This window comes from Ascidiella aspersa, chromosome 1 (assembly GCF_963924565.1).
Source record: "Ascidiella aspersa chromosome 1, kaAscAspe10.2, whole genome shotgun sequence".
Lineage (NCBI taxonomy): Eukaryota > Metazoa > Chordata > Ascidiacea > Phlebobranchia > Ascidiidae > Ascidiella > Ascidiella aspersa.
Window position 1 is genome coordinate 36,991,531 of NC_139447.1, and position 116,568 is coordinate 37,108,098.

At 37.7% G+C, this 116,568-nt stretch overlaps 4 protein-coding genes across 4 annotated transcripts; 3 read left to right on the forward strand and 1 right to left on the reverse strand.

Annotated features, from left to right (window-relative positions):
- Nucleotides 1–1,883: 1,883 nt before the first annotated feature.
- Nucleotides 1,884–8,937, forward strand: LOC146170343 (carbohydrate sulfotransferase 14-like). Its single transcript, XM_083388345.1, has 6 exons — nucleotides 1,884–1,940; nucleotides 2,480–2,647; nucleotides 3,770–3,943; nucleotides 5,652–5,930; nucleotides 7,177–7,365; nucleotides 8,533–8,937. The coding sequence occupies exons 1-6, from the start codon at nucleotides 1,884–1,886 to the stop codon at nucleotides 8,731–8,733; spliced, it is 1,068 nt and encodes a 355-aa protein (XP_083244471.1). The 3' UTR covers nucleotides 8,734–8,937.
- A 1,260-nt stretch (nucleotides 8,938–10,197) lies between these two features.
- Nucleotides 10,198–47,114, forward strand: LOC146170344 (nonsense-mediated mRNA decay factor SMG5-like). The gene is made up of 28 exons (XM_083388770.1): nucleotides 10,198–10,322; nucleotides 11,404–11,571; nucleotides 12,309–12,401; nucleotides 13,060–13,189; nucleotides 13,888–14,112; nucleotides 14,677–14,752; nucleotides 15,060–15,225; nucleotides 16,129–16,260; nucleotides 17,566–17,657; nucleotides 18,029–18,121; nucleotides 18,534–18,573; nucleotides 19,071–19,242; nucleotides 20,224–20,371; nucleotides 22,464–22,610; nucleotides 23,365–23,612; nucleotides 24,812–24,968; nucleotides 25,159–25,257; nucleotides 25,575–25,772; nucleotides 27,726–27,854; nucleotides 28,445–28,516; nucleotides 28,779–28,930; nucleotides 29,764–29,925; nucleotides 36,853–37,075; nucleotides 37,594–37,684; nucleotides 40,256–40,345; nucleotides 42,769–42,854; nucleotides 44,455–44,543; nucleotides 45,742–47,114. Exons 2-28 carry the CDS (start codon nucleotides 11,486–11,488, stop codon nucleotides 45,787–45,789), a joined length of 3,444 nt encoding a protein of 1,147 aa, XP_083244896.1. The 5' UTR covers nucleotides 10,198–10,322; nucleotides 11,404–11,485; the 3' UTR covers nucleotides 45,790–47,114.
- A 5,460-nt stretch (nucleotides 47,115–52,574) lies between these two features.
- LOC146170345 (transducin-like enhancer protein 4) lies at nucleotides 52,575–106,267 on the forward strand. The gene is given in 19 exon segments (XM_083389215.1): nucleotides 52,575–52,774; nucleotides 53,343–53,440; nucleotides 56,036–56,099; nucleotides 56,793–56,837; nucleotides 57,604–57,666; nucleotides 61,630–61,704; nucleotides 63,210–63,444; nucleotides 66,372–66,418; nucleotides 81,953–82,159; nucleotides 91,019–91,072; nucleotides 98,149–98,396; nucleotides 99,141–99,295; nucleotides 99,832–99,976; nucleotides 100,756–100,824; nucleotides 101,125–101,530; nucleotides 101,952–102,079; nucleotides 102,821–103,015; nucleotides 104,831–105,011; nucleotides 105,626–106,267. Coding segments are annotated over 19 exon segments (2,541 nt in total). The 5' UTR covers nucleotides 52,575–52,753; the 3' UTR covers nucleotides 105,731–106,267.
- Nucleotides 106,268–109,730: 3,463 nt separating this feature from the next.
- Nucleotides 109,731–116,147, reverse strand: LOC146170346 (COP9 signalosome complex subunit 2-like). The gene is made up of 11 exons (XM_083392509.1): nucleotides 115,980–116,147; nucleotides 115,453–115,566; nucleotides 115,091–115,222; nucleotides 114,520–114,640; nucleotides 113,979–114,097; nucleotides 113,333–113,507; nucleotides 112,982–113,055; nucleotides 112,325–112,482; nucleotides 111,690–111,870; nucleotides 111,049–111,107; nucleotides 109,731–110,685 (listed from the first exon to the last, which is right to left on the reverse strand). The coding sequence occupies exons 1-11, from the start codon at nucleotides 116,025–116,027 to the stop codon at nucleotides 110,538–110,540; spliced, it is 1,329 nt and encodes a 442-aa protein (XP_083248635.1). The 5' UTR covers nucleotides 116,028–116,147; the 3' UTR covers nucleotides 109,731–110,537.
- Between the last annotated feature and the right edge of the window lie 421 nt (nucleotides 116,148–116,568).

Genomic DNA, 116,568 nt, shown 5'->3' on the forward strand with positions numbered 1-116,568 from the left:
AATTAGACGTAAATTGCACATTTGCGCACAACTCCTAACGTAATAACAAGTTCGTTGGCTTATTTAGTTTTTTAGCGTCGTAGTATGACGTCATATTACGTGCATTTGAGATCCTCTTTTTTGACCCGGCCCGCAACAACATTTCAAGTTTCTCGTGTGGCCCGCGGTTCAAAATAATTGCCCACCCATGGTCAACTCTATAGTTTAACTGGCATCGCACTTGCGTTTGGATTAATGACGTTGGGCTGAATAAATTTGATTAAACTGATAAAACTTAATGAAAATGGAGAAATGGTAAATGTTTGGTATTTACACGGCAAACGTTAGCACAAAATATATACGGTCTGGGAGGGCCAGACTCATGACGAAAAACTTAACTAGTCCATACAACCATTTCTACGCCTATAAACACAAAACGTGTTCAATTGAAAGCAGCACAAACGGTTTGTTCGCTGTATAGCCTCCAGCAATTCCCGCATGTCTATAAGAATGTAATGTAAAGGCAGTGGACATGTTGTTGCTAGTCTGCATACAGCTTGTTCTCAAATGCAACTTTACGAAATTCGGGAATCCGTAACGTCGTCCCTAGTCTTTCTTGTAGATGTCTACCATTTATCAGTTTATGAAAGAAGCACAGGCTTTATCGTCAATTAGCGTATTAAAATGAAAGTATGGCTGGCAGTCTGTACTTATTTTTAGAATCCATGTCCAGTTTGTCTTTAAACGTGAAAATCACTCAGAAGGGAATTGCTCAAAGTGTTATATTTTTAGTTAAATGGTTTAATGCATCAGTGTGTTTTTTTCGGTAAATGTAGCAATTTTTTTGTAGCTTGCCTGCGTAGGCGTACACAGTTGTAGTCAATATTCAGCATTTAAAACGTGTGTAAGGTATCATTTTAGGAGGTTGGATCAAGAGTTTAATTGCAAATTAAGTACAAAAACAACTTAAACTTTTTATTGTTACAGTCTTTTTAAATTACGCAATGAGCAAAACAATGTTTCGCAGTTTGGAGATTTGCTTTTATAGGAGGCAGGCTATAGTCCTCTATGTATAAATAGCAACATTTCTTTTATTGTATTGTTGCATGCCAATTAATTGATCCATGTTTTCGTTTAGCATAGCTGTGGAGTATTTTGTCCACCAAAGACCAAACGTCAAATAATTCTGCTGTCAAAACTGGAGATACTTCCTGTGTTGCAAACTGGTTAAATCCAACGTACTTTAAAACAATAGTCCAACGCAGCCGTGAACAATGCTTCGGATGTTCTTAGAGGTACACTGCTATACAACTGATTTCTGGCCTTTGAAACGTTATACATAAACCATGTACATAGTCGTAAGACCCAATCGACGGAGCAGACTGCAGCAATTCGCTTAGTTTACTTTGCACAAACCGCAGGGTTACATAGAATTTTAGGGGTTCTACCACTTTTAAACAGAAACTGCTGCCTCTGTGTAACAGAAATTTAAGAAGGGTGTATAATAAACAATGATTTATGTACGTGACTGTTTAGGCGTATCTGCTGTTCCATGTAACTCTGCAATGTTCCGCGCCTAAAAATATTGGGAAACACTGGCAATTTATATCCTTTGTCGGTAATAAACTTGGGAGTCACTTACTGGGTAAACACAGCGTATGTCGAGCTATAGCAGCAGTTTCAATGGGGCCTTGTGAGTTCAGCTGAATGGGGGTATTTCGTTTCTATAGTTTGGCTGTAACGTCATTGGTTAGTTTCGTCTATTTATAGAAGTATTCGCAGGATGTAATTCAGTTTAAAGCAGTACTTAGTTACTGTGCCCCGGCAATGCTCAATCGCACTGGGGAACACTTAAGAAAAATAATAGTCAAGTTTAATTGAATTGGAGGCCTGTTGTAGGCAAAATGTGCTTTTTGCGAATGCATTTAAATTTTCTAGTGGGTTTAACCAGTGCAGACAAGGTATTTTTACTATATAGAAAGTCAAGCCCATAATCAAAGTAATTGCAAAACAATCAAATCAAAGTCACAGCATTGATATCAAAAATAAATGTTAAACTTAATATCAAAAATAAAATGTTAAGGTGAACGCGTATCATGCTGACCAATATTTCGCATTGAAAACACAAAAAAGTGAAGAAAATGTTAACAATAATTAATTGGCTTTTACTTCAGTATTCTTTCAAATCACCTTAATTTAAGTCAAGCCATTTGCTTAAATTACCTAAGTCCAAGTCAAGTTAGTTTACTTTGCCCGAAAAACCTAAGTTAAGTCATTTAAAAACAGTGACTTAGGCGCTCAAGTCAAGTCATTTACTTAATTTATTATAAAGGGTTGAAAATGAATAAAGAGTTATTCGAAACGTTCAAAATGATTCCTGCTTCTGTATGGGCTTTGATATTCTTATTACGTATTACAAAAGGATTATGTTCGATTTGGTAAACGTTAGCATCCCGAAATGACCTAATAATGAACTTACTGAACTTGTTGCATTGTGCAGATGCGGAGATATACAAAACAGTTGACGTTTTTCGGCATCTGTGCCTTTCTGTCCCTCGTTGCATTTACGTCGGACAAACTGGAACAAAAACCAAGTATCGATATTACGTTCCGAGGTTTGGAAGACAATATCCATCAGAATGGCCATACGGATGCAAAAGTCAAAGAGGTAAGCAGGGATGGGCAATTAATTTGAGAAACAGAAATTAATAAACTGAAATGTCTTGGCGGGGCGTTTCAAAACATGGATCTCAAGTGCACATAATACAACTTGTGATTTCTTTTAAAATAATTTTGAATATCCTTGTTTTGACAAGCTGCTAAGAGTAGTAATAGGTTAGTATGCTTTACAAGAGTAATATATTAAATACAATGTCCTAAAAAAATGTTAAGGCTTTTTTGCCTAAAATTTTTTTACTGAAAATCAACCGCGGGCCGGATTATATTGCTTGGCAGACCGGATCCGTTGTTTTCCCTGGCCTGTGTTAGGGGAACCAGTGCTGTAATGAATAAAGTCAGGTACTTTACTTAAGTGCGCATTATTTGTATACCACTTGACTTGGATCATTATTTTGAAATGACTTGACTTCTAATATTTTTAAATACTTGACCCTAATTAATTCTTCTGTACAAACGATTTTACTTGGAATAAGCCCTAATCAATTGGACAAAAGACTAAACTTAAGTAAAATTTGGGCATTTATTTGTTTTCATGTGCAAAATATTGTGCTCACAATTTGTTTTGGTGAACGTTTTGTTTTAGTGGATGTTATACAACACTTTTGGGAAACATTTTAAGAAACAAGTGCTTCTACTACACTTTTAAGAAATTCATATCTTGAGAACTAAAGAAGCTAGAGTTACGACACTATTCGCGAAAAACGGGAAACAATTTCATTGAGACAAAACAAAAACGATTTTTGCATTTTTGGACTTTTTTTTTATATTTTAGAACGTTTTTTATAAACCACAAAGACTAAATATAGGATCACATTTCAAACTGTTACGCAAAGTTTTTGCCCCCTAAGCGTTTAGTTATATATTTGATCACTACACACAAAGATTTCCTTTTTTTCCTAAGGTTACTTTTCAGGCAATTCAGGTCAGACACTATTTATCTTAAAAGCTCTTTTAATAGTGTCTGGCTTAAATTGCTATAGCTTTGCTAGAGCATTCTGCTGTTACTGATCAGGAATTAAGATCGACATTTATCTTGCAAAGGGTCAAGGTGATTTCTATTATTCACACATTCAGTGCTACATGTGGGTTAATCCTTATAACAATTTAACAGGAAGCAGACAAACCGTTGGATAAAACCTTGGCCCAGTCGGTCGCACAACGATGTCAGGAAAGTCCCGAACACACGAGCTCCTTTCAAGATCTCACGCAGAAACACAAGGAAATCGTTTACAAGCATTTGCTCGTCAGCGACCAATTCAAGTTCATCTACTGCTACGTTCCAAAGGTGTGTTTATAGCTGATAGCATAGCAGTAGCAGGGTTGTAAACATGTCAGTTTGAAATGACTTAAGTCCCAGTCAAGTCATTCTTAGCTTAAGTCCAAGGCAAGTCTTGTCATATAAATACCAAGTCAAGTCCCAATCAAGTCAAAATTAGAACCAGTCAACTTCAAGTCCATTATACTTGTCATAAAAATAAAACGTTAAACTATTAAAACTGCTACTCGTCCGTTATAAGCATTATGCCTAACTCAAATAAAAAATAACATAAACGTAAAGCAAATTGTCTTATATGCAAAAACTAAGATAAAGTAAAACTTAAGATAAAGTTCGCAGAAAAAAATATTGACGTTATAACACCGGCTAATAGGACGATGTTGGTGAACGGGATACGACCCGCGGGTCGTAGGCTGCCCACCTCCGTTTTAAACGTTACTGAACTCCATAAATAATTGTCACGCATTACGACCTATATTGTTTCCGAAAATAGTTAGCAATTATCGCTCACAGGTAAAGGTATAGAGGCCTACCATAATCGTTCAACCTGTTTTAGAATTAGTAGCATAGATATAAAATGAATAAAATCATAGCAAGAACTTGTAACAAATCAAACAATTAGCTGGTTTTGCGCGTCTCAAGACCTATATTATACAAAAGTCAGTTAATTTCGTCGTAATGCCTATTTAATGAGATTAACATTGCCAAGACGCTTGTTTTTTTTACTTTTTAATCAAGTTACTGTAACGATTACAAAAGTAAGCTGTTATTTTTCGATCATGAAAACTAGAAATGATGAAAGTAGAATAAGTTTCCTAAAGGGACGTATGGAATTTTACGCATGACGTCACTAAATTAGGTCATACCTGAACGTCTAAACAAGTAGCCTTGAGAAACCTTGAGGCTTAAAGTATCTTTACATTCGATGTAATGGCGGGATGGCCTGGTAAAAATGAAGCTATGTTACCGGTATAATGTAGGTACTCAGAAAAAAAAAACTTTTACCGGAGCATTTTTTGCATTTTCCAAACCGTCTAAGCTCTTGGTATACAGGTGGATATTTTGTTTAAGAACATGGTCAGGTCAAAAAATACATTTTTACTGATAATGAATTGCAAAGCCAAAAAGGTCGAGTAGATCCACACAGCATCTTGATTGGGACGTTTCAATACGAACTTCTAACCTATTCAGTTAATGTTTAACTAAATCTACTCGACTTTTTTTGCTGCCATAATATCGTTTGACTAACATCAAATGAAGCTTCAATATGTTTTCGATCAGTCTGTAAAACATACGCATAATTTATTTTACCTAAAGATCTTTTTACATAAAATTATTTTACCAGATCGCCGTCCCGAACAGTTTCGGCTTACTTTAACCTAGTGGTTCTCAACATTTTATGGTTTGAGGCACCCCTAAGAAATAATAAATAGATTACGGCACCCCAATAAAAAAATTTTCGTCGGTAATTCACTAGAATGTCGCAGTAAACGGGACTGGAGCAACACGCAATTCTACACCACGTAGGAAGTTATAATTGAATTTATTCCACTCTAATCTTACACAAAAAGTTGTAAGAGTTGAGCAAAAATCAGATTCTAAAAAATTCTCAAGTACCTCTCGGGACCCTTGAGCATTAGAAATGGCACACCAAGGTGCCTCGGCACCCGCTTGAGAACCATTATTTTAACCACTGCTTTAACCATTGCTTTTACAGGTCGCTTGTTCAAACTGGAAGAAAACCTACCTACGACTGCACGGCCAACATGCGCTGGCTGATGCAGTCCACCTCGACCACGCGCGCGGTTTCAAGCATCTGAGCGAGTATAGTGAAGAGGAGATCCAGTTTCGGCTGAGCAACTACTTCAAGTTTACTTTCGTTCGTCATCCGATGGAAAGAGCACTGTCAGGTTACCGGAACAAGTTCGGAGAGATTAAGTCCTTCTACAGCGTGGTGGGAAAACAGGTTTCGGAAATGTACCACAAACATAAACAGGTGAGAATTAACAGTCCTTATGACCCTACAGTGTTGTGATAACTTAAACCAATGACTTTGTTTAAGTGCACTTAAGTCACTGTTTTTAAATTACTTGACTTAAATCCTTTTACTGAAACGGCTTGAGTAGACTTAAGTCGTTTCAACGAGTGACTTGACTTGGATTGAAGTCATTTTGTCAAATACCTTGGGTTAATTAAGTGTTTTTGTTAAATATTTTTGATTAAAATTGGATTATTTGTCTCAAATTTTTACGTAGAACAATTTTCACGCCTTATATAGCATTTTTGTTGCTTTTAGTTGAGTTATAATCGGACGAATTTACCCATTTTATTAGTTTAACGTTTTATTTTTATGTCAATGACTTGATTTGAAGTTGACTTACTCTAATAATGGCTTGACTGACTTATATAGTACACAAGATTGCCCTTCCCTCAGTACTGTTTACTTTAGGCTTCTCCGAAGACATCTTGTGTACTAGCCTATGTATGGGTGTCGTTATCGTTGGCCAGTATGCGACACCAGAAGGGCTTAATCACAAAATACACACTGTTTATGTATGTTTTAGGTGAGAGCAGTTCTTAAAACCCTGTTCATTTAACATTTGATACTTACACGGGGTCTTCACCGTTCACTGCAGGTGCTATCCCGCTATTAGTTTTTTCAAACACTCTGGCTTACACTATTTCCAACACCTAATTTAGTTTTCTTCATATTGGATATAAATTATTCCATATTTATATATATGGGGCAAAACAAATACTGTCATTTATATTACAAAATAATCTATTATTCCCTGCCTACTTTTTGGCCAATGGGAAGAATAATGCCACTAAACCTTTACCCTATAGCGGTGAAATACATTTGTGAAGTATAAACCGTGCAATTAATCACTTTTAAAAACCTTAAGTGTTTTATAAAAGTTTTTTGAAGGATTGAAATGGTTTCTTAAATTCTTTCTAAGTTCTCTCAAAATGTAACTGCTGTATCCAGAGCAAATTTGGTTCTTTCTCATGCTATAGTGACGGTATAGTCAATAGTCTTCTTATGACATACCTACGTAATAACGTGACTAGGGTTTACTTATTGTTTTATTAGGAATGACCGATAATATCGGATCGGACACGATAACCGATACCAAGTGGTAGTATCAGTGGTGACATTTACAATACCTAAGGGTGCCGAGAGATATTTATAGTTTTGAGAATTTAGTTACTAAAAAGAATATTTCTGGTTTAAAACACAGACCACTTATCCTGGCAAAGTACCAGGTGATGACGTCACATTCGCCGACTTCCTGCGTTACGTCACAGAAGGGGTTTCGCATGCTGAGGAGATGGACGAGCACTTTATGCCGATGCACTTGTTATGCCAACCTTGTGCGCTCAAGTACGACTTCATTGGCACTTACCAAACTATTATCGAGAATTCTGAGGTAGACAACTAGTGTTTAAGATTGTTTACTACTAAGCAGAGTTGGATCAATTGTAATTCGTAATTGATTTAATTAATTACTGTTTTTAATGTATTTGTACTGTAATTAAGTCATTTTTGTTCTGTGTAATTCTAATTGTAAATGTAATTTGGTAAACCTTTGGTTCAATACATTGATATTGAAAAAATCGAAGTTTAAAAAAATTGTAATTGAAGTAATGAATTGCAGTTTTTAATATAATTGTAATCTAATTTAAACAAGGGAGTAGGATAATTATTGTAATTGAACTGAATCAATGTAATTGATTCAACTCTGCAGTAGCAAAGGGCACGATAATAACTTGCTGGATAATAGGCCGAAAATTGCTTTTGCACTAGGAAGCCAATTTGTCTTTTATATTAAGTGGGATATTTTCTTGACCTCCCAAAAAATATATATTTTAAAATTATAAACCAGATAACACGGGTGGAACAAAAATGTATTTTTAAACACAGTATTTAAATATAACAGAGTGTTGCTCTTCCAGCAGTATAGATCGACGTTTCGACGTGCTATACAGAACGTCTTCGTCAGGATACTGACGTATCGTGCAAAACAGATTCCTATAAATCGACAATAACAATTTGTGCGATTAAAAACTTGCACCAACGCTCATGTGTAAGAGCGCGCGATAGCTTATCGGCATTAGAACGTCAGTTTTTACGTTCATCGTGCTGGCGCGTGAATGGATATTCCACGACTCAAGAAAACCTCGCTTGTGGTAAAGATACTTCAGTATCCTGATGAAGACGTTCTGTGTAGCACGTCGAAACGTCGATCTATTATATATACTGCTGGAAGAGTAACACTCTTATATATTATGACTGGCAGCAATAGCTTATTTCACAGTATTTAAACTTTACTAATCTGAATTTAATTTGTAAGGATATAAAAATAAGAAAAATAAATTATTACCGACATAAGCTTTCGCAGACAAAAAGTAAATAAATAAATCGGTAAACATATAAAGGAAAAGCCTGGATTAGACAAAGTTACAGCGTATTTTATATAAATCTCTCAATCCATTATAGCAATTTATGTATTGTGATTGAATAAATTATATATGACACCAAAGGTTTAACCTTACCAAACGTGATTTAACTGTAGGTTTATATATTTTACCTGCAGAAAATACTAAAACACGTCGGCGGCCCTGAAGACGTACACTTTCCGCAGCAGCAGAACTGGTACCGTCCCACATCCGACAACTACGTCCACTACTACTATTCACTGCAGCCTGCCCCGCTTCTTGAAAGTTTTCGCTCAGCGTATGGCCCAGATTTTGAACTGTTTGGTTTTCAGTCGCGAAATCTGACCTATGCCCCATGAACTGTTATTGTGTATTCGCTTACTTGAACATTGTGAACGCGTGTAAGATGGTGTTTGCCTGCATTTATTTAAGAACACTTGTGTGAATCACAGCTTATAATATGGCGGCCAAACGTTTGTTTTAATGTCTTAAATTGTCGCTAAACTGCATTTCGGTTTACCAGTACTGTGCTCTTTAGCTGACAGAATCTCAATTTATTTGAAAACTGTAGCAATAAAAAAAATATTTTATTTGTCTGATAGGTTTAAAAAGGCTAAGTAATCAAGCAGTTTTGTTACAATGTACAAAAAGTAATAGCATAGCTACACCCTTTACTTTTACTTTTTAGGTAGGCTACAGCGTGTTAATGATCACAAAGTTACGTCATAGCGTAACGTCACAAAGTTATGTCAAAGCATGACGTCACACAGTAATTTAGGCGTAAAAGTCGTGAAAAAAAGAAAACTAAAGACTGTTTGTTTATTTGTTAAAGTCTTAGGCTGGAGAGTTGTTACTTTCAATACCTAATGTATATTATAAATAATGTTATTGATTCGCGCAAAGCGAAAAAACGCCTTTATATTGTTTAATAACCCCTTTCGAGGGTGCGATGAAGCGCACAACGCCTTTGGACTAAGAAAAATAAAATGGATTTACGTAGGGTTAAATTTACGTAGGTTAAAACAGCAAAAAAAACAGTTTGGGCCCATGGCAACGAACGAGCCGAGTTGCCTTACCTAAAAAGGGTAAAACTTAAACATTTTTAAGATATCTTTGCAGCTTTACTCTACTTTTATTGCGCAATAAAACTGCTCCGACTTTCATTTTCATGTAGCCTGCATTAACTTGGTAATTTATGAACTTCTTTACCAGAATTATTGCTTAGCAAATTGGCGGGATTCCATCGAGGTACAATAACACACAAATTTTGACATGTGTGTTTTTTTCAGTAAAGATTATTTAAAACAATTCTTTTAATGTATTTAAACCGCCAAAATGAGATGAAAAATAAACTATTTTATTATTAATAATATAGACTTTAATTCCATACATTTTGGGTTGTAAAACTTTTATTTGGTGAATTTAAATTGCTATGATAAAGTTTGTGGATTTGTCTGTCAAGTTTAATAAGTAAATCATTTTTGTGATAATTTTAACGCTTTTTGCAAACACAATTTTATGAAAATTAACGGATATTAGTTAATTGGTAATACATTTTCTGGTCATGGTTAAAACAGCACGTCAATCCATCTAACGAAAGACTTGTGAAAAAATAACATGTTTTGTTCCAAGGATATGGTTTATTATTAATTGTGCCAAAAATATTATTTTATAACATAAACAGTCGGAAATCTCGGTCGTAGAATTTATATTGAAGCATTTTGATTTAATTTTAAAACTATATATTGTTTCGTTTTATTATTAGAATGTATTGTGTGACTACCATCCATCCATGTGACTTACAAAAATCGTTTTTCTTAAATAGATTATATACAAACCAAACTTAACAATTCTAAACGCAAAATATGCAAGTAAAAGTATGAATGCAATGTATTGAAAGTGTAAAAGGTGAAATTCAACTGGCATCTGTTGCTTAAATGTGATTTGGGTAAGTACTTTTTGCTGACTAGGCTTCGGTAATTCGTACACTAGTAGGTTTGATCAATTATGAGTTCTCAAAACTTTTCTTATGTATTTACAATAACTATACTGATCACTAAATACAATTTATTTGGTAATGGTTTGTGGTTCACATCCTGAAAAATATGGCAGATCTCGACAAATTCTCACCAATGCTGGCCTTACTGCATTCCATAATAATCTGTTGCCGCCAAAGATTTACACCAAAATTTTTTGGTCATTCAAATCCTATGCCACATATGACCAAAACAGCTTTTATTGTTTTAAATTAACGCCAAATGACGTCAGTGGCTTGGTTTTAAACCAGATTGGAAAGTTAAATTAGTTTCACCTGTGATCATAGCCGGGGAATATTTAGTGCTTGGCTGTGAAAAGTCACAAAACCCCAAAACTTCTGTCGCGCTAATGGTTTTCAGTATAATACTTTATTTTTAGAATTGACGTTATATATATTTAAGCTGCATAAATATATCTTCTGCACAATGTCCAAAATAGTTTATGGGCACATGACTGCATTCCATAATTTATGGCCGCCATAGATTCACGCCAAAACTTTTTGCGGCGGAATTCCTACGCCAAAATAGGAGGATATAGATGCAAAAAAGACAATTTTTTCTTGGTAAATTTACTAGGCTAGCGATATTTCACGCCAAATGACGTCACTGGCAAGCATTCCACGGCAAAGATCCCTTGCGGGAAGGCAATAGAATGCAGACAGGTATGGGCAAACATTTCATGCCAAAGATCTTAGGCAGAAAAGCACTGAAAAAATGGGGCTGCCCCATATACAACAAAAGTAAAAACTGCACCCCGCTTTTTGTTGGGGGTGCATGTTTGCATTTTTAGGTGCAGGTTAGATCTGTTGAAAAAAAATCAGGGGTGCATGTGATGTACAGTGGGTTGCGTATACATAAAAAACAGTATATTAATTAGAAATCGTGGATTAAATATGTTCAAGTGTGTAGCAAATTGGTATTTTTATCTGTTACTCCCTCCATTGTACTTAATTTGTGTAGTTAAATTTCTAAAATGATTGTTATTTTTTTCAGGGAGTTACACTTTCAACTGCACCATGTGAGTTTCAGCAAATAGCGACACAGGATTTAGTTAACGGAAAACTACTTGAGAAGAATGTCTCGCTCGGCCAACTCAGATTACTCTGCCAAGCACACTGTTTCTGCAGAGGGAAAAAGCATTTCTGCAAAGCGTCTATACCGGTAAATCTGCACTAGGCATGTACAACTAAGTGTAAATTTACCCCCTAACCTAAGGTTGAAATACAACTAAGTGTAAATTTACCCCCTAACCTAAGGTTGAAATACAACTAAGTGTAAATTTACCCCCTAACCTAAGGTTGAAATTTCTTTTGTGCAAATAAATATTCTGGCATTTCTAAAGCAAGATTTAGTGCAGGAGTGGGCATCCTTTTGCTCCTATTTTTTGCCTATTTCAGTTCTATCTTAAAGCAATTTTTATTCTTGATCCCTCATTTAAGTGTAATTTGCAAAATACCCTAATTTTATCCCTAGTTAACTGTCACTGCGGTTGTTATAAGATGCATGAAGACAGTTAAAATTTAACAGCTAGCAGAGACCTTTAAAAAAAATGTTGCCCACCCATGATTTAGTGGACACAATGTGAATCTATTTGAAATAAGAACTCTTTTGCCTGCAATAGGTTTAAAATACAAATTTAGTCCCTTACTTTAAGTGTTTTTTAGAAAGCAAACACGAAATTGTTCCATTAACATTATTCTGTGTGACCTTTTATCAATAATATAATTTCCACTAAAATGTTACCTTCAATAATAGCAGGATTTTGGCAAACCTTACCATTAGAAAATTGTGTGAATTCTATTTTAAATCATTTATTACTGCAAATACACTACGTTAACTACTCCCAATTTAAGTTAAAAAAGTAAGTGTGGTAGTAATTCAAAGTTTCTTGTTTTCAGGGGTGTTTTGGAGTGTGTGAAAAAGTTAGATGCAGGGCATCAGCACAGAAGAAGTTTGATAAGTCTCTTTCAACCTAATCAGGTCAAGTTAAGGTACATCACTATGTTTTTTGTTTCAAATAGCTAATTTTAATTACTGTCTTGTTACGTGAATTAAATGTTTTTCTTTGCTTCCGAAACTAGAGATAAGCAAACAAAATTTTGAAGACCAATAAAGTTGTTAGTTTGTAAAGGCTAAAAAATGTTTCGGGTATGTGAGTTTTTAACATTATTAGGTGCAATTTTTTATTACAAACTAACAACTTATTGGTCTTTAAAATTTTGTTTGCTTAAGATTGTGATTTATCAAAGTAAATTATGGTTCCACTATATAATAGTACTTTGTTAGCTATCGTTTTTGAATTTGTGTCCCAATACCTTAATTATAAAACATTTTTATAAGCAAATCAGATTTAAATAAATTTTACAACCAAAAAGGTTGAGTAAATCAACATCACCTTAATAAAGACGTTTCGAAGCGCACTTATATCATCATCAGTTAATATCACAGATTGTGCGACGTGCGTATCCAAAAGTCTTTATCAAGGTGATCCGTGATGTCATTGTTAATTCACTCTACCTTTTTGGATGTGGCACTAATTGTAAAGCTAATTAATCTTCATCTTCTAACTAGCAAAATATTGTATCAATATAGTCGTAAAGTTTTGTGTCATTAACTACCTGATATATACCATTTGTCCCATTTTTATAGGCACAAGTTACGAGAGGCGTGTGAAAGGCTACTTTTCACATATCCTCTCGAGTATGGCAGAAAAGCTGAAGAACTCCTGTGGAAGAAAGTCTACTATGATGTGATTCATGCAGTTAAAGCAGGAAGAAAGGTAAAACAAATTAATTTTTTTAGCTGCTGTACAAACACATTATGTATATATTTAGTAAATAAATTGTTGTTTAGTGTCTTGCTGGATATGTAAAGGTAATCTACTGTTATATGAAATGGCCTATATTTTGTTGTTTTTAAACACGGCCATTCTATGTGATGTCTAAAATTTTAATAAGGTAAAATCAACCAAATTGCATGTCACACATGTGGCTAGACCAACATTTGCGTTATGTGCGTAGAATTATGTTACTTTCAGTTAATAACCTTTGACCACATGTCTGTAAACTTTTCGTAAACGAGGCGGATAACTTTTCAGTGGATGCAAGTCATATACTGATATCACGTAATTATTAAAAACAAAGAAAAGTAAAAAAAAATAAAGATTTTTAAACTTTATTCTTGGCTTTACAAAATTGTTGTTTAGTTTAAAATATCATTGAGATTTATCCCAATTTTGTATTCTACAAACATTTTATGTAATGAAATATTAATATCAGTATTTTTATCATTTTGCAAAAATGCTGCAAGGTTAAGAATTAAACAGACGGGCCATATCTGACCAGACATAGTTTAATGACGCTAGCTTTATTCACTATCCTTCGGACAATATGCAATAACTGAAAACCTATTATAATATTTGATCAAATCACGCTGTAGAAATAGTATGATTGTAAATAAATTATCGAATTTTTAAAGTTCCAGTCAAATGCACCAGGAGCATTGCAACAGCGCCACCTAGAGCCCCACTTTCGCCAGTTCCTCTACTCGGCCACCGGCTTCTACCACTACATGCTGCTGCGGCTACAGTCAAAAGTTCGCTCTGGGCTTGTTGAAATCGACTTTGCGCTTGCAACAAGACCGCTGCACAAGCGATCACACCAGGGATCGAGAAACAACTATGGGATGTCAGCATCTGGGCAGGTAAAAACAATTTAGTGGTTAAATTTTGGCAGAACCGCAGAATCGTTGAGTAAATTGTTTTTAAATAGCTTTAAATTATTTTACCACTTTGCAAAATATATGATATATTTCAAATTATTGTACCAGACACTAAGAAAGGATTTAGGAATGCTATTTATGCTTAGATAAAAACAACAGACAAACTTAATATTCAAGTGAATCCATTTATGGTGTAATGCTTCTGATTTCACTGATAATCCAGCAAAATACACTATTTCAAATTATTTCAGCATCGGTTAAAAATAACCTTGAAATTTTTACATCTGATTAAGTGAAACTTTTTAACAACTGTAATATAAGACTTACTCAAATTTTCTAGCCGTTGATATTTTAAAAGTTGCAAATTCTGAATTGTTTGAACATTTTAGAATAAAGTAAAAAATGTCTGATTTAAACAGTAAGGCCCTTTTCAAGTTATTTGACTGTGTGAATCAATTGCTGATTTAAGTTGAAGTTGCAACATCATTCATGTGAGATCCAATGTTTTTCCAGTAGGTTTTGTTTTAATTTGCCAACCTTGTACAGGACGATGACGAGAAAGAAATGGAGGAATGGATGAAAAGTACAAGCTACCGCCTGCTTGTGTGTCTGGGCGACTTGAGTAAGTCTAATCATTTTATTTTTGGAGCATAATGGTTGGAGGTTTTAGTAAGACGTAGTAAGAATAACAAAGCCCATGCAGAAGTAGGGTCATTTGGAACGTTTCGAATTTCTCTTTGTTAGTTTTCAACATCAAATGTACTTCTGTATGGTCTTTAATATTCTTGCTACATCTTATTATTTTTATTTTTAATTTGATAATGCAAAAAATCTTGCGAAGAAAATGTTAACTTGATTGTAAGCTGCGACGACAATTCTTTTATCAACTGAAATGCATATGTGTTGGATCAGCATGTTTCATGTTTCAGGTCGCTACCAAATGGAGTTTGGAGGTTCCCGGTCGCGTCCGATCCGCTTTTACCACTTGGCCCTGCTGGCCCGGCCCAGTGCGGGGATGCCTCACAACCAGTTAGCCACTCTGGCCGTGCACCACTCCTGGTGGGGTCTGGTGGCCGCCTACCACTACTGTCGCTCGTGAGTCCTTAATGTTTTTCCGTGGTGTTTTATTTTAACTTTTTTGTTATTTTTTGGACTTAAGGGATTATTTCCTTGTTTTTCGTTTTAATGTATGATTTTTTAATATATACTATTGTCGCTTGTGAGTTTTTAATATTTGTCTGATCTTTTTTATTACTTCAATTGTAAAATTGTTCTTCCATTATTGCCCTGATGAAGATTTCCTCTGTAGGTTATCGAAATGTAGGTTAACTTAATAAAAAGATTTGCTGAAGAACAATTTTACGATTAATACAATGCCTGGCACTAACAGCATATTTTTTTGAATTACGTTAAAATGCTATATATTATGTAATGGATTGATGTCTGACTATACCAACTACTTTCATATTAAACCACTTAAAGTGGTTCTTTTGACAGAATTTTAATTTAAAGGGTGACATAACGCAATATGGACTATTGGACCAGGGGTTCTTTAACGCATACCCTTAAATATTTTTTTGGTTCGCATAGACCAGCGTCTGCATTGAAATATCTAGAAATGAAGTCATGAAATAATTAGTCTTAAGATGTTTTTGGTCCAACAAATGTGAAACTGAAATGGGTTCTGCACAGTTTTTTTTTAAGGTTTTGTTTGGGTGACCACTAAGTAGTTTTAAGAGACCGCAAGTGTTTCATTTAAATACCAAAAAGTTGCAAGTCCAAAATTCGGGAAACCGCTGGAGAAATTTGGGGGAACGTTTCGGTTTTTTAATTAAAACTAGTCGACGTGCCTATAAAGTTTAAGAGACTGACACAGACAAGTAGACTATTAACTTTATCATAAAATTTGGTCCAAATTTGCGAGAAGTTTAAAGAGACCTAGCAGCCTTATCGATTTACTTACACCCAAAGAATGTTTTACGTTTCTTTGTTGTGCAGGTTACACGCAGAGATTCCATTTGAAGGTGCGGAGGGAAACCTACAGAAGTTGCTTGATCGCAACAAGAAGTTATTCTACCAACTTCCAACCGAAGCACTGGACAGCGTGATCGCCGACAACACTGCCTATAAGTAGGAAAAGCAACGGAGTGCAATTTAATAACAATACCCGATAATTTGACCTATACCCATGGCTAAATTACCCATTAAAAATGTATATCCTATATATCCAGGGAATGGATTTAACCTATACCAAGGGCGGCATTAATCATTACTCATTAGGAATCTATATACAAAGTTAAACCCAGGGGTTGGATTTAACCCCTATCCATTACCCAGGGATGAATTACCCATTAGAAGTAAACACGTGCTTAGAATACTAAGGGAAGGTTGGCACGAATTTTCTTAGCCGAATTTTCAATGGTGCCTCAGTATTTAATGAAATAATTCGAGTTGGTCAGACGACTCACACCTCAATAGTGGCCCGGTTGAAATTGCGCCACACCTACCTAAGCATACCCAGACGACGATAAGCACATGACCCTTATCCTCTAATTTTAGTACGATATAACGCACCAATTTCTACTTAAGCATAGTCAACTAAACCTTGATTTTTATCTGAGCAAAAATAGAAAACGTTTTTTGGCAATTGAAAACTTACCGCTTTCGGGTGTTGTTTATAATTGGTGTCAATCACTTGTAAAAATAGAATACCTTTCTCACCGGAACAATGAAAGATTTTTTTAGCGATTACGTCACAAGTCATAACATGTCGTCTAAAAGAAGTAGCCTTAGGAAACATGCATTTATCATGTGATGTCGTGCACAAAAATGCAACTGAAACATTAGTCTAAATGCATTTAAGAAGATAATGGAATGGCCTGCTGAAAAACAGACATGGGCTGGAAAAAATACCATATTTAAAGACATACCTGTAAATTTATTCCGTTCCGGTTTAATTTATCACTGATGTCAATCATCAGTCGATATAAATGCTTCCAAAGTGTTTTTTTAATGGCACGCCCCTTATTGAAGAGTAATGTAAATTTCCTTTTTGCCACAAGTCCACATAAAGTGGTGCTTATAAATATTTGATGCCCGTATATTGATCACGCTCGTTACTTGAAAGCCTATCAAATACTTAAAGTATTATAACGTGAGAACGGGGATGGCGAAATGACTTGATCACAAATGAAAGGGAATCCTAATTTTGAACCATTTAGTTCTTTTTAAACGGCGTTTTAATGCATTCAGTGCTAAAACGTGTGTTTTTCAGTTAAACTATTTTATTTCGAAATATTCATAATGCACCAATACGTTAATTTGTCTTTTTTAACCTCCAAGACTATAGTCCACGTCCCTAAGGGGCCATTGCCCACGTTATGTATATGTTAGATTTAGAAGCTGTTGAAGGCCAATAGTTGTTTTGTTTTGCAGGAAAGACCACACCCGCATTTTTATAATTTCGTTCCTGTACCTTTGCGATCTGCTGCGGCCCAAGACATATGCAACCGACGTTGAAATAGCAGGTGAACATATGACTAGAGTTCGATAAACAGGATTTGCCGATACCTAGCGTCTTTAACACGAAATAGGGCCGAAAAAGCTGCACGTTACTTGGTTGTAATTGGTCGTTGAGTATATTTGTAGTTACGAACGCAACGGCGGCACCTTATATCTTAAATGTGTAAGTTCGTAACTTATTGTAAGCTTTTTTAAACACAAAATAATACTTCAAAAGAAACAATGGTATTTAAAGTAGAATATAATCTATAATATCATATTAGGACCAAATACATAATAAAGCCAAAAACATAGTAATTTTCACGACAGGGTAATATCTAAATCGTCGTAATAAGATCGGAATAAGTCCTAATACATCGTTTTACTGTTTTCTTAGGTTTATGCAAGCGTTTGATCGATTCCCTGATAGTTTGTCTTACAAACATGGGAGATGAACCGACTGCTCACATCGAAAGCCATCTTAATGAAGGTGAGTAATAACAGCATTATTTCACCTTTTATGAATTCCAAATTAAGCACAATGCGAAATCGTTAAAGCTTTGCTCGTTTCAAGATTTTCAGGAAACGCAAAAAGAATTTAATATTTAAAAAAAAGATCATCGTGTTGATTTTTGGTGTACTTTGTTACAGGGTCGCAGTGTTACAATGACTGTGAACTTGAGTCAATGTTTTAAAATGACTTGATTTCACTGAAATCTATTGGACAATTTATTTGGTTTAATCGAAAAAGAAACAAATTACCGATACCGATATATCGGTAAGAGCGGAATATCGGCCGATATTATCGGTAAACCAATATGTCTATCTTTAAGGTTTTACTTATATACACTTACCGATAAAACTAAATTCTTGGAGTTGTATTATTTTTGCTTGTTTTGCAGAATCGTATGCCAAAGTGCTGGAATCCAGCCACAGCAAGAAGTCGGGTCAAGGCCATTCCCACTCAAGACGGTAATTCATTTTTATTTCAGGATTGCCTTACAAAATATTAAGGAATATCAATTAGAGAGGAAGAGGTTGTTAAAGGGTTGCCACAATGTCTTTGAATCTTTAGAAATCTTAGAATTGATTTACTTATTGAAAATTCTTTGAAAATCCTGTTATTTTATAAAAGTCATTGAGTAGTATTTTAATTTATTTTGGCCTAGTTCAACAAGTTATATGTTTAGAAAGTACCGTTAAAAAAACAACTAATATTTAATTTGTGTTGACTAAAGCATTCATACTGTTTTGATTTCGAAACGCATTCAAACAAATCGTCGACCGATCCAATTTAAGGTCTTTAAAAACCTACCAAACTTTATTAAAATGTCTTTGATTATTACGTGTCAACCGACTTTTACAATAGCTGCAAATGTGCATAAAATAATTAATTTTGCATGAATAATTTTTTTATTCCCCTATTTATTTTGTAGAAGTGCTTCATTAAAACACCAGCAAACACCATCAGCAAGCGACCAGTCGACCGCACCAGTGGTTCGCCACCCGAAACACCACCACAGTAGCCACCATCAGCACCAGAGCCGACTCAACGAAGCGATCGTTTTCAAGATATGTATCTTGTGCCTTGTCAACGTACACGATCTACAGGTTTGTAGGGTGTCGCTACAAATCTTTTAATCTTGAAGTTCCCTATGTATTTGGTTTGCAGCTGAACTAACCTGGGCGTGAAATTGCGTTTGTAGTGTAACTGCGTAATAGACTAAGCAAAATCACTTTCACGCTTCGATGGCAGTCGAACAAAGCGTGAAAATCGCTCCAAAGCGTATTTTTTTTCTAGCTGCCGGGGCTTGAGTTTAGCAAAGCGTAAAACGGTCGCCACAATAAAATTTAAAATGTAAATTACGCTTTGCTCAGCTCAGTGCAGCTGTAGTGTAAACGGGCCTAAATATTAAAAGCATAGACAACAATTTCAGTTTGCGTTAAACATGTTCCAATTGTTAAAACCCTGTTTAAATACACTTGCATCAAGGATAAGGTTATCATAAACAAACAACTTGCTAATGCTTGTCTAATGAATCCAACATATAAATCTTCATCTTAAACACAGCTTCATATCTTAACTTCTAGCTCGTCTTTATTCGCTTGAAGGCAAAAAATGGAATCAAAAATGAAGCCAAAAAAGTCGAACGATGTTTTAACATGTGTTCGCTGAAGTATATTCCTTATCTTTCCTGTCTTGTCACTGCCCAGTCTTGTCGTTCCAATCGATCTTCGGCCACCATCGCCTTATACAATTATGTATAATGTATATATACTTTTAATCAGTGCCTTCTCACCATAATGAAAATAAATAAAGATTTTAAAGTGTTACCTACTTCTGTATGGGCTTTGATATTCCCACTACGTCTTTATGTACGTTTTTATAAAATATACTTGCCCAATTGGTCAATTTATAATGTCATGTCTAAAAATTTCATCCCGACCGTGGTCAACGCGAACCAACTCTTTTTGAGGAAGTCTGCTTTAAAAAAAAGTTTTAAAACGCCAGGCTGTGGTAAGCAAAGGTTTGGTAGTGAACAAAGAAACATCGCGAAAACTTTTTCAACCTATTTTATTTATTTTCCCCAGTCTTGCCGTTCCAACCGATCTTCAGCCGCCATCGCTTTCGCCCTCGCCTTTTTCTCGCACCTCCTTGGCCACATGGTGGCGTGCCTGAGCAAAGCGGATGATGACGTAGATGAGAAGGCTGATGACGCAATAAACTCGAAGGCTGTCGGTAAGTTGGACTCTTAAACTCTCGAAGCGACGCCTGGACCGTGCTTATTACAACATAACTATTGACTATAGTACACCGAAAAGCCATCGCAGACTCGCCGAATCTGTCGATCTATGATGCAAGCAGAGCAAGCCAGAAAAACAACTGGCCTGCAGTGAGGTTCGAACTCACGACCTCCGGTCAAGCCGGGACCGTCGCTCTACCAACTGAGCTATGCAGGCTCAGAGAGGAGCGAGTCGAGAAACAACCATGCGCCAATACTTGCACATTTTGTTAGTACAAGCAACTTCACACTGGGGGATCATCAGTCCGTATCAATCAATGAAAGACACACACAAACATGTGTTTAATAACATCTTTGATCTAGCCCCTCGGAAGTTGCCTAATGACCCCCCAGTGTGAAGTTGTTTGTACTAACAAAATGTGCAAGTATTGGCGCATGGTTGTTTCTCGACTCGCTCCTCTCTGAGCCTGCATAGCTCAGTTGGTAGAGCGACGGTCCCGGCTTGACCGGAGGTCGTGAGTTCGAACCTCACTGCAGGCCAGTTGTTTTTCTGGCTTGCTCTGCTTGCATCATAGATCGACAGATTCGGCGAGTCTGCGATGGCTTTTCGGTGTACTATTGATACGGAAGCCGTAATCGTTGGTCATAGGCAACTTCCGAGGGGCTAGATCACAGATGTTATTAAACACATGTTTGTGTGTGTCTTTCATTGATTGATACGGACTGATGATCCCCCAGTGTGAAGTTGCTTGTACTAACAAAATGTGCAAGTATTGGCGCATGGTTGTTTCTCGACTTGCTCCTCTCTGAGCCTGCATAGCTCAGTTGGTAGAGCGACGGTCCCGGCTTGACCGGAGGTCGTGAGTTCGAACCTCACTGCAGGCCAGTTGTTTTTCTGGCTTGCTCTGCTTGCATCATAGATCGACAGATTCGGCGAGTCTGCGATGGCTTTTCGGTGTACTATTGATACGGAAGCCGTAATCGTTGGTCATAGGCAACTTCCGAGGGGCTAGATCACAGATGTTATTAAACACATGTTTGTGTGTGTCTTTCATCTATTGACTATAGTTAAGTATTTGGCCGAACAAAGCAGATGTGGAATAAACACCCTACTTACTTATTTCGGACAAATTATTAAATCCGTAAATGGCTGTTTGCAGGCTTGATACTGAGCGGTCTGTCGGTAAGTTAGACGCTCAAACTCTTGGCGTTGTATGCTTACAACAATGTGACTATAGTTAAGTTGTTTTGAGAAATAGCGTGAAAAAATAAGATAAACGCAAAATATTACAAGCAAGAAAGTTGTTTTATATGCGAAAGTTAAGATAAAAACTCTCATGTAGTAATTGATCGCTTGAAAAACGGTGACGCCGCACTGCATCTCGCTACATTTAAAGCAAGCACTGTAAATGTGTCGCTACAGTGACAGGCCTTTATCTAAACTTGCCACTCGCGTACGTACAATTAGGTGCAACCATCTTCAGTGGAACGAAAAATATTATATCGGTTTCAATTACTCTAAATAAACGAAAGAATTGTATACAAATCCCATTTGGATTCGAATTTGAGGATTCGATATTTCACTTTGAACATTCCTAGTTGTATAGCGGTTGCTTCTGGAGCGACGACTGGTCTGTGCTTATTACAATATGACTATATAATTTTGTTTCGAGCAATAACGCAAGTATGAGAATAAACGCGTAGAAAAATAACATAAACGCAACCAAGCAAGCGGTTTTATATGTAAAAGTTGAGATAAAAAAACAATTTTTCAAACAACTTGTCTGATAAAATTATTTTATTTCAACCTGGGTTGTAAGTCAAGTTAAGTCATTTGCCGAGAAGACTTCATTCATGTCAAGTCATTTTGTACAAAAGACTTAAGTAAAGTAAATTAATTTTGCCAGAAAGACTTAAGTCAAGTCACGTAATTTTGCCAAACGGACTTAAGTAAAGTCACTTTGCTTAAAAGACTTGTGTCAAGTCAAGTATTTTTCTCGTTAAAGCCATTTAAAAACAGCGACTGCAGGGACAAAAACAGTAACACTCACTTCTTCCCCTGCATTACAATACTGACCTTATTTCCAGGTGATCAGCAGCGTAAAGAGAACGGGAAGGTCAGGAGTAAGAAGAGCAAGTTTCGAGTTCGAAGAAGACGGAGGACTTCCGGAAAGAAGACGGGACACGACGGTGATTTGAGCGAGGGGGAAGACACGATGGCTGGAGGAGACGCAGGTTCGGAACTAATAACAGTTTACACTCTAGAACAGGGGTTCTTAAACTGGGGTCCTTGGGGGTACGTGAACTAGTTTTGGGGGGTCCATGAAGAGTTGAAGACCTTATTGAAATATTAGTGTATATTTCAAAAGTAATCAATTTTTCAAAAAACGAGTTTAATTTAACATGAAACGGTTTTGCACTGAATGTATTTGGACTTTATTTCACCTTCTCATTTTTTCGACCAAAATCAACAGATTTATGAAGTTTATTTGTATTGTGACGTCAGTTTTGAAAATTTCTTGCCTACCGTGGTCCACACTAAGCAAGAAAAATGTAACGGTGTGCAGTAAGAAAAGTTTAAGAACTCCTGCTCTAGAATCAACCTTTGTAGGGGTGAAAAAATTTACAAATTCGAAATGTTTACACAATTTTTATGTATATATAAAGTAATGGCCCTGATAGTTTAAAAAATATACGTTTATATGTTACTTATAATGTTTTCGGCGTTAAAAAATCCCGCAACTGATTTCCACCACCTGAAAGCCAACAAAAAATCCACAAGGCTTTTATGGTCCATACATTCTTGCGTTCTTGCAAAGTTACAAATTCGAAAATGTCAGCTGATCTCGCTATATATCAAGAAAGAAGTCAAACTACTATAGCTTGGGTGCGCCCCAAGTCCAACAAACTTTCCCAAAAGGCGTAACCTCTGGTCTATATGGACCAAAAAAATTTTTTTTCAATAATCCTAACCTTTTTCCCAACCCAGGTTCAAACTCTGACCTAACCGATGATGAATCTCGCTCCGAAGAGGAATCCATGTCGGAGTCGAGTGGATCCGGAGGAGCAAGATTGAGCCAGGAGGACCTCTCCTCCAATGAGGAGGACAGCGACACTCCGGAGTCAGAGCGACCGGATAAAACCTTTGTTCCTGGAGCGGATGCGAGCAAACAGAAGGTGGAGCTACCTCAGCAAAACCTGGACACGCTCAAGGATCTTTCCAACAAGATGTTTCAGGTGGGTTGTCCTTTACGTCAGTGGCCAGTCCGCCAAAGATCTTACAATTTTATATCTCAATTGTAAAATGCAAAATGTTGAAGGCTTATCCATCAAATTTAGAACTTCTTCAGTTCCATAATTCGCAGCATTGTGACGTAACACAGGGTTGATGGTCTACTTTAGACTTCACCGTACGTCATAATGCTGCAAGTGCTGTGTCCAACTGTTTAAAAGTAGGCTACAACTCGTTCAAGTCCTAAAATTTCAGACCAGCTGTATGTAAAAGCTAAGAAGACTTTTATTATTGCATACTTTTATCGTATATTACATTTTGTTTTATTTTGATTTTTATAGGTCCACCGGTCCGCAAAATTTGTTTTGAATTTTTACCGGTCCGTATGCTAAAGGGGTTGAGAACCACTGTATAACGTTGTATGTTGCCCGATATTTTATGGCTAAATGACGTCATTATTGTTAAATAAGTGAAATTAAAGTTTGCAAAGATACTGATTTCCTTGTATAAAGCCAAACTGCTACATCGTTAAAGGTTCGTTTCCTTCGTTTTAATATTTACTTTTAGTTAATTTCTAAATAACTACCTCACCAGATAGCAACACTTAGTTAGCTCGCAAAACATGGCTGAAATGAGTGCATTGTATCGTTCATTCGACAATGAGGCCACTGATACCAGTATTTTGTCAGACGAGTACCAAAACACCACTTGGCATCGAGTATTTGCTTTGGCCCGGTACGATTGGATCCCTTGACTTTTTTGACTCATTTCATTATGATCTTATTCAAACAGAAAAATTGTTAAGTGCAAACAAATGTAACGAGTAAAGGACATCAAAGGTCAAATATTGCGGTAGAGCTTAACTTTTGGCAGAAGGGTCAAATAATAGGGTAGTTTACTATGTATTCCATAATTCAAGCCTTCGTCTGTGAAGGTCGAATGTCACGAGTAAGTGACATCAGAGGTCAAATATCACGGTAGAGGTCAAATTTTACCGAAATGTTCGAATTTAACCTCTTCTTCTTTGCGTCTGACTCCCTCCTTTTAAGGCTTTTTAAAAAATAACGGAGGCGGTTGTGGAACAAAAATCGTTAGGGTTTAATGTCACGAGTGAAATACATCAGAGGTCAACTATCACGGTAGAGGTCAAATTTTGCCAAAAATTGTGAAAAGGGTCGAGTTTAGCCTCTTCTTTTTCCTCCAGCCTTCTTCATTGCGTCGTAAGATCACCTTGGCTCCCTCCTTCCTCCAGCATCTCAGTTCTCCTCCGAGCAAGTCCTCACCTGCATCCGGAGGAGACGCCAAGGAACAGGAGCTGAAAGATGAAAAGAGCGCAGCGGACAAGAACAATAGGAAAAACGGTAAGGAGCATGCTTATTACTTGAAACGAGAAATTAACGGACTCAACTTATATAAAATGAAACAAAAAATGTTGCAAAATAAAAGATTTATGCTTACTATAGAAATAAAAAAAAAATATCTTACCACCTCCCGTAACGAATAGTCAAGGACGTTTATATGACGTTCTTCGTAATTGTGATTTCTTTGCAGAGGTGCCGGGGGACAGTGTTATTACACCAACAGCACCCATTAGTGGAGATTCGTTGGTAATCGAGAAGAAACCGACACAGCCAATACAAACTGAGGAAGGTTGGGCTCTTGCCATAGTAAAACATTTTTAAACTATTTGTGTAATTGTGTTGACTGTTGACCATGGCTTCTATAAAGTTATTTACCAATTATTTAAAAAAAAAACAGCGATCGAATTTTTAGGACATTAAAGATCTATAACCTTACTTTTTTATGATACACTTAATTAGGTCATTTTGAATTATCTTCCAAATTTCATTGAAAAAAAAGACAGGACATTTCTAATTTGTATCCTTTTTATTAACCCTTGTTTGAAAGTTGTCCAACAGCGGTATTACATTCAAATTTGTGACCAAAACAACGATTTCTGTGCTTAGATGTCGTTAGCGCCACCAAGCGGCTTTGTGTACTGGCGCGTCACCACCACGTGATGGCGTGTGTCAAGCTGCTGTGTGATTGGTTGTGGTGCAACGAGCGAGTGGCTGAAGCTTGCGCCAAGAGCTCCAGGGCTTTGTGGAGTCGACTTGTGTGCCTCGTTAATCTTCTGCCAACTGATCGACAGATGTTTGAGATGGGTGAGTGGGATTTAAACTGTTTTGTGTGAAAAATATTCGTTCTCAGCTGAATTTCACGAGTCGCCTTTTTCACTGCATTCTGTTAGATTAGGCGAGTAAATGACGAGGTACTGCAAGAAGGGATGTCCATTGTCCAATACTTTAAATTAGATTAGAACAGTGCTTTCCAACCAGTGGGTCGCGAATCATTTCTAAACGTTGCAGTTTTCTATTAGATTGGTAAATTATTGCATTATCAATACATAACATTTATGCGCAATGTAACAAATTCGTAACAAATAGATGTGTTTTATCGCATTAACTATTTTTTTTATCGTATTAACAATTTCAGTACGTACGCCAGTAGTAAAGATGCAGGTTTTATGTCACTGTGAATCTTATTTTATAATAGTTGTATTTTTAAATTATTTCTAAACAAAGATTGAAATAATTTATTTGAACTCTCTACTTTTTGATGGATCTGATAATATCCAATGTACAAGCTCAAGTTCTTAAAAAGGTTGGGAAACGCTGGATTAGAATTACTGAATTCTTGAAAACCAGAATTTAAACCTGAATTTGAAGTAGATTTACATTAGTTATTCACAATTAGGGATGTTCAAAGTAGAATATCGAATCCTTGGATTCGAATCCAGATGAGATTCGAATCCAATTCTGCCGTTTATTTCGGGTAATTGGAACCGATATAATTTAATGTTTTACCGCCGATTGTCGCGCCTAATTGTACAAACGCGTGTGGTAAGTTGGCCTGTCACTGCGGCGATTGCTTTAAATTTAACCAGGTAGGAGCGTTTTTTCGGGCGACCAATTACTTCGCGTCTCGCGATAACGTTCGTCTAATAATTAGGTGTCAATCAAGCATTATTGGGCGAGCGACTAACGTGTAATTTCAGGTGGGGAGTTCCCAATTTCCCTAAATGCGTTAAGTTGCAAACGAAACCAGGGTTTTTTAAGGTTTGGTTTGGGTGACCGCTAAGTAGTTTTAAGAGACCGCAAGTGTTTCATTTAAATACCAAAAAGTTGCAAGTCCAAAATTTGGGAAACCGCTGGAGAAATTTAAACCCTTAAAAAAAACACTGAACGTAACATTACGTTGTAAGAGGTGCTGGATGTCGACCAAATGCGCTATAGGGTTACTTAAGGTCAACTTTAGGCCAATATTTAGCGAGGTTATACAGTAATGCACAGGGTAATTGTCAAGTATTCGTTATGTCAATAGTTATTCTTTGCAGTACATTATTTGACTGCATAACAGATCATTTTAGTCAAAAAAAGAAGCAAAAAAACCCAACAATGCTTTAAAAACAGGACCAAATTGCTAAAGAGTTCAGTATTCGTTGTTGCATTGTACTCACTATTGCCAAACATATAAGTTTTGGCAACAACCTGGACAGTGGACATATTACAGTTTACACAACTGCTTCAAATGTCAGTTGTTAAGAATGTTTAACATATGGGAGATGTTTTTTATTATAATGTTCCCTTCCCCAAACAAGGTTAAATAATTTAATAAAATTATACTAGGATTCGATATTCTGGATTCGTTATTCTAGATTCGAAACCTATTATTCTAGAATACCTAGGTATTCTACTTTGAACATCCCTATATACAATCAATTTAGTTTAAATCGCTATGTATTGTCACAAGAATGGTAATGGCAAATATTTCTGTGCTATATTTTTTGATACGTTTTGGTTTTAGAATTTACCTATAAATCGTTTCGGCCGAAAGTTTTAATTAAAATTTTTTCCTACGACTGGGAGACTAAAAAAGCCGTTGTCTAAAGTAGCTTTTTAAGTAAAATCTGAATTACAGCGCACAATCAATTCGCAAATTAGATTAGAATTAGAATTAACCGCATTTTGCTCAAATTCATTGAATTAGAAAATAATTTATCTAGTTGTCCAAGTCTTCTCGTAGGCTCGATTTATTCAAACGAATTTGTTTCCCAGACGAAGTGAAGAAAGACAAGATTTTATGCGAACAACTAAAAAGCGTTCTCGAACAAGGGAAAGCACCTGAACCCAATGCGGATGAGAGCAAGGAAAACGCTCCGGTTGTGGGGAAGTCCCCAGAAGCAGGTGAAATTATACGTTGACTGCTTGTTTTGAGTTTTTCAATTTTTTTTTTTTTTAATGACTTTATAATGCACAAAGTTAGGTGTTTTTACCTGAAAAGTGTAACCCAAAACGTATAGAATGAATATCACAGCCCATAAAAAAGAAGGTAGCATAATTTTTTTTATTTTAAATGATTCGTTTAATTATTTCGAAAAGTTGAACAAAAACCTCCAGTCAATTTGCTCCAAATTTTTATCCAAAAATTATGGAAAGATTTTGCGTCAAGTGTGCAGAGAGGAGAAAAAATTAGGGTCAATAAACTTTATTTGGTATACCATTGCTGTTTTTGCGCATTCACTTTTCGTAAAAACTGTCGTCCCATTAGCATAGCACAATTCTGTGTTTCACAAACAGCAATGGCAGATTGCCTCTTACTAACCCCCACAGACCGTGTTCTACGTTTTTATAGGCTTTTCTTAATTTTGTTTTACTGCCCAATTTCGATATAGTCACTCTGAAAAAAGCGACTATAGAAAATCCGTGTAAATTCTTTTCACTCTTTGTTTTATCTTATCCCGCTGTTTTTTTCTTTTATTACTGCTTTATTCCAGAAATAGTTGAGACGAAGAAATCGACGTCTGGCGCCAAACATAAGGTCACCATCCAAAAGCGAGTTGAGCCAAGTAAGTACTTAAACCTATGCGGTTTGTGGTTTTACTTGTTCACTAGTCGAGCCACATTTTACTACTCTTATCAAAAGCTTCGGGAAACATTTCTTACCTGTGGTTTGAGATAAAATAGTGCTTGATGTCTATTCCCAACCTACAAAATATGCTCTTTTTGAAAAACAGCTGAGCTGAGATAGAAATCCTCCTACTGAAATGATTTTTTGTTGTATGGTTTTAACAAGTTACTTCTAAGCGTTTATTAACTTCATTCACGCAGCGCCCGTCTCCAAACCTTCCGCCAGGTGGCGTCAGGATCAGCCTTTACCGGAGGACAGGGCGGTTCATCGGATGAGCGCAGTGCGCGACGCGACGACCAAGGCCGGAATAGACCTTGACCGACCCGGACTTGAAATGACCGATATACAACAGGTTGAACTTTGACCTGGGTTTAAAAAAGATAATAAATAGATTTTAATACAAAAGTAATTTCGACGTCGACTCATTGTAAAGTGTCACTCAAGAAATTACTTTTTTGAATACTTTTCGCATATAATTTTACACAAGTGTTCAGACAAAAAAAAAATATTAAATAATACGTTCCATGCACCATTCCTGGGTTCGTCATTTTGAAATGAATTCAGTCTAATTTAAGTCATCAGTTGCCCAAGTTTAACATAATTTTTAATGAAAGATTTTGTGATCTTTAAGATTAAACTTATGCGTGTTAAGAATTAAAAAACACATTGGGTGCCTTCGGAAAGGCTTAGCGAACTTAGTTGACCTGATCAGTATAGTACAAGCTTGGCTTGCCTAGAAAAACAAATAGCCTGCGATTAGGTTTAAACTCACGACCTGGGTCATACCGGGACGGTCGCTCTACCACTGAGCTATACAGGCTTAGAGGGGAGCGAGTTGAGAAACAACCATAGCATTGCTGGCTGCTGCATCCTGTTTGTAAAACTAGTCTGTGGTGAGGTTTAAACTCACGACCTCGGCCAAACTGGGATTGTCGCTCTACCAACTGAGCTATACAGGCTTAGATGGACGAGAAACAACCATACGCCAATGCTTACTACATTCTATTAGAACAAGCAACTTCAATTGAAGGTCAACGGCCCGTATTTTAGCAGATGAAACATTCATACAAAATGTATATTCTGCGATCAACCCCTTGTCGAGTCGTATACTGACCTACAATAATGGCGCACTTATATAGTACACGAGATGCCTTTGAAGTGTTTAAAAAGTTCGTTTCTCGCCAGGCCGTGATCCGAACCTGTCGCCTTCGTCACTTGTGCCGCGCATTGCGCAACATCGACGACATCGATATTGACGTCATCAATACCGACGATGACGTCACATCGGGCGAGGAGCGATTCGTCGGACCTGAGGAGGAGGCGGTCGACCCCCAGATGGAGCTAGAGGTCAGGCGATTTTGTTGTTGAAACTTGGATTCGTTGAGGGCTTTAACAACTGGATTAGCCTTTTAAAATTAGATTAGAAAATGTGACCCGCAATTTTAACAAATGGAGGTAATTAAACATCTTGTCCCAGAGGTTCGTTATCTGGTATCCATGGACCCCTTAGAGGTACGTGAACTAGTTTTAGGGGATCTTAAAGGCATAATTTAAGTATTAATATATATTTAAAAAGTAATCATTTAAAAAAAAAAGTGAAATTAAAACGTTTTCGCGCTGAATATTTAGACTTCATTGCGCTTTCACATTTTTTGAACCGTAAACAGCAGTTTTTTGTCTATTTTTCATTTTTATCTCTCAAAATATCTTGCCTAGACTGGTCCACGCGAAACAAAAATATTTTTAGGGGTCTGCGGTAAAAAAAAAGTTTAACTACCCTTGTCTTAACCTAAAGTCAATTTTAGCCCGATAACCTGGAATTATTTAACCTCAAATTCGGAAGGTCCACTACAGTATTGTTGCCTGGTCAATAGTCATCTATAATTTGTTCGTTAATTAAAATCAAGTTTTCGGATTTTGACACAAATGTTTTTCTTCGGCCCACGGTCGCCAGGCCTTACAGCAGGGGTTCTTAAACTTGTTTTTACCGCGGACCCCTAAATTCTCTTTTTGCCTCGCGTGGACCACGGTAGGCAAAAAAAATCAAAGTCAGGTCTTAAATTGACGTCATAAATTGACGTCATAGTACAAATAGACTTCTTAATCTGCTCATTTCGGTCCAAAAATGTGAACGTGGAATAGAGTCTAAATACATTTAGTGCTAAACCATTTTATTTTTGATCAAACTGTTTTCTTTAAAAAATTGATTACTTCCTAAATATATTTACACTAATATTTCAATTAGGCCTTCATGGACCCCCTAAAACTAGTTCACAGACCCCCAAAGGGTCCATGGACCCCAGTTTACGAACCCCTGCCTTACAGCCATCCGGACCTTTATGGAAAAAAGTTTGGTGACCCCTAAATTATTTGGATGTAGAATGATGAATATCAAAGCCCATACAGAAGTCAAAGCAGAACTCGCAACAACATCTGTGTTTATGTTTGTTGTGTTGAACTATAAAAATGCCCAAAAAATAAAGTTTTAAAAAAAACACCGTATAACTATCTATGACATTTCTCAAAACTTTGCTTTTTATGAATAAGTGTCACTAAGATGTGGTACATCACAATGTTATGTTATTTTGAATCGTTTTTTTATAACGTTCAACTAACTAATTATATGTTCAATTGTTTGTAATTGACATTTATTAAAAAAACAGCCACGTCCATCTAAATTATGGCACCTCGTTTTTCCCTTGAGACTTTATTAATTTGTGAAGCTTTCAGAAAATTACGTGGAATGTGTAAGTCTGTTACACATTTATAAGTTGTTTGCTGAATAAAGACACATCACTGTTTGTGTTTAAATATCAATATTTTTGCTCCAATATTTGCATAGTTTTGTAATGGGGAGCACCTCTCATAAAAGTCTAGTTTAACCGGTAGTGAGTAGGTCGAAAACATTTGAACATCTGTTTCAATCAACATCAGCAAAATCAAATAATCGTAAATCAAATAATCGTAAACCAACTTCGTAACTTAAAGGTTGGGGGGTTTAATTAGACGTATTAGGGATATCAAAGCCCATAGGTAACATTTTGAACATTTCGGTTACCTATTTATTTATTTTCAACGACAGATAATAACTTTTTAACTTTTCGAGAATATTTTTAACCACGGTTTGTGCTTCTTACCAAACAAACATATATATTTTTGCCATTTAAAAAAAAACGCGTCTGGGCATTTTAGGTAATTTTGTCTACCATAACAGTTTGCCTGATAAGAATGTTTTTCAAATGAGTTTTTTTGGCTATTGATAATATTTTTCCGAACATAGGTTTAATGTTAAAAATGAATAAAAAATATTCGAAACGTTCAAAAAGCTAGCTAATTCTACATGGGCTTTTGATATACCTACTGCATAAAGTCGTAGACTAACCACTTTCTCTTTAAAAACAAACCAGACGTAAAAATTTTCCTCGGCCGGCAATTAATCACCGAAATCCCGCGAATCGACGATGCGGTACCCGGTGTGTACTTCTCGACAGCAAACAACTAAACAAACCATTTCAGTAAAAAAACACCCTTGGTGTTATCGCCCCGTAACCTCCAGACAAACACCAGCGCGAAAATAAGATCGGTCAATATTTACCGCGGGCCTTGCGCCGATATTACCCATTCAGGGGCGCGTTGACTAATGGTTCCAGGTTCCGCGGGCCAACGCCCCTTATTTCCCGCGGGCACCGCCCCCCTGTTTGCTGAGCTCTGCGCTAATACTAGGGTAGGGTTTGTTTTGCGGTGGCTGCGAACTTCGGGACCCGCCCGAGTAAACAGCGGGAAACGGGGCGGTCAATTCCCGCCGATTTGGCAAATATTTGCCAATCTCTCTCTCGATGTGTTTTTACGACGTAGGACGGAGTCCGCTGCTCGTTTGACCGTTTAAGGTAAACATTTCGTAAGGCACATTCTAGAATCTAGACCACTGCTTTTTAACTAGGGGCGCACGGCTCTTACACTTGTTACAGTAGACTGCAATAAATCTTGAAAAAAATATTCATCAATCAGGTTGCCACATCGTCTTTAAATTAATTGAAATATTGAAAAGTATTTAAAACACCCTATAAAGTCTATAAACAGTCTTTGAATTTATTTCTTTGAATTTATGTCCAGCTTAAGTTAAGTGTTTTTAAATTGCTGTAAAAATCTTGAAAAAAAAATATGTTTTTGACCACTTCATTTCTTTCAAAACAATACCTGACCATCCTGCAAAGTAAAAAAGGCAGTTACTTTTTGGGAAACTGTTTTACATGTAACGTCAGTATGACGTTCTGTATAGCACGTCGAAACGTCAATCTATTATATATTCTGCTGGTAGAGCAACACTCCGTTATAAAAAAAAGCAGGACGGGCTTTGTTTAAATCGTCAAAACCAACATCTTTACAGATATTTTAAGCGCTTTGGCGTACGCGGCTCTTACACAGTAATGTGTTGTAAGTGCCGAAAACAAATCATTAAAAGATGTTTTTATTCGGTTGACCGTGGAATTTATGCAGTTTTGTTTTCTTTTATTCAAAGATTTTATTCAAAAGTCGTCAATCGGTTAGGTCTTTAAAAACCTACATCTTTTTCTTGAAATGTCTCTCAATTTTTTTTCATAAATTATGTGTTCACCATGATCAATAAAAAACTTGGTGAGGGTAACCAGGTGGTTCTATATAAAGACAGATTGTACTGAAATCTTGACAAGGTAATAACATGTTTGAGCTATTCTGATTAAGCCTAACAATAAAACTGCAATCGGTAAAGCAATTTGATTCTACCAATTATTAAACCTATATGTGAGAAAAAGCTTATAAAAATACCTGGCCACCCTAAAAGCCTTGTTTAAATCAACAAAACAAACAACTGAAGTGATATTTTGATCGCTTTGACGTCTATTTACCTTAGCATTGCGGCACCGCGATCGTTGACAGGCTAATGCAAACAAAGCTGGTAATGCGCTTGTATTTGGCTTCTCCGTGTGCACACAGTTATATAGGCGAGGTCAGTGAACGGCGATAGTGTTGTGTGACACGAATAAACAACGAGCGTTGCTGGGTACATTAGCCTTTGGAACCAGAAGCTGTTCCGCTTTTTGGTTGAAAAACCGCATGACGCAGGTTTTTTGTTGAACCATGGTCCCAAACCTGCCTGACTTACTGTACCTTTTTCAGATCGCTACCCACTTTTAATGCAAGTTATATTGTGCGACCCACAGTGAGATATGAACCAACGAATAACAAACATATTGTTGGGAAAAGAACCAATGCATACACATTTACTATTATTGCGAAACTTGAGCTTGCATTTGGGATTGTTACGTATTTGTTACATTGTTGCATAAATGTTACGTAATAATAATGCAATAATTTCCTGATCTTATAGACAACTGTGGCATTTAGAAATGCTTCGCGACACACTGGCTGGAAGCACTGCTGCAGTGGATCTCAAATCATAGGTCTCCGCCCAAAATTTGATCGCTGCTTAGTTTGGTTGGCTAGCCCAGGGGTCGGCAACCTTTTTTGCACTGCGGACCCGTTTAAAACTGAAAGTTTGTCGCGGACCGGCCTTAAAAAACAATAAATGTTCAATAAAGGACAATACTACCACTTTTTTCAATGACTTATTAAAATGCATACGTTACTTTAGAAAACTTTCCTGCCGAACATCAAAATAATCAATCATTTTATTATGGGACATTGTTTCTATGATTTTATTCTATTGCACTTTAAGGTAAGCACGCTTAAACATCAAAGAAGCTAGATATTTTAGCCAATTTTTCGATATGTTGTACTTACGAGGTGTGAGATTTGACAATTAAAAATGCATTTTTGGGATGTTGTAAACGTGCTATACTCATATGGCCACAGCACACTATTGTTTTGAACCTCACGACAGCTTGATACTAAATGTGAATGTTTATCATACAAAATCAACCATTGACTATATCTTTAAATTTAAACCAAACTTAATGTGTTTTCAATATAAAAAAACAATTAATTGTTTTGGACATTTTTGGCTTTTTACGTACAGTTTGGGTTTAAATAAAAAAATAAATCTGGAAAAGTCTAGTATCGTGTATCGGACATCCCCTAAGTCACAATTTTCATCCCTGTCACAATTTGTTTGCAATGTATGAAGGCATCATGGATGACTTTTTAGTATATACTATGCCTGGTATCAACCGCATTTTCATCCCTAGTCACAATTCATTGTGCAGTTTATGGCCATAATGAAAAGAAACAGCTCTTCGATAGAGAAAGTGCAAGTTATGGGCGTTGTCATTTGTTGAAAGGGAAATTCCTGCTTGGTAGAAAAAAGTCTTCAACTAACATTGACAAAATAGCTTCAAACGTTTGTAAAATGATCAGCTTTATTGGCCAATGTCGTTAAACGTCCTGGTACCTAGAAGGTAAAACCCTGGCGCCGTAACTTCAAAAGTTTTCTGTTTACTGAGCAGTTTGGCTTAAAAACAAACAAAATTTGCTTCTGGGGAACAAATCTGGTTAATGTTTTTTTTAGAAAATGGAATGCCAAGCGATAACCTGAGTTTGAGGTTGATAAAATAACCTAAAAAAGTAGGTAGTCGTTTTTAAAAATAATTAATATTTTGAAGGCCCGTGGTTAAAAATAATCTCGAACAGTCAACTCGCTAAATCTTCGCTGTTATTTTACCATTAGTGTTTGGTCGCCGCAGAAAAACGTCAAGGAACATCGAATTGCACGAACTCGTTTAACTGCTTGGATAGTTTTGTAAACAAGTCATTTGAAAATAAATTTAGTCTAAGTCAAGTCTTTATGAATAAAACAAGTCAAGTCCCAGTCAAGTCATAATTAGGGAAATTCTAAGCAATAAATCAAGAAAGATGACAGAAACGCAACTTATAGCAAGCAAACTGTTTTATGTGTAAAAATTAAAATAAATAACCCAATTTTATGAAATAAATGCCTGATGAATACATTTCATTTCAACCTTAGTCATTTGTCCAAACGACCTAAGTCAAGTCATTTATCTGAAAGACTCAAGTCAAGTCATTTATCTGAAAGACTCAAGTCAAGTCATTTATCTGAAAGACTCAAGTCAAGTCATTTATCTGAAAGACTCAAGTCAAGTCATTTATCTGAAAGACTTAAGTCAAGTCATTTATCTGAAAGACTCAAGTCAAGTCATTTATCTGAAAGACTCAAGTCAAGTCATTTATCTGAAAGACTCAAGTCAAGCCAAATCGTTTGTCTAAAAGAAGTTATATAAAGTAATTTTGCCCGAACGATTTAAGTGATTAACTTGTCATTACCACATTGCTGTATAGATCAAGAAAAAAAAAACACGGCCACGGAGATCAACCGAGCTATTACCGCTCTCTTCAACAACCCTTTTGCGCTCGTCTTAATTAACGACCCCACCGCACATGCCCCCCACCCCCCTAAAGCGCAAACACTGACGAAAATCGCCCGGCGTCAATATTTACGCGCGCTTGTCTGCCTGTGTTTGGGCTCTACAGAGCTTACGACTCCGTGTAGATCGGAACACTTCAAATATTTGCGTGTAATTGAGCCGCCCTAACCACTGCTGATCTCATGTTTACGCCACTCTGCGTGTATGTGCGTGCATGTGGTTGTGTGGCGTGTGTGTGCACGGCTGCACGCGCACGTGTGTGTACGCTGCCAATTCTTCTGAGCGAAATTTGACAAATAGCAGAGAAGCAACCCAAAGAGTCGGTTTCTTTGTAGGCTCCGGGACGACCTGTATCTCCAAAAAGCCACGTTTCTAACAAAAAAAATGAAAAATAAATACTAAAAAGTCTCAAAGTGCCGTGGTTTTTCTGTGTCTGGGTTTGTGCGCGCGCGTGTGTGTGTGTGTGTGTGCTTGTTTTGTTGGCTTAAACTTATCGCTACCGGCCCGCGCACAGTTTTGGGCTGAATAGTTTTTTCGTTAGCTCGCCCTTGGTTTTATGGATCCTATATTTCTTTAAAAACTAAAACTAAAAAGCTTTAGCAGACTTGACTTTGACCTATGTCATTTACAACACTTAAAAAAAATGCTGTAGCGTTAAGAAGTTTAAAATTACGTCATTTGTTAACCTAGGGTCTTTGTTGAATTAACAAAGTGCAAATTGCTGCATTGGATTGCAAATGGTATCCAAAATACCTATCTTAATTTCTAGTTCGGACGAAAATTTCTTCGATCCAATTTTGTCGGACAGCCCTAGCTAAAGGTTAGAGCAGTGCAACACATTCAAATATTAAAATGGTCAAATATTTGTCATTAAACTTCGCTATCCCTTCCACAGGCGGTGGAAGCAATGCGTAAAGACCGGCTCATGAAGGACATGGCAACCTCGCGCCTGCGCAGTGAGGTGCAAGCCCTGGAGACGTCGCTAGGCAACCAGAAGTCACGTGACAGCGCTCAGTGTCTCCACCTAGTGCCCACGGTGTCGGCCCTCTGTTACGAGTTGGGTCACGTGAGAAGACTGGTGGCAAGCGAGAGGTTCATTGTGACGCTGCCAAATACTGGTGAGTAAAAAAATGTCCGCTAGAATTGAGATAAATTATTGTGTAATTTATTTTTGTTTTAGAAAGTCAGGTAAGCTGTGCCTTGAACCGGGGTTTACCAAACTATTGCCCATGGGTCAAATCCGGTGCGCCAGTTTAATTCTTTCGGCGCGCTGTCAATAATATGTTATTAACGGTAAAACTTATCGGCCAAAAATCCCAAGCTACATTTGATAAAATTTTAAACTAAACGGCGATTTCATATTTTTGGTGATTTTTTTCGTTAAATAAAATTCAAGTCAAGTCCCGTTTTAGATTTGCTCAAAACTGTTGAGTTGTATATAAGCTGAACAAATGTGTAAGATAATTTTTTGTATTTTTTATCATAATCCCACAAACGCTGTACCATACTCAATTATTATTTGTCTTTTTATTAAAACAATTTACATGTACATTGTACATTACTCGTTACTCGACTCAATTCAATTGAAATATCCTCAAACACCCCAATAATATTCTCACCGCTCAACTTTGTTCAGTTATCGACGGACTCGACTCAGTTAAGAAGGAACTATCTGGAGCAAGGGAAGCGATAAGGTTTCTCGAGATGGAGCTAAAGAAAGGAAACAGGTATTTGCTACACTGAGTCTCGGCCTTGTTAAAAATATCGGAATCGGAATACAATGTTAATTGTCGCACAGGTCTAATCAAAAATGTCAAATTTACTACTGTTTGATTTCCAATGTAAATCGACTATTAATAATTTTCTACAAAACGCTAAAAATACTGCTGAACATTCAGCAATACGGGGATAATAAAACTAATTTTCATATAAATATATATGGATTCTCAAAATTGGCTATAAGCTCAGTTATTTTTAGAAAAGCGTAAAAAATAAGTAGTTTGTACGGTCAAAGGTCACTGTGCACATGGTACCTTGACATTGTAGTTATCCTTACTGCAGTTGGTGTTACTCCTACTTTGTCGAGGTAGGAGCTCGCATGTTAGTTAAGTTTAAATTAATAAGTCAAAGTCAATAAGAAGTAAGAATATCAAAGCTCATATAGAAGTATAGTTAAGTTTTTTTTAAATGATTAAAAGATTTTCGAAACGCTCAAAATGCTATACCTACCTGTATATGGGCTTAGATATTCCTATACTGCGTCTTACTACAACCTCCAACATTTCTTACTAAAACCTCCAAACTCAAGCATTATCTCTAAATTATTTATCTATTGTAAACAATCATCTAACATTTAGGTAATTGACATGTCAATACCACCCAAGAGAAATGCTTGTAAAAAATGAAAGCTGTTGGCCATGCAACCTGATACACATAAACGCATACCGACATGTCAAAACGTTATCCTGTCCAAGCCATATATATTATACATGCAATGGATGTGACACAAGCCCTATGTTCCGTCTCCCATGGAAGAAGGCAGTGGTTTGCGTTTTGCGGCTTGCGGCTTGCGCAATGCGTCTGTGGCTTGAAGTTGACAGGCCGCTTTAGATGAGCGGGCAATTCAAAATAAACGCTGATTTGAAACTTCCTGTCACCCTATCGATTACTATACATCAGATCGTTTGGGAATCCAGGTTCGATTTTAATGCTCCTCATAAGCAGGTGGGGACTTTTGGATTTTTTTTTAGGATTTTTGTTTAAGGGGGACATGAAAATATTTTCCAGAGATTACGTCACAAGGTTACGTCATAACGCGGTGTCACAAATTTACGTTAAAACGTGATGTCACATAGAAGTGATCTGTAGGACGCTGCACACAGTTCGTTGGTTTGTTAAAGTTTTCGGTTTGAGAGGTGTTAATAACGATTTTGCGCAAAGCGAAAACCCCATAGGTCGGTCAGTGTTTCTCAACCTTAAGGCCATACCCCAAATACTAAGCGTAAGTGTACCAGCGAATCTTTGGCGAAACAATTCTCTTCACTGAATGTTTGTATAAGATATGAGTAATAATAAATTCAATTTAAAATGATATGCGCCACTTTTTCGTGTATCTTCCGCCAATTTTCTAAAATGTTGAAGAAATCTCGCTCAGAACGAATATATCAATCAATCTAACCATGTTGAACTACTGCAGTCGGCGACCCAATCAAATCAAACAGCCACCTGTTTTTTTATGGATTGGGAAACACTGCTATATATTAACTGGATTTTTCCTACGGCAAGGTTAGGCTTTAGTGTCATCTTTGGCGCTGTAAACTATTCTTGCTCACAACCAAAATAGGTCTTTGTTACCCGGTAAATGCACAGTTCTTTCGCAAAGCCCCTTTTCACCGAAATAATCCTGGATATTAGATCCACACGCCTGTCATAAGATGACCCATACATTTTCTTTAAGATGTATTTCAATGTCTTCAAATTTTTTTCGTTAAAAATGTGGCAACCTCAAGAAAAAAAAAAATGTCATCTACAGTCTCATTTCGACATTTCAACGCCCACAATTTTGTGCGTGGCTCAGCATAGCGGAAGCCGCAATCCCGACTTCCCAGCGCTAAATCACATTTGTGCTCATCTGATCCGTACACCGCAACACTGGATGAGCGTGGCATCGGTCGGTTCGGATGACATTTCGCGGGAAATCCCGGCTTACTGAGCGGTGCGCTTCAAAGGGAAATCCCCTTTTGCTGCGATGGCGCTCTAAGCATGTAAAGTCCAAACCGCGGGTTTAGCGCCTTAATCTGATCTGCGGTTACCATTTGACGAGATTATCTCAGAAGAGTTGTTGGATTTGTGGTGCACGTGTATAACCTTCTAGTAATCTAGTGGTATACGTAAAGGCTTTTGGCTTTTTAGTTTATTTACCGAGTTTCGGGAAATTTACCAAAGTGCAATGTTATTACGGCCGACATAAGTTCAATTTTTTCTTTGTCGCATTAAATCGACCTACAATCCAAAACTGTATTTTATGCTTTTTATTTGACGTAAATTAAAGTAACACCTCTCTAACCTAAAACCAAATGAACAAACTATGCAGGGTTCTTACTATTACTTCATTATGACGTCACATTTTGACGCAACTTTGTGAAGTCATCTCTGAAAACTTTGTTTAGCTCTACCCCCCAAAAACCTTCCTAGATCCGCGCTCCTGTCTATACAACCGAAAATGTACAGCTTGCGCTTAGAGCGAGTGTAAATGTTCAATTTAAACTTGCTGAAAGTTGTATTCCTCCGCTTTTCAGATTCATCCGCGCTCAGAGCAGCGACGAAGTGGTTCCTGGTTGCGTCGAAGGGGAATCCCCAAAGTTGAAACGCACCGATATCGGCGCTTGGTGAGTGGATTTATAATTCTTCTAGAACAGAGGTTTCTAAACTTTTTTACGTGGCGCTGAAAACATTGGACTGTTCGCGTGGATTAGATAAACCATTAGACCAGCGTTTCTCCTGCGCCGCAAGAAAATGGGGAAAAAATGTTACAAAAATTCTGTATGAGGCCTATTTGTAGAATTTGCGAATAATTTTAGAATAAACTCTAGTCACTATTTTCTGTGAATAAACACTGAGCAATATGACTGGATTCGTAGCCCTTATTGAAGTCCCAATGGTTGATGTTGGCTCTTCGCTAACAAAGAAAGAGAAACTATTGCAATCTAGCGGGGCTTCCGCCATAAGACCAAAATTAAAACAAAAGCAACTTCGGCATAAAAAACAGTTCGGAGTAAGACCAAAATAGGACTAATACCTAATGCTCGTAATAACGTTTAAATCAAAATAAGACCTAAATTCGTTCGAATAAGGCCTAAATGGCAAGAATAAGGCCTTTGCTACCTTTTACTTAAGCCCAAACCCCACCCATAACTTCAACACAAACTCCCCTAATAATTTTTACCATAACCCAAATTCTAATTCTACCCATTACTCGCGCCTAACCCCAAACAGAGGCAAACAATCCTGTGCCAAAACACTATGGCACCCAAACGTTGACACCAAAACGACCGATGCCAAGAATATGTCCTTTAATCGTCCCATACCATGTTTTTTTTACAGTTTTGGGCGTTATTTTGTCCATTTAGGTTTTTTTCCGTTACATTTTTGATTTATTCCGAGTTAGATTTTGTTGCTTAGGGGGCTTATTTTGTGTTTCCATCGAACTCTAACTAACATACTGTGTGTTTTCATAATTTACAACACGAAAGGCCTATTTTAATTTTTTTTTTATTTAGGCCTGTCTTATTGAGCACACTGTATTTTAAAGAAGGTCTGTGGAGTCGGGAGTCAGATTTGGGACTCGACGTACCGTAGTCGATTTGTTTTGCTGAAGTCGGACTGCCTGAGTCCCGAGTCCGACGTGCGCAGTACCAATTTTAAAACTAATAATGCCGCCAAATGCAAATTAAAAAGGCGAAATAGCATATGGTGGATATTTTCCAGCAATGTATTGTGGTTGGATGACATATATGACACCCCTGTGATTGTTGAAAATCCACCTTAATTTAGTTACGTAAATGGGAAAAATAAATGCTGTAGGGTGGCAGAAGCACTCGGAATTTGACGAAATCACACATTTGACCGGAGTCGGACTCGGGAGTTGGATTATGTTTTTTAACCGACTCCGCAGGCTTCTTTATAGATAATAAAATTAGGAGCCTGATGTAATAAAAACTGCCAGCAAAAAACAAAGTATCCGAACAAAGTTAGCGGTCGACTCGCTCGTCAGGTGCGCCGCCGCGTTTTGAAAGGTTGACAAGTGCGCCCTGGGGTGAAAAAGGTTGAGAAACACTGCATTAGACTAAAGAAACCTGCTTTTCGACCCAACAAATGTGAAAAAAAAAACGAAATAAAGCCAAAATATATTCAAGAATAAGGCGCCAATTAATCGCTTAATTTAAAAAAAATCTTTCCATTTTTTTAAATTATGTGATAAGATTTCAAGAAAACCTTTTTTTATAGACCCCCCCAAAAAGGACCACACGCCATAAAAAGTTGAGAACTACTGAGCTAGAACTGTAGACTGAACCCTCCTTAGAACAGAAAAAGAACCACAAAAAAGGCATTTTATGTTTGAAGTCACACTTGGCGGCCTTAAGGGGAACTGGCCGAAGTCTTAGACCTCCCAAGCACTTACAAACGAGTGGGTTAGTTAAGCCAGCAAATAATAGCTTGTGTCTAGGTTCGAACTTTTGAACTTAAGAATTATTCCGGTGATTTGAACATCCTGCGAAGCTATGTAAGCTTGGGGACAATAACAGCCTATAACAAGCCAAGTAATGTTGAATCCTCATCGTGTCTACGGTAAGGTTGGGTCGTTCGTTTGGCGGTAATGACTTTATCCAAATGTTACTACACTTTAGAATCTCTTAAAACCGTTTTCTATTTATATTTAACAAACAGCAGGCCTTTAAGTAGCACTTTTTATACATTTTTGAAATTCATTTTTAATCCCATTTTGTTTGATCGAACGTTTTTACCTATGACCCAGACTTTTTTCTAAACAAATCACCATATAACTAAAAAATAAATTGTTACGGACTGTCTGTCTTATAAAACTTTTTTTTTTCATATTCAAAATTAAAATTTTTAAAGCATAGAGCCATAGACCTACATTACGAAAAGTGTTAACACTTTTACCACAGTGTTTTGGTAGCGAGGCCTTCAACAATATATAAAATTCATCCTTTTATTATATTATTATCCACTGAAGTATTTGTGATCAAATTCTCACATTTTCTGATATTGATTTGCGATTTAAACGCAGGAGATTGTGTCGAGTCACTGAATGCTGTCGCTTTCTAATGAAGAGAGAAGCTGAAAAAACTGGAACTGATCTCGCTGAATTGGAAGGTAACTTTTGCTACAAAGTGGTTTTAGTATAGTTGTTGGATGTAAACAAGCATGTCACGTACATAAGTCTACGATCTGATATTACCGGATATTATATTGCAACCTTTAAAGTGAAAAAAAAACAAGGTAGTGAAGGTTTGTCTAAGTGTGGATGTTTGAAACAAAGTAAATGTGACCAAAGTTGTAAGGGTTTTTTAAAAATACTACAAATACGAACTGGTAAAAACCATGATGTGGTATAAGTCACAAACGTAGGCACAATACAGATTTACTTTTTGTAGAAACGTAGGCACAATGCTATTGACCCCAATAGCATTGTTAAAATGTTAATAAACAACGGTTAATATAAAGTTACTATGGTTAGTTATCGTGTGCTTAGATAACAAGACACAACTATTAAGATAACATGTATTAAGTAAGTTGTCGCAGGACCATTCATCAATATGGTAGGCCTAGTTTAGTATATATGCATGTAGTTGTTACTTATTGGTGTTGTTTAGACACAGAGTCGATGCAAGATCGCGGTTGTAGTTAGGTGGGTCCGATAAATTCGGATCGTACCCAAAGCCTTGTAGTGGTGGTATCGGTGCCGATCCAATACCAAATTATTATAGAGGTTTAGGGCATGATTGAAATATTGATTTCTCCGTCGTTGGGAAACTGTGATTGTACTTTCCATTGTCGCTTTACTTGGTGAGAAATTGAGCATCCACGACAATGTTATCATTATTTCTAATAACATTGACAACACTATCTGCAGTTAAAACTCAAAAAGGCGTCTACAGCAAACTACATTCAGTTTAAGTAAAATTGTTCATGTCCCCAAAAGTTTTACCAATATTATAATTCTGTATAATAACATTGATTACAGTTACACTATCACATTGGATACTGTGGGATCTGCAGCTTTTTTATAATCAATAATAAAGTTCCAATAAGCATTAATGCAAAACAAATATTTGCCTTTCTATTCTATTTTTTTATGTTAAACAAACATACCCAAAGTTAATATTAAAAATTAATATAGCCTGCACATATCTTAATTATACCTCGGAAAACATAGATCATTCTATGAAATTGCACGGCGCAGCGATTTATCAGGTTATATAATAGGTTAATAACGCGCGTGGTAAATAAACTTTTTAACGTTGAAGCCAATTGTGGGTACCGGAATAAAATGTCAAGTTAGGATATCGCTTTTTTAAATCATAACTCAACACACTAAGAGCAACACATCAGACAAAAAATAAGCTACTGTATGGAAAATTATTCCTTTCCAGTTCGCAATACGATTGTACTACTTAGTTAGGATTAAGCGCTTAACCGTGTTACGTGTTTATCAACACTTAAACATCCAAATTGATTAACTGCCATAAGCCAAATCTTAGTTCATTAAGTGATTTTACGATGTGATAAATAGGGCTTTAGATTACGCGTTTCAGCTTTCGTTTGCCAAATATGTTCTTCAGTTACATAATATCATATTTGATGATGCAAAGTTTTCCGTATTGTTGTGTGTAAAATTCCTGAGTTTTCCTGCTTCAGTTCGCCTCGTTTCAAACTTGACAACCGTCAACACATTTTCCTTTGTATTTTCCAGGCATTGTTGCTATTCTGACCCGGGAAAGAGACACCTACACCACTGAACAGGAAAGCGTGCTACAGTGCGCTAAATCATTAGGAATACAAGTAAGTCGTTCACAACATGAAACTGGCGTGCCTAAATAAATAGTTTTCCGTTTAATAAATATTAAGATAGAAGGAGTCCACCGAAAGCCACAGTGGTTAACACACACATGTGTGACTGTGTGTGCATGTTTCATTGAATATAGAAGTGGGTATCTTTGTGAACATTTCGAATTTTTCTTTATTCCTTTGCAATCTATATATTTAAAACGTTTAAAATGTTGTTACCCATACTTCGATATGAGCTTTGGTTTTCTTAGTACGTCAAACTAAAACCTTCGACTTTTATGTAATGGTTTTTGTTGTTTGAAAAAAGACTCTTCTAAACCACAGTTTTGTTTGTGTTTTTGACTGGATATGGCCGAAATATTTAGATTTGTAAAATTTCACTTAATTTTTTTGACTTAACTTTAAATGTATTCGTTCTTAAAATAAGTTGCGAGCTTGTGAGACAGCAGCTGTATTTACTCTGAACCTATAATAACGCCTTATTTTTGTATAAAAGCCCACCTGGATGGATTAGGCGAGCCAAATCCACTTTAGAGGCCAAATAACGATGAATAATTTAAGCTGGGGTCGCGAGCTAATCTCCCGTCCCTTCTAATCACCTTTAGACACCCGATCCCTTTGCCTTTCAGCCGAACCTGCGTTCCAATTTGAACCTTCGTTTGAGCAGGGTTGTCTGAATATGTCTGTGCTGTGCGTTTGGTTCTACATATTGCTACAACATTAGAAACAAACTTTGAAAAGTATCTTGCCCCTTCTTGACTTGCGAGGCGGCAAAAAGGCCCAGTCCAATTTGAAAAGGTCAAATGAAAATAAATAAAGAGTTTTTTGAAACGTTTAAAATGCTACCTTCTTCTGTATGTGTTTGATATAGTTCCTTCAATATCTGTAAGTATTTTTTATTTTAGATACGAAACCGACTCGTTTCGCGACGTCATTGCTAAGTTGAAACGACGCACCAGGGCGTCGTAAAGCACGCTTAGAGAACTCTGCTATAAACCTTGTTTGTTTTACACCAGAGCACACGAACAATTCACAAATTAGATTAGAATTAGAATTAGCCACGTTGGGATTTTGCTGTAATTTGTTGAACTCGAGAACTAGAATTTTCTAGTTGTACAAGTCGGGCACCAGGACTTCGCCGCAAAGCACAGTTTACCAACAACCGCCATAAACCTTGTTTGTTTTCCCACAGGTCAGCAGCGCTTTAAGTTTCAGCAAATCCTGGACGAAGATCGAGTGAACGCTGCGGGTATTCCCCTTTCTTCACCCAGCAATGTACATACGTCTACGGTTTTACCCCCTTCTGCCCCCAATCATCATCCATTCACCCACTGGGGCAGGGCGATCTTGATTTTATGCATTTTCGACTGTTGTCGAGTTGTTACGATATAAAGTGCCAATCGTCACCAGGGATGTCCGATAATATCGTATCGCTGACGATACCCGATACCAAGTAGTAGTATCGGTATTTGTCCGATACGAAAATTTCTTATTAACAAATATTTTAAACAAATTGTACAAGTAAAACTTTATTTTACCATGCCTTAGTACTAAACTAGGAATGTCCGAAATTATTGGATCGGAACTGATGACCGATACCAAGTGATAATATCGGTCTACGTCCGATACTAGGGCGGTATCGGTGCCGATCCGATACCGAGTTAATTTTATAAATTTCAGCCATGATTTGCGTTTCTGATTGTTTTTCACTTGAAAAAAATTTTTTTTACAAAAATTAGAAAAAAAATTTTTTTTACAAAAATTGCTTAATAAAGCAATTGTTTTCCTACCCAAGCGGAAAACATTGTTCGCACGTCACAATTATATAATGATTATGACGTCATTTGGTATCGGATAGGTATAGTTTGCACAAAATATCGGGTATCGGTATCCGATAAAAAGCGAAGTATCGGACATTCCTAGTCGGCGCCGGTTTTAAGCAAAACGGGATTGTTTTTAGTTTTGCCTTGTGCTGCAATTTAATTCAAACTCCTTCGACAAAAATAAAAGCTAACAAATCTGTGGTTTTTAACCTTTTTAGTGTGCTTTCCACGATGTTTAAAGCTAAAACTGCAATCAATTCGTTAATAAACTGAGTAAAATGAGATGATTATATGTTAGCACTCCAATAAATGTTAAACTTTGTTCAATCGGCGGCTAGGTAGTACTTTTTTAAATTTCTGTATTCAAATATAACTTCTCGTAACATTGTCAAAAGTGCCCCTGTAAAATTGTAAAATACCCATTGAGTGAGTGATTAACCCATGGGTAAACAAACACTGAGCTACTTCGACAATACAGGGCAGATTTTTCACCACACGTTTAAAAACAAGCATCTGCTCGTAATTTTCCTGACGTAATTTTTAGCATTTTTCCACCCTCGTTCGGCTAATACAGCTCTTTAAACCAGTTGACTAGCTTTTTGGCAGAATGTGCAAAAATAGTAAAAATTTTCAGTTTTAAATTGGCTTTATAAATTCGTTGTTGCGAGCAAGAGCCGTAGCTTTTGTCCGATCAACAAAAATTGCACAAGTTTTTTCGTTTTTATATCGTGATATCCAAACTAACTACCGAATAAAACCTGGAAATAAAACAAACAGTTTCGAAGTGTTTGTCTTCTATATTTTTTTAAATTCGTTACTTAGAAATTAACAGCATCGGAAAACAATTCAGTTTGGTTATCGGAAAACTAATCAACACATTCATAAGAAATTGAAGAAAACAAGATAAATATAGCAATGTTGTCCTATTTAACCACAAGTGTTCGTATTCTTCTGATAGATCTATTAATCAAGTCATATGCAAATATGACGTCACTCAATATTCCGCCATTGAGTGTAGCATGGCAGAAAAAGTTATCACGAACAACCTGAAACAGTCAAATTCGCATGACGGAAAGAAATAATTTTCTTTATTCTAGGTTGGTTACTAGGCTAAATAGTTGATAAACAGATTTTTTAACGTAACTATTGATATCCGCATGGTGGCACTAACTGATTTTTTGGTCGCAACAAACTTGATTACTTCAGTAAGAGTCTGTACGAAAGAAGAACTCAGGGCTGCGAAGTCGGAATAGGGACTCGACGGAGTCGGTTTGTTTAGCTGGAGTCCGGTACGGGATTCGAGTAAAACTACCCGAGTCCGACGTGCGCAAGCGCAGTTCCAAATTTAACTGTCATGGCTGTTAACTTTAAATTGTAAAGGCGAAATAGCAAATAGTGGAATATTTTCCAACCATGTATTGTGAGTGGGTGAATTATATACCACCTCTATGAACGGATTGCTGAAAATCCATCTTAATTGAGTTACGTAAATTGGTGAAATACTGTAGAGTCGGAGCCTGATTCGGGGCTCGACGAAATCACACATTTGGCTGGAGTCGGACTCCGTAGCCCTGGAAAAAGCGTTAAACTGTTTGGCATTAAAATTTTTTGTAAGCATAAACCACTTTATACTAATGATTATCTATTAGTGTTTTTATATCCAAGAAAAAAACAAATTTTGCTTTTTTTGTAATGACTATTTGATCCTAAAGCATTATAAACTTCAATAAGGCATCAATAAAAGGCAGTCAATATCTGAAACGACAGTCGACTTTAAGCATCAAAACCGCGACGACCATTTTTCAAAATTGAAACCAGTGTGTAGAAAATTCCAAACCTCAACCCCTGAACCGCACAGAAACTCGTTGGAGTCGTAATCGATCCTTTCTATTAGAGTTCAGAGATCGATATTGACTTAATAATGAACGTGCTGTGGCCGGAAAACTTCCCATTCTTTCCATTGCTTTGTCTCCCCTGGGACTTCAGCATTCCCCAGACGCCTTATCAGTCTAGATCAGTCGCATTCTAAAATGCCGCAGCATGTTCGCCAACTGTTCAATCAGCAGGCCGCTAATCTTTTATAGACCTAATGCGGATGCAAAGGATGTGCATCGGCGCTTGATAAGGGCTTTGCGGGCATTTGTTCCCTCTTGGAAATTTCTTGCTGAGCAAAATGTTTTTAGTTTTTTTTTCATGGGCGTTTTAAGGCTGAATCATCAGATGCCTCAGCAAATTACGAACTTAGTGAGTTGCTGAAATCTGTATAAAATCTTACAGAAATACCAGTGTTGTAAATGACTTAAGTCAATGCACCTAAGCCACTGTTTTCAAATGGCTTGACTTAAGTCGTTTCGGCAAAATGACTAGACTTGACTTACGTCATTTGAAGAAATAACTTTGGTTAAAATTAAGTGCTTTTTTATATTTTTTTATACAATAGGCGATTTATCCTAATTTTTTTTATTAAAACAAATAGACTGCTATTTTTTCGTTATTTTTAGTTAAGGTATTGCTCATACTCATGCAAGTTCATCAATTTAACTATAGTCTGTTGATTTATTTTTTCATCACTAACCTGACGCGGTGTTGACCTGGTCTAAGTCTAAACTGACTGCTGCAAGGACCTAAACCGCACACCTACCCCTTCAACACGCTTACACCTTTTTTATTTCTTTAACCTGTGCTCCTTTATCCTTGTCACGTTAATCCGATTTTCCATTGAACGTCGTTTCTGGTGAAGTGAAAATGCCCAGAAAAAAGGCAGCGTTACAGCCGCTTGATTAAAATTTGTTTAAACCTGAGGTTTTGCTTCGTTTTTTTTTATCGAGTTTAAATCAACGTTATATGGCCAAAATTGGTACGCTCTACCAAATATACTTTGACTAGGACTGCCGATACTTGGCATTGTATTACAAATCGATTCCCCATGTTCGATATTTTTAACAAAAAATATTACGATCCGATGGGGTACCTAATGACGTCATTACTATGCCCAAGCAAATTAGATGAAATTAAAACGTTCGATGGTGATTGTTTTTAGGTGTTTAGGCTCTAACTAAGCTTTAGCGTAAGGAAGTTTACTTACCGCGAGATGTTAACATGATGGATAATTTTTTGGTCCAGGTTATTTGGGCAAAATTTGTTTAAAAGATAAAAAGTTAAGTTACCTTATTTTGGTAATCGCGGCAGTGAATGGCTGGAATTCCTATAATTATGGCTGGAATTCCTATATTAATTTGGATACTACCACTTGGCATGGGATATCGGCTCCAAACAGTTATTAACGGTCATTCTTAATTTCAAGCAAGGCGCGTTTAAAATAAAAAAATGAGACAATATGATATATATGATTGTTAGACTTCCTTTACTGTCGAAGGGGTTTTATTTGCGATGTTTAATAGCTAACAATTACCAATCACATCAGTTATAGTAGTTAAGAGATTTAGAAATAATCTCGCAGCCCGCATTTCCAATCCGTATAACCCTTAATAAATGCGGATGCACCTAACAATTGATTTTGATCGTCCGAACTCGTACATCGATGCGTCCCGCCGTAATCACGCCATAAAGAAAGTCGCCCCACTGAAATACAAAGCACGCATCCTTATCAAGGCGGGGCGGGTTATCGACGCAGAGTCTCCAGCGGATTTCGATTCACACAGGGCCGACTTAGTTCCAGTCTTCCTAGGGGCGTGAAATTGCCGCGTTCGGCCAACTGGGCCAAGGGAATAATCGTCCTTTTGTCTTTAAATCCGTTTCCCTCGTTTACGTGCCAAAGTGAAACAGCCTTGCCGCGACCCAACTCATAATCAACGCGCCGCACCAAGGGCTCATCTAGAAGTGGACGTGGCCGGCAAAACGCGCCAGCTGCCCCCTTCGGCCGCAATTAGCGGCTCGAAAAATCGCGCTCGGTGCGAAAGAGCGCGCCCTCGCTTATGACGTCACAAGAAGGCCGATTGTTCTGCTCCGGGCTCGTTTGCCCACGAAAGCCTTGCGCTGATTGACTTCGAAATCTTGTCAAACTCAATGCTAAAGGCCGTGTTATGATGAGTTTAGGTTTAAGAATATACATATTGTTAGAAACTTTAGAGCATAATGGATGGAAGTTGTAGTTCAGGGGTTCTTAAATTGGGGTCCATGGACCCCTTGGGGTTACGTGAATTGAAATATTAGTGTATATTTTAGAAGTAAATCAATTCATCAAGGCGAACAATTTAATTAAAAATAGAACGGTTTTACACTGACTGTAATAAGACTCCATTTCACTTTCACATTTTTGGACCGAAATTAGCAGATTTAAGTCTATTTGTATTGTGATGTAAATTTATTTATGACGTCATTTTTTTAATTTTTTGGCCTAGCGTGGTCCGCGTGAGCTCCAAAAAAATTTTAGTGGTCCGTGGTAAAAAAAGTTTAAGAAACCCTGTTGTAGTTGGACGTGGGGTGAGCATTAAAGCCCATAAGTATTTAACTCAAATAAAATTTTGAAAAGAAAAACGTTAAGCAAATAATGTATTTTTCAGCTAAATTTTGAATAGTGCCAAAATTGCTTTACTGTTTGTACAGAAAATAAATTCACAGAACGCAACTTAAGCAGTTGAATTGTAGTGTTGTAGTTAAAAAACCTAACTTTGAAGAAAAATCTGTGACAGAAAAACGGCAAACCGTCGCGATCCACAACTTTTTACATTTCTACAAAATTGATTTAATAAAAATGAAGTTGCCATGTTTTAACGTACATTTTTACAAAGTAAATATATTGCACAGAAGTATGTACATAATATATAATATCCAAGCCCGATGTTCTATTTTTGCGTTTGATTGTTTTTTGCCTTTTAAATCCGCTTAAATTCTTACTGGATTTTAGCAAAACACCAAACAAAAAAAACGGTTCGCTCAGAAATCGACCAAATTGGGCTAAAAAAGTGCTAAAAATCGCACGGAATTTCGTTTACGCGAAAAAGTTCCCAGCCAATTCGCTGATTAGCCGATTATCAGGCTCGGCGAGCAAAAACACATGCGTTGCTGAATTGCCTTGGCTCGCCCGAATTCCCGCAAACCAGTCACTTGCGACTCCACGTTGCGTCTGATCGACAGGCGACGGCTGGCGACCGCATGGCCGCCGACCCAACGTTGGGTTGCAAAAGGAGACGGAAGAGAAGCGCGGAGAAAGAGTGGGAGGAGTGGGAGAAAGAGCGGAGCGGTTTACCACGCGGCTGAAGTCTCGGCTTTTTTGTGGAGGCCTCAGCGCGCTGTAGATTGCGGACGCCCGGGCGATTTGGAGGCCGATTGGTGGTCGTTGGTTTGACGCGAGGCCTTGGCAAAAAACAGTTCTATTTGGGCAGAGAGGCGGTGGCTTTAGTGAGCGTGTGGTGCGCTGCCACGGGGCTGCTGATTGTGCAGTTGCCAGCGGTTTGATGGACTGCTGTTGCTGCTGTTTCAGTCGTTTTTAGAGGGCATTTGCGGTTTAGTTTGGCGCTGTGTGTTGGAGGTTAGACTTGCTGTTTTCAGAGTCACTTAATAGTCGTGGAGAAGAACGTTCGACTCTTGATTTTAGATAGACTACTGCTGCTGTTTCAGTCATTTTTAGAGGTGACTGGTGGTTCCATTCAACACTTATGTATGTGGTGGTGAATGTTCAGTTTGTAACAAGAGATTGTGTTCCTTTTTAGGATACTGTACTTCACAGTAAAGCAGAATATTCGTGAGGCTCAATTTTCAGGAAATACTGTAGTTCAGTCATTAATTTATATGTTATTTGTGGCTCAATTTAATCCTAAATGTCATAGGTTTAGATTGCAGTACTAGGATGTGGTTTTATTTTAGAAATAAGCACAGTTTCGAGTTTAAAAGTCACTTCAAAGTCGCGTAGGACGTTCGAGGCTATATCATTTTAGTCACTAGTCCTTTTTAGAGGCTATATGTGTTTTTTGTATTTTGCTGTAGATAGTTTACAAAAGTTGGTTTAGAATTTAGAATCTCGGCTGTCGCGCAGAATGTTCGAGACGCTTGGTGTAAACTAGTTAAATTGGCGGGGTTTCGGTACGTTTCAGCCGGTAAAAACGGCTTGTTACAGTCGTTGTTTTGTTAGTGCTAAAGTGCTGGATTTTTCTACAATTTTCGCTGCTTTTCTTTTATGCAACAGTTTGTAAACCCTTTTTATGTGTTCGCCCTGCGCATTTGCAACGTTGCTGTATTTTTTAAGGTAAGAAAAAGTTAGAAAAATACGATTTACAAACTTGAAACTTCCACTGACCTTCAGTGGTGACCTTGGACTTATCACGTGTGTGTTTTGGATCAAGTATCAGCAGCAGTTTTGGATTTTCGATGCAAGCTTGAAAAAAGGATTAAGATAGCAGGCTGACTGAACGAGAAGCAGCAATGTTTCCAAATCGACCACCGGTAAGTAATTAGAATATATATAATGTGATTTTCATGTTATTCTTCCAAATTTATAGTTTTAGCGCTATGCTAAATGCCACTGTCATAACTGCAGGATTTTTTACAATAGTAAAACAATGGCCTTGTTCTCTTTTGATTGTACTAAATTCAACGGGTTTTAGGCACGTATGGTTTTTGGGTTTATGGAATTGCAAAATACCTCGAATTTTTATGGTTATTATGTTTTATTTCAATTACATGATTTACCACCCTGTTATTTACTAACCAATTATTTTAAGAAAAAAACAAACAGAATTTTAACACTATATGCGCAAACTTTTGGATGCTTAACCAGTTAACAGTGCAGTTTTGTGAACTATTTGGATTAATACAAAAACAACAAACACTTCATATTCATATCAAAGCCCATGTAGAAGTAGGTAGCACGTTTCAAATATCTCTTGATTTGAAACCAACGAAAATTTAAAAATGGTACCTACTTTTATATGGGCTTTAGCATTCCCACTACACGTAAAGCAAATACTGTTGCTGTTTGTGCTTGAACCATTTTTCGTTTTATTGTCACCAGGCCCCGCCGGGTCCAGGGCAACCGTTCAACAACATTGTGGCCGAAACTTGCGACCGAATCAAAGAAGAATTCAGCTTCATGCAGGCGCAACACCACAGGTAAAAATAACAGCACAACCACACATGTGCTATGGAGGCGTGCCTTTTAACAACAGGGACGTGGCGTTTTTTGAACACAGTGTTCGCAAAAATGTGCGCACATTTTGTAATGCCTTTAAACATGTGCGCACTTTGTTGAGTTAAAGTTAGGTAATGCCGGCACAACTCTAACTCTATCTTTAAAAATATTGTCCCATTCTAAAAACGAATGCGTTTTTGACTTTTGAAAGGTAGTGGAAACAATCAAATCGAAATACTTATGCGATGGAATATAAATAATGATAAACGGTGTTTTTAAGTGCTTCCTTCCTAGCAATATATAACAAAACACTAATTGGATGTTCCGCAGGCAAAAATAGGATTCCTCGTGTGAAAAATGTGTTTTTGGTTGCTATACACAATAGGGACGATATTTTTAAATGTAAAACCGACTACATGTTTGTAAAATAAAAAAAAAATAAGATAAAGTAACCTTTTAAAATAAAAACCGGCATAATGTACAGGCGGCGTAACTCGCTTTTATTTCAAATCAAGGCATACCAATGGAAAACATGACATAACGTCATCAAATATAGCAATGGCGTGCGTTTAAAGACATACCTCCTTGGTAGATTAGGCCGCAATTTCTCGTGTAGGGCTCATTTCTCAGCCCGCTCCCTAACTGCCGGTTACCGAAGCAGCAATTTGTTCGGGTCCGCTGGCCGCGGCCGAATTCGCGCCCGAAATTGGCCCCTACCGGCGCCGCGCTCTTAAATCCGCCGCCCTAGCAGCTTGGCCAAGCCACCGAGACGAGCAAATTACGAGCGGCGGCGTTATTCCCAAAAGCCGGCGCCTAATTTCGCACGAGGATTTCGTGAGGTTGTTTAAGCGTCTGTTGTTGCTGCTCCTGCTGCCGTCTAACTAATTTCGCGCCCACTGGTGTAAGCATACAACACGATTTTTAAACAGTCTGAGCTGCGTTTTTAACCTCGATTCATATCTAATTGGCAACAGTCCTGAGACTGAATAAATATTTTTAGTAGAAATTGTGAACTACAATAATACCCTTGCGTCAATTCAATTTATTTTATCCAAAAAACTTTATAATCACTAATCAGTCCTGAAAAACGACGACCTCTATGCACTTAATGAAAGTAGTTGACTTCAGGCATTACACGAATAAACAGGAAGTGTCTATGGAAAACTGGTATATGACGCTTATGTACAGTACACACACTATTCTGAAACAAACGAGATACACTTTAACCAATTTCCTCTTTTTTACTGGAATGTACTGACGTAAATTGTTTTTGTGGTAACCGTTTTGATGTAAAACGCTTCAACAAATCCTGCTATTGGCTGCAAAATGTCTCGGCGTGGATATATCGACGTTATGTCAATGAATCATCAACCTCGACAGACATAGTCTCGTGCTGCTGGTTGTATAACTGAAAAATCAACGTTTTAGCCTAGAGGCGTCCTAAAATCGGCTTCTTCTCCTAGATTTGTTGTCCTTTATTGTTGCAAGCGGTATTTGTAGAATTATCTAGAATTACTGACTCTGCCAATAATGTCAAATGAGACATACGAATGAAACATGCTTCTACATGCAAAATATATTGGAAATAACTCGGTTATAATAATCAACTCCATATTTTAGAGTTTAAAACGCTGACCCAAAAATCAATTTAAGGACCGGAATTGCACTGACACGCTGTACGTATTAGATAACATGCTTCCCAAAAAAGAACGCTACTGAAGAAAATTGACTGTATATTTGAGGAGTTTAAAACAACGCCAGGTGCTTGAAATCCACTTATAGTCCTATTGTATACCACGTATAGCAAAATTGGCAGTGGCGATGGCTGTTCAAGCGTACAGTCTGGTGTTGTACCAAGAACGCCCTAACGGCAATGTTTCCGCAGGCAAACCACGGGTTTTGACCACCTGTTTGTCCTTTGACCCTTTTAGTGGCAGGCCTCCCGCTAATAAGCCTAATCGTTGTTCCGCTACACTGGTAAAGGGCGCCTAGGTAGGTTTACATTTCCACTTTACAGCAAGCCGCAGACATGCGCAAATAGCACTTGGGACATGCGGATAAACCCATGTAACGTGTGAATGTTTTTTGTACAAGCAAGTCGCTTTTCACAGAAGTGCTTAATTTAAACATGGGAAAAACTGGTAAATTTTGCTAAAGTTGTTTTACTAAAGCTACTCGCTAACCTATCACGCTACATGGAAAACGATTATTATGCCACATATTTGTGAAATCGTTTAGCGTTTCAAGTTGAATTGGCCATTATGTTTTGTTTAGTAGATACCTTTTGTTAAGATGGTAAACGGGAATATATATATATATATTGCCCTTATAACAAACTTAATAAGTTCTGCAAACAAGCGTGAAGCAGTAAATACTTAAGACAGCAAATATGTTAATAATATGCCAAAATTCCTAAATAAGTAAGGGTTGCAAGTTGAAACCATTTAACTTATATAATCTTACGTTAAAATATCGTAGCATAAATGGTCTTTACCGCCTTTTAGTTCTTGTTATTTCTATGTTGCTTCAAGTTATTTCGCAATTCTATCATGTTGCTCTTCTTTTGTTGTTTTCAGCTTGAAAATGGAACGCGAAAAACTGGCTTCGGAAAAGACCGAGATGCAACGGCATTATGTGATGGTAAATAGCAACGTTGTCTGTCGTGCGCACAACCTTGCCTTTATGACTAATTTATTTAGCCGGGTGTGGTTGCTGTGTTTGTGTAGCAATATACACTGGCCTTGTGTCCCTTTCAAGTGGTTTCACGTGCGTTTTTGGCCTGACGTAAATTGTGGGCTTTGCGATTGGAGATTGTGGTGTGGCTAATTTCGAATGAAGAGAACCCGTGTTAAAAAAATGAGTGGTCTTAACAAATACAGGCTTTATTAGGCATGAGATATTGCAAGTTACTAAATAGATAAGGGATCACCAAACTGTTTTCATTACGGGCCGGAAAACTTTAGGGATTAGCGGTCGCGGACCGGGTATAAAACAAATTATAGAAAATCAAAATCTATAAAACTGGGCTTTGTAAAATGATTGTTTAGGTTCAAAAGTAATACAAATTAAGTATAATTCGGCAACCGACAAGAATTTCCGATAATAAAGTATTATTAACTGTTTTTTTGAAAAAACGGCGGGCCGTAGTTTGGTGACCCCTATTCGATGCGTATGTCCTAGTAAATAAAGCTTCAATGTACAAAAATACACTCAATCAAATTTAACGGGTCAACTTAAGGACAAAGGACCGATTTATAGTTGAATAACAACCAACAAAACTGTTAATCGAAAATCGGATTTAGGGGTAACCATTGTATTTTTCTGTTTTTTTAGTACTATGAGATGTCGTACGGTCTCAACATCGAAATGCACAAACAGGTAAAATCATAAAACAGAGTGGATCATGGTATAATTTTTAGCCTTGAATGCACATGCCTATATAGTGTGAAACAGAAACAGTAATCACACATCGACTTCATAACACTTTTTTGACAAGTATATAAAATTTAATTTGATATTGTATATATAGAGTATTGTGTTCGCCAAATACGTAAGCATGACATTTAAAGCCTTACATGTGTCTCTAGTTTGAAATATATACACACATTGGCCTCCTAACACTATAATATTAGGCTAGTATATATGCTATTTAAAGTTATATTATTTAATTACCTCTAAAAAGAGGCCACCGTAAATATTATCCATATTATTATATATTATTAATGTAAGCCCGCGTTATCCAATTTACAAAAGATTTATTTATATTGCCCCATGTGGTTAATATGCCCATACTTAAACCAACACACGCGGATAAAGTAAGGGGTCTACAAGGGTTTTTCCTTGGCACAATTTACTTAAATGTTCTCAAATTGCTATAGTATGTTTTAAAATAGTCAGATATGTCGTGTATGTGCAGCATATCCCTGGGACAAGATTATTTAGTCCCTTACAGGCATACGTGCCGTGTATAGGCAGACTCGAATACACAGAAAGCATTATAAAAGAGAAAGCAATAGAGTTAAGGGGCTGATTCCGCCTTGAAATGTTTTCCTTGTAGGCAGTTCTGGTTTACACTCGCCTTCGGTAAACATGACATGCCTATACCTCTCTCTACAGTATAATCTAACCACTTGTCTTCTTACAGACGGAGATAGCAAAGCGACTGAACAACATAATTCTGCAGATTATGCACTACCTGAACCAGGAGGTAGGTTTCTTGTATATTTGCTTTCCTTATGCTTTTATTTAGAGATAGGTCGATACATCGGTTTACTGATAATATCGGCCGATAACCCACTACTGTCGATATATCGGTATCGCTAAATTTTAACCGATATCTTGATGTTAAATAGATATCCTTAAAAGCATTTGCTATTATTAAAGTTTCAATCTTTTTTCTTTTTGAAACACATTGTTTTTGGTTTACTGCCGAAAATCGCAAAGTTAATATTATGCAAAATAAGAGGATTAAATAGGGATGCAAACTGAATGTTATTTGATTTTTATATTAAACTAATAGCAATTATTACCACAAACAGGTGTATAAAAAATCCGTATGGCTTGGCTAAAAAAGCATCGGTTGGAAGAAGTGGTATTTGTCGATCTTAACTTGTATTAAATTTATCTCCATTCGTGTATACCAGGGGTTCTTAAACTTTTTTTACCGCGGACCCCTAAATTTGTTTTTTGCCTCACGTGGACCCCGGTAGGTAAAAGATTTTCCAAAATGACGTCATAAATTAACGTCACAATGCAAATAGACGTTATAAATCTGCTGATTTCAGTTTAAAAAGTGTGAAAGTGAAATGGAGTCTAAATACAGTTAGCGATTTTCAATTAAACAGTATTTTTTTGAATAAATTATTACTTTTTAGAAATACACTAACATTCTAATTACGACCTCATGGACCCCCTAAAACTAGCTCACGGACCCCCAAGGGATCCATGGACCCCAGTTTAAGAACCCCTGGGCGACCAGCTTGTCAGACATCGGAATTCTGTTTCTGTTTCCGCCGGTCTCTAGGGCAGCGAAGCCCGCCAATGTAGCTTATGTGTTCCTCATGTCGCTACATACACACGTCTAGTCTTTACGAGAATTCTCACTTATTGAGCAAACGTTCGTTATCGTTGCGATAAGCTAAGGCTTGTTGTACACAACCAAGCTGCTTGTTTGCGTTTCAATAGCAGTAAGCCCCCGTTTTAAATGTAAAACATTGCCTAGGCTATTTATCATAGGCATTTGGTTTTAACAAATATCCACAACGAAATCAATTTCTCTTTGCGAAAATTTCGTTGTCAAAATACTTTTCTTAAACATTGTCATGTTCACGTTGTGGAAAAAAGCCATAGAACGCCGCAAGAGAGCTTTCTAAAGTTATTAAGAAAACAATTAATTTAAGTTTCACTTACTGATAATTAAAATTCGATGTGTTCGCGGTAACATCTAAATTATTAGCCAGTTAAACTCAAGTTTGTGCTTTCATTAAGTAAACTCAAATTTATAGTTCGATTTACTCAATTTTTTTGTGATTTGTTCAAAAAATCAACCCTAGGGCTCCAAGGACCACGGCACGGTTGAGAAACTCGGTCCTAGCTTATTACTTTGGCTTGTCGCTGGTTGGGAATCGATCCAATTTCCCTCGGAACTTGACTGATATTCGTGTGACACGCGGCATCGATCGGCGGGCAAATAATTCCCCCACCCCCCTCCCCGTGGGCCTTTTGTGCCCCCCTCCCCCCCAAACTCGGCCGGATTTATCAATTTGCGGCGAGCGCTCGCGTCGAGACGATATTGACAAACGAATCGATTTCCATCAACAGAACGCGACGCAAAATCGACGCCGCTGCCCGTCGCGCGACGCCCATTGTTCGATGACAATGCCATTAGCGTTCGGCGCGCGAGCCGCAATTCCCCAGACGGGGGGAGGGTAGATGGGTATGGCGCCGGCGTCCCGACGTACCCGCCTGGCCCGTCGGTTTAAATCGTCTTCGATTGATGGGATTCCGTTTAATTGCTAGTTCCTAAGGGTTTAGATGAAAAATTGCCTGAAAAATCGACAATTGTGTTGCTATGAGGTTTATTGCATTATTTGTTGCTTTTAGTTATTCTGAAAATCAAGATATATGGTATTATTTGAAATTCCGTCTAACTGGTCGATCTTAAAGATTTAACCAAAAATGTTCTAAAAATGGCCAAAAAGTATATTTTCTATCGCCTTGAGCGTTTACTTGGCTCGTCTCACCGTTTTTATTCTCATTTATGACGGTTGTGCGAAAGTGAAACCTTCAACCTTTAATTCGGTAACTTATTAGTTTTTATAGCTATTTCAATTAAAACGCTGCGTTGAATGGCAAACCATTGCTGATATTGCCTTCTTTAATTTGGTGTCGCACCTAGACCCACTCAATTTATTAATATTATTACCAGTGTTGTAATGACTTACGTCAATGACTTGACTAAGTGCACTTAAGTCACTGTTTTTAAATGACTTGACTTGACTTAAAGTCTTTTGGGCAAAATGACTTGACTTGACTTAAGTCTTTTGGACAAATGACTTGGGTTAAAATGAAGCGTTTGTTTCAAGTATTTTTTATAAAATTGAGCTATTTATCAAAATTTTAGCACATTAAACAAATTGCTTGCTATATATTGCATTTTTTCTTATTTTTTAGTTCAGTTATTGCTCATAATCATACAAATTTAAAAATTTTAATAGTTTAAAATTTAATTTTTTAACAAGGACATGACTTGAAGTTGACTTACTCAATTATGACTTGACTGGGATTTGACTTGCGCAACTGATGACTTGGACTGGGACTTGACTTGTTATTTATTCAATAACACTTGACTTGGACTTAAGTTGTTTTACAAATGACTTGACTGGGACTTAATTCAATTTAAAATGACTTGTTTACAACTCTGATTATTTCTAACATAATTAAAACCCTACCGAGCCTTGTTTTTTTATCCATATAAAAAAGGCCTTATGGTCAAATGATTAATCCTGAAATGAAACTAAAAGATTTAGGAGGTTTCTGATTCTTAAGTTGATTCACGCTGAGAGATTATTAAACTTCAATTTGGTAACTTATTAATATTACGTTAAAAGCGATGCTTTGTTTGTATTGCAAATAATCGTTAAATTGATTACTTTATTTTGGTATTGCATCGGCAACCACTTATTCTTTTAATAACATTTCAAACATAATTAAAATCCTCTTTAATTCTTTTGCGGAAACCACGGCCCCAAAATAGACCCGCTATGCCAAAAAATTCCTTTTTGCGTTGCAGCGAAAGGGAATATTGACTCTCTTAAAAGCTTTTATCGATATTTTGATACATTTTTTACGAATGGCATTTTTGAAGAGTTATTTTAGGCCTTTGCTTTAGCAAGAGGACAGGGTCAAATTTCGGAATCAATGACTTCTTTGGGATGCAATATTAATTTAGGCAAGAAGATCAATGAATTTTAGTTAAACCGTATTGAACTGAACAGCACTAAATTACAATAACGTGCGAATTGGCACGCATGTCAAATCTTGAAGATTAGGATTGAATTTAATTAACCAACCTTAGTTCTATTGAACATCATGCACTAGAAATGTGCGATAATATCGTATCGTAACGGATGCCCGATATTTGCTTATAGCATATTTATCACAAAATGTATATAGCTACCCAGGGCTAAAACATTTTTTTGGTTAACAACTCGATAAACATTGAATCTGTATGACCGTAGTAATGACGTCATTTGGTATCGGATCATACGGATGTACTTTTTTCTAAATATCGAAGTACCGGACATCTCTACCATAAATACTATATCAAGCTTAAAATTCTTCAATTTATCGCTACCTCCCAAAGGGCGTTGCGTATTATTTGACATGTGGGCCAAATAGTAATGACCTCATTTGGTATCCAATCAGAATCAGTTCTTTGCCCATACTATCAGTTATCGGTACTTGCTCAAAATATCGAGTATTGGTATCAAAGTATCGGACATTTCTATATCATACAGTATATCAAGTATTAAATTCTTTAATTTAACGCTACATCCCAAAGGGCATTGCGTATAATTTGGCCTGTGGGCCAATGGCTCATCTATCCAGGGCATCTAGGTTCGCTTGCGGTGTCGCTCTTAATGCTCATCGATTTCTGTTTTTCGTTCAGCAACAACAGCAAGTTGCCGCGGCTGTTGAAAGAGCAAAGCAAGTTACGATGGCAGAACTCAACCAGATTATCGGGGTGAGTGCGAACTACCGAGTGCTGACTGGAAATCTATAACCTAACCCCAATTGTCTTAATTGTCACCATTTTTTTTAAATTACTTGACTTCACTATGTTTTTCAATGACTTAAGTTGATTTGACCAAGTTTTTCCGTCTAATGGCTTAACTTAACTTAATTTTGCAAGCTGACTTGTAAGCAACATTGTATTTTATTTTAATTTTTTTTCTTAAATTTGACAAGTAAAACTGTTCTGGTGTTTTGTGTTTAGGTTTCTGTAGATGCTTTACGAAATATTACTCGTTTTTTTTGGTAAATTTAACTGTTGGTTGTTTTGAATGACTGAGGCTTTGTACTTGTACTTCATGTGTCATCCATTAAAACTTGGACTCAATTCTTTGCAAATAACTTGACTTGGACGTGTTTCAAAAGTCTATAGACCACTACAAGCTTCTTTCAACATCAGTTTCCTTCCTGTATATAATGAGCTGATTTGGCCTCCAGAAGCCGCTAAATTATTTATAGCGGTCGTCTCGTTGTGACCGCGCGAACGTCGCCCAGTGTGGATTAAGTTCGAAGTTGCTTGTAACGCTGTCATCACGCAGACCGCCTTAAGCCGTCCTTGTTTGGCAGTTTGCGCCGCGAAATTGGATCCGACAATGTCTCTTTCTTCATCCCTGGCTTGTTTTAGATCTTATTGGCAAAAAAATGAACCTGAATGTTGGCCAAATTACGCGACTAAATTTGAGACTGCTGTCTTTATTTCCATCTTAAGCTTGTTTTATGTTGTTTTTGACACTACTGCAGTCGGCAATCCAACAACAAAATCAAACGGGCAAACAATTTTGGGTCGCGGCCAATGGGTTAAGAAAAAATCACATGCGATCAAAACAAATGGCTTTATGTTATGTAGTGCTGTAATATTTCGACGTAAATGGCTATGAAAAGTGAACCGGTGTCGACTTAACGATCAACGACACGCATTTAACCCAATTTACGCGTCAAATGTCGTTTTTACGGCAGTGCATTATCTCTTTTTACTGCTCTGTAATTGATTGCCGTTTTATTACACTCCATTTTCTATTTCCATATAAATTTTTTAGGGCATTTTGAAAGGAATGGCTTAAGGTGATAAAGAAACCTTTGTTGAAAACATTTAAAATGTATACATTCTTTTGTCGTTTTTTAAACATACAGAAGTTGGTGTTTGAACACGTTAATCGCGCGTGATAATACAATTGGTCTTTAGTGAGTTTTTCAAGTTTTTTTGTCGAATTTGATATTTTATTTCGTTTAACTAGATTTTTCCTTTATTTTATCCTGCATTTTTTCAATCCAAAACTTCAGATTCTTTTTTTATTCTTTTATGTTTTTATCTATTTTATTTTTCTATATTCATCTTTTTTGCGAATACCCGCTGTTTCAAAGCTTTTTCATGTTTTGATCAATTTTTTCTCTTTTTTTTCTATATATCCTTTTTTGCGAATTCCTGTTAACCATATATATTCAACCTTATACATTCAGGCACAACAGGGTCAGTTCCAGTTGCACCACACCGCCCCACCAATCCCGGGTATGCCCCCTCACCCTGCCGGGCTCCCTCCCCCACACCTGCCCACCTCTTCGTCGGCCGCGGGCCTCCTGGCCCTGTCCCAGGCCGCCCTAGGGGGTGTCCAGCCCCCCCACCCACTGGCCCAACACGTGGCAGCTGCGGCGGCCGCTGCAGCAGCTAAAGATGAACTGAGAGGAATTGAGCAAGGTGAGGAATTTTTAAATGGTAAAAGTTATTAAAGCAGCAGCTGGGCCTTCTGAATTCACATATGGATATACTAAGATGTTCGATAATATCGGATCGGAGCCGATACCCAATGATAAGTGGCAGTATTGGTATTTGTAAGTGTTAAAAACAGCCGTATAATCCACATTGGTATACACTAGACTAGGGATTAAAGTATTATGTGTATTTAAGTGATAAAAACCGAAAGTGAGCCATGGAATTTACAGTTATATATAATTATATATACAGTACTAGGGATGTCCTATAATATCGGTTTGAAGCCGATACCCGAGTTCCATACTCGTCCGTCTGATATCAAATTAATATCAAGTTCTAGCCATGTACTGTAAGGGTTAAAACAGTCATTTAATCCACATTGGCATACATTAGGAGGGAGTTATGAATTATATAAGTGATAAAGACAGAAAGTGAGCGAATAAATTAACACCGGTTGTATATTAACGATGTCTGACAGAAAAAGAAAAAAAAATGTGCTGCAAAAACCTATATTTTGCGGTATTAAATTTAAATTAGTATTGCTTTGGCAATATATTACTTGTTTTTATCATGGAAACTGAGGATGTCCTGCTCCGCGCGTCAAATTATTTCAAGATGCGTTATTCTGCACAAAAAATACGACCGAATGGATCGTTTAAAGCGCTGTCTAAATCTCGCGGGGCTATAGCTTACGAAAAATTACCCGGGATTATCCTATGCACACGCGTAATAAGGTCGCTACCAGTCGAAATTCGGCCCGCTATCTCTGTTTACGCGGATTAGTTATACGAGCGTCGATCGAGAGAGCGCTTAAAAGCCGTATTCCGACGCTTTTGAGTCTCGTAAAGCGTAAACAGGAGCCTAGGCGTCTTGCAAACGACCTGGGAGTCACCGTTATTTGTTTGTGTTGGAAAGGGCGCGGCAAAAATAGAGGAAAACCATGTACACGATGCTTTTTTACGGTGATTTAAAAGCACTGCTAAACAGACCGCCGGATCAAACAATTAAGCTTGTAAACTGGGGCTAAAGCACGGCCAACGCCAAATTGCGTTTTTAAGGTTTCCTGAATGTTTGTAGCGGAGCAACTAATGGCACCATGTACCTGGTTATCAAAGACATGGGTTTGAAATTTTACGCTCGCTTGCGACCTAATTTAGCTGAAAATCTGCCGTAAAAAAGGCGTGTCGCGTTTTATTGCGTGTGATCCCAACGTCAAAAGTGCTTTATAAGTGTTTGTATACTCTCCTTGTCAAAACCGCCTTGTTACGACACGCAATAAAGCCAACTACGCATTATTAAATTTCGACATAATTTTACCTGGATGTGTTAAACAAGGCAATGTGCGCTATTTTCGTCACGACTTGTTAAAATCACATTGGCATTAACTGACGTCTCTATTATTTTCTCTTAAAAGCTGTAAAATAGAAAAACATTGTTAAAATACTATAATTACAACGATTTAGGTAATGACCTTAACACTGACATGACCAGTGTGTTTAACAAATTTGACATATACGGATATATTTCTACAATACACTCTGTTTTCCTGATATTGCCTTTTCTCCTTATAGGCTGTAGTTAGTCCCATAACAGCATTCTTTATTTATGTTGTTTAAACGGCGGCAGCTGGCCGGATTCAAGTTTCATGTTCCAGTTTGTACAGCGCAACCTACTGTAAATTCTGCCAACCATTAAAAGCAAGCCTTCGGTTCCGCCGTGAACCTATAACAGGGCAATTTGTGGTGGAAACAGCAGCTACAGGCAGTAGCTGAAATGCACACTAAGTGCTCTCGGCCTGCGGTTTGCTAATTTCGCGTCGTTTTTATGCTCAGGCGGCCAAGCGACGATTTTTGACCGCTAATTAATTTACCGCCTCCTCGCCGTTGTGTTGCTTTTGCAAAAAAGGGTTTTATTCATATTCAAAGCCAAAACGCCGGAAATTGTTTTGTAGTTTTAAGGGACTGTCAATTAATCTCTATAGAGGCCTTCCCGCATTTCCCTATTTACGCTCAATTTAGCGCCTCATGCCTGCAGGAAAATATAAATAAAGTGCTCTATACTTGTTCATTTACCGTAAAACTTAAATAGCTTTTTCCTTTACTGTTGAGAGCTGGAAATTTACGCCCTAAATATAGGTGCTGCCACTGTTTTCAAGTGACTTGACTTGGGACTTTAGTCTTTGTGTAGAAATTACTTCACTTTACTTTAGCGTTAGCGTCACACGAATTAATTGACACAAACTTACTTACTTGGCCGTGTTGTAAAATAACTTTACGTACGATACAAATTTTTTTTTACCATTTTTCTGTTTTTACCATTTTTCAGCAAGTTATTTCAAAGTGTGTTTAGTCCCATTTAAGTCATTTGCGAAATAACTTCAATCCAAGTTTGAAAAGTCATTTTCAACAACGACGAGAAAGTATTTGTTATTTCACAGCATTTAAATAAAAATTAATATTAAACTTCTAACATGGTAAACACGTTCCATTCTGACAATCTTCTGCAAAGCAAACACAAAACGAAACAAATAGCAATTTAGCATTTATTTCATTTCGTAGTTGACTGAAATAACTCTATTTTACTAAAATGTATTCAATTAAAGCATACGTCAAGCAATTTATTAAATGACTTGGGCCAAGTGATTTAAAGCAGTTACTTAAGCGCAATGACTTGCCTTATACATTGCAACAAGCTGCCAATTCCATAGTTAACATTGTTTCCTATAGCTGCTACTTGACCATGTATTTTATTTAGGTTATTTAAACCTCTCGATTTGGGGTTTAAGCTGTAAGTATTCTCTGTATATTGACTTGTCCATAACGTCAACACGTGAACACCGCCATTAGATCCCAGACTTGGACTTGTTTGTTTACTTCGACCGAAAAGCTCATGATTTGTCGTTTTTTTTTCAGGTTCTTTCCCTCCCGCCGCCGCCCTCCGTGACCGCGACAACAGAACGGTGAGTGACTTCTTCGCTTTCTGCGCTCCAACGCACCGGACTGGCGTATTTTTAGCGCGTTGTTTGTGACGTCACTATTGTTATGGGGGGATTGTCGGAGCGCGCGAGCGGTGAACCGTGACGCACCCCTCCCCCCAATTCAACGGTCTGTTTATTGTGAAAGCTAAATCTGGCAGCTTCTTTTATTCAGATGCTTGTGTGTCTGTAATACTGTCTCTGTGTGTCTGTGCGTGCTTGGAACTTTACGGTCCATCGTTAATGGACGCTATAAATGACCGGGAATTTACGTCAACAGAAATGTGTTCTTTGAAACCAGGTGTAAGTCAGGTTTATGTTTTTTATTAAGCGGTAACTTAAACAATTCATTGCGAGGTTGTTTCGTTCGGAATTTGGTGGTTGATTTTCTATTCGAAGTTTACATGAAAAAAAAATGGTATTCTGTTCTTAGAGGTGTCTTGACGAAAGCTACCGTATTTTAGCACTGTTGGATACATACTGTTTTTGTGGAAATTCTGAAAGATTTAAAAAAACAACCCAATGAAAAAAATTGAAAAATTATTTTTAAAATCGCAGTTTGCAATTTTGTCCTAATGATTTTTGCTGCGTGCGATTTTATAATGGTCCGTGTTAGCCACACTCTACATCTTCCTATTCGTAAGTTTAAATTGAAAAGATATTAGATTGTGTTTTTAGTGAACTTTAGCTGAAATCCATCGTATTTTAGCACTGATTAGATGTACCGCTTTTCTGTAATTTTCAAACGATTTAGAAAAAAAGGTAATGCAAAAATTGGAATATTATTTATAAAATTCTCATGTTTTTGCTGCTTGTAACTTTATTCCAATTTCGGGTTAACCACTTTAGACATCTACTTCTCATCCACAAGTTAGTCTTATCAAACAACCATAGGTTTGACGTAGAACCCGTGTTTCTTGCCATCGATTCTGTCACCCAACCTTTGTGTCAGCCCTTTATCCCTCACTCACCCACCTGTGTTTCACCACGTCACTGGGGTTAGCGCTGGCATTCCATTCGGGAAACCCCCCACCACATCCGTCACCCACACCGTTCCTATACGTCACAACACCTGCGCAGTTGAGGTGTTGGCGGTTAACGTGGATTTTGTCCCTTTTTTGATTTCCAGTAGATTTTTTTACATCGTTTTTTCGGCTGTTTTTTAGTTTAAACACCGTTGTTGACAATTTTTTTTAAATCTTTTTTTTTGAGCGATTAATATTTCGAATTCTTTAAACTTTCTACCCATTGTTAGGGTTGTCTGATTCTTCGACACTTTATTCCGATGCCTAAACTCTATATTTTTGACTTAGAATTGAAGTCTGGTCCGATATAACGTCATTACTATGCTCAAACAAACAATATGGATGAAATTGAAACATTCAATGGTATAGTTTTTTTTTTAGGTTTTTAAGCTATTTATCTCGTGTTGCCAACTTAATAGTTTTGATAAATTTGCTTTTTAAAGTAGGATTGCTGCAGTTGGTCGCAAATCACGGTTAAAATTTCTAAATTAATTTATTATCGGGTCGGCACCGATGCCAGCCTAGTATCTGACAAATACCGACACTGTACCAGTTGGCATAAGGTATCGGCTCCGATCCGATTGGACATCCCTCCCATTATTATACACGGGGTCAATTCAAAATCGCCCAACACAACCTAACGCAGAAAGGCCAACCACTTCTAGAGAACAGGGGTCGCCAAAAAACAAACCACAAGTGCCTTGAGATGCTGCGATAACGAGCCGCACAAAAGGCAATGGCGCTATTCAAGTGGGCGCCTGAACCCGGCCATTGTGGCCCCGGCGGCCTGCTTGACGTTCCGTTTCCGCCGACGTGTCGGACGCCCGGGCCCGCCCCGGTTCACACGGGCGTCGGATGGTGCCGCCTTTCACACGGGGCCAGCGTTCCGCGCACGCGCCCCGACGCCCATTGTTACGTCGGTTGGCCCGACGGATCCGGTTGCGTGGTTTGCTGTTGTTGCTGATGTTTACTGAACACGTTTGCGACTTTTTGTGCGTTTGGCTTGTTGGTGAAATTTTTTATGTGGATTGAGACTCATTCTGAGAATGGCACGAAAAAAGTATTTCCTTTCAATTTTGGTGCATAATGTTCCTATATATTCAGTATTTAAAAAAAAATTGAATTGAATATGTGTAGAGCAAGCACACGTTTGTTTGGAAAATCGATCTTTCAAAACAATATTTTTAAAGAAAAATGAAGAAGAGTGTGCAAATTACCTACTATTTTGCGATACAGTTGCAAAAACGTGTCAAAATGAATCAATTTTAATTATTGCGGAGGCTGTCAAATAGTCAAAACATATCTTACGCCTTTTTCTAAAGTTTCAGCTGAAATTTCAATCTTGACCAGCGTCGAAATGTGTTACGTATATGCGTTATTGGACGGGTTTCGGATACGCTATTATTCCGAACATTCGCCAACATAAGGAACAAACACGTGTAAGAGTGAAGCGACCCAGTGGCTAGACACGCACCGCATATTGTTTACTGTATCGCCGGCAACCCCCTAAACCGTGCTATGACGGTCACAACAACACACGTGATATAATGGTGTCCGGGGAGATTATCACTACCTTCCTAATCCACGCCGGGCTTTACCGGTTTGCTGTTAATCATCGACCTGTATATTCGTACGCGTGCCCGCTTTTGTGCTCAGGCATTCCGTCAAATACATTGAAACAATATATAAACTGTTGTTTCCAGGAATAGTAATAATAATCAAAAGCAGCTCCTGTGATAATTGTAATTGTTAACCAACGTTTTGACCAGTTATTCAAATCGCCTTCTCCAAGGCTTCTTCAGGCATTTGACCAATATCGAACCACAGTTGGCTGTAGTGGTGTAAAAGTTAGGCAAAACGCATCAAAAAAGCAGCAGGTCTAGGTTTGGTATTGAATCTAATTGTACTGGACAGTTTGGAAGTGTCTAACTGGAAGTGTCTTTCTCCGCCCGGTAAACCATCAAGTGGACGTAGATGCGCCTTGAACCTAGACTGTCGGCAATGCTTCAGTTTTTGTCGTGGCATGACGGGCTATTGTCAATTTGCGAAGCCCCTGATTAAAAAAACGAGGCATTTCACATAAACTTAAAAAAATTCGGCCCTGTTCCCAAAAGCATACCCAAAGACTCGCCAATACACCAAAAATCAGATTCCTAATTTTCTCAAACACCTCGCAAGAGCCTCGATCTTCAGTTCTTATAATTAACCGGCCCGCGGTCGTAAGGTCTTGCAGTTATCCGACCAGTTAAAGTTTACTGACCCCTGGATTAAACGGTCGCCTACTTTCCATGTCTTGAACAACAACAAGTATCATAAACTTTTAAATGGACGACAATATATTAAAGTTCACTACAGCTTTTGTTGCATAGTTATATCCTTCGTTTATCCTCCCAACTTTTCGGACTATACTGACTTCCTGGCAGCCGAGACGTGCTTCCGTTTGGGACTTTCCCTAGTGATGCCTGGTCACGTTTTTCGCGTCTCAAGACCCCTCCCCTTCCTTGGGGTGCAGAGAGCTCGTGACCGCTCTCACCGTCTCCGCTCGATTTCGAAACAATGCAGCCGCGAAAAAGCACCCCGGATCGCGCGGCCCATTGTGACGTAACGCGAGAAGCAATTGGCTGCTAATCGATGAAGAAGGAAGCGGCGCGAATTATCGCTCTCTGTGATTGCTTCCCGCATTTTGAGCAGCTTCGACTGCTTGCAAGTTGCAAGTGTATGCAACACATATACATACAACACTACAGGGATGCCGCAAAGTCTTTAGTCTTTGTAAGTCTTCGAATCTTTGAAGTATAGAGTGTCTTTCATTTGTTTTCCCTATCGAAAGGACAATAGCAAGTTTTCATTCCAGGTGCGTCGATGTTCCAAATGTTTGCCATTTCCTTCTAAAAATGGAAACGATTTGCTGCCTTGATGTTTTCCCTTTTCGAAACAAAAGTTTATTTTTATCCTGATTGCAATATGCCAGAGTATAGTGTCACTATCTGGCTTTTCATTGATTGTTGTGGTGTTTAATAAAAATTGGGTTCGTATCATAGGGCATTACAACACATAAGGTACCATAGGGTTGCCGCAAAGTATTTTGTCTTTTAAAATCGACTTTCTTTAAAACAGTCCTGAATATTGAAAAGGCGAAGTATTTATTCCAGGTGCGTCAAATAAAAAAGGGTTAACTAGAAACGGTAAAACAAAGGCCCAACATTATTTTTGTTCTTTTAAAGAAGGTTAAATGATCCTTGCGAACATTTTATTCATTCTTTTTTTTGTGATATTTCCTTGTGCCCCCAGACTGTGCCAACAATATGTTATATCTCGAGCTGGTGTAGAGGGAAAAAGGAGGCCAGCTGGCCAAAAGACGCTTGCGCACTTTCCGCACTTCTAAGGCGAAATCGCGACGCAAACAATGGACGACCGCGCGCCGCTATTGTCGCGTCACAGGGGACGCGGCATTGTTGCAAAAAATCGCCCCGTTTCACGGTTCCAGCCCCCCCCTCCCCCGTCAAAAAGGCCTTTCAAGCGCCAATCAATTAATTATTGTTTTGCGGTCGACCAACTTTGCACAGGTCGGGTTTCGAAGTGGCGAAACGGGAAACTGTCCAAACACGGCATTCGAATTTCGAACGGGTGCTTTTTGCCGCTATTAGGCGTCTTAAGGGCCTTCGCTGCCGACACACCCCCTTTTGTTGATTTGCCGGTTTGTGTATTTTTCTCGGAAGGCTCTCTTGTCGCTTTAAGTCGCATTGTGGGGCGAATACACATTTATGGCTTAATGGGTCCTGTTATTTTTACAGAAAAACGTGGTACGCTATGTAAAAATCCAAAAAAAATCTTGCTGCTTTATTTTTTTATTTTTTGTCCTTTTTTGATTTGCCTGCTCGTGGTGTTTTTTCGACATTTGCGCTTGTTTGAGTTGCTTTGTGAAGCGAATACACATTTATGGCTCAATTTAAAAGGTCCAAGTCTAAAGAACATTTCGTTGCAAGCTTCGGAACAAAACGATTTTCGAATTTTGGAAAAAAATGAATGGAAGGCATTTCGATTCGGCGGCTGGTATAAGTTCTTGGTCGTCTATTTTTTGTCTTTGTTGATTTGTCGCCTTGTGTTTTTTCTCGGTAGGCGCGCTTGTTTAGGTCGCTTTGTGAAGCGAACATACATTAATGGCTTATATTTATAGACGTAATTTTATTCAGCAGCTGATTTGTTTCTTTGATTTTTTATGAACTGTCAGTTTGGTGCGGGTAAACAAAATTGATTTCATTGACTTGCAAATTGACTTCCAACGTCTTGGCCCGAACTCAACTTGCTATTTAAGTGGCTTGACGGTCGGGCATTATTCGAGGATTTTCATTCACTTTTGCCTGATTAAAAATTCTTATCAGAATTTAACGTAGATTAAATATCAAAACTGACACAGAAGTAGAAGCATTTTGTGAATGTTTCGAATAAACCCTAAGATAATGGTTGGAGGTTGTAGTTAGAATATCGAAGCCTATACTCAAATAGGTGCAAAATTTTACCTATTTGTGTACGGACTTTTACAGCAATTCTACGTCTAACTTTCCAAATGTCATCTGCTTGGTAGCAATCGACGGTGTTTGATCAATGCACAGTGCGTAAATATAAAATTTATTGACTTTACCCTTGCATGCAATCGGCAAGATTCCATTTACCTATTACCAGTTTGAGTTAGGGCAGTAACCTTTTGCATACCCCTAAATTAGTCGGTGATCCCCTTTGGAACCACTCTTTTTTTTCAGTCTAAAATTGCTAGTGTTCATCAAAGGCCCTTGGCAATTAAGGAAGGTTATGTTCATTCAGCTTTTCAGCTGTAACAATATACGTCAACTGGTAGGCGTGGACTGACGAAGGGGCGGTCAATTCCCAAACACAACAAGATTCGAAGGTTGGAGACGCTGTCTTCATTGCTAATCCCTTGTTTTCGCAACTGAACAAACAGTGTCTGTAGCGCGAGATGTAGTAGACCGAAAAGGGCTGTGGTATGCGAAAGTGCGCGACGGCAGGTCGAACAATAATGCAAGAAAAACCTTGTGTTTAAGTGTACCGTGTGATTGTGGATTTACTTTTTTGGCGTGTTTGGAAGTAGCAAGGTTGTCGTTTTGTCGTTCTTTCTGTCTCTTTAAACACGTTATCTTTAGAACTGAAATGCTGATTGAAAATCCATTCCAATAACGATAGTTTTTATTTAAATAATACAGCAAACGGAAATGCACCTAAATTTGCCAAAATTAAGTTAAGTTGTCCGTTTTTTATTATTAGGAGATTATTTTTGCCTATCACAATATTTTAAATTCTTTCAGCGTCCACTTTGAATCAAACTTTAATATTCTCTAACTATATAACCTTTTTTGCGACCAATTTAAAAACTATATAATAACATTTAAAAGAAATATTCATGAAGATCCATTAGTTCCAATGCGGATTGAATGTTTTACTAACATGTTTATTTTAACAATTCTGGTATCAGCCTTGTTTAATTCTTTTATTAAAATTTAAAGTCTAATTCGTTCTACCAATGCTTGTTTATTAATTGATCACCGGACCTTCATACGGCAACTGAATTGCCGCTTAAGGGACGCAATTCCAACGACAACATAAAGAGTCCGATTTGCATTCAGCAACCATTTTTAGTGCTCCGTGACCCCACGTTTGCTGGGGCTAGCTGTTACCGCTGTGGTTTGTACTCTATCCGCTCCATTTAGCTTCCTTTCTGTGCTTTTCCTTGCCAACAAGAAACCGACCCGGACTCGCACCGTTTCGCATCTGGTCGCCTGTGACGAAACAATCGAACTAGCGTGGCGGGAATTTGAATGTAAACAAAGCCGGGTTTTATTGGGCCTCGGGCTCGGGTGTTTGTACGATTAAGATTGACTGAAGGACACGCCTTAAACTGACACTTACTGCGTTTGCGTACATCAGCAATTCCGGCTGCTTGTTTTTATAGGGAAATGAGCTGTCAATGCTGAGAACTAAAAAACACTTGAAAAAGAAAGACTGCGAATTTCACTAGATGTTTTTTTAGCCTTAGGCCATACTAATTTCGGTTACAGCTTTCCTAAGAAATCTGTTTTATTTTTTTTAAAGCTGCTACAACCTTTCCTAAGGTATTCGGTGTATTTTTTAAGGCTGCCAAATAACCCACCACTAATCCCACAAAGAGGATCGTACACAGCCTTAAATGAACCGCCCAACAGATAAATATGTCTCGGTCAAAATTCCCAGCCCTTATGTAACCCTTTGACAGGGCAGCTTACGGCCAGCTAAGGCCTTTCGCCCGCATTTGTGGTTTTAAGAGGACAAGGCTACCTGGTTAAAAAAATAGCAGAGATCATCTTAAGTTCTTGGCCTTCAATAAACCCCGCCTGCGGCATTTCAAGGGCGCCGTGGCCGCCAAAACCTGGGTCACGGGGCCCTGGGTTCCACACAGCGTGAAAGTGGTGATCCCTAAGTGCCCCCTCCCTAACCCTCGCCGCAGTACCGCTAGTTTACACGGCTTCCTACTTTTGCTAATGCGAGACTTTCACTGGGGCCAGAAAACAGGAGATGGCGCTTGAAGGAAGTCTGCAGTAAAAGGCAGTGTTGTAATGACTTAAGTCAATGACTTGACTTAAGTGCACTTAAGTCACTGATTTTAAATGACTTGACTTGACTTAAGTCTTTCGGACAAATGACTTGACTTGACTCAAGTCTTTTGAACAAATGACTTGGGTTGAAATGAAGCATTTCTTTAAGTATTTTTTTATTAAAATTGAGCTATTTGTCCAAATTTTTGCACAAAAAAACAAAATGCTTGCTCTATGTTCCCTTTTCCTTATTTTTTAGTTCAGTTATTGTTCATAATCATACGAGTTAAAATTCTAATGGGTTTAACGTTTTATTTGTATGACAAGGACATGACTTGAAGTTGACTTGCTCTAATTATGACTTGACTTGTTATTTATTCGAAAAGACTTGACTTGGACTTAAGTTATTTTACAAATAACTTGACTGGGACTCAAGTCTTTTTAAAATGACTTGTTTACAACACTGGTAAAAGGCCTAATTTTGGAAAAGCCGTTTATTCAAACATCGCCTAGAAACGTAAAACGACAGAAATCTCTCTTGAAAACTACGTGCGAAACACTCCATTTAACAAGGCATTTCCAGGCTTCATTTCTTTAGAACTGGTTATTTAAGGACATCCCCTTACTACTACAAAAGAGGCGTTTGCTCCTGGTTTTTCAGAATGAGTGTTCATAAATCGGTTAGAAACCTGAAATGTCGGACATCCTTTTGTAAAAACCTTCTTGTGTACTCAGCAAAAGTGTAACGTTGGTAGTATTAGTAGTATAGTAGTATGATAGAAAACGCGGTTGGATTCTGTTTCCTGTTTTGTTTTGTGGCGATTTTAGAGCTGTGTTGTTGTTTTGTGTTTTCTGGGCGGAAAAACCTCGCGGTTACGGCGTAATTCGACTCCTTAGCCGTTCTGTGGTTTCGCAAGATTGTGGTTTTCAGCCGTTGTTTGGTCCTTATTGGTTGACTTAACATTTTCGTGTTTTTTGATTGTTTCAGTTCTACTGGAAGTTTTTGTTGGTAAGGTAAAGCTGCTGAAAATACTCCAGTAACCGTACTGCTACATCATATCTAGTAACTGTTCATTTGTTCGCATTTGCAAGTGCATTTACGTCCAGTCCGTTTTGTAATTCTTTTACTGTTGAACGTTTCAATTCCGTCTATTTTGCTTGTTTAAAGATAGTAATGACGTCATTTGGTTTCGGATCGTGATATTTTTGCCCATATCGGGCAAAGGTATCTGATTAAAATCAACTACGATCAACGGGGCTTTTGCGGCCATACGGGCGCCCTTTGAAAAGTCGCACTTGGGAATCTTATCACTATCCTTCAGCCTTAAGTAGAGTTTGATACTACCGAGCTGCTATTTCTGTGTGTTCAAAGTCGAGCGGTCGTGGCCACAATGACACGGCATTCTGCCACCCTTGGAACCCTAAGCCGTACCCAAGTGTTTTTGCGCCAGGCGGTTCCGTAGATGTAGCGGTTCTAGACTTGCATCAAAAGGCGAGCTTGGATGGGATTGGGTGATTTGCTTTCCTTGCTGTATTATTGCAATACGAGTAGCTGATATACTGTGTGCAAAAATAGCTGCCTTTATGTCTGTTTGTGGCCACAATTGTTTTGCATTGTGAGGTTTAACGGATCACACGGGCTCTGTGGTAAATTGATGCACTTTACTTTTGAGGCTAAATATTGTTAACATATTTTTATAAGTTAAATCATGTTTCTGCTTTATGTTCAGAAAGTATTTTCCGCAAATATATTTTCAAGTAGAAATATTATAAAAAAAGGAAATTATCGTCCAAATGTTGTTATTTTTACGAGATGTGGTCGTGGCGTAATCATAAGGAGTGCCCTGTAACAAAAACATAGTCAACACGTCATCAACAAATTACGTCATGACGACATACTAGAATAGCGAAAAGGCAAAGCCATCCAATGTTACGTTTAAACAACGTTCCCAAAACACCCGAAGCAATGGGAAATCGTTGGACGACCAGATAACCGATCGTCCTTCTAAAGCAATATGCAGCGTTATTATCAACGAACTGTTTAACCTTATCACACCAACAGCGGCAAACCCGTTCTCGTGTTTACAAGCCCTTGTATCTCTTTAATCACTTCCCTTTTCCCGTTTGCTTGCATTTCGCCGGGTTTGCCAACGACGCCATTCGGGGACGCGGGCCTGCTGCTTTGTCTGCTGCCAGTTCGTTGTTAAACACCCAGCCAGCACAAAATTTAATGGCGAAATAAACATATTTGTGTTAAATCGTTCCGAAAAAAAAAATTCCGCAACTCTGAGAATGGCATGTGTTTTAAAAATTAACAAAAATTTGTAACATTAAAAAAAGCTGTAATATTTCATATTAACATTCGCCATAAATTCCATGAAAGAATAATTTACCCACCACGGAAACAAACCTTATAATGCCATCAAAAAAAAAATACAAATATATATGTTAAAAATATTTCATAAACATTTAATGTACGTCATATCGCGAATTTTCATCCCACCAACATCCGACCAAAATGGGCACAAATATCAATTCGATTACCAGGAGACCAAGTAATTCGTGTAGCCCTTAATCAAACCTTTCCAACAATACAACACATGTATTACGCGGTGGATTTTAAAACGCGTCTGCTGTTGTCACACCAATTGCTAGTCGCAATGGCGCTCAACGATTTCCATTTCAACGTCAATTGATGGCAGCTATGATTCCAAAAACTCAGTGCTTTATTGGTTGCCGATTGTCGTTTTGTGGGGCCGTGTATGGTACTGACCTTTGTCGATTGGTTGCGAGTCCATTTTTTGGGTTATTAGCCACAAAAATGTCCCCTAATTGGGGAGTATGTTGTTCGATCAGTACTTGGTTTGGTTTAGTTTTGTATGTCTTAGACCGATTTTGCCTAGAGTTTTGTCGAAAAAGTATAAATCTTGGAACTTTAAATTTCAGAAATGACGTAGAGTGGTACGTAGATATGCAGTATAGAGGTTTAGAAGTTCAGAAGTCTAACGCTGTATAATTTTTTAAAATATCCCTGTTTTTCATTTTTCAATGCACTTTTTTCAATAACCCTTTAAAAATGATCCCTGTTTAATCTTGCCATGAAAATGAAAAAACATCAACCTGCGTTTTAAATGTCTTGTGAAACATGTTAAAAGCACCACTGTGACTGAAGTGTCATCACACGTATAGAAAGAGAGAGAGAGAGAAAGGGGAGTGCGTTAATCCATCCTAAGGTGTTGGATGAATTGCGGAGCGTCGATGGAAACGACAGATGACAAAATTCCCCCTCGTGTCTGTCAGCGCAAAGTACTTGAATGCCTCTACATTTGTAGACTTGTGGGTTTAGGCTCATTTTAGTCAAGTTGAAACCTAACGTGGCCCTAGGTGCAGAATTAATCCTGCGCGAACCATATTTCTAAGTTTAAGTACGGCTAAAATATTGCCTGATGCAATTTTGATGAAAGTTTTAACTAAACGTGTGAAAGGGTAAAATTTCCGAAAAGTGCTTCCTGAAGAAAAAAAATGTATTTTTTTTAAAAGAGATAAAAAAGAGATTTTCAGTAGCCCTGGAAACAATTTGACAACACTTTTTTTTAGCTATTTAGTTATAGTAAACAGAGTTCAAAGTTTATTTCTTTTTAAAATTTACAATATAAAAACTGTTCAAAAAGCAATTTTCACGTTTCTGTCACTAAAACTTTTTAGTGCTGCTAACAAAACCCTTTTTCATCTTTTTTTAAATTGTCATTTGTATGACAAACTGTCGCAAAAAGACAGTCGGACCAAAAGGAGGCCACATCTTTTAGCGAGCCTCACACGCGCCTTGTTGTCAACCGGCCCGAACAACTGGCTTGCGGTGAGATGTTTAAGGTGATAAGCGCTCCCAACACGTCTGCGGCCGTTTCATCACAACTTGAGAAGCTCCTAAGCTTGCCATTCCCACCCTGCCTCTATTAATGGCTGACAACGTTTTTCCTAAGCTTTAGGCGATCGACTGATGCGATTTTTTACACCTTTTAAAAAGATATTTAAAGATTTCCACCCGCCTTGCTGAAATGTATTCAGAGTTAAAAAGGCAAACGATTTCCCTGCTCGTTTATAAAGGCCGCTGCCAATTTTTTAAAGTCTTAATTCTCGTTTAATTCAGTTATGCTTCATGAAAAATCCGGTATTTTTTCTACACCTTTTATCCACTTCAACCTATTTGCAATAAAAAGTATTTCACAGTTTTTTCGCTTTTCTATGAGACAAGTTCAGGATTTGATGGTATATCCGCTGAAGTTGCTCTCGTCGAAAATGTCTAAAAATTATTAATTTAATATTTTTCTATAAAAGTTTGTTTGTTGGCTATGTTAGACTGCTTTAAGTATTTTGAAAATTTCTGATCGATATTGTTTTTACTTGCAAAGATATTACGCGGTGAAATTTTAAGCTGCGTTCTTCACTTTGGAGCCTGCGACTCGGTTCAAAACACTTGACAGAGAAAACTGGCGGTCAGGCATCCCGCGGGCCGCTACTTTACCGCCGAATTTAGCGCTCTTTCCAGTTGAAATTCGCTCGGGAGGCTGCGGCTTAAAGTCGCCGCTTTATTATCGATTGGTTTGTGGAAGTAGAATCGAGGCTGACACCGACTGGTCCCTTCACTTAGGTCATATGTAGCTTGATAGGTTGCCAAAGCTCGTTTTCGGGCGGCTTTCGATGTCTAATCTCCCGCTTAAACCGCGCCCGCCGCTTGATTTGATCGCCAGTGCCGCGGAAATACCTGCAGCTTGGGAACTTACAGATTAACGGCTGAGGTAATGGCTGAGGCGGCGCGGCAGGTGATTAAGCTCGATTGACGCTCGTCACACTTTCTTGCGGTTTAGAAAGCTGATTCGACCGAGATTTGTGCGTTCGTCAGTAAACACGACATCGCCCGAACTTGCCAACCAGGTCGGATCACTTTCTGTCCGTGCTTTAACTGCGCTTTCTTTTCTCTTCTTGTAAAATAGTTATCAGAGCGGTTTGTGAAAGTTTGGCACCTAACGTTATTATTTTTACATGTTAAAAAAGGTTATTTTAGCTCGTTCTGGACAATACCGATCTCTAAACATTATTTCCAACAAGGAACCAGGTCGTATCACTTTCTGCCTATGGGTTAACTGAGCAGTTTATCTGGTAAAACAAATAGGGTAGTCGAACTATCAAAGCCCATATAGAAGTAGGTAGCATTTTAAACGTTTCGAAAATCTCTTTAACTTCTATATTGGCTTATTTCACTACGTCTAACTAAAACCTCCAAACATTATGCTCAAACGAACAAAAGGTTAAATGCATGTTTTTAAAAGAAAGCGTTTTATATTATAAGCAGTTAAAATAGCAGTGTTCTAATGCCTTCTGACCTGGACTGGGACTACTTGGACTGGGAATCGAGCTATTTTACAAAAGACTTAATACTCCAGTTATTCGAAATGACTTAAAACATTTGTAAACCGGGCTATTTCCTCAATGTCTCATCGAAGGTCGAGGCGCGTTAAGATTATAAGACTTAATTGCGAGATCGATTGCCAGCCCTTCTCCCCTCCCCCTCCCCCTGCCCTTCACCTCGATTTTAGATTCGCGCCGTGGTCGCGGAATAAATATTTAATGCGCACCCGCTTGCGCTTCACGCTTATTAAATTTGCGACGGGTAGCCAAATATTTCGCGCCTCAATTGTCCCAGCTCTCTAATCTGCCCTCCTGTTGCGCCCCTATTTTATTATTATTGTTGTCACTTTTTGCGCCGCCGCCGACTTTTTATCTCTCTGGGTTCACGGTCGCGTCTAATTCGCTCGCCTGAAGGTTTTAAGACCGAGTTATAATAGTGGTGGTTTAGGGGGCAGAGTTAATTATATAACTGCTCTACGCCCATAATTGCGCCAGTTTTACGTCTGTTAGCTTCGGCCCAACTATATCGAACTATATACCTGCTTTCTTGTCATTTTGTTTTAGATGCGTGGTTTTAAAGCAAGCCAGTCAATTACTTTTACTGCAAATTTTAAAGTAGCGAACGTAGTACTGAAATGAGGTTATTGCGTGGCATATACGTGAAGCATAACTACTGGCTTTTAAATTTGCCATTTGTTTTAATTTGCGTAGCTGCATGACTGATTTAACGAAGTGTCCGATTTTCTCTATTCAACATAATGCAAAGTTTTTATGTAGATTAAAAGTTGTATTATACCTAAATTGGTAGAAATACTAAATTTCCAATCATTTTCGAATAAATAAAGCTGATACTGCATCAGAAAATCGGTTATCAGTAAGCAAAAATATTAAAAATGGGTTATCGGTATCTGTCGAAAAAGTGATCAATTATTAAATCATTTCGTTCTGGTTTTGTGTAATATGCTTTTTGCCTAAAGTTCAGATTGCCTGCTCGTCAACGACCAAAATTCCAATTTCAACAGTCCAAATAAACCAGGGCGTCGCCAGCTGTATTATAACTGGACTGTGTCTTTCAGTCTTCAGCCAGTTCGCCCAGACGAAACGCCCTTTCAACTCGAAATTGCCGGTCTTGGCGTGTAAGAATACCCTTGCCTTTTGGTGCCATTCTGCTGGAGGTTTAGGTAATTTTGTGGCTGTTTCGTTGCTCCACGTAATTGTAGGGAAGAACCCCTGGTCATTGACGAACTTTCGAAAAGTGGGGAACCGCATCAAGAACGTCGCCGCCGAAAATTGTCTCTCGCTTTTCTGTTTGTCCCGAATTTGAAACCGGTATTTCCGAGAAGGTTGAGTGTTGCTTTACGTACGCCGAACATGTTGCTAGGTAAATGAGCGAAATTGCAATTGCAATGTGGCTATAGGAGTGAAACTGTGACGCATTGAAGTAAAATTGAGGCTGATATGTTTGACAGAGTTTGTGCGTGTTGTTTTCGCGTTTACAAGCCTCGTGAAAGCACAAATTGCTTAAAATTTGTATGACGAGATGTTTGCCTGTGATTTTTTACCTTTATTACCATTGTAAAGGCCTCACTGTTTTGATATTTGCTTCGCATTTGATTGACGTCCAGCGAGCTTTGTTTACGCTTTGAAAACTTAAAGTTTAATGAATATGATTACAAAGTGTCGTTGGATCGGCTTTGCTTGTTTGTTTCCTGCCAAACAAATGTTAAGAAACTGTGATGCATCCAAAATGCATTTAAGGATAAGGCAGTTCCTTAATTCCTGCTCTAATGAAGCCTTGCGAATATTTTCGTGAAGTCTATAGAATTGAGACGAAAATCGAAACCAACCAATATAATCGACCAATCAGTCATCTCGCCAATTTTCTTAAGTATGACATTACGTTCCTGAAGTCATTGTAGTATAAAGTCATTGTCGTCATTTAAGACCTTAAAACTAGTCCAGTTCCTTAATTCCTGCTCTAATGAAGCCTTGCGAATATTTTCGTGAAGTCTATAGAATTGAGACGAAAATCGAAACCAACCAATATAATCGACCAATCAGTCATCTCGCCAATTTTCTTAAGTATGACATTACGTTCCTGAAGTCATTGTAGTATAAAGTCATTGTCGTCATTTACTTGCAAGGGCGAGTCAAGATCTTTCGTTGAATGTTTATTTTGCTCTCGGCTTGGCACAAGTCTAGACGTTTATCAATGTAATTTGTATAAATAAGTTTGATATTTATTCACAACCTCAACCATTATAATATGCACAAAAGAGTCGTATTATTCGTTGCATTAAAATGTACACTGTTTGGAAACGTTCTGTAAAAACAACTGAAGATATTTGTCAATCAGGACTTAATCCATCACGCTATTCACCGCTATATTATTACGTTGTTACAATTTGAAAGTACCTTTTGTAAAAACAACTGAAGCTAGTTGTGAATCTGAACCCAATGCCATTCTTAAACTCCAGTAACAAGAGAAATATTTTTGTCTACAGACTTCAGTCTCACCTGCAACGGTTAACGGCGCACCCCCCGGCCGTAGAGAGGAGTACCCCCCTTCTCTGGTGCCCCCTCATTCACAGTCGCACCCCCACCCTGGGGCTGGAAATGGGGTTCGACCTCCAATCAATAATCACCACTACAATAGCCACCATTCACGCGATATCGACACACCGAACAAACGAAGGAAATTGGACAAAGAGGTGAGTAATTGGAGCGGTTGCAAATGTATTGTAAACATATTTTTACGAAAGCGTTATAAATTGAGTCAAGAAATCTTTTTTTAAGCTCGCTTAGAGTAATATTTTGGATGTTATTTTTTTAATATTTTGGATGAATTTACAACGAAATGTACTTTGAGGTGAAAAGCTGAAACTGGAAGTGATTTGAAAAAAAAAGGGTTAAAGAAAAACGTTAGAAATATCTACCTAAATAATTATTTGCCTCAAAGCACAACTGTGTGGGTCAGGAGTGAATTATTTTGCTTTTCCTGTTTTGCATTCTATGTTAAACTAAAACGATGCAACCAGCCTAATATATATTGTCCACGTACCCTTCTCTGCCCATATACTTAACACGTTGAATGCACTCCCTCCCTCCCCCCTGTTAAAAATCGATCAGTTCTAAGGATGTAAAATTGATGCGCTATTTGGCAAAATTGCTCACCGGTTCTATGAAAGTCACCACAGGGAACAATCAAGCTCTAATAGCCTTCTAATCGAACCGCGCCAATATGTCGTTTTCCATGACAGCATATTGCCAGTAACCGCCATTCAGTAAACGGGAAAGCGCTATCGTTGAGTATGCAAAGTATGTAATGCTGAAACCACTAATTACCTGGTTACGGGGAATTGGTTACGGGGAATTGGTTACGGGGAATATGATACCAGCCAATTAACCGCGTTTAAAGTTTAATGAAGTTCTCGGATTACTTGTCCGAAAAATAGTTTGTTTTTCCCCCTTTTTATGTGCAACACAGAACTTCTTGAACAGATTACGTCAACCCATAAACATTTTTCATGAAGACATGATTATGTTAGAACTCACGTCTTAATTGTTGTTAACAAGTAACGGTAAACAACCTCCTATTTTCATTGAAAAACTCATCAGTTTTTTGAAATAACACACTAATTTTTCAATCAGACCTTCATTAACCCGCTAAAATTAGTTCATGTTACTCCAGGGGTCCATATACCTCCAGTTACTGGCCAGACAAAAAGAAACTTACGAATGATTGGACGTTTTACACATTGTTTCCAAGTTTAGTATGAGCTTTTTATTAGTATTGTAGAACATTTCTAGATCCCCATTGGTACAATAAATTTAAGCTGACAAATAACTTGCATTTACAATATTAAAATCCCTTCGACGGTGTCAATCTGTGCGGTAGAAAGAAACACAAGCGGTGTTTTTCAAGTGTCAATAAACTGTAATCGTTACCAGAGTGGTCGCTACTTGGTGGCCCGACCCACCGGTCGTCCAACCTCACTTGAACATTGCGGCTCGATTGGCGTGTTTAAGTACAAATGACGTCACGCCTTAAACACGCAGAGCAATTGAAGTGCAGCTTGTCGTGTACTGAACAAATTCCACTTTACAATCGCGACCGCCCGGGCTTCGTTTCGCCACTGGCTTCGAGTTACGTGTAATGGATGCCAGAACGTGTTTTGAGGTCTGATAGCGATATGAACGCAGCTGTTATGCTAACTTTTATCCAGCTTTTTCCATTTTTTCATAGTTCAACTTAACTTCAATACTAACCCTTTTTAATCGACTAAAACCTCCTTTTTTCAGTTAACTTTCCGAACGTGAATTCTTAATTAGGGTTTTTGTAGATTTCAACAACCGTAATAAGCTGCTGACTCTTGCCACCGACATGTAAACTTTCAAAAAAGCTGACAAAAAACAAGTTTTCATGGTGTAGGTGTGACGAGAGCGCGCCTTACATCCCTTAAAAGCTGCACGACTTGTCATGTCAGGGACAATGTGAAACAAACAACTTTGACAAAAGCGTGCTTTATGGCGAACATTTAAACCGTACGCTTATGTCGTTAGTTTCTTTTGATAGAGTGACCTAACGCCTTACAAAAGCTGAATAATGTTTCATGTCAGCGACAATGTAATATATACTGGTGCCTATCAGACTTGTAAACAAGTCATTTAGAAATAACTGAGGTCCCATTAATGTATTTTCCAAGAATAACCAGTCATGAATTAACACTTAATTTCAACCAAGTCATTTTACTCAATGACTCAAGTCCAAGTAAAGTCACTTGTTCAAAAAGCAATGAGTTGAGTCAATGTACCGAAATGACGTAAGCCGAGTCACGTCGTTTGAAAACAGTGACTTAAGTGAATTTAAGTCAAGTCATTACAACACACCGGTGCCTATACGAAGTTAAAAAAGTCCTTAATAGCAAAAATGTAAAACAGTATAGACTTTCTTGTCTCAGTCAAAATCAGTCACTATAGGTTCTAGTTTATAAAAGAGAAATATATTTCGCCAATCACGGCATCATCAGTCTCTTAATTCGAATGAATAGTTTATGCATAAAGATTAAGCAGAACTGATTTCGAATTTCATTCGAATGAAGAGACTGATGGTGCCGTGATTGGCGAATGTATTTCTCTTTTATAAACTAGAACCTATAGTGACGGATTTTGACTGAGACAAGAAAGTATATACTGTAGTGACTGATTTTGACTGAGACAAGAAAGTCTATACTGTTTTGCTACCATTCGAAGTCATTGTCGTCATTGTCGTCATTAACGTGCTTTAGGGCGAGGAGATATCTTCTTTTTCAAATATTCGGTTTGCATAGCAAAAATGTAGTCTTAAATTGTTTGTGTGCTTGACCTACAATATGCTACTTGCTTAACATCAGCTCACCCCTTGTGTGTTTCCCAGCCAGTTGTTCTTCACCTCAGACCACATAATTTAATCCCAGCCGCGTGTTTCAGGCCGTTACGTGCTTTGCGGTTGGACTAGCCCTATATGGCCCAGAGTGCTTTCAAGTCTCTAGGTTACACCATTCAGCTCTTATAGCAGGTTTTTTTAAACTTTTTTCGCCGCGGACACACAACTTTTTTTTGTTTCGCGTGGACCACGGTAGGCAAAAAAAATCAAAAATTATGTCACAAATAGACTTAAATCTGCAGACTTAGGTCCAAGAGTCTAAATACTCTGTTTTATTTTTAATTAAATTTGTTTTGTATGAAAAATTGATTACTTCTTAAATATAGACTAATATTTCAATTAGGCCTTCGTGGACCCCCTAAAACTAGTTCATGGACCCCCAAGGGTCCATGGATCCCAGTTTATGAACCCCTGTCTCATATCGCCCAGAGTGTTTTTAAGTCGGTGCTCTAGGTTACGCCATTCAGCTCTCAGAGCAGGTGTTTTTTCTTAAACTTTTTTACAGCGGACCCGTTACTTTTTTTTTGTTTCGTGTGGACCACGGTAGGCAAAAAATTTCAAAAATGACTTTATAAATTGACGTCACAATATAAATAGACTTAAATCTACAGACTTCGGTCCAAACATGTGAAAGAGAAATGGAATCCAAATACTCAGTTTAATTTTTATTAAAATGTTTTATGAAAAATTGATTCCTTACTAAATATAGACTAATATTTTAATTAAGCCCTTAAAACTAGTTCACGGACCCAAGGGGGCATGGATCCCACTTTACCCCTGACTTATATCACCCAGAGTGTTTTCAAGTCGGAGGTCTAGGTTACGCCATTCAGCTCTTATAGCGACCTTTGGTTCTGCTGTTGGGCTCAGATGGCGGCAGATAAACGGTCCTGAGTCATTATTACGCGGCGCTGGCGGTCGGAACCGATTAGAGCACAACTGGCGACGCGTCTGACGCCGCCGTCGACCAAACACGCGAGACCAGGCTCGCGTGAAACCGCAATGACTAGTTCGACAGTTGCGCGCCATCTGCTCTCTTCGTACCGTCGTTGGCGTTTTTCTGGACATTTCACGGTATTTTGTCACGTGTCTGATATAAATCAAACGGTTAAGTGTGAAGGCTATGGAAAAATTATGATTTTTTGCAGTTCATTTTCTTAATGACATCACACATTTGTTATTATTATTCATATTAAAGACATTCTAAATTTTTCCAATTTTCAAAGAAATAACCAAAAATAATTCCACTGATGAAAGCGTTCAGCTTGATCAACGTTTTTATTTTACTTTTTATCAAAAAAATACCATAAATGGATTGCGTTTTTAGTGCCAAATAACAAAGATACCGCACATAATGTGAACAACTAAATGCTGGTCGAAACTTCTTTAAAATGTGTCTAAGTAGTATGTTTAACCAGTAAATTTTGGAATGACCCTGAATTCCCACCGTTACCATCAAAGGAAAGTTGTAGTAAGCCACATTGATCGATGCCAGCTGCTTTTGGGCAGATGAGCTGGCACTTGTGACGATTGATAGCCTCCCAGTCGTTTTGCCGCCGTCCGCAACTACAGCCTCTCAGTCGTTTCGTCCGCGTCCGAATTAAACGCAAACGTCATCTTCTACTGATGACTGATCACCAGCATTTAACCCCGACTATTAATGTGACCGCCTGTCGTTAAGCTCCACTTACACACGAACCCAAAGCACTTAGTAATTGCTGTTCAGTCGTGGGCGTTACGATCGTTGTTTTGACGAGAAACCACCGATCGGGAGTCAGTTGTTTTCGACTCCATTTTTGGTCATTTTTCTAACATATACCATTATTGTGATCACTCGAGGTATTGTAACGGCGATCGTAGTTCGTATTTTCACTGCGCGGTGAGCGTTTCTTATATTGCACCATTCGATGTCATGGTGAAACATTGGTATAAAATAGGCCTATACTGTGCTTTTTAAGATTTTGAATCATTTGCTAAATTAAGATAAACCACAGAATGTTCATGACCTTAAATTTCGAACGCTTGTTTAGCGATTCTAACATTGCGCTTTTAAAGCATTTTCTTAAAGCTAAAAAAAATTAAACGTAAAACTACGTAGCTCTATAGTAAGTTTGTATCGACAAAACCGAAACTGAAAACCCCCGATTCACCCCTCTCCCACAACCCCCAACCCCCCACGCACCACTTATCACCCAGCTAAGTCCCACTCGTCACTTTAAGAGTCTTGGGGTCGCGACGTGTTTGACCCTTGTGTATCGTGTGGACACGTGCTAGCTTGGGAAGTGCTCGATTTGGCTTTTAATTAACGCCTATAGGAAAGTCTAATACTCAGTATTTTGTTCCTTTACCAATACTCGTATATTTTCAAGGGAATTAGGACTGCCTAATCCGCCACCAAACGACGCCGAATTAGCAAATATCACCAAGTTATAATGATTAAGCTTTTTTCAAGTTCCTCGACTAAAATGTAATCGAATTTGAAAAAGTTTTGCTGTTCATTTTCTACATTTTATATAAAATTTAATTTTTTTAACTGTAGAAATGGCAAGATTGTATTGCAATTTGCAAACAACATATTCGGATCGAACCGGCACCGATACTATACCCTAGTATCGGACAAATACCGATTCTACCACTTTACATCGGGTATCGGCTCCGATCCGATACTTAAAAACACTCTACTCATACATTCCAAGAAATTAGGCCCAAAATTTTCTCAAATCGTAAGAAATCCTTTTGTTACGCTGTCCCCGCCAATTGCTGACATATCTCGGTGGCAAGTGCCCAAGGATCGTTGATCGTAGGCTTTTAACCTGGGCACTCTGCACCGAACGCTGTTTTGAGTTGTGAAGGACACCCACTTGACCCTCGCTATTTGATTTCACAACTCCAAGCGACGGTGCGACGACACCACCCCTAAATCGTCCTGTATCCCATTTTACCCCTGGTTTTTACTCGCAGGAAATACTGGACATTCCGCTTTTTTGTTAAGGAGGTGAAAATCAAGTTCAAATTTTAAATATCACGGAAAATATTTTTTTTTCAGCAAAATAATAATATGAAGTTTTAGAGATCCAAAATAGAAGGTTGAATATTGAAAGTTGAATATTGTAAAAGACAAAAGTCGGCAATTGTGTTGACTGACCAAACACAAGAATTAAAATGACGCAAAGAAACTCAAAAAATTACAGTTGAGCGTTTTCAACTGGCTGTACAGCGGGATGCCATTTCCGCTGGTTTGGGCAAAGCAATAAACCGTAGAAAAACAAGGGAGTCTGTTGACTTAGCGCAGATCGGTTTACAACCATTGGCACTTTTACCGCAAAGACAAACTTGGTAAAAGGCTGCTGGCTGCTTTGACCTTTCAAGACCCTGAAACAATACAGAAAATAAAGTGAAAAAGCCGAAGCCTGACAGATTTTTGTATAAGTGCTAAAACAACAGGATAAAATGATATTTTTAATATGTGAAATCAGATAAAAATAAATAGAAAAAAAGAAAGAAAAAAACCTTGTAAAAAATAAAAATGTTAAAGAAAACGATTGACTTGACGAATGGGTATTCACAGTTCCCTTTCCCAAATTACGTTACTTTCAGATAAAAAAAGTGACAAAAACGGCGTGTTTCATCCAGGCGTACAATTAAGGCAAAAACGCGGTTTCAATCGCAAATTCTGGCGTGAAATCCTGCCAGTTTTTCACGCGCTGCGTGCTCAAAGAGCCGGAAACCACGCAAGGGCGGAGTTCGCGAAAGCTCTAGCTTGCAAACATCGCGGCCTGTTTGTTTTCCGCACTCGCGAGTGGCGTGGAGACCTTTGCAGACGAACCTCGCCACCGCCAAGTATGCCATGGTTGGAACGTTTTGCGGTGCAATAACCTCACACGATCCACCCTACCCTGGACCACATTTGGCCCCTGGGTCACAGCGTTATATTTTTTGCAAATTGGGCGTTTTCTTTTATTTTGACATATCACCCACGAAAATTGTAGTTTCACTTTCCCAGAAACGTTTTATATTATATTGAAAAACAAGCTTGTAAAAGTTTTTGTAGAAAAAAAAAGGTTGGATTCATAATCTCGCCCATGTTTTTTTCACATTTTGTAACGCCCTGGATTTAAAAAAGCATGGATAAAGATTGGCACCCTTACATGTTTTGTATACTTTTCACGTATTGTAAATAGTACTTATTTTCCCTATGCTTTTCGCTATTTTGACACTTGAGGTCTAAACATACTTAAAACGCTATTCCCGAAGTGGCCGATGGTTGAAAACAAAAAGGCGTGACCAAGAAAACAGAAAAACCCTCAGCAACAAAAAATCGCTTCTCTGTGGACGTTTAACCTAATCCTGCCTATTACTCGCTCACCCCTCATTCCCACTATATCAAGTGACCGGTCGGGCGTTTCGGGCGGGCGTTTCGGGCGGGCGTTCCGGCGCCGACACGGCCACTTGCCCCCCAGGCGCCGTCGGTTCCGGTCCACCGCCGGGGCCAGGGCACCTAAAATCACGCGCCCGATCGCTAATGACCCGGATTAGGCCGTAGCCCCGTTCCGAATTGTTTACATTGTACTTAAGCGCTTGATTTTGGCGCTTATCTTGGCGCCCGATCGTAATGGATTGTTTTGACATTTTTGTGGCCATTATTTTGTACAGCCGAGCAAAACCAAGTTCCTTTATTTTACCCATTAACGACATTTTTAGATTCTCTATTACTAGTGTTTTGCGATTTGAAAGGTTTATCGATTTGAAAGGTTTTAGATCAGTTAAAATCAAGATTATCCAAAATAAGAATTTTTTTGTGATTGTCTTTTAAAAGTTGCTGCAAAGTGTAGATTAGGATACGTCGCTTTTCTATACAAGTCCTAAATATTTTTTCCGAGGGCTTGGGGTTGGTGGGGTTAGCTAAATCTTATTTTCTTGTTGTTTTTTTGCCAAAGTTGTCATATATTTTAAACAACTCCTAGGAGAAAATTACCCTCATTGTGAAGATCGCATTTTCTTTATCATCGTAATATAGACAGGTCAGATTATCGACGGGCTACAATTGGGCTGATTGTTTGGATGGTCAAGCCTCATGACCCCACGCGGCTTAATGCTAAATAAACAAGGGGGTTGTCTCGCGGGTCGCCGCCATTAAAAGTGGGGTTGTCTGATAATTGAGGATAAGACGCACGATATACGATACCGATAACCGATACTTAATACTCTAAACTCGATACCCGGTAAACGATACTTTGTAGGACTAATGTTGTTCGTCCGATATTTGTGAATTATCGGTGCCGATCCGTTACACGATAAAGAATACCAGTGCGTTTATTACAATATAGAGGTATCGCTGTCTTAGTTATTCCAAGAAATAATTCAAATCGTTGAATTTTTAACAAAAAAACAAATTGGTTAACAAATGAAAAATTAATCTTTCTTAGCGAAAATTCTATGATATTGAAACAACGTTTTAATGCTCTTGTTTTAACTTTTTTAGTTATTTTAAAAAATGGTATCGCATTGGCCACGCGACGGGCGTATTTCTTAGAGTAATAACAAAACAAAAAAGTTTAATAATAAAAAAGCGGCACGTTATCTCCTGAACCACATTTACAATACTGCACACAAACTAGGCTCCCAAAAGCATTACACTTCAATCACATTACACTAATATACATTACAATATCACATTACATATATGCCATATTACACGTCACTTTCGGGTGCTTAATTCGGGAAAATTATACACATAAAGGTATTTTGGTTGTACTGCTGTCTTTTCAGCAGTTTTTCAAACACGCGTCAGTCATCACCGGCGCTGATCTATATCTCCCAGTGCCTGCCGAAACCCACGTACATTGCTCGTACACAAGCCTGTCTCCAATCCGTTGGCAATAGGCCACTGCCCAGCTTTCAAAGAGCCTCATTTCGAAGGCCGGAATCCACCGTTTACGCGCCCTAACCGCCCTGTTTACTTTTGAAAAAAGGCTATTTGTGACGCAACAATGGCGCTTTGTTGTGTTGCGTTTTCTTTGTCCTGGAACTGCTTTTAAAGGCGGTAGGCCGATTTAATTTGCCTCTGAACCAGGGTTTGGTTACTAGGTTTATGGTGTTTTGTAGCGATTATATACAAAATTGATTTTTGTTTCTTTTTTTTCAGGAATCAGACGGAGAGAAAAGCGACCGAGAGCTGGTGGTCGACGTTTCAAACGACGTAAGTGAACGTTTAAGGTGTTTATGCCAACTTCCTTCATCAGTACAGCTTTAGCTCCAACAAACAACCCACTGACCCCAAAAATGTTCAATAAAAGACCCAATGGATTGCCTCGCTTTTTCGGTCCCTAAGATTGTTGGTTTTATTGCGTTACAAATAGTGCGGAGCATATTGGCGGACAAAACTTTTCAACTTATGGCATTAAAACCGTATTTAACATACTTTACGCAAACATAACACCGCTTTTTTACATGGCTCCCATATTGTTGGTTTTTGTTGTTTTTCAATACAGGATTAGCATTCTGGCAAACGACAAACTTTAAATTTAAGCTTATTTCATAAAATTTAATCCTTGTGTTTTTTCATGACGTTTTAAAGTTTTTATGAACTATTTTTTGTCGGCCGATGAGGTCATTTTTTCTGAAACAAAATTACCAACTTCAAAATTAGACGTAATTGACAAATTTCCGACTAAATGCAACTATAAAAAGTTCACACAAGAAAGCGCAAACAACAACAACCTTGCTAATCCCATGCAGTTAACTCATTGAGACAGCTGTGGCAAAACACGTGCCATGCTAAAGCTCTTCAACCTTCTCATGGCTTGCACTCGTCTTCTTTGATGTTCTAATCCCAATTACCGAGGTCAATTTGCGATTACGTCGGGCGCTTACCATCCGGCGTGTGACCTTCACCGCGCACGTTTTGACCTTGACTTTGGTCGGCCGCTTTCGCTGCAGTCAAAACACATTGAATACCAGCTTATGTGGTGACTTCAAAGTTAGCCGACATTTTTTAAGCCGTTTTTTGTTTGTAGACCACTATTGGGTGCAAACTTGTACAAATGTACACACTAGAAGTTTAAGTTAGTGTTTGTTTAAGTATCGCAAGACATATTTGTGTTCAGCCAGAAAAAGATAAATTTTACTGAAATTGCCTTAAATAGTTTTTCCCAAGAAGTACGTGTCTTGAATACGTTGCCAGAACACTTTTTCGGCCAATTTTATTCCGTTTATAGTTGTTTAGATAGGTGATATACCCCGCCCTGAAACTACAACTTGCCACTAAAAAGCCATAACACTTCAGCTTTGTTTTGATTTTTTGTCGCCAGATTCGTAATAGGTTAAGCACCAAAAACGGTCTGGTGGGTCCACACTAAAAGCCAGTGTGTGCAGAGGTTCCGACAATTAAGGTTGTTCGTGTTTTACTCTCGTGTTTTGTGTCATTCATATGGCTGTTAGACAGGCCAACATTACCTAAGCAAGAGTAAAATAAAAGTGATAAAGCGAAAGAACAACGTAAAAGTATCCCATAAACGTAAACCGACAGACGGGTGGCGTTTGTTTTCATCGAGTGATCGTCTTTCTCAGACCTTTCCTTTTTATGCGCAACCACATAGCGAACCAGCATTGTGCGGTTGGATGAATAATTCAGAGACGCCAGGCGCACTTGATCTCCCATTTCCAGCCTTAAAACAGCCCATTATCCTGGCAAGCATCGTTACAACTCGGTCGAAAGACAAAAAAAAACGAAAAAAAACGTCGTAAGGCGACCACAAAGTCATTACTAGGCTCACTTTACACGTCCACGAGACAAATTGAAGGCACGGTGGACAGCTGATTGAGTGCAAGTCGCTTGTACGAGGCAGGCAGCTGCTGAAGTGTTGGTTTTGTCGTTTTGCGGGCTTGTATATTGTTGTTACAGCGGCGGGGATGCTGATTCTGTTTCGCGGTCACGGTTTCGGATTCTTTCCAGTTTATCGAGGCATTTTGTTTCCTGTTCACTCCCCCGTGTTTTTTTAAACCGACTCCCGGACTGTTATCATACAGTTATGCAAATTTGCTGGCTGTGCATAATAGCAGCTTCAAAGTCTAAACTGGGTTCACCAAACTTTTTCCATTTAGGATCGAATAAAAGTTGTGTCGAATTTATTAACTTAATTACGTTAAACATCGGGAAATATAAATAACTCTGCATTAAAAACTGTGGTGAACATTATTTGTCATTTAGTTAAAAAGTTCATTAAAATTTAGTTTAGAATTGCGCCAAACAACATTTCCACTATGTTTTTCTCAAACAAGTCCGTTTCACTGACGTTGTGTAGAAGAAAGACACATTTTTCTTTGTGAAGATGAAAAATACAGTTGGAATTTCGGATGCAAATCTAGTCTAAATTTAGATAAGAGTTTAAATTTAATGACGAGTTAACAAAAAAGCATACTACGGCCGCTATTAAATAATTTTTGTTTTGTTTCTGTTGACTTCGTTTAACGATAACAATCAAGTTAAAAAAATGTCCGACACAAAATTTTACGGGCTTTACAGTTATCTGATCATTTAGGAAAAAAACGTTTGCTGACCACTGTGCAAAAAAACGCCGGTTAAGGGGGTTTACATCGCTCTGAATGATTCTCCACTTTCAGTTGTTGTCTTTACCCACGAGCGAGCATTTGTGATGATTGCGCGCTGTTTTCAGAACCCCTTCAGCGACAACACGGCTTCCGATGTATATTTACTTTCCCCGGCTTCGCGTCCCCGGGCAGTTGCAATAACAAAACGCAAATCCCGGCCTTGTTTTTCCTCCAATGCCCCCTGGAACAATATACCCGGTCTTTTCTCCTTTTCCCTTCTATAGTCCTAACACGTGCCACTGTGGACCGACGGAATATGACTCACATAATAATCGAAGCCGTCGCCCTGTAATGCGATTCATGTCGATTAATATTGAGTGGGGAGTCGGTTTCCAATCACGACCTTTTCAAGTCGGCTTAGCGGAACACTTGCGCCATAAAAGCGCCACTTGCTTCCTGGGAATTGGAGGCTTTTGGCTTTAAGGGTTCCATTGATTTGCGAACAATAGCAGAGGTGCTTGTCTACATTGGACACCTTGTGATTTTAGTAATGCTTGCTTTGTTGACTCTTTAAGAAAATGCTGTTTTATGATAATCTAGCTTAAGCACACTTTTGGATGCCAAAATCCTCGTTGTATTGGATCAGGGTTTTTTTAACCGGGCTCTGTGTGTACCTCTTGGGAGTTATGTAGACCAAATTTTAAGGTTCATGAATGTCTAATTGAAATCTTGGCGTATAATTATAAAAACAGAAACTAATTTGTAAAATTGACAACCTAATACGCAAATGAGGAAATTTATTTGAAAAATAGCTTTAACGTTTCGTAGTTTATATATTATAAACACTAAGGTATTAGGTACGAATAGACCGGCGGCCTGGACGTATAGACACTCTGACATCAAAATCGATGTATTATCTTGCTCAGAACTATCGTAATCCCATGAGACGTGGAGCGCTTGATATTCGGTCAATTGTGTTTGTATCAGTGACTTATGTGGGAGTTTTTGGCTCTATGTATGCTATTATTAGTGTAATATGGGCTATTATACCACAGCACAGCGCAACGGCTTTCGTCTGCGGTCAATGATTCAAAAGTCCATTTTAGCACAGAGCGATAAATATTGTCATTGGAGTCTCTAGAAACACGAATCGGGAATTTTTTGTAGGCGGATTCGTAAAACTTGTCACCACTGTTATGTGATCTGCCGGTCTAACGTATAGAGCATATGAAACACCATATTTGGAGGTGAGTGTTCTGTAAAAACCACGGCGGTAATGTGCAGTTTGTCACATCGGTGTAGGCGTATTCGTAAAAAACTTTTCACTGTACATGTGATTTCATTCGATCTGCCAGCTTAACATACAGCACTGATGTCACATATAAGACACTATATGTTGGCGTAAAAGCTCTGTAAAACCACGGCGATAAGTTGTATGTGTGTAGGCGGTTTCGTAAAACTTTTCACCACTGTTTTGTGATCTGCCGGCCTAACATTAAGCACTGGTGTCATATAAAACGCCATATTTGGCCGTTGAGAGCTCTGTAAAAACACGGCGATAATTTGCTTTCTATCATATCTGTGAAGGCGGTTTCACGGAAAACCGTTGGTGGTTCACGTATATAGCACGTAAATCATATAAGACGACACACATCGCCACGGTTTCTGCACAAACACGACCGATGATTTTTCATCTGTCTCACCTGTTTGCGCCATTTCGCCGTCTCATATGTGTGTGCTTTCATTAGCTACCAAACACTACCGTCTGACGATCTATATCGCCATTGAGCTCTATACAAACACCCTAGTGTTTGAACTAGGGCCAAGTCTCTTGCCAGGACGCCTTACTCTGTGTGGACTTGGACCACAGCCTTTGACTGCCGCTGTGGGTTTAATTGAACTGCAAAGGGCGTCGTCTGCTCTTCTGTTTGTTTATTGGCCGCTGTAGGAACAAACCGCCATATACCAACACCGAGGTTTGTTCTTGTGTGTGGAAAGATTTTTTCGTCTCCCCATAGTTGCGTGTTTATTTTACGTCGCGAACTTGGGACAACGGCAAACGGCGTCGGATATAATTAATTGCCGGATTATTATCCCAGGGTTGTAAACGAGTCATTTTGAAATGACCCAAGCACTTCATTTTAATCAAAGTCATTTGTCAAAAGATTTAAGTCAAGTTATTTGTCCGAAAGACTTAAGTCAAGTCAGGTCATTTTGCCAAAAAGACTTAAGTCCAGTCAAGTCAATTGAAAACTCTAACTTAAACGCACTTCTAAGTCATTACAACACTGTATTATCCATTGGCTTAAAAATGAAGAATACCTCGCTTTTACTTAGGAAGTGTAAGTTATAACCCACCAGGATTTTTAGGGTGATATATGTCAATTAATGCTTAGATTCTGCAAAATAAAAAATAACACGTCAAACTCAAAAAAACAACGCTGCGTTCGTGACACGCGATGAAAACCGAACCGGACCGAATTGACCAAAAAAAAAAAACTTTGCGGCGCGAGAAAGGCCTCGGGCCGGCGAGAGAAGAACTCCTGATCAGACCGCGGCGTCTCTTGTTACAAAACAAGCGTTCCGGCCGCTTTTACGGCTCACCTTACCGCGTAAATTGACGCACTGTGCGCCGCCCGCAGTCGACAAACAAGCCGCTAATGGCGACCACAATAAGCGCAGCTTGTCGAACGGGTTTTGCCTCCACTTTTGAATTGGCTTGTCTGGTCTTTAGAGCAGTGGTTCTCAAACTGGGGTCCGCGGTCCTTTTGGGGTCCGCGAGACAATTTTCTGGGACCGCGAAGCACCTAGCAAATAAATCAACACGACGCTCCTAAAGAAGATAATTTTTTGTGCAATAACATTTTCAGGCAACTTACTTTTCCAAACCAAGCTCATTAGTTGTTCATTAAGGTTATTGCACGCTTGAAGTTGAATTGTCAAATGTGACGTCATAGTGTTGCATTGTGCTAATGAGAATTACGTTTTTACAGCTCGCTGCGCTGCCACTGTGGGCACGGTTTTAAAACTGTTCGTGATTGCTAGACTAAAATAAAGTGATTCGTTCATTGGAGGTTAACATAGCTGATAGCAAAGAAGCAAGTGCACTCGTCCCATTGATACAATTAAAAACAACGTGTTATTTTGAGTTTATTTGTGTATTTTTTTAAGTACCCTGAGCAATTAAAAAAAATTGCTGGGGGACCGTTGCGTAATTTTTTAACAAAAGTTTGAGAACCACTGGTTTAGAGTCTCAGCCGGTGCAACGATGCCCGATAAAAATACGAAATCAATTCATGTGATGGCTATGTGGTGCTGCCCGATAGTTTGACATCGATACTTGGAATGTCCGATACCCGATTTTTTTTTGAACGGGTGTCGCGATCTGATTCGATATCTAATGACGTCATTACTATACACAATGGAGCAAAATAGATGAAATCGAATCGTTCATGGGAACTTTTTCTCCAGGTTTTTAGATCAAACCTTGCTTTAACGTCAAAAACTTTAATTACTGTCAGTTTTTATTTTTTGATAAAAGTTTTTAAGGTAAAATCGCTGCGTCCAAGGCTTCATGTATTAAATTGGTATTGGATGGGCACCGATCCGATATTATCGGACATCCTTAATCGATACTTGATATTTTTTGGCAAAACTGTTAATATTAAACCGTTGAGTGATGTTTTTCAAGTTTTTAGGCTCAAATTTAACTTTGGCATCTAAATTAAATTCAGTCATTAATTTTACATTTTAGAAAAAAGGGCCGTGCTACCATATCAGTATCGGCCAATATCGAATACCATTCACTTGGCGTCGTTTATCGGCGCCGATCCGATATTATCGGACATCGCCACTTACGAAACGCGAATCCCGCTGAAATAAAACGCGCCTTTCTCGATCGCTAGAATTCCATCTTACGCGCTCAAAGCTGCCCTCGCATTAGGACTAATTAGAGAAATCGGACTCTAAACGCGAAATCTCGGAATAGCGAGTGAATGGATTTTTCTCTGTGTTGCGGTTTTGTTCCAATCCAAACGAAACAAACCACTTTGAATGGCCGTCCCATCGTTTGAACGCTGAATCGAGTCTCTTGCGCAATCGAGGCTTTAAGCTCTTGAAACCACGAGAGCTCTTGTCTTGCGATAATTTAGAAAGTGGCAGGTTTAGAATTTCGACAACGGGCCTTTTCTGGCGGCCAGGAAGTCCCTCATTTCGCTTTTTCGGTTGACGAAGAAACTATTAGTCAAAGGAAAATCTAAAACCGTTTTCTTTTTGTGTAATAGATGTTTAACATAGTTAAAAGTCCAATTCGTTTCTAATGAACTTGCACGTTTTTAAGCGTATACATTTTACTGCTGCCTTGACCATTGGATTTTATTTTTTTTTTAATTTTTCAGAAAAAAGTGGACTAATGCACACTTCATTGCTTACCATATTACTAAAATTTACAGAATGTTATTTTATTACTTTTAACGACAATTCCCTTTATTTAATATAGCTCATGTTGAAGTGATTTTAAATATTTCTAACTGATGCTCTACATAGTTATGTTCAAGTGATTTCTAATATATTGTAAAGAGTTATTTTTTATTACTGTGGAATAGTCGTTTTCTTTTTCCTTTTAATTGCATTTTAATGGTTTTGACGAGATTCGTTTTACCGCGGTTGCTGGTTCATATCTCACTCATCACAATTATGTACAACAACATTTTTTTTCACTTTCAGGAGCGAACCAGTCCAGCACTGAACGTCGACGGGCATTCCCCTCACGAAAACGGGGTCCACGACGCCCCACCTCCCCCTCCTTCGTCCCACCCCACCACAGGGGCGCCCCCTAACCACCAGATGCCCCCCAGGTCCATCGGATCGTTCCCAGTCGTCCCTAAAAAGGAAGTTGGGGCGAATCCTGGAGCCGGACCCGGGAGTCCGTCTTCTGTTGCTTCTTCTGCTAGTGGGAATGCACGAATGTAAGTGCTTGGTTTTTTATTTTTTTTTATTTGAGACCAATATTTCAACTAAAAAATAACAAATCGAGTCAATTAAAGCAATTCAGTTTCTAGTCGAGTCACGGAAATAAAAATAAAACTATAATCTGTTGTTTCGTTGTATCTTCTGCTAGTGTGAAACCACGAATGTCTTAGGTTTTTTATTTTGTTAAGTTTTTTTCCAGCCGGGTGTAAGTACATGTGTTTTTATTTGTGAGCAAAAAGTCAAATAAAATAACAAGTCAAGTCCAAGTCAAAGTCATTAGTGCCCAAGTTATTATTAGAGCAAGCCAATTTCTCGTCAATTCATTAATATAAAAATAAAAAAATAAACAATTGATGAACTCATCCGATTATGAGCAAAAGTCATAAGCAAATTTCATCAAAAAATTGCTCAATGAAAACCTTTTATATTGAAACGACAGATTTCCATAAGGTTTTAAATATTCTTGTAATTTATTTATGTGCAACTTCAAGTTATGCGTTAAGAGTGCGGTTAGAAAAATAACCAATTTAACAAAAAAAAGGGTAAACAAGTTTTTTCTGCCAATAGCGGATACCACCAACATACGTATAAACAACCTTTCTTTTTACTCGTGCAGAAAAAAAAATTACATAATTTTTACAAAAAAAACACCTTCTTTACCATACTTAAAAAACAAGATATTTTTTCTGCAAACAGCGATCCCAACATACAAAAAAAAACGTAAACCTACATTTCCACTTGTGCAGCAACAACCAGCGAGCTGAGCGAACCCCTTCAGTGACCCGGGACCCCTCGTCCAAGTCAGCCAGCCCCCAAGCTCGCCCCTCCAGCATGCACAGTGCTTCCGGTAGCCCCAACATGCAACGACCCAACCCCGAAAGGTCGATGGCCGAATCTATGGGTGAGTGAAAAAGACCCCTAATGTTGATAACGATCAGGTCTAGAGAGAGAAGGCGATTTTGCTAATTATGCTTCTGGTTAACCCAAAAGAAGACGATATTGTTGATTTTATGCGTCTGGTACATTCATTTTTCCTTATTTTGATGGAAAAAAATCCTGCTTAAAAACGCCGGTTTTCTTTTGTAAAAAAAAAACCCTAACTTACGACGTAAATGTGTTTCGGCAGTAGTTTTTATTTACTTATTTTATTCGTGTTATTCTGTGGAATTTAATTGATCTTGAACTTGAAAAACTTCGTATTGATATTGCTGCTACAGAATTTTTCAGTATACGTTTGTTTAAGTTTGTCAGCCATTTTATAACTGAACCTAGCTTCAATATTTCCACTAAAAACGCAGTATTTCTTAATCAAGTGACGTCAGTCTGATCCTAAAAAAAATTAAAATCGTGGTTCATGCTTCAGTTGACTCAATATCTGAAACTCAAATCTTTATTTTTACACTGTCCACCTTATTTAAGCATTATTTTATTATTTAGTTCGACCCCAAGTGTCCCTGGGGTACGGTGGTCCCGGAGCCCCCGGTTACCCCCCGATGCTTAACCCCGCTTTGGCCGGGCCCCATGCTGGCTTATACGAAAGCATGGCTGCTGGTATGCCGCCTGGGATGGCAGGCCACTACAGGTGCGTTGGTGTAATGCTTTGTAAATGATAAAGTTTAGCCTTTTACTCTCCAAAATATGTAAAATTACATTTTGTCGCTAATATGAGGGCATTTGAAAAGTTGTTTTAACAATAAGTTAAATTTTGAATATTTTTTTCTTCTTCCTTAGTTGTTCTACCAACACAAAACTCCTTTTTAATAAACCCCTCAGAGTGAAAACGCCAAACAATGTTGCTTCTTATAATGATTAAAATCTTCTTCAAACACCACTTTTTTACATGGTTTGGTACAAGAGCCTTGATCATTTACGTGCGCATTAATAATAGAAATCGCTCTTCTGGTTTAAACGAAATTATAAACCGACGTTTCGGCAGCAGATACCAACTGACCTCGTTATACGAGACATCCTTGCTATATTTGTTTTATATAAGTTGTATAACCTATTTTTTTTTTTTAACCCTCGTGAGGTTCAGCTGGTATCTGCTGCCGAAGAGTTGGTTTATAACTTGGTTTATACCTAAAGATGTCTATCTATATGCTAATTTTGTTTGTGTGTGAAAATACCAAAGCCCTTCACCCATTCCCCCAAACGTTTTGCGGCCCTACCTTTTTTATACCTGAAACCAATATTTTGTGTTTCACAATATTTTTACGACTAATTAGCCTTTTATGCTTTTAAATTTTCCCTAAGTGGAAGAGAGTGTCAGACACTGGAGATACGATGTTAAGAATAATGGTGTCTTGCAACGTTCAAGACCAAATAGAAGTTCGTTAAAATAGGATTTATTTTATTTTGTAGGGGACCAATGTCGCAATTTGAACAACTTCGACCAGGAATGCAACACGCAATGCACCAGATGGCAAAACCGTAAGTAAAACCCGACATTTACCAGATGTGCTTTAGCATCAAGTTACCTTTTGCTTAAAAACTTTTCAATTTTTTTTAGAACTGCCTACTTAAAAAAATTTTCGTTTTAAGCTAAGTAAAAGGTTCGCTTCTAGTTCGCTTTCAAGTGAAAAAATTGTTGAGCTTATGTTTTTTCGAAAACAAAAACAAATTTTTTTAAAGTTAAATGAAACTAAAAACTAATTGTTTTTGTTCGCTCCCGAATTATCACTTATTTTTTTCAAAAAAGTACCGAAAATCTCATTTTTTCGTCTTTTTCAGAGCCTGTTCTTACCACGTGAGCGCCGAGGGCCAGCCGCCGCAGCCGGTCCAGTTCCCACCGGACGCCCTGATCGGCCCGGGTATTCCCCGCACGGCGCGCCCGATCCTGAGCCTGCTTCACGGCGAGGTGGTTTGCGCGGTGACGGTCAGCAACCCGACACGTCACGTCTATACCGGAGGCAAGGGATGCGTCAAGATCTGGGACATGAGCGTGTCCAGTAACAACGGCGTGTCCGGCAGCAACCCGCTGGTCAAGCAGACGCCAGTGTCCACTCTCGAGTGTCTGCAGCGCGACAGCTACATCAGGTCATGCAAGCTGCTTCCCGACGCCCGTACACTGCTGGTTGGAGGCGAGGCTAGCAACCTCTCGATTTGGGATCTCGCTGGGCCACAGCCTCGTATGAAGGTAGGCTGATGGATGTATTTGTTTTTTTTGTAGCACTTCGTATGTTAATAAGTTTGCCAAAAAATATGTTTCTGTCTATCTAAAACATAGAAAGGTAAACTGTATTTGTAGACTTTGTATGTCAATAAATTTGTAACAAACTTATCTAAAACAGAACTTTTCAACCGAGTATATTGCATACCCAATTGTATATCGGTTTAAATCAAGGATATACAACTGACTCGTGTTTATTATTTTGGCCGGAGTCGGACTCGGGTTATTTTTACCGACTCCGTAGCCCTGGTGTAAAACTGCTTGTATTTTCCTGAAGTCAAAAGAGTTGTTAGCTGTCCGATAGGGATATACTTATATTTGTCAGAAAAATTTTGCTGCAAAAACAAAACAATGTTATCTTACTAAAATATTGTTTTTTTTTGTTCAGGGCGAACTGAAGTCAGCCACCCTCGCTTGCTACGCCCTTGCAATAAGCCCAGATTCCAAGTTATGCTTTAGCTGCTGTAGCGACGGTAACATTGCAGTGTGGGATCTACACAACCAAACTGTCATCAGGTAAATAGCTTGTGCCACAAAGCAAAGACAATAGGCGACTTTCAAGTTAAAAAAAAATAGAAAAACAAAAAACATGGCATATTCAGTTCAACAGAGTTCGATAAAAAATGTTTTGGATTGGATTCATTTTCTTCTAAATTATTTTAAATTAGCCTTTACGTTTTATAATCCTTTTTGTTTTTTGTAGGCCGGATTCTTTATATAAAAATAATGTCAGAATACGATGGTAGCTAAAATCTGTAAATCGCTTGAACCTGTTAAAAGACAAATTGTATTTTATATCAGCAAGCTAGAAATTAAAGTTGTCTTTAAATAGTGCCACACAATTAACAGTTTTTAGATAGAGACAACACGTAACCCAATTAAGTGTTCATCAAAGTTACCTTGTTTCAAAAAACATTTCAAACGCAGCGGAAGATCATTTTCTTTTTAATAAAAAAAACATCATTGGCTTTTTTATATAAAAAAGTTTAAGAATCAATAATATAAATCACATTATATTTGTTGTGTGAGAAAAATAGTTTGAAACCCATGGTTTAAAGGAGATTTACGGAAAATATCTAGTGTTTCAAAGGGTGTTATGTTGTTTCCAGGCAGTTCCAAACAATTTCCCGCAAAGCCTCATTATTGCTAAAGATTACCAATTTCTCGTTTGTGTTGGTTGCAGGCAGTTCCGAACAATTTCCCGCAAAGCCTCATTTTTGCTACAGATTAACAATTTTTCGTTCATGTTGGTTGCAGGCAGTTCCAGGGGCACACGGACGGCGCCAGCTGCGTTGACATCTCGCCCGATGGAACCAAGCTGTGGACAGGGGGACTCGACAACACTGTCCGCTCGTGGAACCTGACCGCAGGCAAGCAGCTTGACCAGTACGACTTCAGCTCACAGATCTTCTCGCTCGGATATTGTCCGTCCGGAGAATGGCTCACAGTCGGGTAGGTTTAAGATATGAGTGTGGAAATTGCACTTAAGTTTTATTGTGTGGCTCTATTAAAGCTTGTCCACATGTGTTTTTTACTTTTATCTTTTGTCCAGTGTTCAAGGTAGCCTGGTTTATTATAAGCATATAATAACGAATTTGTAATATTTGTTTAATAATAAATACAAATCTCGGTTTAAGTTTATTTTTGTCATATTAATTCAACACATCTCACCCTGGTTAAAACTCCCAGTATGGAAATATAAGGTAATGCGCATCATAATAATGTTTAACAGTGATTGAAATTTACCCTAAACAATGTAGGTTTAATATTTAAAGGCTGTGTGGGGATTGCTGTTTAGTTTTATTACGTGGCTCGAATAAAATGTTTGCATGCGTGTTTTTACTGTTATCTTTTGACCATTGTTTAAAGATAGCCTGGTTTATTATAGGCATTGAATAACTATCTTATAACATTTTTTAAGGTTTGGGGGCATTTGGGGGGGGGGACATTTCATGTTTTTTCGGCCCTTCTTAGGGCATTTGTTGCCTATTAAAAGTTAAACCTAGATAACGCACTATTTTATTATAGTTATTACTTCTTAATTTCTTGACCACCTTAAATGATAGGGAACACACAGGCCAGAACAAATTAAATAACAACATCAGTAAAAAACTGGCCTCTCGGACCAAAAGCACAATTTTTTAGTGATAAGAAGCTATACCTGAAAAGCCCTATAACTTACGAGTTATACATTGTACAAAATATTCCTTATTTTGAGTGCGCATTCAAAGAAGCCTGATTTTATGCTGACAAAGGAATTTATTCAAAATAGAATTTAAAGTTTTGTTGAATTAACTGCCTGTAGCGAACCGCAAAAACCTGCCTGGTCAAATGTATTGATCTATCAAGGACCAAATATGAACTTCATGGTTAAAAATCGAACATCAGCGAGAGCCTGTTTTCTCCTCAAGGCACTTTGAAGCCGCAAAGTGTGTGTTACGAGGTCAAAAGTTCTTAGCAGCGATCACCTGGCGTTTAAGCTTTATTGCTGCGGCAGTTAGTGCTTACGGGCCACCTGGGATTTTACCACGCACTTATGTTAATCCGGGTCATTGTACGTAGGAATAAGCCACATGCACGAAAAGATAAAATTTAATTTAGCCAAAAACGCAGGTGTATTTTTCATCAGGAAGCTGCTGAGTGTATTAAGGATTAGCTATATTTTTTTATAGTAGGCTAGTATAGGCTCCATTTAGTTTGTCAACTATAAAAAGTATATTATCCCACATTTTCACTGTCCAAGTTTCCAATTTTATTAGGTTTGATATTCTTGTTGAAGTGGCCTCTTTTAATATGCGTTGTGGACTACACAATGAAGCGCACATAGCATACAAAACTTTAACGCGTATTTAAAAACTTGCTCGACATAATAGCATCGGCCCTAGTACAAGCCAATAAAAGTCGTTTTGTCTTCTTTAAAATGCTTAGTTGTTGTGTGTTGTGTAAAAATATATTATACTGAAAATGTAGTTTTAATTTGCAACATGTGTTCTTTTATGCGTAAAAATGTTCGTTTTACTATGTTTTTTTGTGCTCAATCCACAATACTATAAACTCTTTTAAAACATTGGTACAGCATACCACTCGACCCTAAAAAATTACATACAATACTATCACTCAACTCTTCAAAATGGCATATTTATTGATTCCTGACTTGTGTTTCTCAGCATGGAGAACTGAAACAAATACTATAAACTTTCAAAACATGCGTTCCACCCAACCCTAAAAAAATGGCATCTTTATTCATCCCTGACTTGTGTTTTTTAGCATGGAGAACAGCACGATTGAGGTTCTGCACGACAGCAAGCCCGACAAGTACCAGCTCCATTTGCACGAGAGCTGCGTCCTCTCGCTCAAGTTCGCCCACTGCGGCAAGTGGTTTGTCAGCACCGGCAAGGACAACATGCTCAACTCGTGGCGCACGCCTTACGGGGCAAGTATCTTTCAGGTACGAGGAATTTGTTGTTTTTTGGACCCGTTTTAGTGGTTTTGAAGAGCCTTTTTATAAATGCTTTTTACGTCGTTTTATTGGGGATATTTTGTTGCTACAAATGCTGTATTTATAGGTCGCTGAAACGAATTTTAAGGCCATTTTTATGTACAATTAAACCTACACGGCCTTCTAAGATCTTATGTACAGCTAAATCTACGTCAGTTTAGAGCTTTTGTTTTTTCTCAACAAAAAAATATGTGCGAAGCAGATACTGGAAACGTTTTGCTTGTGATAATAGATTAACTGAATTTAAATTTACAACCAGTAAACTTGAAATTTCAGTTAAACCTGAACCAACATACAGGGTTGTGAACAAACAGTGTTGTAAAAATCGATTACCCAGTCAAGTCATTTAATCATCTTCAACAATTACAAAGTTAAAGCCATGTCCAAGTTATTAGTAGTTACCCAAACCCAAGTCAAGTCATTGGCGTCGTTAAAATATGAAAGGGACTTTTTTAAGTCTAAGAAGAGATTTTTCAATGATGATTTTTAAGCCTTCTTATTCTAAAAGTTTGTAATAGCAATATTATGCTCACCATCCAAACCTTGTTTCTATATTTAAACAGTACAAGGAATCGTCGTCGGTTCTCAGCTGTGATATTTCACTGGACGACCGCTACATTGTAACCGGCTCTGGCGACAAAAAAGCAACAGTCTACGAAGTTATGTAACTCTACCAAGAAAGAAACTATACCAGGACCACGTCGACGTAAACGGAATATGTCATCTACAACCGGTTTCTCACTTTGACGTTTATCATTGCGCCGTTTCAATTGTTTGCTCCTTGATGGTGTATTAGGAGCCAAAACCATTTTTCCGATAAGGATTTTTTGTTGTAATTTTAAGGGCCTGAGATTGAAAGGTACTAATCATTTTGGTAGCGATTTTTTGTTGTTATTTCTGTGCTCGCGAGGTCGATTTAGCAATCTCGCACCACAAATTGCGGCCCCGTTAAAAGATTCAGGAAACCCCTTTGTTTTCGATCGCATTAACCCCCTTTTTCGTTCGCCGCTGATTTTTTCGTCGATTTTTCCCTTGCGTTTTTGCGCGTCACATGTAAAAACAGTTTTCTGTTGTATTTATTCACTACTTTTATTGCCGGGGCCCCTTTCCTGCGTTCTTTTGGCGCGCAGAACCGTTTTATTTTTCCGACCATTACACCTTTGAAAACCGCGCACGAAAATAAATGCGACCCTCCGTTCTATCTTTTTTTCTCTCTCTGCGACTATTTTTGTTTTGCGTGTACCGTAATAAAATTCGCAAATGGCACCTTGGAGTTTTATTGCTGTTTGAGGGCTACAATTCGCATTTAAGTGCTTTAAAAGCAATCCTGTTGCATTGTGAAAGATCGCATATCGCAGAACGAACCTTGTAGCTTCCGAAATATTAACCTTGAAATATCTACAGGAAGATTGTTAAGTGTTTTTAAAAATAACCGAGATACAAATTCTGATGCAGCTTTTAAAATGTCGTTTCTTAAACGCCGAAAAGGTTGTGCTTTACGTCTGTGTTTCTGATCTGTGGGTAAATCACACGTTATCAGGTTAATTTTAACCAAAATTATGACATGCCATGTTTGATTTTTTATTGGACACTTGTAAATCATTCGGTTACTCTTCGTTTGTTATAATAATATAATTAATTATGTGGCGCCAAGTTATTTTTCACAAGAAATCTGTACAAAGGTTACTAAAACGTACAATTTTAAAAGCCATAAAAGTATGCGCTTTACTCCGGTGTTACGTAGTCTTTCTGTCATACTTGGACAACTAGATTTATTTTAGCTTTTTAAAATTAGATTAGAATTAAAATTAAAGCATTTCAGTTTTTCCAAATTAGATTAGAATTCGAATTAGATTATTTTGAGTTTTCTCAAATTAGATTAGAGTTAGAATTACCGAATTCTTAAAAAAACGAATTTGAACTAGAATTTAAACTAAAATTACATTTTATTATTCACAATCAATTACATTTAAATCGAGAAGTATGTTAATAGGAATGTGCATGTCAATTATGTGTGTGCTAATTTTTAAGCATTTTAGCATAGCATATGATTGTTAGTTTGTGAAAATTACGTTTAAACCAAAGAGTTTGAATTCAAATTTTTTGTTTGTTTTTTTTGTTTTCACTAAAGAGACTAAAAATGTCGTTGGACAAAGTAGGATTTTTGGTAAAATCCGAATTAGATTAGAACTAGAATTATAGCACACAAGCAATCCACAAATTAGATTAGAATTAGCCGCATTTTGCTCTAATTCTTTGAATTAAAAAACTAGAATTATCTAGTTGTCCAAGTCTGCTTTCTGTACGGGTGAATAACACGTTCTTCGGGTAATTTTGACAAAAGTGTGACATGCCATGTTTGACTGCTTTGCTTAACGGAAAAAAATAACAGGAGATTTAACTCTGTATTTTTATTGGTGGACACCTGAAGTTATTCGGTCATCTTTACGTTGATATATTAATTGATCATAGGGCATACATTTGAAAACAGGGGATCTGCAAAATACATCAAGCTACTGGAGAGTTCAAAAGCCACTACCATTAGGCTCTCCAATTTACGCCAATTGACAACCAATTAAAAAAACGAAATTTTTGTTCTAGTAACTACGTATAGTTGTTCAAATTTCGGTCACTTCACTTTCTACATTTACTTCTTGTTCCAATTGGTCGCAAACGATTTCCAGATCCTCCATTGGTAGGGCTTCCACTTGCTGAAAAAGCTCCTTCTCAAACGCTGCCTGCTGCGATTTTAGGTCGACAGCTGTTGCCTGTAGTTTATTTCCCATGTTATGAACGCCTTGGAAAAGACCCGGTTCCGTTGCCTTATAAACTGTCATGAATTCGACTTCTTTTGCCTCTATTAAGAGGTTCACAAGGTCCATCTGAAAAAGCAAAGTACGCTGAAATGTTTTACAATTAGCGCGGCAATAAACTTTTGCGAAAAAGCTTTTGCACGGCCAACGTTTTTAAATGTCATTTAGTCTTCATCGTCAAAATCAGGGCTCAGTAATCGATTTTTAAACTATCCGGCTTAAAAAATAAAGTATATAAACAAAAACTTAGGGTATAAAGTACAAAACTTAGAAACCGAAAATCACTTTGTTAAGGAGCGTTTTCTATTAACATTTTATCACAATCAAGTTATTGTTACTTTTCGATTTAATTATGAATGCCATTGTTACCTGATGGCTTCAAAATATACATTAGACTTGTATTTTAAAGTAAGTAAAAATAAAATAATTAAATCAATGAAGCATCCACTTTTTGAAACCCCTGGCATACTTATTTATGTACAGAACTCGCATAGCACCGCAAGCAAACGAATAAGACTATAAGAGGTATAGGCAGTATCAAGGTCACATAAAGCTAACGACCATGAAAAAATATTCTTACAAACCTGTTTTTTACAAATAATATCTGACAAAACCTCTGTTTCTTCTATAAAATCATCCAGATTGATATCCTTAGCTTGTGCGTCGTCCATAATTAAGACTTTTTTACATATAAATGCAAAAACCTATCACTAAACATCAGAAACTAGTCGTGTTTTGTCTTAGCTGTCATTTCGAAAGTAACCATTGTGACGAAATAATACACAAAGCTGACCCACGCTACTGCTAAGAATAAAAAGAAAATTCTTCCATTTCGAATTGAAAATATTATTATTTGGGGTTGATGGCTGCGTTATCTAAAGGATTTTCAGGCTGTAAGTTCTATAAATTTTGTTACAAAGAAATTGTGAACCACTCTATTTTTCTGTTTTGTAGGATCAATGGGTAATACTAATTTACGGAATGATGAATGGTCGGAACGCTCACTAATTTAAAAAATAAACATTACTTACTTACTTTAAGTGTTACCCCGTTAAAACAATTATTAAACCAACGCACAATATTTGGGTTAAGGTGGGACAAGTGTTATTATATTTAATAATAATACTGTGAGCGTTTTCCAACCATTCATCATTCCGTAAATTAGTGTTACCCGGATCAATTACCAACTAAAAATCTGGTAGAATGTAACTTACGGGCTCATAAAATATCACATTTATTAAAATGCAAATCCAGAAACTATACACTATGTCTATGATATACAAATCTGATGTAGGAAATATTTTTTTCTGATGTAATACATTTCGTTCAACCTATTATTATTATATTAATAACTAATGGACGCCATATTGTTTCCAAACGATGAATCAAGGTCAAAAAGACCACACACTTTGGAAAACAATAAGAGTTATTATCCATCTTTATTGAACATATATAAGTAAAAAGTTAAGCGTGGTTGTATTAGCAATCACATATAAACGTGTTTGTTTTACTCCTGGTTTTGTAAAGTGTAGCTGATTAGCCACGAAAACTTTGTAAGTGTGCATTTTTGTGCAGAATTATTTAATTCTATTTTAAAAAAAAACTGTTTTCTGGGGACGGTTACTTCTAATGAAGCGATCGGGCTAAGTGTAATTTTAATGAAATACAACATTTTATTATCATTGTTGTTTTTTACCAACGTTGAATTCGTCAAACTGACATTTTTTAATGTTTAAACCAGTAATTTTTGATGATTTTGAAACCCTACTACATGACATAATATTATGTTATCGCAAATATATTTCTCAAACAATCACAATCAACACACTTTCAATTCGTCTTTTTTATTTTTTTCGGCAAAGCTTGACAAAGCCGCAAACAATGACAATTCCCGAAATGGTTGCTGCTATACTAAGTGCAATGGAGGTTAGATAACGCAGCACCCAACAAGCAACAACCGGGTAAATCACGAGAAGTCTTTCCAAAAAACAAAAACGTCAACGTTTCACATCACTGAACAATTCGAGCCAAGAGAGAAATGAACGATACTCGTGAAAAGGCAAAACTACACATGAAAGTGGATTGAAAGCCATGTAGCAAAGCCTCTCTATAGCAGGTATTCTCAAAACTTATGAAGCAGGAACTTTGATAATTTCAGAAATGACCTTCATTATTGCGAACACGCATACATGCAAGTATGTGAGAGAATCCACATTAGTTATAGTTTAAGTGTGCCGACTGAAATAGTTTAAAACACTTCTTTACTGTTTCTTCCATTTTAGGTAGTTATTTGCCTTAAGCAGGGGTCACTAGACCACGGCACGCGGTATATTGCTTCTTCCCAAACGCTTATTAATAATAATTTAATCAATTTAGGTACAAACAAAATGATATATTTTCGGTTGGCGATATTTTTAATCGTTCCGGCCTATATAAAAAATTTTGGTGACCACTTCTTAAAAAGTATAAGTGTGTTGAACTTTATGATTTTAGGTAATTTAAGCAAAAGCTGTGTTGCTCTACCAAGCGTTTTTCTAAGGGCACATTGCAACCTAATACGAGAGTTCTTTCTAGCCAAAGCCGCAAAAGTTTCGCATTTTCCACGAAAGAGCTTTTACTAGGCCACCTTATATGGAAAAGTTAACGATTGAGCGTTGATATCTTAGTAGAGCCGATTGGCTACGACTTGGTGAAGAGACGATAGCTGTTCTGTCCACTTGTCCAATGCGCTATAGCGAGTTGACCTGGATGCGTTATGCTGGTCGATGACTAGAACTTGATCGATTTGGTTGATTTTTCCCTTGATGGTCCTGCCAAAAAATCGAGTTGACAGTTTGACACAAAATCTTCTTTAGACTTTCTTGTCTTCATCAAAGCCATATACAAATATACATGTCTGACTTAAATAAAGACAGGAAAGTCTAAGGAATATTCTCCCATTTGAAGTCATTGTCGTTTTTACATGTAAGGGCGAGGAGATATCTTCCTATTTGACACATTTTAACCGTGTATTGCAGAGCAAATTTTCAGTAAAAAAAATAAAATTACACGTGCATTTAGTTGGGCCAGGATAAATGTATACAGGTATTTTTAATTCTAAAGAATATTTTTAGCACATCGGTTCGGTACAGTTAAAAGAACATTTGTACTCGGTTTAATTTTTTTCAACTTACCCGTCCAAGATGCATGAAACTAGGAGATTTTCAACTTCGTCAGAATCAATATTCAACTCCTGTAAAGGAATGAATAGAAACATTTTCTAAATCTGCTTGTTTGTTTACTTTTTATGTAAAACACCGTAGTATTAGTATCGAAATTACTTAGCTATTATGGATTTATGTGTAGGCAACGCCTTGGCCGCTAGAAAAGAAAGCTCAAGGTGAGATTCGAACTCACGACCTTAAACACTCCAGGGCCAGGGGCGAATCCTGGGGAACACCTTGCTATTGCCTCCATTCAATCTTTTTTTTCCTAATTTAACTACGTAAATGGAATTGTCCTGCACTCCGTGGAGAATTATATTTCCAGTGTGTCTTATCCCATTTAAAAATTGTTTTAACAGCAACTTTAGCGATTTTTTAAATGCGTTTTTTGCTTGTTGCGAATCGATATCATATTTGTAATACAGCTTTAAGATTGAAAAAAAAAAACCTTTTAACTTTAAACTTTAACAAAATTTATGACGTCAGGTTTAGATGTAACCGTGGTCTATGACAAATTTAAGCTTCAAAAAAAGCTGTCACTTAACCGACATATCTATAATCTACGCAAATATATGTTAATCAATTTGCCTAAACACAACTTGAATCTGCACCTTAGATATGAAGGGAATCCTGATTTGCGTGTAAGGCGTGATGAGCTTGCAGAGGACTTGGGTTCGTACGTTGCGCAGAAGGTCTTCTATGTGTTCCCTTATGAAGGGATCTTGCATTATGTTGGTCCGGTTGGCTGCTAGAATCGACTCGAACTCAGCGATGTCGTTGTTCTGGTAGGCGCTAAATAAAGCAAAGAAAAAAATCAGTGCTTTTCTGTTGAACTCTAAACCCTAGTGGAGAGTAGGGATAAATCACGATGCTAGTAGTATCTTAGTACTCGTTCTATACTATAGGCAAATTGAGGAAGTTTAGCCGTTATTTGTGATTTAACGCAGCAATTTCTAACTTAAGACTTATTTATTAAAATAGGTTTGGCGTTAAAACCTACTTTGTTGGCACAAGTTTAATGACGAGGACAGTGTTTCTTAAGTATGCAAGCAGGTTAGTCCTGGAGGTATTAGCTGGTGGGGTGTGAAAATTTAAAAACGAAACTGGGCATGGTTCAAAAAACTTGACAACCAGTAGACTACAGCCTCCAATAATTAAACCAAACCAGGCGAGTTAAGCAGTTAAATATATATTTTTTCCAAGGTTATCTTGACAATGTAATTGCTCAACAAAATAGAATAATTACCTGACAAGGTTGGTCATGGCTAGAATGTCCGGGTCATTCTTGTAAGGTTTTGCTTCCTGTGAGTCGAAGGGATTGATCCCCGACTTCATGAGCATGTTGGCGAGAACCAAGTACTTCAGACAAGTGGTTCGGCGTGGACTGCCTGACTCGTCGTAGTTCTAAGCAAGCAAAATATTTAACAAAAAGGGCGGTTACCGAAATGTAACTGATCCATGGAGTCCACATGGGAATAACCAGACTGTAGACCCCCTAACATAAAGCTTTATGAACAAACAGAATTCAGCAGGCAACAGTGCTATGGTTGTTTTCCACTGAGCATGCTTGGCTCAGAAGCAACGGCCCTGGTATGACTGAGGTTGTGAGTTCGAATCTAAACAAAGCCTGTTTTTTATGAACAGTAAGCAAATCATGATGTTTACCGACCTGCTCTCACTGAGCCTTAGAGACGGTCCTGGTAAGGCCGAGGTCGTGAGTTTGAACCTTACCACAGTTAATTTTTTCAAGCCTAGTCTTACTTGCTCTACATGATTTCGGAATTAGTCTTTGCAAAGGCGCCGTTATATTACTGAAATGTATTTTCCATCTGTTCTGTTGCAATATACGGAATTGTTTAACAAAATATTGTACTTGATTTTAATTTTTTGGGGGATTTTTTACCTTGAAAGCTTCAAAAAAGTCTGTGTGTGCTTTGTCATATTCTCCTTCCCGCAAATGCATTTTCCCCCCGCATTCTGGAAAATAAATAAACTCTTATATATAAAAATCAGCAATGTGAATACTTATTAAAGTAATAATTTTAAGTGGATAACTTCATATAAACCAACATAGATTTCATTTTAAAAATAAAATAGAATTTTTATGCGCAATACTGGAACTAGTGTGATTCAGTATATCATTATTTGGTGATAAATTCTCTTCAAAATAGTCAAGCTCAAGCAAAACTCAGTTGCAAAGTCTCCTTTTATTTATATTACTGAGATGCATATAAGACCTACAATGTCCCAGTACCTCGGATAACACCCATCGTAAAAGGATGTGGAATAGCCGACTTTATGTGTAGAGATTGCTCGTAGACGTTCTTTAGTTTCTTGTTGTTTTTCTGCACAGTGTACATTTGGATTTCGAGTGCATAAACTTCAAGAAGCTGGGTTCCCTTCTTCATGTCTTCTCCACCATCCTGAGTCTAATGCAAAAGCAATCTCTTTGTTACCTATTACCCCTATAGCAAAATGGAACATTCTATCATCCACGTGTTTAAGATTTTGCTTTTTTAAATAATAATATCTATATAGTATAACTAATACTAGGGCAATTATATGACAAACTTATAAGCTTTTGAATTTGGCACTGCAACATTTACACACATCTGTGATCTCAGAAGTCGTCCTTTTAATCAAGGATAACGCACATTTAAATGTTTCACTATTGTATCAGTATAAATTATTTTCAAATTTCTAAGAATTGTTAAAAAATATTTTAAATATTATAAGAATTGTATAAAATATTCAATATAATAGCTCACTAAATTGCATAATTTTTTTAACTGATTAACAATGGCAAAAACTATTTCAATATAAAAATAAATATACCATATTGTCCTCCACATGTTAATAATATTCAGCCATTTATTATATATACATATATAAACAGCAACCTGGCATGACTGATGAAGTTGGCGTAATATTTTAGCCAGCTTATTGAACTCCTGTCGGTCAAAATAAAGCTTTCCAAGTTTTGTGTTCGTCTTAAACCAGAGCCGGTCGTTCTTAGCATCTGCAATCATAATGAAATTTAAACAACAAACATATATTATGTTGGAAACTGTTTATGCTTTTTTATGTATATACCTGAAATATAGTCAAAATTTTAACTAAATGAAATTAAAATCCAAATAAAATTTTAGTTTATCTACCTATATTTATTAAACTCTTATTTGCATTATAACTTGGCACAACATTACTTTTGGCAACAATACTACATTAAATATATGAGTATTTTTCTCTTTTGGTTGGTTTCTTTCTAAAATTTTTTTGTGTACAATTGGAGTGTGATAAATCCAGAATATTTTCCTACCCCAATTTATTTTACTGTGACAACAACAATCTGGAAAAACGTTGGTAAGGGTGCCGCCGACTATTTATATAGGGTGCAGTAAGAGAACAGGTCGGTAACCATTAGTTTAAGTTTAAACAGACCTTTCAAGGCTTCCAATGTGGTCTCATAGAAATGCTGGAGAAGATCCATTTGCTTGGAAGTTGAAATATAATCAAGGATTGAGTTGATAGATTTCTCAGAGTAGTTTCTTGTCACAGCACTCTAAAATATAAAAAACATTTAAATATAAATTTACAAGTTTGTGCATTATGTAACATAGACAGATGTTTTAACATTTTTTTAAACTTGAGGACAATTACCTGGTCATTAAATCTAAAATTCTGTCACAGATCGTGTTATGCATGCTTTATAAAGCAAAAAGAAGTACCAGTAGCCATTTTAACAATCATTAAGGGCCAGTATTTATTCGGTGGGCAGGTGCACACCCGACATTTAACAAATTTGGGTGCACACCTAACTACATTGACCACTTAAATTTAAAGAAAGGTTGAAATGTGGTAGGATTCTGTACCTCAGGTGTGCAGAAAACATGTTTGCACACCTGTACACCTCAAAATTAGGCGATACATCCAAGATCTTGGCGTGAAGTGTCATGAAATGCAGACTGGTTTTATGGTCAAAAATTTACCACAGATAGCAGAATGACCAAACCTTTATATAAGTAAGTAGTTGCTTGTATCTTGACATCATCTCATCATGCTTTCCCAATTTAAAGTTGATCTTTGTCATTTGCTTCAGAGCTTTGAAACCCCATTCTCCCCTTTCTTCCTCCAGTTCTAATACCTTTACATAAATACAACCAAAATTTACACAAATACAACCAACAACTTTTTTTTTACATATATACAACTGTGAAAGTATGGCAAGTGCACCAGAGAGTTTTTTTTAACAGATTAAACATGAAAAAAAAACTTAACATGAACTGTTAGTGAAACAATCAACTATAAACAGATATTTGTAAAGGTTCTAGCAGTTAAAGTAAAAATAACGTTTTTAAAGTATAGCCTACTTACTCTTTGAAAGCTTTCCAAGGCGCGATTAGTGTCATCTTCTTTTAAGGCTTTGGAATTGTAATACTGGTTTTCAAGGTCGACATCTGGCTCGGAATTATCGTCCTCAGAATATTCCTGTGGACACAAGTTTTTTTAATAAAAACATCATAAAAGGTCAATAGTTAAGAAAACTTTATGGCGCTGGTCTACAATCCTACCATGTTTCCGACTGTTGGTTTCTATTACTAACATTATTTTGGTTAGGGTGCGAGTTAGCGTTTGGGTTGGTCATTATATTTATTTGTTTCCTACTTGCAAATGTAAAACAAGGGCGCTGGCTTAGAATCCTACCACAGCGTTTAAGTAATCATTAAATAAACGCACAATATTTGTGTTAGGGTGCGGGTTAGAATATTTATCATTTAATAATAATACGTGATCCACCCGCACCCTAACCCAAATACTGTGTGTTGTGGTAGGATTTCAGACTAGCGCCATACTTTACTGCTAAATTTATTTTGAGCAATTTAGAATGTAAATTTACTTACCAAGTCGTAATCTACATCACTGTCGCACATATAATCGTCATCCATCATAATACGTCGTGTTGTACAAATATTCTATAGACTTTTAACACACATGTTGGCGTAAAACACCTTGAAACGAATACACAATTCAACTGAGACCAACATAAACAAACTTGCAAAATTCTGCAGACGAAAATGGCGATGTTAAAAACAATTAACTTTGACACATGAGAACATGCAAAAGGGTATAATACTTTTTTTCAAATGACCAACAGTCTAAAGGTAGAACGTTTAAATTTTGAATCATTTATTAAAATTAAAAAACAATTACAAAATACTAAAATAAATCAGAATTCGCAAAATATTTCGCTACCAAATATAAAATTTATTATTATCTGCAAATTTATAGTGCTACATTTTATATGTAAAATTTTCAGTCATAGAAGTTGTAATATTGAAACAGTACGCATTTGATTTTTGAAGACTAAATCGTTGTTAGTGGAGATCAAAGTTTATTAAAAACGGAGAACAGTTTAAATTTCAAGACAAAAACATCGGTAAATAATTGCCTTACTTTGTGCAAGTTGACGAACGCCATAAAAATAGGGCT

What these genes read in the sequence shown, in the direction of transcription:
- LOC146170343 (XM_083388345.1), top strand. Translation starts at nt 1,884, where the DNA reads ATGTGCTTTTTGCGAATGCATTTAAATTTTCTAGTGGGTTTAACCAGT. An exon ending in GTTTAACCAGTGCAGACAAG is followed by an intron (nt 1,941 to 2,479) that starts GTATTTTTACTA and finishes TGCATTGTGCAG; the next exon opens with ATGCGGAGATATACAAAACA. An exon ending in TGTACCACAAACATAAACAG is followed by an intron (nt 5,931 to 7,176) that starts GTGAGAATTAAC and finishes TTTAAAACACAG; the next exon opens with ACCACTTATCCTGGCAAAGT.
- LOC146170344 (XM_083388770.1), top strand. Translation starts at nt 11,486, where the DNA reads ATGTCTCGCTCGGCCAACTCAGATTACTCTGCCAAGCACACTGTTTCT. An exon ending in GCCTACCACTACTGTCGCTC is followed by an intron (nt 15,226 to 16,128) that starts GTGAGTCCTTAA and finishes TTTGTTGTGCAG; the next exon opens with GTTACACGCAGAGATTCCAT. An exon ending in GAATCCAGCCACAGCAAGAA is followed by an intron (nt 18,574 to 19,070) that starts GTCGGGTCAAGG and finishes ATTTTGTAGAAG; the next exon opens with TGCTTCATTAAAACACCAGC.
- LOC146170346 (XM_083392509.1), bottom strand. Translation starts at nt 116,027, where the DNA reads ATGATGGATGACGATTATATGTGCGACAGTGATGTAGATTACGACTTG. An exon ending in CACATTGGAAGCCTTGAAAG is followed by an intron (nt 114,098 to 114,519) that starts GTCTGTTTAAAC and finishes TTATGATTGCAG; the next exon opens with ATGCTAAGAACGACCGGCTC. An exon ending in TACGATGGGTGTTATCCGAG is followed by an intron (nt 113,056 to 113,332) that starts GTACTGGGACAT and finishes TTTATTTTCCAG; the next exon opens with AATGCGGGGGGAAAATGCAT.